At 38.8% G+C, this 112,125-nt stretch overlaps 4 protein-coding genes across 15 annotated transcripts; 2 read left to right on the forward strand and 2 right to left on the reverse strand.

The window, feature by feature from the left end:
- Window positions 1–11,486: 11,486 nt before the first annotated feature.
- AK6 (adenylate kinase 6) lies at window positions 11,487–29,588 on the reverse strand. Its single transcript, NM_001286204.1, has 5 exons — window positions 29,564–29,588; window positions 27,597–27,689; window positions 16,452–16,510; window positions 16,186–16,331; window positions 11,487–12,026 (listed from the first exon to the last, which is right to left on the reverse strand). Exons 1-5 carry the CDS (start codon window positions 29,586–29,588, stop codon window positions 11,834–11,836), a joined length of 516 nt encoding a protein of 171 aa, NP_001273133.1. The 3' UTR covers window positions 11,487–11,833.
- On the reverse strand, window positions 25,823–29,415 carry TAF9 (TATA-box binding protein associated factor 9). Its single transcript, NM_001286202.1, has 3 exons — window positions 29,369–29,415; window positions 27,597–27,689; window positions 25,823–26,804 (listed from the first exon to the last, which is right to left on the reverse strand). The coding sequence occupies exon 3, from the start codon at window positions 26,785–26,787 to the stop codon at window positions 25,996–25,998; it is 792 nt and encodes a 263-aa protein (NP_001273131.1). The 5' UTR covers window positions 26,788–26,804; window positions 27,597–27,689; window positions 29,369–29,415; the 3' UTR covers window positions 25,823–25,995.
- Window positions 29,589–29,709: 121 nt separating the features above from the next.
- On the forward strand, window positions 29,710–61,180 carry RAD17 (RAD17 checkpoint clamp loader component). 10 transcript variants are annotated; one of them, XM_071208415.1, is made up of 19 exons: window positions 29,730–29,982; window positions 30,172–30,214; window positions 31,056–31,159; window positions 31,472–31,532; window positions 32,870–33,130; window positions 33,887–33,970; window positions 36,702–36,858; window positions 39,603–39,739; window positions 40,638–40,690; window positions 41,160–41,285; window positions 41,373–41,442; window positions 42,957–43,068; window positions 45,558–45,743; window positions 47,883–47,965; window positions 48,090–48,236; window positions 49,473–49,622; window positions 51,996–52,116; window positions 58,327–58,384; window positions 60,407–61,180. In XM_071208415.1, the coding sequence occupies exons 4-19, from the start codon at window positions 31,518–31,520 to the stop codon at window positions 60,666–60,668; spliced, it is 2,022 nt and encodes a 673-aa protein (XP_071064516.1). In that variant the 5' UTR covers window positions 29,730–29,982; window positions 30,172–30,214; window positions 31,056–31,159; window positions 31,472–31,517; the 3' UTR covers window positions 60,669–61,180. The 10 variants fall into 10 exon arrangements, with proteins under 10 accessions (XP_058165644.1, XP_071064529.1, XP_071064511.1 ...); XM_071208424.1 differs by having other exon boundaries at window positions 29,732–29,856; XM_071208428.1 differs by lacking the exon at window positions 30,172–30,214 and having other exon boundaries at window positions 29,722–29,856.
- A 409-nt stretch (window positions 61,181–61,589) lies between these two features.
- Window positions 61,590–89,261, forward strand: MARVELD2 (MARVEL domain containing 2). Of its 3 annotated transcripts, none has more exons than XM_058309745.1 (7): window positions 61,590–61,664; window positions 66,246–67,394; window positions 69,349–69,384; window positions 79,830–79,978; window positions 80,231–80,402; window positions 83,448–83,498; window positions 84,933–89,261. In XM_058309745.1, the coding sequence occupies exons 2-7, from the start codon at window positions 66,261–66,263 to the stop codon at window positions 85,053–85,055; spliced, it is 1,665 nt and encodes a 554-aa protein (XP_058165728.1). In that variant the 5' UTR covers window positions 61,590–61,664; window positions 66,246–66,260; the 3' UTR covers window positions 85,056–89,261. The 3 variants fall into 3 exon arrangements, with proteins under 3 accessions (XP_058165728.1, XP_058165737.1, XP_058165734.1); XM_058309751.2 differs by lacking the exon at window positions 61,590–61,664 and adding an exon at window positions 61,728–61,835 and having other exon boundaries at window positions 84,933–86,522; XM_058309754.2 differs by lacking the exon at window positions 69,349–69,384 and having other exon boundaries at window positions 61,593–61,664; window positions 84,933–86,522.
- The last annotated feature ends 22,864 nt before the right edge of the window (window positions 89,262–112,125 follow it).

Here is a 112,125-nt window from a genome sequence, read left to right on the forward strand (position 1 = left end):
GTCACCCTCATGACGACACCGACCACAATTGCTCAGAAATATTAGATAATCTCCTAAACCCCTTTCCCAACATCTATGACTCTCCACTATCCACTCCCAACTGGTTCATTGATGGCAGCTCCACCAAGGTAAACAATTCCACCCTAGTAGGATATGCCATCATAACCCTAGATTGTATCACAGAATCAAATGTTCTCCTACCTAGCACAACCTCACAACAAGCAGAACTTACTGCCTTAACTAGGGCGCTAACCAGGGCAAAAGGCCTCTCTGTAAACATGTATACAGGTTCAAAATACACCTACCACATCATCCACTCACATGCCCAATCTGGAGAGAGAGAGGGTACCTCACAACTACAGGGTCCCCATCATCAACAGTCACCTCATCCTAATGCTCCTTCATGCAGCATTCCTCCCCCTACAGGCAGCTATCCTCCATTGCAAAGGGCATCAAAATTCATCTACAGGCAGCTATCCTCCATTGCAAAGGGCATGAAAATTCATCGGCATCCTTATCTCAAGGCAGTAACAAAGCAAACACAGAAGCTAAATTACAGGTCACACAACTCAAGCCAACTCATGATTCTTAGCCCTATCCCTATCCCCGCCCACTTATTCCTCAGAAGAAATAAATTCTCTCACTTGCGCTGGAGCATCTCTTAAAGAAGGTTGGTTCATAAGAAACAACAAAATCATTCTACCAAAATAAGAAAGTCTTAACATTCTTATTGCTCTTCACAACCATTTCTTTGTTAGCCCCAAACCACTAACCCAATTACTTTCCCAATTCCTTGACCATCCCAAATTCTTCAAGAACCTCTCCACCATCTCCCCCTCCTGCTCTATCTGTCAAAAACTTCACCTCAGAAACACCTCCCATCTCCACCTTTCCCAGCACACCAAGCCTGAGGTGAAATTCCTGAACAAGACTGGCAAATGACTTCACACACATGCCTCTGGCCAGGAAGTTCAAATACCATCTAGTCTTTGTAGACACCTTTTCAGGCTGGGTAGAAGTCTTCCCTAGCACCTCTGAAAAGGCAGATGTAGTAGTTAAAATCCTAACCAACGAAACCATCCCCGGATTTGGCATCCCCACCTTCATACAATTGGACACCACTTTCACCTATCAAATCATACACGGTGTCTGCACTTCCCTCAACATCATGTGGAAACTACACATCCTTTACAGACCTCAATCTTCCAGCAAGGTAGAATGAATAAATGATTTAATCAAAATCAAACTCACAATCCAAACTCAGGTTACCTGGATAGACTTACTACCTATTGCCCTCCTAAAACTCCACACCGTACCTCTCCACCCTCACCTCCTAAACCGATTTGAAATAATGTATGGATGCCCTTAAGTACACTACCGTCTACCACCTCCCTGCTAGCAGATTATCTCCCTACCCTAAATCAAACATGACACTTCTTCAAAAAGCAGCCCATGATGCTCTACCAAAACCCAGGCGGGGACCTTTACCCACTAATCTAGATCCCAGAGACTGGGTTTATTTAAAAACCATCCTAAACCATTCCAGCCTTCGTGGTCAGGCCCGTATCTAGTTCTCCTAACAACTCCAATGGCAGCAAAACGATCAGGTTTTCCCTCTTGGATTCACCTTTCCAGTTTAACACTTGCCCACAAATGAACAGAAGCAGACTCTGGTTCTGCTCCATCCTCATGCCTTAACCCCATCCCAGAAGAATCAACTCCGGCAAACAAAGAACAGCCTCCTACCTATACCTGCGAGCCTTACAGAAACCTCAAATTATGAATAAAAAAGCTCCCTGGTGAGATCCCCCAATCCCTCCCCTTAATGATCCTCACCATGGATTCTTTAAATTTTTTTTTTTTAAAGATTTATTTATTTATTTAATTCCCCCCCCCTCCCCTGGTTGTCTGTTCTTGGTGTCTATTTGCTGCGTCTTGTTTCTTTGTCCGCTTCTGTTGTCGTCAGCGGCACGGGAAGTGTGTGCGGCGCCATTCCTGGGCAGGCTGCACTTTCTTTTCACGCTGGGCGGCTTTCCTCATGGACGCACTCCTTGCACACGCGGGGGACACCCCTGCGTGGCAGGGCACTCCTTGCGCGCATCAGCACTGCACATGGCCAGCTCCACACGGGTCAAGGAGGTCCGGGGTTTGAACCGCGGACCTCCCATATGGTAGACGGACGCCCTAACCACTGGGCCAAAGTCCGTTTCCCAGATTCTTTAAAATTATATCCTCACATTTGCCTCCTTCACCACAGTCCTTTACCATACTTCACCTCCTAGGCTTTATCCAAGATTTGTGGCTTCAGGGAGACCTCATATCTTTCACCCCTACCCAAATCCAGTTCTTCTTTGTCCTGCTAATGCTCCTTTACCATGATTAAAACACTTTCTTTCACTCTGCCCTCTAGTTTCCTATTACATAGGCACACCTCTCCTAATTCCCCACATCTAAATCAAGTTGCCCCAATACAAAACCTCCTTAATGCCCAAGAGCTCGAACAAATGCTAAACTTAATCTTTTATCTACTGAATAACACCAAGCCCTCTCTAGCCAAAAACTGCTGGTTATGCCTCTCACTATCTTCCTCCGCATATACAGCACTCCCCACACCTCTAACAAACTGGATTAACACGCCAACATCATTAACATATTCCAAACAGGGAATATCATCAGAGACAGAGCCAATACCCTCTTAGGCAACTATCCTACTACTGTTGCCAACCGAGCCTCCAAACTATACACAGCCTACATAAAAAAGCTTACTAAATTTCTCCATATCATTACCCCCATTGTAGGACCCCTGACAGCCAACAACGCCCTTCTCGCCCAGGCCCCTCTATGCATCACCTGTCTCGCACAACTGGGAAGCAATCCGGTTGGATGTCTACCCCCTACACTCTGCAACATCACCCTTACCATTAACCCACCACAAAACCATCTAACAAAAAGAGTAGGGTCTAGCACCTTGGGCCCTTCCAGTGAAGATCTTGCAAAATTTCTAAGTCTAATCCATTTTTCAGGAACTGTCCAGCTCACCACTGATGCGCAAACATCTCAATTCTGTCAGGGATGCCCCAGTACCATATGGGGACTATCTCCTTGGCAACCTGACAAAGACCATCAAACCAAATGCCATAAACTTATCTCATTATCCAATACTTTCTCAGATTATTACATAGATCTTTATAAACACTTTACCTTCCACAATTCCTCTCCCAATCTCTCTACAACTCTACAACCACTAACTGGAGCCACCCTCACAGGAACCATTTCTCTCTGGGAAAAAGAAGCTATGGACCCACTCCAATACCTGTTTTCCATACACATTTCCACCTGTCTACACGGGCAGGGAATCTTCTTTCTCTGCGGCACAGGCACCTACCTATGCCTTCCCACAAACTGGACTGGAACCAGCACTTTAGTATTTCTCTTTCCCAATGTAAACATAGCTCCAAATAACCACAGCCTGCCAGGCTCTCACGGTTAATTCCTATCCTTATAACTCTCATTCTCCTTACATCAGTAGGTCCATACATCTTCCACATGATAACTCAGTTTATCCAAGCAACATTTCAGAATGCCACCCATAATCATGTAGATCTTCTTCTGCTGTGGGAAATACAGTACCCACCGCTGGACCAAAGGGTCACAATATCTCAATGCTGAAAGGGGGACATCAGAATCCAACACTGACCCATAACAGGAAGTAGCTAGAAGAATCTCGACACCCCCACTCCTAAACCTTTACGTGCTCAAAACAATGCACCTCTGAGTTTGTACATGCTCAAATGCAGGATGTCCCATTCTGGCCCTTGCTCATCACCATCCCAGCAAGACCACTGAACATCCTTCCAGAACTGGTCCGGAAGTTCTCAGAACAGCACGCCCCACCCTGAAATAGCTAACTTTGTACTTTCCCACCCTATGCCTTCATGCTACATCTACACGCCCCTTCTGTAAACTCTCCCAGTTCTCCCAACTCAAAAGACCCCTGCCATGCTGGCCATTAATTAAACTCCTGCCTGAATCCTGATCTGTCTCCGAGCCTCTTTAACCTGCGATCTAACACAGAATAAGATTAATGCAGTACGTACATTCGATGCTCAGGGATTTACGATGATCAAAGAAGCCTAATCTCGTCATAATTTTTAAATGTTTGCTTAATACCTAATTTATTTTGGTAAGATAAGCCTACTCAATAGCTTTTATTAAAAAAGATGTATCTATTTATTTATTCCTACCTACCCCGCCTTGTTGTTTTGCGCTTGCTGTCTACTCTCTCTGTCCAACTGCTGTGTGTTCTTCTGTGTCTGCCTGTCTTCTCTTTAGGGGGCACCAGGAACTGATCTTGGGACCTTCCAGAGTGGGAGAGGCCATCAATCTCTTGTACCACCTCAGCTCCCTGGCATGATGAATCTCTTATTGTCTCTCCTCTATGTCTCTTCTGTTGCATCATCTTGCTGTGCCAGCTCTCCACGAGGGCCAGGACACGATGTGGGACAGCATGCCTTCACCAGGAGGCCCCTTGAACCAAACCGTGGACCTCTTTTATGGTAGACCTTTATTGTAAACCAAAGATATTTTTCTTCCCCTGAAACTTTGAAGTGACTATAAAACAGCAGTCTTTATTCTAAACATATTTCAAGTCTCTCCCCATTAAAAACAAAAAACAAAAAAGCAAGCAAAAAAACCCCACCAAAAACACCAAAATAACTCTATTCTTTGTCAGAACTCCAGAATACAGAACTTTAAAGGCACACATATAAAATTTATTATGTAAAAACCCATGCATCTAAATGTTTTCATTTTATTTGCAATGCTGCTAAACTATTGCATAATTTTTTATACTTATTGAATGTTTTTAAAACCTTGTATCTACCTATTTCAGCCCATTTCAAATCTGCATGCATTTTAAAAAAATTTATATTTATTTCTCTCCCCTTCCCCGCACCGCCCCCCCCCAGTTGTCTGCTCTCTGTGTCCATTTGCTATGTGTTCTTGTGTCCGTTTTATTCTTGTCATGACACTGGGAATCTGTGTCTTTTTGTTGCATCATCTTGCTGCGTCAGCTCTCCGTGTGTGCGGTGCCACTCCCGGGCAGGCTGCACTTTTTTCATGCTGGGTGGCTCTCCTTATGGGGTGCAATCCTTGCACATGGGGCTCCCCTATGCAGGGGACACCCCTGCGTGGAACGGCACTCCTTGCGCACATTAGCACTGTGTGTTGGCCAGCTCACCACATGGACCAGGAGGCCCTGGGTTTGAACTTTGGACCTCTCATGTGGTAGGTGGATGCCTCTGTCCGTTGAGCCAAATCCGCTTCCCTGCATGCATATTTTTTAACAGCTTTTTTGAGATTTCATCAGTTGATGGTGTGGATTGAATTGTTATAGTGTGTCTTGGGAATACAGGCTCAATCACAATAGAGACCTTCAGCAAATGATCTCTTTACTACTTACACAGAACAAAGAGCAGGGAAGAGATCCTTTGGTGACTTCTCTCCCAGGGAGGCCAAACTGCCAAACTGCCAGGTGTGTGGGAAGTTCCCTAGACCACACCTAGTTGGAAAGGAGAGACAAATCTATGCTGCCCAAGGGCACAGTATTTATCCACCCCCGGGGGAGCAACCCCTGCAACTGAGAGTGTTCTCCCTGAGAAGCAGCTGGAACTCCTTTTCCCGGTTTTGCATTTAAGGTATGGTCAAGACACTCTATTAGGGAAGCGGACTTGGCCCAGTGGTTAGGGTGTCCACCTACCACATGGGAGGTCCTCGGTTCAAACCCCGGGCCTCCTTGACCCATGTGGAGCTGGCCCATGTGCAGTGCTGATGCGCAGAAGGAGTGCCCTGCCATGCAGGCATGCCTCCGCATAGGGGAGCCCCACGTGCAAGGAGTGCACCTCATAAGGAGAGCCACCTAGCGTGAAAGTGCAGCCTGCCCAGGAATGGCGCTGCACACACGGAGAGCTGACACAAGATGACGCAACAAAAAGAAACACAGATTCCCGTGCTGCTGACAACAACAGAAGCGGACAAAAAGAATAACATGCAGCAAATGGACACAGAGAACAGACAACTGGGGCGGTGGGGGGGGGGGTAGGGGGAAGGGGGAAGGGGAGAGAAATAAATGAAAATAAATCTTAAAAAAAAAAAAAAGACACTCTATTAGACCCAGTATCTATCCTGGGCTGCAGAATGAAAATATGTTAAACATCTGCATGCAGTAGAAAAGAGGGATGGGGATAAGCAAGTGCTGGAAGATGGGGCTAGGTGTGCCCATGACTTCCCCAGCAGATGGACATTTGGGTTGTTTCCACATTTTTATCAGTTGACAGACATTTGGGTCGTTTCCATCCCTTTTGATTATACATAATGCTGTTATGAATATTCATGTACAAGTTTTTATGTGGACATGTTTTCGTTTCTCTTGGGTATAGGGGTAGAATTGGTGGGTCATATGGTGATTTTATGTTTAATTTTTTGAGGAACCACCAAACTGTTTTCCACAGAGCATGCATTCCAAACAACAATGTATGAGGGTTCCTATTTTTTCTCACCCTCATTAACGCTTGTTTTTTTTCCATTTTTTATATTCTGGCCATTCTACTGGACAAGAAATGGTCTCTAATTGTGGTTTAGATTTGCAGTTCCTTCATTATCAATGAAGTTGAACATCTTTTCATGTGGTTGTTGGCCTGTTGTATATCTTCTTTGGAGAAATGAAATGTCTATTCAAGTCCTTTGCCCATTTTTAAATTAGATTTTTTTTTTCTGGATTTCAAACTCTTAGATAATATTTTTAACATTTTCTCCCACCATGTAGATTGTCTTTTCGCTTTTTTAAATTTATTTTTTATGGTGATACACACACATTGTTGTGCTGTAGCCGCAAGGACATTGACCAGCATGATGTCTGGTTCTAGGACGCTAGCACCTCTGCTGAGAAGCTGGACAAATGCTTCAGGAGACACAGGTTTATACAATCATTTATTGCAGGAAGGTTGCTAATGGAACAGTGGTCCAAGGTGGCAGTTGGACCAGGCAGATAGATCTCTGCTAACAGGGGAGGTTTAACATCAGTATATAAAAGGCAAGAGGGCACACAGCCAGAGGAAAAGTAAATCTAAGCTTGTGAGATACCAGAGGAATGTACATTCATTCTTACTGAAGTCAGATTCAATCAGCACCATCAATCTTGTGTATTGGTCATGCTCCATGCCATGAACAATCCGTTTCTGTAAGATTGCTCATAGGCCTGGTATTATATTATTACGTTATTTGGTTTTTCTGATGTTTAACTATCCTTGCATTCCAAATCCCACTTGGTCATGCTGTATGTTGAGGATTTTTTCATCTAAACTAATAAAAGATATTGATCTGTAGTGTTCTTTTCTTGTGATTCTTTGACTTTGGTATCAGGGTCATATGGCCTCCTACAATCAGATGGGAAGTATTCCAATGACTTCTGTTTTTTGGAAGATTTTGGGAAGAAATGAAATTGGCTCTTCTTAAGATGTTTGGTGAAATTTACCAGTACAGTCCTCTGGGACTAAGCTTTTCTATGTGTGAAGTTTTTTAATTACAAATTCAATCTCTTTGTTATAGGCCTATTAATATCTTAAAATTTTTAAACTCAATTTTAGTAATTTGAGAATTTCTAGGGAAATATCCTTTTCATTTATCTAATTTGTTGGCATACAGTTCATAGTATTCCTTTATAATCCGTTTGATTTTTGTAAGATCAGGAAAGACTTCCCCTCTTTCATTCTTGATTTTAGTAATTTGAGTCTTTTGGGTTTGCCAGTTTTCTTGAATTTTTTCAATCAGGTTTTAAATTTTTTTATTAAGAGTTCTTTATGTGTTTTAGATACAAATCTGTTATCAGATATGTATTTTCTACCTATTTTCTCCCAATGCTTGGCCTCTATTTTCATTTTCTTAATAGTTCCAGGGGGAGCAGCATAACCCCTGTGCACACCTGGGGTGCATATATGTCTGTGTCAACCTCTGGTGGGAGGCTGAAGGACTGAACCAGTAAATTCATCTCTGGTTCACTGTCCCCTACATGAAGCAGCAGCTTGCGGCCTAGGGCAAAGGATTACCATCTTTAAGAGGGGCAATGAAGAAAGACTATTTCATAGGGAGAAGTGAGGACATTTGATCAGATCTGTGTAAAAGAGGAATTTTAAGGGCAAGAGTGCATGCCTAGAAGAAGATGCATATTCAGGAAAGACTTGAGAGGACCCAATGTTTCCGCTTTGGGGTGTTTTTCAACTTCAGTGTTTGGAAGGCTAAGCCCTGTAGGATAGCAACAGCCAACACAGAGCCAAACTGCAAAGACTATGAAAGGAGTTTGTTTTTGTTAGCTCCTAGCATTCAAGGTAATGTGTCATATCACTAGCTGCATATAAACTTAAGGAACAGAAACCTCAGGGACTAAATTCCAGAGTTTGTTTTATTTGTAAGAAAACATTGCAAGGTGTACAAAGAAACAGGAAATTATGGCCCCAAAGGCATATGATCAAATACCAGACTTTGGATATATAATAAAGACTTAAAAATAATGGTCTTAAATATGCTTAAAGAGCTAAAGGGGGAAAAGGACTTTGGCCCAGTGGTTAGGGCGTCCGTCTACCATATGGGAGGTCCGCGGTTCAAACCCCTGGCCTCCTCGACCCGTGTGGAGCTGGCCATGCGCAGTGCTGATGCGCGCAAGGAGTGCCGTGCCACGCAAGGGTGTCCCCCGCGTGGGGGAGCCCCCACGCGCAAGGAGTGCGCCCGTGAGGAAAGCCGCCCAGCGTGAAAAGAAAGTGCAGCCTGCCCAGGAATGGCGCCGCCCACACTTCCTGTGCCGCTGACGACAACAGAAGCGGACAAAGAAACAAAAGCAGACAAAGAAACAAGACGCAACAAATAGACACCAAGAACAGACAACCAGGGGAGGGGGGGGGGAATTAAATAAATAAATAAATCTTTAAAAAAAAAAAAAAAAGGAGCTAAAGGAATACATGGACAAAGAACAAAAGGATATCAGGAAAATAAAACTAAATAAGAATTTCAATAAAGAGAAATTATAAAAAGGAACCAAATACTGGAATTGAAGACCAAAATAACTGAAAGTAAAAACTCCCTAGAGGTGTTCAACAGTAGATTGGAGCTGGCAGAAGAATCAGTGAACTTCAAGAGAAGATAAATGAAATTATTCAGGTAAAGGAGCAGGAAGAAAAAAGAATGAAGAAAAGTGAATAGAGCCTAAAAGAATTGTGAGACATCACTAAGCAGACCAATATACACATTATAGGGGGTCCAGAAAGAGAAGAGAAAGGGACAGAAGGAATATTCAAAGAAATAATGGCTTGAAGCTTCCCAAATAAAAAATTCCCCATAGATTAAAAGTTTATGTTTAAAAGGTATTTAGAAGAGAGTCTGGTACACAGTAATATGTGTTACTCTTTCTTTCTTATCTTTCTTACATCATTGTTTGTAATAGTAAAAAGTTGGAAACAACCTAGATATCCATCAGTTGTGGCACATCCTTACTGAAATTCTATGCAAATATTTTTAATTTAAAGAGACCAGGTATCCAAACAAGAGATACAAATGACCAATAAGAACATGGAAAGACACTGAACATCATAATCATTAGGGAAATGCAAATCAAAACCAAAATAAGTGATGACTACACATCCAGTAGAATGGCTCTAATAAACAAGATGGGGAAACGGACTTGGCCCAGTGGTTAGGGCATCCGTCTACCACATGGGAGGTCCGCGGTTCAAACCCCGGGCCTCCTTGACACGTGTGGAGCTGGCCCATGCGCAGCACTAATGCGCGCAAGGAGTGCCATGCCACGCAGCGGTGCCCCCCCCCCAGGGGAGCCCCACGCGCAAGGAGTGCACCTGTAAGGAGAGCCGCCCAGCGGGAAAGAAAGTGCAGCCTGCCCAGGAATGGCGCCGCCCACACTTCCCATGCTGCTGACAATAGAAGCAGACAAAGAAACAAGACGCAGCAAATGGACACAGAGAACAGACAGGGGGAGGGGGGGAATTAAATAAAGAAATCTTTAAAAAAAAAAAAGATGGACAATAACAAGTGCTGACAAAGATGTGGAGAAATCAGAACACTTGTATGCTGAAATGGGAATAGAAAATGGTGAAACCACTTTGGAAGTTTCGTATTTCCTCAAAAAGCTGGACATAGTTACCCTATGATCCAAAAATTCTGCTCCTAGATATATATCCAAGAGAACTTTACATACCCACCCACACTTGTACACAAATGTTTATAGCATTATTCATAATAGTAAAGTGAAAACACCCCAATTGTGCAAACGATGAATGGATAAACAAAACAAATTATCCATACAATGCAATATTACTCAGGCATAAACAGAAAAGAACTAGTACCAGCTGTAACATGGATGAACCTTGAAAACATTATGCTAAGTGAAGCAACACCCATCACCAAAGGGCATGTATTGTAGGTTTTCATTTATGTGACATATCCAGAATATACTAATCCATAGAAACAGAGATAAGATTAGTAATTGCAAGGGGCTGGAGGGACAGGAGAATGAGTGACTGCTAATGGGTTTGGAGATCCTTTGGGAGGGATGATGAAAATGTTCTGGAATTAGTGAGGCTACTTGTATAATCTTGTGACTATACTTAAAACTAGTGTACACTAGTTTAAGTAAAAATCGTGAATTTTATGGTATGTGAATTATACCTCTATTTTTTTTTAAAGATTTTTTTATTTCTCCCCCCTCTCCCCCCCACCCCAGTTGTCTGTTCTCTGTATTTGCTGTGTCTTCTTTGTCCGCTTCTGTTGTTGTCAGCGGCATGGGGATCTGTGTTTCTTTTTGTTGTGCCATCTTATTTTGTCAGCTCTCCGTGTGTGTGGCACCATTCCTGGGCAGGCTGCACTTTCTTTCGCGCTGGGCGGCTCTCCTTATGGGGCGCGCTCCTTGCGTGTGGGGCTCCCCTACGCAGGGGACATCCCTGAGTGGCATGGCACTCCTTGCGCGCATCAGCACTGCGCATGGGCCAACTCTACACAGGTCAAGGAGGCCCGGGGTTTGAATCGCGGACCTCCCATGTGGTAGACGGACGCCCTAACCACTAGGCCAAGTCCGCCGCCTATATCTCTATTAACAACAACAAAAAAGAATAGGAAGTTCTAGATGTTCTGAGATGGTAGTTTTCAAAATATATTAAGTGAAAAACCAAAGGTATGGAACCATGTATAATGTGCTATAAAATGCTTTAAAAAAAAAAAAGTACACAAAGTACACACACACCCCTCTGACAGGATATACAGAACACCAGTAACATTATTTCCTAGAAGAGAACTGGGGTAGCTGGTGAACAGGAGTGGCCTAGAAGGAAATCTACTTTATACCTTTCTGGACCTCTTGAATTTTGTACAAGTATTACTGCTTCCAAATACTTTTTTTAAGGGCGTAAGAAAAAGAATACACTGATTCTTTTATCTTTAGCCTTAAATTTTATTTTAAGAGATCATCTTTATTTTCTTCTTTAATAAACTTAACAGGTATCCACCCATTTGGTCAAATTTATTTATTTTTTAGCAGTTGAAACATTAAACGGTGATAGTCTTTACTTTCAATCCTTACTAGTGTTGTAGTCATTAAATATGAGATTGTTTAGCTTTCTCATGGAGAAAAAACGCCCAGGAATAAACCTTTATACTGTCCACCTGCTAGTCTTGCAATACAATTTTAATACAAAAGTTTTCTCATAATTGGGCAATTTCTTTGATGCGGGCAGAGAATTATCAACAAGAATGGTTGAAATTTTGCTAGTCTTGTAAGTCAAGAACTATTATCTTTGATCCATTGTTCAATCCACTGCAATATCTGATTTATATTATTCTCTAGCTCTTCTGGATTATTACTGGGCAGCTGATGCACTATTTCTTCTTTGTAAGATGCTATGGCTTCTTCATAAAGAACTTGAAAAATTTCACACTGAATATTATCTTTTAGTTTCTTCTCATTATAACCCCTAGAAGGCAAAGAGAGGAATAAGCAAACAAAAAGCAAACTGAATGGCATTAACTGGAGGTTTAGGAATATGCTAAAAACTGGATACTCTTGAATATACGGAGGAAAAAAATCACACAAAAATACTTCCTGCAGTCTCTTTACCTGTAAATTTGAGATACTTCCTTAATAAGGAGGCTAAACTAAGACCAGGACACCAATGTTTAGGTTAGTCAGATTTTTTTCTCCACAATGTCAACCACTCAATTCATTACCAATCAACAATCAATTTAGAGGGGAGCGGATGTATGTAGCTCAAGTGGTTGACTGCCTGCTTCCCAAGTGCTAGGTTCAATCCTGGTACCTCCAAAAACAAACAAAAAACAAATCAAAAAGAAATAAATTTACAGAATTGTTGAGTACCTACCTACCTTAAGCCAGTCTCTGAGCTACGAGATAAATAAGATGTCTATGACCATGTTTCTATCTTTCAGTAAAGTTTAAGGAGTTAAGATAGGTATGGATAAAACAAATAGAAGAAAAAAACAACAAACAAAAACAAATAGCATGTGATAAAATGTAATGCATATGATAAGAAATACATTATACTATATGGGTACCTGATCACACAGAGAGCCTTGTATTTTACCAATTCCAAAGATACTGAAAAAAATAATCTTATCTTTAGTCAGATGTGAAAACTAATTAGCTAATTAAAAAGTTGAAACAAATTCAAATTATTAACCTTGCAACAATCAATTTAAACTGAACTATGCAAAAGTGATTAAAAAAAAAAAAAGCAAGCTATAGCCATCACAATATAGGCCTATCTAGAAGTCACAATAATGAGGTTTTATAGCAATGATTCTATTTACTTCTAGGTTCTCCTACTGTAAGACAGGTACAAAATACTACCTAGGAGTCTGGGATTTATCATTCACATTTATATATAATTCTCATTCCAACTAATCTTTCCAAATATTTCTAAAATAAATTACTTGGCTTACTAAAAAAAAAAAAAAGGAATTGATTAACTTCATGAAGACAACCCACAGAATGCGAGGAAATTTTTAAGTCATTTATCTGATAAGGGACTTGCATTTAAAATAAAGAATTCTTATAAGTCAGTAATAAAAAGACAAATACCTTTTGTGTGACCTATGTATCTTTAAAAAAAAAAAAGGAAATATCCAATTAAAAAACGGGCAAAGGATCTGAATACATATTTCTCCATGAAATACATATTTCTCCATGAAGATCTACAAATAGCATATAAAACAATGTTGGACATCATTAGTCATCAGAGAAATGGAAACCCAAACCATAATGAGATACCACTTCATACCCACTAGGATGGCTAGAATCAAACAGAAAACAAATATTGGTGAAAACGTGAAGAAACCAGAAACTGCACATACTGCTGACAGGAATGTAAAATAGTCCAGCTGCCTATGAAAAAAGTCTGGCAGTTCCTTAAAAGTTAAGAAGAGTTACCCCAAGACCTAGTAATCCCATTCCTACAAATACAACCAGGAGAAATAAAAATTTATGCCCAGAAAAAAACTTGTTCATGAATGCTCACAACAGTATTACTCATAACAGATCCAAAGTGGAAACAACCCAAATGTACATCAACTGAGGACTAGCTAGATATAAGGTGGTATATCCATAAATTGGGATATTATTTGGCAATAAAAAGAAGTGAAGTGGGAGTGGGTGTAGCTCAGTGGTTTGAATGCCTGCTTCCCAAGGTCCCAGGTTCAAACCCTGGTACCTCCTTTAAAAAAAAAAAAAGAAATGAAGCACTGGTAAGACGTGCTATAACGTAAACCTTGAAAACATGCTAAATGAAAGAAGCCAGTCACAAAAGACCACATATTTTATGATTCTACTTACATGAAATATCTGGAATAGGTAAATTCCTATAGACAGAAAGTAGATTACTGGTAGAGAATCAGGGAGTGATTGCTAATTGGTATAGTCTTCCTTTTTGGGGTGATAAAAATGTTCTAAAATTGACTGTTATGATGGTTGTACAAATCTGTTGATTATACTAAAAACCAGTGAACTGTTTAAGTGGGTAATTGTATGGTATGTAAATTATATCTCAATAATGCTCTTATTTTATAAAGTGATTAAATTTATAACTTTTTTAAAAAGTCTTTGGCTATTTACATAAAACAGCAATTTTTAAATCAAAACTTTAAATTGTCTGTGATAGCCAGGTCCTGAGCCTCAACAGACTCCAGCACCTACAATCTGATCTATTGGACTTACCACACTCAGCTAAGATGGAGTTGAAGAAGGACAACCACCACACCATGGAGCCTAGAGTGATTACAACTGAAAATGGGAAGATTGCATCCAGCATCCATGTGGAATCTGAGCCTCCTCTTGACATAGAGGTGCAATGGACACAACCAATCCAATGTCCACATAGAAGAGGTGGCATTGGATTGGGAAAAGTGGACATGGTGGACGATGGGTATGGGGAAAGGCAGGAAGAGATGAGAGGTGGAGGCGTCTTTGGGACATGGAGCTGCCCTGGATGGTGCTTCAGAGGTAATCACCGGACATTGTAAATCCTCACAGGGCCCACTGGATGGAATGGAGGAGAGTATGGGCCATGATGTGAACCATTGTCTATGAGGTGCAGAGGTGCCCAAAGATGTACTTACCAAATCCAATGGATGTGTCATGATGATGGGAACGAGTGTTGTTGGGGGGGGGAGAGGGGGGGTGGGGGGGTGGGGTTGAATGGGACCTCACATATATATTTTTAATGTAATATTATTACAAAGTCAATAAAAAAAAAAAAAAACTTTAAATTGTCTTGCTTGAGAAAAGGAATGTATATGATATGGTCTTTTTAAAAAAATTCAGAGAGCCCCTATTACTTCTCTGCTCAAGAACTTTTAATGGCTTTTCATTGTCTAAAGAAAGATGAAAGTTTTAGCAACAACCTAACTCTTGTAATATATAGTTGCTACTATACTTCTCTGTGCAGGATTTTTGCAATTATCCTGCTCCACAGTAGTTAATCAGAGTGGAGTACATTCAGTGAGAACCACAAAATTTGAACTTGACCTTGGGCAAAATCCTGGAGCTTTCCTTCTTGAAACTGTACTTTACATAATTCTAGAATCCCCGTCTTCCCTCAGCTTGGATCAAGATACTGGAAAAACATTTTCCCTAAATTTGTCTTTTCTGATTATGATGGATTAAATCTGAAACTTTATTAGTAGGGTTATATGTTAAAGATTGTCAAATGTTGATTTAATTTTTCGTGTTTTCATTACTGTTGTGAGAATAATTTAAATGGATAAACAAAAAATTGTTATTGGCTTAGCTGTCTTTTCCTTGCCAGGTCTTACATCAAGACAAAAGGCTAAATAAGGTTTCTACACAGTACATACTGAATCAAATTGATTCAGTTTGAGAAAGGATTGTGTTTTTCTACAAATGTACCTGGCTTCTCTTAGAGGCAGAATGTTGGCATCATATAGACTAGGTTTACGACGAGACATCAAATAGAGTGGTCATGTTTTCAAATAGAACCCTTTACCCTGATACTACCTGTAGCAGTTTGATATGGTTTATGAATTCCAAAAATTGTATTGTTTGTAAACGGGTCTGTACCTGGGCGTGATGAAAATTACGCGTGGGTCACGCCAGTAGGATGAGTCCCTGCCACCTTGGTGGACAAGGATTCACAGATAAAACTACACGGCACAGCAGAGGAGTTAGTTGGAGTTTTGAGCTGGAGCCTGGGAAGTAAACACAAAGAGGAGCAGAGCAGCTGAGCCCAGAGAGAATCAAGCCCCAGGGAAAGAGACAGAACTGGTCACCTGATAGTCTACAGCTGACCTTGTGAAGAAAACAGAGGAGCTGAGCCCAGAGAGAAGCATGTCCCAGGAAGAGAGGAACCCAGGAAGCCTGAACCCAGACATCATTAGCCATCTTGGTCCAAGACATGGCAATAGACTTTAGTGAGGGAAGTAATTTACACTTTATGGCCTGGTAACTGTAAGCTTCTACCCCAAGTAAATACTCTTTATAAAAACCAACTGATTTCTGGTATTTTGTATCAGCTCCCCTTTGACTAACTAATACACTATTGGCCAAAATCTGAGTAAAAATTTATATTATACTTTAAAAATTCAATGTCTTTCCTTTCTTACCTTGTTTCAAGTCTTTTGTACAATACACTATTATCTGTTCTCAGCACAAAAACTATATGAAACCAGCGTTCAGGGAAGAAATCACAACCATGGTAATCAACAATAACTCCACCTTCCTTCATTTGGTTTTCTAACTCATCAACTACCTGTAAGAAAGTTTAAAAAAAAAAAAGATGACTCCTCTGTAAGAAAACTGAGGTCAACTTTTCTATTAAATTTGACCAAAAAAAAAAAAACCATCCCACTTTATTACAAGTTCTACTTACTCTATCTTCATCTAAAATGGGACAATCATATTCTTCATCATAGCCATCATACAGTTGCCCTAAAAGAGATTTTACAAAGACTTGTTAATACAGTATATTTTAAGTAATTCTAGTTAATTTTAATGACTTCTAGACTGTTTTTAAAATTCAAGGAACACAGATTACTCTTTTAGAGACAAGGGAAGGTGCTAATGCAGTAGATGACATGTGGACACCAAATATTAAAAGCAATACTGACAAATCAGAAATTTGTCTAGAGAGAAACTTGAATAGCACTGTATCTCAGACTGTTTTATGTATCAAAGTTGAGACAAACTAAAATGAATGACTAATAACCAACTTAAGGATTTGTGGGATTATCTGTAGAATAGGATTGCATTGTTTCTGTTGAGCTACAGATAGGTGGGAAGAGAGGACAAAGGACACAAAACACACACATTCAAAAAAGATTAAGTTCCAATTTATTAGGCCAAGAGTATAAATAAACCATTTCAAAAACAATGGGTACTCATGGTACAGAAATGAACACTCTGTCACTAAGGCCACATCTTCATGAGGAGTGAGGAAGGAAAGTCAATACCCAGATGCCAATTCCACCCCTATTCTGAACCCCTAGAAGGTATGTACTTTAAGGCAGGTTTAGATCATTCCTTAGCCATCTCTAATAGCATGTTATATGATAGGTGTCCAACCTCTATCCCCTTAATATTTTGGCACAGGTTGAAATTAGGTTACAATGAGCATCAGTTCTGAAGTGACAAAAGGTTACTGCAAGGCAAAGAGGCAGTTCTAACTCCTCACTGTGCCTGGAGGGTCTGTGGACTGATTCTGGGCTCATAAACTACTTTTTTTTTTTTCTTTAAAGATTTATTTATTTATTCCCCCCACCACCATCCCCTCCCGCTGTCTGCTCTGTGTCTATTTGCTGCGTGTCCTTCGTCTGCTTCTGTTGTCAGTGGCACGGGAATCTGTGTTTCTTTTTATTGTGTCATCTTGTTGTGTCAGCTCTTCGTGTATGCAGCGCCATTCGTGGGCAGGCTGCACTTTCTTTCGCACTGGGTGGCTCTCCTTTCGGGGCACACTCCTTGCGCGTGGGGCTCCCCCATGCGGGGACACCTGTGTGGCAAGGCACTCCTTGTGCGTATCAGTGCTGTGCGTGGGCCAGTTCCACACGGGTCAAGGAAGGCCCAGGGTTTGAACTGCAGACCTCCCACGTGGTAGATGGATGCCCTAACCACTGGGCCAAGTCCGCTTCCCATGAACTACTTCTATAACATCGTCCCAGTATGGCCTCTGCTTCTCTGAGTCACTGTTTAGTTATCAAAAAAACACTATCAGCCTAGAAAATTACACTGTCAAAGTGTAGGGAAAACTCGTTAACAGTTTAGAAAACAATCTAAATCCTTACTTTATACTACAAACTCTACATGGATTAAAGAGCTAATTATTTTAAAACCTTAAAAAATTATGTTAAAACCTTAAAACAAAAGACAAAAGGCAGCTTAACAAATTATGGAAGCATTATTTCAAAAAATTCTGTCCAAGCACATTTATCTTATTTAATCCTAATTTAATTATTTCTCAAGTGTTCAGAAAGATGAATAAATGGCACAGATTAGTTAAATGACATGACCAAGGTCTCCTTTTTACAGAATGAAAAAAAAAAAAGCTTGATCATATTCACATCTTATAAAACTAAATCCTACATATTTTTGACCCTTAGTATTGGTACAGTATCTTCTCTCCTTTGCTACAAAAATATTACAATATAACTATTAATATTAACTATAGTCTATAAATTAGATTAGTTCTATTTTTCCCATGTATCATCATGGATGATACTTAACACCTTGTAATAGTGGAACATTCTTGTATTTATATTATCAATCACTATCCTCATCCAAAATCACAGTATTATACACAGTCCCTAGATTATCCTCCAGCATCTTTCAATTAACATTAATCTCCCTAGACTACCCCTCTCAGCCACAATCACATTTATAAATTAGCATTAGCTATACTCATTGTGTTACCATCACTTTATCCATTTCCACATATTTGCAATCAACCTAACTTTATCCATTTCCACATATTTGCAATCAATCTTATTAAACATTTACATACATTCAGCATCAGCTCCCCCTTCTCAACCCATGTTTCCTATTAACGTATACCCTGTAGTTTAACTCTGTAAGTTTACTCACCATATTTAGTTCATATAATGAGACCATGTGAGAATGAATATTTTAATTCCAAAAATACTAACAGAAAATTTGTCTCATGTATAAAAGAACGATTCATTTGAATTCCTCGAGGGATAAAGAAAAAGACTAATTTGAATACATTATATTTTAAATATCTGTTGAATGAAAGATGTCTTCAATAAAAATAAAAAACAGACCAGGAGAAATATTTGCAGAACAAAAGATTGAAAAAAAGTCAAAATCAGGATAGATAACAAAGAATAAGAACTAGTAAACATACTTGGAAAATGTTGGGCTTTCCCAGTCATTAAAGAGGTAAATTAGGGAAGTGGATTTGGCTCAACTGATAGAGCATCCTACCATATAGGAAAGGTCTAGGGTTCAAACCCATGGCCTCCTGATCTGTGTGGTGAGCTGGCCCATGTGCAGTGCCAATGCACGCAAGGAGTGCCATGCCATGCAGGGGAGCCCCACATGCAAGGAGCGTGCCCTGCAAGGAGAGTCGCCCCGCACAAAAAAAGCACAGCTTGTCCAGGAGTGCCAAGGCATACACGGAGAGCTGATGCAGCAAGATGATGCAACAAAAGGAGACACAGAGTCCCAGTGCTGCTAACAAGAATGCAAGCAAAGGTGGTGGACCTGGCCCAGTGGTTAGGGCTTCCGTCTACCACATGGGAGGTCCATGGTTCAAACCCCAGGCCTCCTTGACCCGTGTGGAGTTGGTCCATGCGCAATGCTGATGCACGCAAGGAGTGCCGTGCCACGCTGGGTGTTTCCACATAGGGAACACGCGTGGTGTTTCCACGCGCAAGGAGTGCACCCCGAAAGGAGAGCCGCCCAGCACGAAAAAAAGTGCAGCCTGCCCAGGAATGGTGCCGCACACATGGATAGCTGACAACAAGATGATGCAACAAAAAAGAAACACAGATTCCCGTGCCGCTGACAATAGAAGTGGACAAGACGCAGCAAATAGACACAGAGAACAGACAACAGGGGTAGGGGGGGAAGGGGAGAGAAATAAATTTAAAAAAATAAATCTTTAAAAAAAGGTAAATTAAAATGAGCCTTTTAATGCCTATTATACATATTAGTAAAAATAATATATATTACTAATTCACAATACTAAACTGGATACACTTTAACTATTATAAACATGCTTCATGTAAGAGTACAACTGTTTTAGAATGTGATGTCAGTGAGTTTTTGAAGTCATAAAAATGTTCATGCCCCTTGATCTAGTAAATTGACACTGAAACTTTATTTAAAAAATAAATGTGAAAAGAAAAAGTGCATATCCATTCACATTTCCTCTACCATTCCATTTCTAATTGGGAAAAATTATAAATGATAAAAAATGTTCAACAATAAGGAAATAGTTGCTTCGGTATATTAATGATTAAATATTATGTTGCTTAAGTTAAATAAGAATTATGTAGCTTAAAAACACTGTAGGAGCAGATGTGGCTCAAGCATTTGAGCTCCCACCTCCCACATGGGAGGTCCCAGTACCGGTACCTCCTTTAAAAAACAAAAATGAATAAGCAAGATGAAAAAAACCATCTCATGGAAACCAATGTGGCTCAGGGATTGAGTGCTGGCTTACAACATACAAGGCCCCAGGTTCAATCCTTGGCCCCCAGTACTTCAAAACAAAACAAATAAAATGATGTAGTATAGACTAGGTAGCAATATGACAAATATAGTATAAAATGGAAAAAGGAGAATTCAAAGTTGTCTGCAGTAGGAACAAATATTAGAGAATAAAAGATGAAAATAAATTAATTTGGAATATTTTTCCATGTTGTATTATTTTTACAGTACTATTTACTTTCCAAAAACTGCCACAAAATGTAATAGCTGATTCTATACTATATGGGTATCCATATTATATAATAAACACTGAGTTTCCTCCATGTTTTAAATTTTTGACTTTTAGAACTAAAGTCTATTTACTTAGAACTACAAATTTCAGTATAAATTCTGTACTGAAATGTAGACTTTCTTAAATGATGTTAATATGTTTTGATAAAGAGTATAATCCAAGTATTCAAAGTTCACTCGAAGAAAACATCTATTAAACACCATATACCAGTGACTGAAGGGGTAATGGAGATGTAACTGGGAAGTAAACAAGACAAGACAGACATGGTCCAATTCCCAAAGGGTTTGCAATAAAACGGAAGGAACAAATAACCTGAAATTACACATTTTATTTTTTATTCTGTGATTTTTTTTTTAATTTTTGAGGAGGAATTTAGGATTGAACCTGGGATCTCGTACATGGGAAACAGGTGGTCAGTCACTGAACTACACAAGCTCCTTTTTTTTTTTTAAAGATTTCTATTTACCCCCCTTCCCCCAGACGGTTCTCTCATCTGTCTGCTCACCCTGTCCAGGAGGTACCAGAAACCAAACCCAGGACCTCCCATGTGGTAGGTGGGAGATGTTACAGTTCATGGTGATATGGGATCAAGAGGATGGACACCTAGGGAAAAAAGGTAGGGAAGACTATTCTAAACAAAAAAAAAGATGTTCTAAGGTAAAAATAACTAGGGAGGGCAAGTCTTTCAGAACTATGAGAAAATACAGAGGGAAAGGGAAATAGGGAGCACTAAGGTTGGACAGGTAAGCTGGGGCCAGATCCAAAAGTTGAAGGCTGCAGTAAGAAGTTTGGACTTTATTTTGGGGCAAAGGAAAATTATGGAAGCATTTTAAGCATGAGACGACATGTTTGGTTTCAAACTTTAAAAAGCATTCTGATTACTGTGTGGAGAATGAGTTGGAAGCAGATTCAGAAAAGCAGGGATGCCATAGTCTATTGCAGTTTTAGGTGAGTGATTAAGGCCTGTATCAGAATCAGAGGGGATGGGGAAAAATAGATAATTTAAAAATTCATTTCAAATTTCCAAAAACTGAGGAAAAATTTATGGAACTGTAGAAAGTTTCAATTGGAATTCAATTCAGAGTTGTCTATACATAGGATAACACAACAAAAAAATAAAAATTTTTAAAGCCTGATTTGATTAAATGAAAGCTTATAAAATTAAATCAATTTTCAGAGTGGATTTGGATCAACTGATAAGAGTGTCCGCCTACCACATGGGAGGTCCAGGGTTCAAACCCAGGGCCTCCTGACCCGTGTGGTGACCTGGTCCATGCACAGTGCCTATGTGCACAAGGAGTGCTGTGCCACGCAGGGTCATCCTCAGCGTAGGGGAGCCCCACATGCAAGGAGTGCGCCCTGTAAGGAGAGCTGCCCAGCACGAAAAAAGCACAGCTTGCCCAGGAGTGGCGCCGTACACATACAGAGCGCTGATGCAGCAAGATGAAGCAACAGAGACACAGATTACTGGTGCTCTGACAAGAACAGAGGCGGACACAGAAAAACACATAGCAAATGGACACAGAGAGCAGACAACTGTGGGCGGGAAGGGAGAGAAATAAAAAATAATCTTTTTTTTTAAAAAAATCAATTTTCTATGATTTATTTAATTCAGGTAAGGATATTTTACTTGCAGAAAAAATTGATTGAGGGGCACTTAAAAGTCTGCACAGCTAAGTTCTTACCTCTTTTTGTTTTTTAATAGCAATTTGTCTTTTTTTTAAAAAGATGCATTGATCACAAAAAATGTTACATTAAAAAATATGGTTTCCATATACCCCCCCCCCACTCCTCCCACATCAACAACCTTTTTCATCTGTGTGGCACATTCATTGCATTTGGTGAATATATTTTGGAGCACCGCTACACCACATGGATTATAGTTTACATTGTAGTTTACACTCTCTCCCAGTCCATTCAGTGGGTTATGGAGGATACATAATGTCCTGCATCTGTCCCTGCAGTAGCATTCAGGACAACTCCCGAAAATTCCCCCATAGCACACCTCTTGTTCCCTCTCCCTGTCCTCAGCAACTTCAGTGGCCACTGCCTCCATATCAATGATACACTTGCTTCCATTGCTAGAGTCACAAAAGTTCTATAGAATACCAGTGAGTCTACACTAATCCATATTTTATTCTTCCATCCTGTGGACCTTGGAATGGCAATGTACACTCCACCCCCAAATTGGGATTGGGTTTAAATCCCACATGGCTGATGGATGCGACTCCTCTGCCTGCAGCCGTAGACACTCTCAACTCCCTGGTGTGGTGGCAGACCATCCTGACCTCCCTGCCAGCTGACCTGGTAAGTCAAATGAACCAGAGTAGGTGTTGCAACTCTGCTGAGGCTCAGGGCCCAGCTGGCACATGGAGAGTTCAGAGATTCAAGTCTCCTGAGCATAGACCAACCCCAGCGCCAACCACAGGTTCAGTAAAAGTGGCATGTGCAGAAGTCACATCTGAGAGTTCTTACCTCTTAAGACATTCTCAGTGGTTGCTGGTCAAACAATAAAATCATGTTGTCTGTTTCTTTAGCCACAGTCCTACAATTTATGTAGTCAGACGAACACTGTTCTTTAATAAAAATTATTAATATTGGGATGCTAGACACCTATTTTGGTGTTGCTTCCAATATTTTAAACATTTTTACATTTCATTTGGAAACATGTTTACCACACTGACCTCAATTCACCAGCAGCTTTTAACTAATATAATCAGTACAGTGAGATAATTGGTAAGAGGTTTGCTGAGTTGGAAAAGAGAAAAGAACAATTAACTCTACTGGGAGAAGTCAGGGAGCGTCAAAGCTATGACATTTGAGTTGGGCCTTTAAGGAGAAATTTGTAACCCAGATAAGGATGGGCATTTATAGGTAAAGGGAATCGCATATATAAAGATCTGGAGTTGGGAAATTTCCACCCAGTGTGCTTGAGAAACCATAGTCTACTGTGAATAGACATGAGTATGCAGGGAAAAATGGCTGCATGAAAAGCTGAAGGGAAACAGTAGCCAGTTTATAGTCTTGTTTCATTAAGGAGGATGGACTTAGGTCAAATCATGTCATTAAAATCAAACCAAGGAGTGCCTAAGACTGAATATTACTAGAGAGGCAGGATTAGAAGATAGTTGCAGTGAAATAACAGGGGCAACAGAGGGAAATGGTGGTAGGAAGGCAGAGAGGATTAGGCACAAATATTGGGAGAGTAGGGTCAAAGAGATGTAGTTTCAAAGACTACTAGGGGAAAATGGGATACAGAAGTCAAAGCAGGGGTCAACATACTTTTTTCTGTATAGCGTATGATAGTGAATATTTGAGGGCTATACAGTAGTCTTTAGCTTGTTGGATTAAAAAAAAAAAAGGCAGTAGGCCAGATTTTGGCCATGGGCTGTAGTTTGCCAGCCCCTGGGTTAAAGATACAGCAAATTTTTAAGTGTTGAGGACCCAGCTAGGCTATATTACTATTTAAAACAGACCCAATATCAGTATCATTTTATTACTTTGTCTATACTTGTGGGCACCCTGACGTTAGGGGCAGAGGCTGAAGGCTGACAAGCTGATGGCAGGAAAATTAAGGATACTGGTAAGAGTGCAATTAAATGATTGTACATGGGAAAGGAAATGAAGTGAGGAGGACTCAAACTGGGAGAACAGGGAAAATCATTCTTACAAGACACATTTATGACTCCCAATAGTTTTATTAGGATAACATCTAACATTTTCCTGCCTTGATTCCAAATGGTGTTTTGAGTAAGGGTGGTCTCTCCTATAATATAGCCATTCAATGATTACCAGATGGCAATAAACTCCATTTAGATACATGACTTAAAACCAGTGCATTTTTTTTAAAGTCTCATTTTGTTAAACAGGGTTTTTCAACCTCAATATTTTTAACATTTTGAATGTGCTAATTCTTTGTGGTAGGGCACTGTACAATGCATTGTAGTATATTTTGCAGAAACCCTGGTTTCTACCCACCAGGATACCAGTAGCGAACCTCCAACCCCCTTTGACAACCCAAAATGCCTTCAGACATTACCAAATGTCCCCTGAAAAACAAAATTACCCCTGGTTGAGAACCACTGCTTTCTAATAAAAGAAGATGATTTCATCGTTTCCCTTAAAATATATCATTATTTAATTTAAAAAAAAAGAGGGCTTCAGGTAAGGACTATTTTTTGTTAAGATTTTCAGATATACTCAAATAGTAGCTGAGGAAAAAATAGTTGGTACATTTTAAAAAACCTCATCTAATTCCAATTCAAGTCAGACCAGAAATCCTCTAACTGGTTCCATAGGAGGAAAAATCTTTTTTCCTTAAGGCTGCTGATTCCATTTCATAAAATAATCTCATCAATAAGCTGCAAAAAGGATGGTTGGAAATATACTACCATTAGATGGACACACAACTGGTTAAAAAGATGTGAGCACATGTCAGAGAGGACCCAGTGAAGACAATGACAAACATGTCCCCAGTCTTTGGACTAGTGTTAATGTTCCTTTCAAAGCTTTTCACAAGATTACACAGCAGCCTCATTAAGTTGAGAAATGTTAAACTGAGTGGGCAAGAACTGGAAAGCATGACTAAAATTTTAAAATGACTACTGTATGTGACTCTAAAATCACCTGTCAAAAACATGATAAAGTTCAAGACGAAACAGAACCAGATTTCACAATAGATATAATATGAAGAATGGCCTAGCTATGTACCACAGCAGGATCTAAGTTTTTAGAAACCATACACTAAATGCCAGACTTTGATTAAAAATAATAGAATGGTGCTGGCTTGTAGTAAGAATTTGTTAAGTAAATGTGCTCAAAATTGACAAGCAAAAAGGGATACTGAAAAAAATAAAAATTATAAAAAGAGGGGTAGGTGCTGGGAGACATTAAAGATCTTTAAATAAAATCAAAGGGATAGAAAAATGGGACCCAAGAAGAAATTGGGCAAATGAGAAGGATAAATCCAAACAGATGTGGATTCACTATGAATAAAAATTTATGTGGTCTCCCCAAACAGGAAACACGGTTATTATTCAGAAATCTGAGAGAACTGGCCATAAAAGTGGCTTATACAACAGATCATATTATGATCTAAACATATGAAGACACTTCATATGTGAGGTGATACACTTATTTATTAGTAATAATGAATAGACTACAACAACTTGACTTGTTGAAACTTAGGTGATAAAGGGAAAACACCTTCTAAAAAACAGAATTGCCAAAGTATCAACAAATTGATGAATGACTTTATTTTTTACACTTAAAAACTAACGAAAAACCACTTCTAATCCTCTTAAAGAAAATCCAACATCTCAGTTGAAAAGTATGGTAACCATATTTTCTCAACTAAACACTAAGTTTTCTAAAACAGAACTTGAAAAGATCCAGCATGCATGGTTTAAAAACAATGGATTCAAGACCAAATATACATGTTACATGCATCAAAGCTAGATTACAAATTATCATAGTCATCATCATCATCATCGTCATCATCATCATCATGTTTTCTTTTCAATGCATTTGATGAGTCACTGGTAGTATTTTGTGATGACACCATGTTAGTGGTAATGAGAATGTTTTTGGGCCCAATTAATGATGGATTAATTAGAACATTCTGAACTGCAGATGTTGCAGGAATGGATGCTTTTACAGCTGGGGACTGTGAAGTGGGCATCTGTACTGTAAACCTTTGCCCTGTGAGGGACATTGGCGCCCCTACTTTAGTTGAAACAGACATGGTTTGTGGGGTTGGTGTGCCTAGTGTAGGGGTACTAGGTCTGCTAGTAACTGAACCCACACTTAAGCGGGGAACTGTTATTCTTCCTGCAGAACTAGATGCTTTTTTTTGTAAAGACTTAAGTTTATAGTTTGGAGCAGTTAAGCAGTATCTATCAGGAGGCAACCTAGGCCCTGAATATGGTTTAATCAAGGGCAAAGGGGTTTGATTTCTTTGCCTTGCAATATCTAATAAAAAATCTCTTGGGGGAGGAGAGGTAAAAGATTGGTCAGCACGACACTGGATTGCCAATCGCACATCATCTGCATCAACAGTAGCTTTCTTAGCATGGCTTGAATAAATTTTTGCATCATCTAGAATTGTGGTCACATATCGGAAGGCAAACTCCAACATCTGATTTATAACTCTTGGCTCATATTCTGTAATCCCCATATCCTTCAGGATTTGTGCCATCATCTGTGCATCTTTCGGCATGCTCTTGGGAGAAGCCATCTTGCCAGACTCCATGATATCCGGTGATCAGACTTTGGATCATTTGAAAAAAACATGTACATTAGATCAAACCTGAAATAGTTACTTTAGTAGCAACTGTCAGGAGTTTAAAAATATATGTTGACTCATTTTATTTTAATTAGTTAGGCATGCTTACAGTTCTCTTTACATATTTACTGAGTTCCTACCCTGTGTAAATCATTGTAAATACAGAAGATGAAGACACAAAAAAGGGAGTGATAAAAGATCAGGGGAACATAGGGTAAAATAAGAATAAAAACACATATCATTTTATAATATATGCATCCTGCATGAAACTATCAAAATAATCTTCGAAAATACCATACGACAGCCATTCTTACTGCCTACTACTGAGTTCAAGATAAACTGCCCTTCCAGTGAGATCAAAGTCCTCTTTGGCTCAATATGTTTAGCCCCATATAAACCTTTATGTGTTCCCCTAACTCAGAACATTCTCCCTCTTCTTCATATTCAATTTCTATCTATCCTAAGTCCACTACTGGCTCACTATTGAAGCTTTCTCAATTATTTCTGTTAACAAGAATTACAAGCCAATTTGGGGGAGGGGAAAGTCTGGTTAAAGGAACCAGTATATAGCACTGGATACTTAATATTTTCTTTATCTGTGGGTCTCCAACAAAGCATGAATTCCTTAATGGCAGTCTTTCTTGGCTTTTTGTACCTTCTCACACTACCAGTATAGTATTAATACTCCACTGTTCTTAGTAGGGTATAAAGTGAGCCCTCAATATCTGCCTTTTGGGAAAACAAACAAACAAATATGATACCACAGTGTCCCTTACCTTCTTTAGCTAAATCACCCACATTAACGTATTTCAGTCCTGATCTTGATGCAAGTTCTTTGCCTAGTGTAGTTTTTCCAACCCCTGGTGTACCTGTAAGATAAACCACAAAGAAATATTATCTGTGAAATATTAGTAGAATTCAGTCACCTAAAATGCTCTTCTTGAGGTTCTTGGCAACTACAATAAAAATTCTCTTAATCAGCAATCATATGTACTGCATGACCTAATAAAAATTCCCAAAAGCCAACTGGATATTGGGATTATGGCCCACTCTGATTCCCTAGGGGTGGGGTGATTCTGATGCCAGTTCAGAGTGCCTGCCACCACCACGGAACTGCCCAGAATAAAATAAGTCGTCTCAAATAAACTACATCATGTATTTGCTTTAATTAAAAAAACAAACAAACCTGAAACTGTTCATGGGAAAACTTTAAGCACTATGAAGGACCTCCCCATACACTACCCTAGAGACAACCATCATAAATCAGTGTCATTTATATCTTTCCAAAGAAGTCCTAGGTATCTATGTACATGTAAACATACATAAACACATACGATATGCTACCCTATAATCTATTATATATATTCCCTTTTCTGTATCTATTCATTTCAAGATAAATAATACATAAAATTAAGGTATTCAAGTTTAACACAGCTAAAATTATAAGAGCCTTATAATTAAAGATAACATGGATAAATCAAATATCCATATGTAGAATAACAATTACCTCAAGTCCACTATAATACACTAAGTTTGGACCCAGGACTCACTGTGTTTTCAACAAAATGCTCAAATTTAGAGTTTGACAAAATGGCTTAATATTTTAAAAATTGGACCCCAACAAATCAGATATTTTAACAAAAGGTTAAAATTCATTTGTTGAATGTATGTGCTGCCAACAAAATCTTTTGTTAAATGACAAAACCCTTCACTGCGTTTCAAAGAAGCATCTCAATTTTTTATACTTGCCAATAGTATCCAGTTAGATTTTTCCGTGGACTATGATGCCATTAAATGCTACAGTTTTACAAATACTTTAAAGGTAAATAACCGGCAATGATAGCCCTTAAAATACTTATACAGCCATTTTAGTTACCCTCACATTTAAAAGGCTCCCTGAGTATGAATCGAAAGACCCAGAAGAGCCTCACAATCAGCCCGGAAACTTTGCAGCACCTCTACACGAGAAACGACCAGAAATTATTAGAACACAGGCGCCTTCTCTTCTTTTTTTTTTCAAAGAGAGAAAACAAAGTAAAAATGAAATGACAGCCACACACCCCCGCCACAAATACCCGAATGCATTTACCGAAATCACATTTCAGATGCAAATGAAAAATAAAAGACAGCCACGAAGGCCTAAGTGGGGCAATCGCTCTTAACAGATCTACCAAGGGCCAGATACCGTTTTACGTTAGCTCGCTAAAATCCCACGGCAACTCTACCAAAGAATCAACAGTTCATTTTACAAACAAAAAAGCCGACTCAAAAAGATCAGGTAGCCTGTCAGAAAACGGAGCTGGCTCGGTCTCCCCTTCACCTCATCGAGCCGCCTCGGGCCAACAGAATTAACGTTCTTCGTCCCCTCCCCCCCGCAACGCTCGCGAGGGCCAGTCCGGAGGCGGTGACAACGGCTGCGCCACGAGGCCCTCGACTAGCCCCGAAAGAGAACACTGAGGACGAGCCCGCTTCGGGGGCCCGAGCCCCAGAGCACTCGGCGTCCCTTGCCTGCCCCACTGTCCAGCCCCACCCGGCCACGCGCCCTGACCGGTGAGCAGGATGTTCGGCTGCAACATGGTCCTCACCGCGCTGGCTCCAAGCGCTCCAACTCTCGCGCTTCACGTACAACAGGAAGGAGCCGGAAGGGGCGGGCAGCAGCAAGCGCCAGCGGCCCCGGGGTCCTCGAGCCCCGGCGCGGCGCTCCTGACCCACCTTCCCAGCTCGTCTGCCGACCACTGGTTACCTGGCCTTCTATGACACGGTTCCATCGTAGGGTCCGGAGTAGGGGTACAGTTCGGTTCCGCACTTCGGGTTAGGCAGTACGCTGGATGCCTAAGTCACCCGCTCTTTTGGAGGCTCCCGCCCTTCGGGTTGCGTCGCGGAAGCGTCGACCGATGTGGAAGGTCCCCGAGAGGCGGGACCTCCAAGAGGCCCGGCGCTGATCCTACTTAGGACCGGGTGGTTGCCTTTCAATTTGGAGCCCTGCTTGGGCTCCTCCGCGCATCTCCGCCCGCGAGGGGATGCAGCTCCTGGAAAGTAAGGCCGACGCAGCGGAGGCTGTGAAGTATATAAGTTTTAGAGATGCGAGTCCCATCTCTGTCTTCACGCCTTCCCAGGCTCCTGTCGCCCCTCCTCCCGACCTCGTTCTGCCTAGGCTGAGAGGTGTGCAAGTGCAGGGCCCTGTCCTGGAGCCGGGAAACGCTAGCTAATCGCGGCTCCTTGCTGATTGGCAGCCACTACGTTAGATGAGTTAAAGCCAAGTTTAGTATTCCCTGAGCAGTGTGTGGGGTGGTGGTGGATCTGCTAGGAATATTCTTGAAGGTCTCTTGCACCTCTGACATCTCATTTCAGGAACCTGGCATCATCAGGGACAGTTACCTGCTTTTTAAAGGAGGTAATTGTCAGTCGTGTTTTAAAAGAGCGTCTTGAGTCTTGACCGTAACAGTCTGCATCTTTTAAGTGGAACTGCCAACTGTTTACTCAACATAGATGCGTTTCCATCTTTTTGAATCTCGAGAGCTAAAACCCCTTCCGATCGTGAACAAATTTTTTTTGGTGGACTTTTTATTTTATAGTGTGGGCGAATGTACGTATTATAAGCTGTGTTGTGTTTTGTTGACCTTAAAAATCTTTTTTTTCTGGCTAATTAAAACTGGTAACTTCACTAGTTTGCCTAAACATAAGGAATTCTCAAAGTTGAAAAACTCAGTGTTACCACACAACACAAAACCCCAAAATTCTAATATGTTCATGTAAGGAAAATAATTATTGAAAAAAAATTACAATAGTATTTGAATTCTTTATTTAAAGTAAGTGATAACTTTTCATTGTGTAGTGATGCTGTTTGAAATTTTGGAAATGAACTGCAACTAATCTAAGATGAGGAAAAATTTAATTTTCAGTATGAAAACTATAAATTGAGTTTTCTGGTTTTTCTTTATGAGGAAAGGTAGCTGCACAAATATGTGATTTTTCTGTTTTCTCTAATGTTTTATTGAATTTATAAACTTTCCACTTAAAATGCCATAAATTGATCTAGTCAATTAGTTATTAAAAGTAAAATTTATTTTAGCATTTTGATTTCTTCCTTAACCTGTGTTTGGTATGTCCTCAGTTGTTGAGTCTTACCTTTATTATTTTGTTGATTATTCTGTATATACTGATAACTGTAATTTACTTTGTATTTATACTTTTTCTTAATTTGAAGTGATTTTTTTTCTTCCTTTTCACTCTAGGTGAATTGTATTTTAATGCTCTACAGGTTGTGTACTACGGATGGGAACCATCAAAGTTTATAATGTCAGAAACTTTTCTTAGACCAAAGGTATCTTCCACAAAGGTATATAATACATTAAAATAACCATGTAGTAATTGCCCCCAAAAGAATTAGAAAAGTTTGTGTATGTCCTTAATGACTCATCACTTTGTCAAAGTAATAGTACTCAGTATCTATAGTATAAATTGCTCTGAGAAATTCTTGTAGCTGTTAAACAATTGTACACTGAAAACACAATATTAATTTTGAAAGAGAGTTTACAATCTTGATCATAAAGAAAAGGCTGACAAATATTGAATGAAAGAAATATATATACGAAATATATATACGAATTATAGTTGGTTTTATAGCTTAACCACTTACCTTACCTCTTAGAAATCATGTGGCCAGTTCTCAGCAATCCAGTGGGTCAGGCAGTATCATGACTTCATGCAAGGTAGTGATGACTGTAATTTTGTGTGATCTTAAGTAAATTATTTAACTTTGATATTTCTCTTCCTTTTTTTTCACTAAACAGCCTACATTTATGTAAGGAATAAAACTATGCAATGCATAGGTCTATGCAGATTGATCAGAAATGCTATCAAAGATTTAACATGAGAAAATCTTCTTATTTACCCTTAAAAATAGGGGAAAAGTGACAAAATTGTAGGGCCATTGCCAATCTTTTGAAGAGGTGAATGTCGGGTAGCTGTGGCTATGAAATTTTTTCCCCTGTGATCTTCCTTTCTCATTCAATGCTAATAATATTCTTAACCCTCAGTCCTTAAAGGAGGAAGTAATTGTGACTATACATTCAGAAAATACTTATAAGCCCCAGTTGCCTCCCCTGAACCTGCTTTCAGCAACCTGAATTCCTGCTTTCAGGCAGGAATTTCCAAAGTCAAGGGCTAGACTAGATTTATACGTTGCTTTTGTGTAAGCATTAAGAATATTAAAATCCATGTTAAAATTTATACTCCTAAATGTTTTTTAGGTTAAAATTGCTCAATTCAGGATTTTCCTTTATGTGCACTTATAAAAGATTTTGAATAAAAGGAAATAATGGTGGGAAATGTAGACAAGTCAACAATTCCTAAAGGCTAGAAGAACATAGAATTCACTGATTTTCCTTCCCCGTTATCCCAGCATTCATTTTTCCTAGCCATTTCTGAATAACATATTTCATCCTCACTGGAAAGTCTGCTCATTTTTATAAAAATAATGCTTTTTGCACTGAAGAAAAATATAATCAAACAATAATTATAAATTATTTCTAGGATTATGATTCTTTGCCTATATCTTGACAAAGTCTCAAAGCTAATATGGATTATTTTGTTATATGAAATGGATCTTAGTTTGTGATTGTATTAACTTAACCAAGGCACTTATACTGCTATACCTAGTTAAGATCATTTTCTTTCTTTAATACTATTTTTGCTTATTTTTTGATAGGTAATTTTAATTATTGTGTTTCAGTCATACAAATGAATTTTAAAAATCAGTCTTCTCTTATTTTATGTGGATTATAGTTAATAAGAAGAATTAATTTTGCATTCTTCATTCCTTAATATAGAATCCATCATTACCACGGTCAAGTAGACAAGTATGATTTGCACTTACTGTATAGTAGAAAAATAACTAGTAGATATAGAGCTAATTTTATTTAAAGAGCTAATATTAGGCTTTTTATTTAAAATGTATACATATTTGAATATTTTGTTTCTAAAGTGGCTCATTTGTATGGAGAATAGATGGGAACAATGTAATAATATTTACTTTTTTTTCTTTCAGGTAACAGACTGGGTAGACCCATCATTTGATGATTTTTTAGAAAATAGAAACATTTCTACTACTCTTACTGCCACATCATTAGATGTGACTAACTCAAGACATGGAAGAAAGAATGTGCCTTCCACATTAGAGAGGAGCAAATTTCCAGCTAGAAAGAGAGGAAAGCTGTCCTCCTCAGAACAGATTTATGGTCTAGAAAACTCAAAAGAATATCTGTCTGAAAATGAACCATGGGTGGATAAATATAAACCAGAAACTCAGGTACTTAACAGCTTGCAAACATATAGGCAGATCTTAATTTCAGGATGGATGAGGGTGGATAGCAAGAAGAGGGATGTACATTTTCAGATTGTTTCTCATATAAATCTTTGTCTAATTAGAAAAAAACATTAATTTTTAGTTTTTTTATGTTCCACAATTTTTTTTTACATTTTTTAAACTGTGATAAATTTAAAAAAAGAGTATGGTAAATATACCTAACAATTTACATTATAACCACTTTTAAGTATACAATTCAGTTGCTCTAATACTTATAAAACATCACTATAATTTCTAGAACATTTTCATCATCCCAGACATAAACTCTGTATCCATAAAATGTTACTTCAACTGTTTTTCTAGTTATATTATTAGTTATTTGTTTTAGACTTAATCCCAATCTAAAATTATCTATTTGTTATTGTGGTTTTTTTTACTAAATGTTATACCCTTTCCTATGCCCTTATGAAAATGCATTTCTGTAATTTAAAACAATTTTGTGATTGTAAATTTGCCTCAAATTATCATACAATGGTGTCAGCTTAAGAGCAGAATTTTCCATGATAATATAAAATGTTAAGGGTATTAACAATTAAAATAATTAAAATAACATTTTTATTAGAATATATTATTAGAATGTTTCATGTTACTTGTTTATTTTTTTCATTAAAACATTTATCTTAGATTAATCTGTGCTTCTGTGCCAAAAATCCTTGAGTTAAAATGTTTCCTTTTTAAACTTCCAATTTTCAATCTTAGCAAGAACTTGCTGTACATAAAAAGAAAATTGAAGAAGTTGAAATCTGGCTAAAAGCTCAAGTCTTAGAAAGGCAACCAAAACAGGTAATTAAATAAGAAATGTGTGTTTAAAAATATTTGACATTCACGTTTCTCTGACTTGGTTGCAAGAAGTTAAACTTTTCTGATGACTGTTCAAATGAGTCTAGATCACTTCCAATAGAAAGCTACCTGAACTTACCTTTCAAGCCTTACTCGGCAACATTTGAGTTTTCCCATTTACTTTGTATGTCTTTTTCCCTCTTAGGTCCTGTCATCAAATGCAAAATAAGCTAATTAGGGTGCTAGTATATTTAGCACATCAGATTATCTGACTCTGAATCAAGCAGGTAAATTACATATTAGTTTTTGTGCTAATTTTATCGTAAAACAGTCATCATTCATTTTAGGCTGATGTTTTTTGTTTCACTTCCTAATTCCACAGTTACTGTCATTCGCCCCAAACAAGAATATTCTTTCTTTCCTCTCTCTTTTTTAAAGCCATTTTTAATTTAGTGTTCTTCAAATATACAAAAAAAGAGAAAGAATAGTATTATAAATTAATATTCATACCCATAATAGACCCATCATTTCCCCTACAAGTTAATTATAGAAATTCTGACATTTCAGACCTTTAGATACTTCATTATATCGCTGTTAAAGGCATTTTCTTAACTCTACATACCATTTTTATATCTAACAAAATTAACTGTAATTCCCTAATGTTATTTAATAGCTTATATCTTCAAAATGTCTTTTATACCTGGTTTATTCAAACCAGGATCTAAATCAGGGACTGCACATTGCATTCAATTGTCATATCTCTTAGGTCGTAGAACAGTTACCTCCTCCTCTTTTCTCCAAGACATTGACTTACTGAAGAGACCAGGCCAGTTGACTTGTTTGAAGTCTAACATTCTGGAATTTTTAGATTGCTTCCTTCTGATGATTAATGCTTTCTCCTCTCCTACATTTTCTGTAATCTTGAACTTTGAATCAAGGGCTTGATAAGAATCAAGTTGAACATTTTTGCAAGAATGTATCATAGTTCATGCTGTACATTTTATTTTGCATCCTATCAGAACTTGGTTTTCCTGCTATCTTTGATGTTAAGTTTCATCACTAGATTAAGGAAATGACAAAAATCTTCATGATGAAAGTAACTGACACATAAATAATTGTGGAGAATGCTTGGTAGCCACCAGTATTCAGTTCCCCAGCAACCTTTCACTTAAGTACTTTAGGATCCTTTTATATTTTTTAATTTTTTTATTTTTTTGGAGGTACCAGATCTTGAACCTGGGACCTCACACATGGGAAGCAGGTACTTAACCACTGAGCTACACCTGCTCCCCTAGGATTCTTTTTTGATCCTTGCCTGAACGTTGTTTTATTAGGTTGTGAAATGATGGTTTTCTAATTCTATTATTTCTAAAATTATTAGGTAGTGTTTTTTTGTAAAGAAAAGTTTGCCATCATATTGTATGTATCAGTACTTTTTTCCTTTATATGGCTTAATAATACTTCATTTATGTATATTACCACATTATATTTAACCATTCATCAGTTGATGGACATTTGGTGTTTTCCACTTTTTGACTATTATAAATAATGCTATAATGAACATTTATATACAGTTTTTTTGTGTAGGCATATGTTTTCATTCCTCTTGGTTATATACGTAGGGGTTCAATTACTAGTTTATATGATATCTTTATGTTTAACTTTTTGAGGAAAGGCCAAAGCATTTTCCAAAGTGGCTGTGACATTTTATATTCTCACCAGCAGTGTATGAGGGTTCCAGTTTCTCCCCATACTTGCTAACACTTGTTAATAGCTTATTTATATTCTGTCCTATATTATAAATTATGATATATATATTATTTTTTAACAGCTTTATTGAAATACAATTCACATACCATATAATTTACCCTATTAAGGTGTACAGTGCAGTGATTTAATACATTCACAGAGTTGGGAATCCATCACCACAATCAATTTTAGAACATTTTCATTAACCCCATTATATCGGCATGTATTTTTTAATGGGACTTTGGTAAACAATCGTGCCTCCCACTTTGAAGCACTACCCCTGCCATTTTATTTGTTTGTTTCTTTGATTTGTTTTTGAAGCATTTAAAAAAATAGACTCTCTTCTGGGTACAAGTACACAGGTCCTTACCTACTTTAGTTAATAAAGGTAAACAAATGAGCAAGGATTACAGTCCACTATTGTATATAGGAAAATCTTAAGATATTTTATTTAGTGTTAATTTCTCATCACATCTACAGTATGGTGAAGTCTTATTGAAACCCATAACGTTTAGTCTTTGATAAGAGTTCTGTCTCTGTTAATGTATTTCTGAAAGAGTCTAATTTCCAAATTTAGGTTTTCCTGTAATAATATACTTATATAATATTAAATTATGTTATCCAATGATAGGTTTATATTTAGATTGAATTTTACAAATTGAGTTAACTTCTGAAAATCTTTATTTGAAACATTACTTTTTTACTCTAGGAAAAGTTTAGTTGTTTTAGCTTGGCTAGTCTGTAGCCTTGGAAGGGACATATGAGAAGAACCAAGGAATTAGAAGAAATTGGTATTTTTCTACTGTGCTTAAAGTTCAGGAAAAAAGATTCTCTCATTTTTTCTGAAGTGGTTTGTCCCAGCTACCATCATTGTGCTAATGAGATAGTCAATAGATAATTGTAGAATAAATATTTAGAATGAAAATTCAAAAATGGTGTTTTGGCATTCCAGTGATTTTAAATTAATATTTGTCTTTGGTTTTAGGGTGGATCTGTTTTATTAGTAACAGGTCCTCCTGGATGTGGAAAGACAACAACTATAAAAATACTGTCAAAGGAACATGGTATCCAAGTACAAGAGTGGATTAATCCAGTTTTATCAGACTTTCAAAAAGATGATTTCAAGGAGATGTTTAATCCTGGTAAGATTTGCTGTGAAGGTGATGAAAGTAGTGGGCAAAACCTGTTCTTAATTGAACTCTGAAATGAACAAACCATCTAAGTACTAAAGATTCCTAAGATCCAGTTTAATGTATGTTTTTAAAAGGAAAGTATAGGGAGTGTTTGTGGCTCAAGCCATTGAGTTCCTGCTTCCCACATGGGAGGCCCTAGGTTCAGTCTTTGGTACCTCCTAAAAACAAAAACAGCAAGCAAACATGTGAGAAAACTCAACTCAGGGGAACCAATATGACTTAGTGGTTGAGTGCCAGCTTCCCACTTAAGAGATCCCAGGTTCAATCCCTGACCTGGTACCTCAAAAAACAAAACAAAAAAAAACTATATATATATATAATGCCAATCTTACACTAGATTAGCATCTGCCAACTACCACTGTGTTAGAAAGTTAGAATATCAATGAGGTGATACCAAATAAGTACATTCTATCTCACTTTCAGAAGGGGGTATTTTAAAAGGAGAAGAAAGGAAAGGGTGCCTCCAGTAGAGGACAAGGATGGAAAAATTTTTTTTAAAGATTTATTTATTTACTTATTTTTCCTCCTTCCCCTCCTCCCACCCTGCTGTTTTTGCTGTCTGTGTTGTGTTCTCTTCTCTAGGATTCACCAGGATTTGATCCTAGAGACCCTTGATGTAAAGAGAGGTTCCCTCTCAGTTGCGCCACCTCGGTTCCTGGTTTCTGCTGTGCTTCACCTTGACTCTCCCCTTGTCTCTCTTTTTGATGCATCATCATCTTGCTGTGTGACTCACTTGCACGGGCACTGGCTTGCTGTGCAGGCACTCGCACAGGCACTGGCTCACTATGTGAGTACTTGCTCACTGTGCAGGCACGCTTTCTTTTCTTCTTTTTCACCAGGAGGCCCCAGGGATTGAACCTGGGTCCTCCCATATAGTAGGTGGAAGCGTTTATCACTTGAGCCACATCTGCTTCTGTGGAAATTTTTTTTTTAATCCCCTCTGTCCCCTAGATGGTTCTCTTCTCTGTCTAATCATTGTTTGCTGGCCTTCTCCAGGAGGCACTAGGAATTGAACCCGGGTCCTCCCACATGGGAAGTGAGTGCCCAGTGGCCTGAGCTATATCCGCTTCCTGCGGGCAGTGGCGTTGGCTGGCTTGTGGCATCTGCTCATATTGTTGCGGTGCAGTGTCTGCTTGTCTTCGTTAGGAGGCACTAAGGCCTGTGGTAGGTGGGCACTCAACTGGTTGAGCCACATCTGCTTCCCAAGTACGGGAATTTTTTGAGGATTATGTTTTAACTTTTTTCTTAGATAACAAGTGAATATGTTTGCAATGTTTAGGTACTTTTTTCTAGGCTGTGGAATGGGTGACTAGACACTGTATATAATATCTTTTTATTTGCTTAAGTGTAAATCAAGCCTTAAGATCAGTTCGAGGAACTTGCCTCCAAGCAAGATAGCTTAGTTAGTAGATACCTTTCAGGATTAAGTTAAATCAAAGCATAAGGCAAAGACCATCATTGCAATTTGGCAGGAAGCCAAAAATAATAGAATTAATTTAATTATAACTTCACACATATGCTAATATACTCCTGTACTGTCATTTTTAAATATATAATTTTTAATTAGAGAAGTTGTGAGTTTACAAAACAAAACAGTCATGAATAATGTGCAGAATTCCCATACATCACCTCTCCACCAACACCTTTCATTGTTATGAAACATTTGTTACAGATTATGAAGGAGCATTGTCAAAATAATACTACTAAATATGGACCATAGTTTATATTTGGCATATTTTTTTTCTGTATACCCCCTATTATTAACATCATGTATTAGTATTGTACATTTATTATAATTCATGAGAGAACACTCTCATACTTGTACTCTTAACCATAGTCCATCGTCCTCCACAGGGTTCACTGTGTTGTACAGTCCATCCAAAGTTTACATTCAGTGGCTCCCAGTTTCATCACCTGTACTAGCACATTTAACTTTCATAGTTTTTTTTTGTATATATAGATAGGCATTATAATTGGCTGGACTCTAGGGGTAACCAAAACTCCAATGCCACTTTGAAGTAAAAGGGATTCTGTAAAAGGACAGTGTTATCTAATGAGGAGTATCACTCAAAATCTTTTCTCTGGGTTCTTTTTATACCATCCTTGGTATATATACTCTTATGCTGTTAGTATCCTATGCTCCTGGGATTTTTACTGCTAAGCAGTAACATTATTTTTGACAGTCTAGCAAGTCTTCATTTAAGCAGTCTTTTATATAAAAAATGTCTTCAGAGAAATTACTTTATTTCCAAGTTCACTAATTAGTCAATTTTTTTCTTTTTTTAATTTTTGTTTCTTATTTCAGTCATTTTCTTTCTGTTGTTATACTTGTATTATTGAAGATAATTCAAAATGCACCCATTTGAAGGTCTTTATTATGTGGCCACATTCATAAATATTTTTACCAGTTATATACACATTATACTGACAGCTGTGTTTTAAGGTCATTTACCATTTATATTCATTGGTATAGAAAAATTACTCTTATCTATGGTGATTCTTATCTTTTGAAATGGATGTCTTATTTTAAATTTGAACAGTTTCCCCTAATCAGAAAAAATCTACCTACATATTGTGAGCTCCATCATGTACATGTAAATGTGTATAAGTATGTGTATTTATAAGTATATGTTTGTATAAATTTGATATATATATAACTTGAATATAAAGGTGTTAAATGTGTTTCATTTTAGAATCAAGCTTCCATATATTTCCCTATCAGTCTCAGATGGCAGTTTTCAAAGAGTTTCTACTAAGAGCAACAAAGTATAACAAATTACAAATGCTTGGAGATGATCTGAGAACTGATAAGAAGATAATTCTGGTTGAAGTAAGGACAATATTGAATCCTCCCGTGGTTATTGAGTAAAGAAATGAGAGAGAGATTTTGTGTGGTAATAGTATTAACTCTTTCCATAGTGATAAAATGTTATATAAAGGCTTTGTGATGGCAGAAACCTAAAGTCTTTTTCAGTAAAGTGGAAGAGAGAAGCTAAAGTTTAACAACTTTTAAAAATTAATGGCTTAAAAAAAGTAGTTCAGGAAAAACCTGATAGAATTTCAATGTATAGAAATGGAAGAGGAAAAGTAGGAAAATGCAGTTATTTTAGAGAAAAAAAACCATATTCTTTGGCAGAAAGGAATTGTTCTGCATGGTATAGCAATGATGGATACAGGCCATTATATATTTTGTCAAAACCTATACAACTGAATGGTGCAAAGTGTAAACTGTAAATTAAAATATAGCCTTTTGTTAGTAGCAGTGACAATATTTATTCATCAGTTGTAACAAATGCACCACACTACTGAAAGATGTTATTAATAGGGGAAAATGTAGGAGGAGGAGGAGGTAAGGTATATTGGAATCCCTTATACTTTTGATGTAACTTTCTGTAATATAAAACCTTTGTAAAAATAAAGTTTATTATATGAAAAAAATTTAATGGCTTAAGATTTCTAAGTATAGAAAAGCAAAAGAAATATTTAGAAAATGCCTTCTTGGTGGAAATAATATAACTGGTAAATTGACCTTAAGAATATATGATCTGAAAACTGGGGTTCCCATTGATACATATTGATTAGAAGATGAGCTATTTCACATCTCCCTTATTTCCATGAAAGTTCCTGTTAAAATAAATTGGAAAAATAACCATTTTTTTTCTTCCTTTATAAATATAAATTGGCATGGGAATAATATTGAGCTAATATTTGTCCTATGTTTTCGATAGGATTTGCCTAACCAGTTTTATCGAGATACTCATACCTTGCATGAAGTTCTAAGGTGAGATTCAGCAATGTTTTCTAAGATACCAAATTAAATGCCAAGTGGTTTAAAATTCAACATTGTTGGAAAACGGACTTTGGCCCAGTGGTTAGGGCGTCCGTCTACCATATGGGAGGTCCGCGGTTCAAACCCCGGGCCTCCTTGACCCGTGTGGAGCTGGCCATGCGCAGCGCTGATGTGCGCAAGGAGTGCCGTGCCACGCAAGGGTGTCCCCCGCGTGGGGGAGCCCCACGTGCAAGGAGTGCGCCTCGTAAGGAGAGCCGCCCAGCGTGAAAGAAAGAGCAGCCTGCCCAGGAATGGCGCTGCCCACACTTCCCATGCCGCTCGACAACAGAAGCGGACAAAGAAACAAGACACAGCAAATAGACACCAAGAACAGACAACCAGGGGAGGGGGGGAAATTAAATAAATAAATAAATCTTTAAAAAAAAAAAAATTCAACATTGTTAAAATTTTGTTATTTTAGGAAGTATGTACAGATCGGTCGATGTCCTCTTATATTTATAATCTCTGACAGTCTCAGTGGAGATAATAATCAAAGGTTACTGTTTCCCAAAGAAATTCAAGAAGAGTGTTCTATATCAAATATTAGGTAAGTCATTTCTATTTCATTTGTTTGCATACAGGGTATGTTTAAAAATTTTCACTTAACTACCATTTTTCTTTGTCAAACTGACAGTTTCAACCCTGTGGCACCAACAATTATGATGAAATTTCTTAATCGAATAGTGACAATAGAAGCTAATAAGGTAAGGCTCTTAAGAACTGGTTAATTTGAATCATGTAGAAAGCTCAGCTTAAATGGTTTTATGTAAACTTGAGGAATTGGAGACAAGTTTTTGTGTTTTAGAATTTTGAAAAATTATGATACGCATGAGGCATGGCATTTTTTTAAATGTAGAAAATACTAATTAAAATCTTTTATCTTTTTTCAACTTAGCTTTCTCTTTCACATTAAGGTAAATTTTCACTTCGTCTGGCTTGCTGTTCTAAATTGAGCCTATCATTAAGTAACTGTTTCCTGGTATCTAGTTACCTTAGTCATCAACAGTTCAACTCTATAATTGTCCTATTGGCACTTTTAATACTTCATTTTTCTTATTTTTCAAATAAAGATACAATAAAATAAATTGATCCAACTTCTACTTCCAGCAGCATCGATTCAGGGGGACGTAATGCTAGAAATTAAGTAGAACTTGGATGGAACATTTTTGTTTCACAGCCGGGATCACAAGAAGTGAGAAAAATCTCAAAGGGACAGGTTCTTATTAAAAAAACCACAAAGAACAAAAGTCAGTACACATAAACAAATGGGTAGAAACATGAAAGGTGTTCAGTGCTACTAGTAATTAGAAAAATGTTTATTTAAACTGTATACCATTTTTCACCTACCAGTGAAAAAAATTTAAAGGTTGATAGGTAGGATTGCCAAAGATATGGAAAAATGGGCACTCCCACACACCATTAGTCGGAAAAATAATTGGCAATTGTTTGGACACTTAATTTTGAAGGGTATCCTACTTCTACAGAAATATCATACATATTGGGAAGGTTGGGTTTGTGTGTATGTGTATATCTAATAATAACTTTATGTTACTATAATAAAATCTATTTTTAAGAATTGCTCTAAAGTACTGTTTTTCTCTTACCAGTTTTTACAAGATCTGAAATGTATTTACATTACCAAGAGTGATAAGTTTTTTGTATATTTACTAAAATTTACATACATGTTTTAAAAAATATACATCCATTTATGTATCTTCAACACCTTTTTAAAGTTTATCACCTATATAAAGTTGATGCAATCATGACTTTTTAATACTCAACAGACTATTAACATGTTGAAAACCCCATTGTAGGGACTTCCATATAAATTTCAAAGATTTGTGAGATTATTTTGTATTTTTTAATTTGACAGATTATTTTATGTCTTTAATTTTACTTATCATTATTTTGTGTTTTGATGTATGTGTGTGTGTATATATATATATGTTTGTATGTGTGTGTAAAGAGGGAAAAAAAGGAGAACATTATATTGTAACCTGGTCAAAGTAGAATAGTAACACAATAAACAGTATTTTATGCACTTAATTTCACCTTAACTTATTAGGCATTGATAGATGTATCCCTACAAGGGAGTTTGGTGTTTAAAATGGAGCTTTTTAGGATTTAAGTTTGAAAGATTCTAATTTAGTTCCATGGTTGTTTATTTTTTTATTTTTTAATTTCCATGGATTTTTAAATGTTAATTTTCCCATTTTAGAATGGAAGAAAAATTATTGTCCCTGATAAAGCTTCTCTAGAATTGCTCTGTCAAGGATGTTCTGGTGATATCAGAAGTGCAATAAACAGCCTCCAGTTTTCCTCTTTAAAAGGTAACTATGGGGTATGGATATGGCTCAAGCAGTTGGGCACCCACCTCCCACATGGAAAGTCCGTGTTCAGTTCCTGGTACCTCATGAAAAAGCAAAAATAAACAGCAAGCAAAACAGATGAAAAAAACCGACTTGGGGGGAAACGGACTTGGCCCAGTGGTTAGGGTGTCCGTCTACCACATGGGAGGTCCGCGGTTCAAACCCTGGGCCTCCTTGACCCGTGTGGAGCTGGCCCATGCGCAGTGCTGATGCGTGCAAGGAGTGCCGCACCACGCAGGGGTGTCCCCCGCGTAGGGGAGCCCCACGCGCAAGGAGTGCACCCCGTAAGGAAAGCCGCCCAGCATGAAAGAAAGTGCAGCCTGCCCAGGAATGGTGCCGCCCACACTTCCCATGCTGCTGACAACAGAAGCGGACAAAGAAACAAGACACAGCAAAGAGACACAGAGAACAGACAACCAGGGGAGGGGAGGGAAATTAAATAAATAAATCTTTAAAAAAAAAAAATACTGACTTGGGGAAACCAATATGTCTCAGTGGTTGAGCATCAGCTTCCCACACTTGAGGTCCTGGGTTCAATCTCTGACCCCTGGTACCTCACAAAAAAAAAAGTAACTATGAAAGGTACATTTATATAGCTCTATATAGATTACTGACTTTGTCTTAACTATTCATAAAATGAAATCAAACTAAAAATATTTTAACTTATAATTGATATATACCTATCTCCAGTTTTGTTTTTAAATTGAGACAGTGGTTTAAGATTATGTATGTAAACCTGCATACACATATTCCTATGAATAGATCATCATATATATTCTTATCTCTGAGACAAAATCTAATCCATTTACTTGGTTTGCTACTTTCAAAGTTAATTTGGAGTGAGACTTCCTGGGTGAAAATTCTGGCTCTGCCCCTTACAAGTTGTATAGTTCTATGCGAGTGACTTAATCTTTCTGTATCTCCATTTTCTTACCTTTTATATGAGAACCTATCTTATAGGGTAGTGTAAAGATTTAGTAAGGTAATACTTGTAAAGTGCTTATTACAGTTCTTGACACATTGAGGGCTAAATGTTGTAGCCATCTGTTAGTGGGTTTAATAGTATTGTGCTGAGGTAAGTTTAATAATTACATAATTTATATGTTATGTTTAAGAAATTAATTTCCTCTTACTAATATGTAAAAAGGGCTAATAACCATGGGTGTAAAAAAAAAACAGTCTCCGCTTTTGGCAAAGAGTTACGTTTTTACTGTAATGATCATAATTTCCTGCACACAATCCTCATCAGAAGGCAGTTAGCAAAGTACCTACTTTATACTTAACACTGAGGAATTGATTTTAGAGAACTTTTTTTTCTTTTCTCTTTTTAGGAGGTTTAGGGATTGAACCTGCAACCTTGTACATGGGAAGCAGCAGATGCTCAACCACTGAGCTATACCTGCTCTTAGAGAATTACAAAAACATTTTTGGGGCTCTTAGAATCCACCTGAAATCCTAGTGTTTCTGCCCACTAGTGTAACCTGCTCATTTAATTTGCATCTTGGTTTTTCAAAATAACTTAGAGGAGCAGGCAGCCTAACACAACTGAAATCAGAATTCTGTTTATTCCTGTGAAAATATAAATGTAAACAGTGCTTAGGTTCGGTAATGAAATTATGGATTAGGAAGACTTAACGTGGGCTAGCTTGGGATCCTAACTACCATTTTTAACATTATTTCGCTGTACTCAGAAATTTTAAAGAAAAGAAAATAATTATTGAGTGAGTCAGGAGCTGTATTCGCAGTTATACATTTTTTCATTTAATTTTCAGAGCAGTCTAATGAGATAATGCTAGTATTCAAATCTAGGTCCTGTGTTCTTTTTGCTACTCCAGGTGCTTCCCTTAAGTTATGCATTTAAGTTTTAAATAATGTATTTGCCAATGAAATTTGAACATGAGCATATTCATAAGTTTCAGACTGTACAAATCAGTAAGAAGGTAATACAGCATTAGTTAAGCATGGATTCTAGAGTCATACTGTCTGGTTCAAATCACTTGCCAGCTGATGAGCTTGAGCCAGTGACTTAACCTCTTTATGTATCTCATTTCTTCTGACTGACAATAGTTCTTCCCCCTCTCATAGGGTTGTTGTAAGGGTTAAATTATAGTTAATATGTATAATGTGCCAAGAACAGTGCCTTACACATATTACTATAAGGAACCAAAGAGATTTGACTGTATTAGAGAGTGTCATTGTGTATGTTAAAATTTGAAATCTTTGTCATAAGACAGTGCTTTTAAATCACATTTTAGTACTAGTAACCCAAAGAGACAGTTTAGTGGTAGTAACCCAAAGAAGACTTGGACTTAGTTCATATGTTTATAATCTTTGTTTATTTTAAAAATACTTTTTAACTAGAATATTTAGTTTAACTATATCTGAAATATCTTAGTTTTCTTCTTTTAATTTTATTTTAAATATTATCATTTGGGTGTTTTGTTATTTAGGAATGAACAATTTATGGCCGAGGAAAAAAGGAGTATCTTCATTGAAATCAGATGCTGCTCTTTCAAAATTCAAACAAAGGAAAAAACCTGATAGGATTTCTGAAAATCAAGAGGTCCAAGCTATTGGTGGCAAAGATATTTCTCTCTTCCTCTTCAGAGCTTTGGGAAAAATACTGTATTGCAAAAGTAAGAACACTTTATTCTTTTATTTATTTATTTATTTTTAATTAATTAATTTTTATTGTATTTTTTTGAAGATACGTAGATCACAAAAATGTTACATTCAAGATATTCTTTTATTTTTAATCTGTTGGATATTAGTCTTAAAACTGTAATAAAATACAATTTTGTGTGTGTGTGTAAAAAAAACATTATAAAATACTTTTCAAATGCAGGGTATGCTAATGAAAAGCATCTTTCTCCAAGGTTGGACATGGAGTGGTATATAAATTTTAACATTTGCAGGGGACATATATACGTTATTTTCTCATTCAAATACCACAGAAAACCTAGAGGTTTTTTCCCTCAAAGTTTGTCATCATGGCTTTTAATATAATCACAGTGTTGTGCATTCATTACCGTAAAAAAATTTTAGAACAATTTCATTACTCCAAAAAGAAAAACTCCACACCCCTTAGCAGTCACTCACTTTTTTTTTTCTTCTTCAGATCTTTTATTCTGTAACAAGGAAGAGTTTGGTCAGAGTCTGTTTGGAAGGAACTAAGCTATAGCAGAAAAAATACTTAGATAAAGTATTTTCTGACTATGAACAGGATTAAGTGTGAAAACAAACTACCTTATGCCACATCTGTGTCTCTAGATTTTTAAAATTATAGTTAGCTATAAGGCATCAGTCCGTGTAGATTTTTACTGGCAAGTGTTGGTAGCCCAAAGCCCTCTTAGGACTGGACTCCAGCCACCAGCACTCTAGGCAAATTGCCAAATAGCTTAAAGTTTCTTTCTTTTCTTTTCCTATTCTCCTCACTAGTTTGCTTTCTCCCAAAACAGAGATATTCATTGCCCTTTTGGGTCATCTTTGATACCTGCTCCCCCTCAGCCCTTCTTCCTCCATGGTCAGTCTCTAAACTCTCAAATTGTCCTTCTTTTCAATAAAATTCCAAACTCTTGCTATTTATTTTTTATTTTTTTATTTTTTATTTTTAAAGGAATTTTAGATTACATAAAAATATAGGGGATTTCCATATACCCCATCCCTCCCCCACCCACTCTCTTCCCTGTTAACATCTTTAATTAGTGTGGTACATTTCAAACTCCTGTTTTTTATGTATTAACTACTGATTTCAATCTTACGATCCTGGAGGGAGAAAATCTGGATATCTAAATGGAAATCTTCCTGCCAAATGCATACAGATCAGTGGCAGTGAAGACACTGCTTTGTTCCTGGATCCTCTCACCTCTGAACCTCAGGGACCATTTCCTCCTGATTCTTTTTTTTTTTTCCCTCTCCCCTTCCCCCCCCCCCCCCCCAGTTGTCTGCTCTCTGTGTCCATTCGCTGTGTTCTTCTGTGACCACTTCTATCCTTATCAGAGGCACTGGGAATTCGCGTGCCTTTTGCTGTGTCAGCTCTCTGTCTGTGTGGCGCCATTCTTGGGCAGGCTGCACTTTCTTTTGCGCTGGGCGACTCTCCTTACAGGGCGCACTCTTTGCGTGTTGGACTCCCCTACGCGGGGGACACCCCTGCGTGGCAGGGCACTCCTTGCAGGGCACTCCTTGCGCGCATCAGCACTGCGCATGGGCCAGCTCCACAAGGGTCAAGGAGGCCCGGGTTTGAACCACGGACCTCCCATGTGGTAGACGGACGCCCTATCCATTGGGCCAAGTTCAATTCCTCCTCATGATTCTTGTCCTTTTACTGTTTTATAATTTTTTTCCACCACCACTTTCTTCTCTTTTATAACCTTTTGCATTAGGAAATAGCATTTCCATTCTCTCATGCAAAGAGGAGCATTTTTCTATATAGTAAATAAAACTGAAAACCTGTATATTGATATGAGTATCATAGGGAGAAAGTAACCCAGAACTCGAAAGGTGAAACGGGGCATGCTTTGAGAAGTAGATATTGTGTACAGTCTAGAAAAGAATAATAGGCAGTAGGATCATCTTAAATTTAGTTCTTCCTAGTAATGAGAGAATAGGCAACTCATATAAACTCCCAGTTATTTTGTTGTTTTTGTTTTTTATTTTCAACAGCTTGCTTAGTATTTTTGGTTTTGTGCCTAAAGTGTTGAAAATCTTCAAGTGATTGGTGCTATGTAATTATGAAGATGGTGTTATCTTTAATAATTACAGAACTTTTTTTATAGGAGCATCTTCAACATTAGACTCTCCTCGCTTGCCTCCTCATTTATCACAGTATGAACGGGATACATTACTTGTTCAACCCGAGGTAAAAGTTTTTAATGGCACTTAGTGCTATTTACAAAAAAATGTATATTATTTATATCATTTACGTGCCTATATGTTTTACCACGGCACTTTTACCAAAGTCATGTATATATATTTTTTTATAGGAAGTAGTAGAAATGTCACACATGCCAGGAGAGTTATTTAATTTGTATCTTCACCAAAACTACATGGATTTTTTCATGGACATCGATGATCTTGTGAAAGCAAGTGAATTTCTGAGTTTTGCAGATATCTTCAGTGGTGACTGGAATGTAAGACCATTTCATTTAAATATTTTAAATTTTGAGTGTCTCCTGAGAATTGAAAACAAAGTTTCCTTTTAATGCTCAATTATTTAACATTCTATAACTCTTATAATAACTATAATAAAATTAATTCATTCAACCCAGTGTTTATAATGAAGCTTCAGTAGTTAATCTGATTTTTCTTTTGCTATAAAGCACTAATTATTTTAAAAGTTATTTTCTGATTATAAAAGTAATATATACTTGTAGGAATTTGACAGCCATTAAAAAGTGGATAGAAGAGGAAAAGCTGTGCATCTTAATGGAGCCTGCTACTCTTTTTTTTCATATTTAAAATTATTTGCTATAAAATTTATATTTTTCTTAACATTTTAACATTTGAATTAATTAATTAAAATGAAATACAAGTTAAAATTCAATTCCTCAGTCATGCTAGCTACATATCCAGTACTTGATAGCCAAGTTTGCTACTATGTTGAACAGCCCAGATACATACCATTTCCATCATTGCAGAATGTTCTATCGGACAGTGCTATTTTCATGTTAATATTTTTCATGTTATAAATATTCAAATAGAATTAATAACTAAAGTTTGGAAAGGTTTAACAAACCTATTTACGTTATAGATTCAGTGTTATTTTAGAGTTTCATTACTCAGCAGTTGCATTTTATTTTATTTTATTTTTAAAATTTCTAACCTATAGAAGAGTTGAAAGAAAAATACAATGAATACCTATGTACCCTTCAGCTTTGTTCGTTAGTTTTTCACATTTTGCCACGTTTGCTTAATCTCTCTTTATTTACATATTGATATTTGACTATAGTATAGTAATTGTAACATTGTAAGCATTGTGACACTCAATACTTACACATGCATAAAGACGTTATTTCTATTACATGAGAATAGTATAATCACACCTAAAAAATTAACAGTGACTCACTCATACACTTACTGTCCCTATTCATATTTCCCCGGTTGCCTCAAAAAATGTATTTTAAAGTGGTTTCCTCTGTTCTCATCTAAGATTCAGTGTTTACAGATTTCATTTGGTCATGTCTCACTTGAATTTAATTTAAATAATTTTGTAGCACTATTATTTTTAGGGCTGTAGCAATTTTGAAAAAAAATGAGCATGTAGTAATAAATATGGTTAGTGGGTGTTTTTTTGGTGTCAGCAGTAACAAATACTTTTTTTATAAAACTCTTATTTTCTTTATTTCACATTTTATCTCATTTGTTAGACACGCTCTTTACTCAGGGAGTATAGTACATCTATAGCTACGAGAGGTGTGATGCATTCCAACAAAGCCAGAGGATTTGCTCATTGTCAAGGAGGAGGATCAAGTTTTCGACCCTTGCACAAACCGCAGTGGTTTCTAATAAGTAAAAAGGTAAAATAGAAAAATGATATTTCATTCTTATTAAGAAATAGTGGCTAAGGTTCACAATTTTCTTAGGGTTATTAGAGTAAAACACCAAAAATTTGAAAACAATATCCATTTTATTAATTGGCTTTTATTGGTATCAAAGTAAATCTATAAATATTTTTTGGTTTTAATTAAAAATAAATTATTTCTCTGCTTCTGACCATCTGGCCAAGTTATTTCACCTAAGGTGCTCTTAGTTTCCTTAGCTATAAAAATAGAGGATTGGGCCAGGAGCAGATGTAGCTCAAGTGGTTGAGTGCCTGCTTCCCATTTACAAGGTCCCGGATTTGATCCCTGGTACCTCCTAAAAACAAAACAAACAAAAAAAATAGAGGGTTGGATTATGTTAGAGGCCAAAAACTGGTGGCCCTCAAGCTGAATATAACACATGCAACTGATTTATTTTTAAAATATTTTGCCAATATTTAAAATTTATTAGAATAATTAAAATTCAAAGGTGAATATCTAGTTTCTGAATTTCTGGAATCTCCTGAAAAATTGGAAAGTTGAAGCAGCACTGTTCTCAGCTTGAGTTGTGTTGCGTATGCCAATTTGAGCAGGGTAGTAGGTACCACCACTGTCTTTACAAATTCTTATCTGCCTGGCTCCAGTAGCATCTGAATTTGTAACTCCTGGACTCGGTCATCTCAAAGATATCTGCCTGTTCTAAAATATGGCTGAAAATGAAGAGCCTATAATTAATTGCCTAAGAATTTTTTCCAACAAATTTCCTAGAGAATTTCATAACTTTTTAACAATTTTTGTATTTTATTAACTTGTGTTTCCCTTTATGGCCTATATATCAACATCATACCTGCATATTATCTCAGTAAGAGTATATAAGCTCCTTGAAGGCAAGGATTGTGCTTCTCTCCCCCATCAGCCTAGCATTGTACTTTGTGTTAATTGAAGAAATATTTAATAGGTAAAAATGAACATTTATTTGAAAGGATTTAGGAAAGTGCGTTTAAGGGTAAACTCACAATAGGTATACTCATTTAATAAACTATATAATTTGCAATTAGAAAAGCATGTAGTTTTTAGTAGAGCCCTTTTTTGAAAGAATTTGAGAAACTGTCTTCACATAATTTGTGATGTGTGTATGTTTTTAAACGATTGCTTTGCTTTTTAAGTTTGTTTTTCTCATTCATAGTCTGTAGAAAAAATTCTTATTGCTGTTATGTCAAATGTGAGATAGATGTCTAAATAAAAGGCTTTATTATATAATGCAAGGTAATTATGAAGGACAAATTAATATTTTTAAAATTCCCATCCCCCCAGATGGCTCCCTCATCTGTTTGCTCGTCGTTTTTTGAGGTTTTTTTTTTTGCTTGTTTGCCCATTGTTTTTGCTTGTTGTCTGCTCATTTCTTCTTTTTTTAGGAGGCACCAGAAATGGAACCTGGAACCTCCTATGTGAGAGGCGGGTGTCAACTGCTTGAGCCACATCCACTTCCTGCTCATTTTTGTTTTGGCTTGATGTCTGCTCATTGTTTGCTTGTTGTCTGCTTTTTTTTTTTTTTTTAAGATTTATTTATTTACTTTATTTATTCTTTATTCCCTCCCCCTGAGAATGGTTCTCTCTTCTGTCTGCTCATTGCTTGCTTGCCTTCTTCAGGAGACACCAGGAACCAACCTGGGACCTCCCACATGGGAGGCGAGTACCCAATGGTCTGAGCCACATCCACTTCCCTTCAGGCTGCAGCATCTACTCGCTTGTGGCATCTGCTTGTTTAGGAATCTCCTTTTTTGTAGTGGTGCAGCGTCTAGCTCTTTGCGGCAGCTGTGGCATCTACTTGTCCATCTTTAGGAGGCACCCGCACCTGAACCCACAACCGCCCATATATTAGGCGGGCACCCAACTAGTTGAGCCACATCAGCTTCCTTGCTTGTTGTTTTTCCTCATTGTCTACTCTTTGTTTTTTTGCTCATTGTCTGCTCATTGTATGTTTTGTCTTCCTTAAGAGGCACTGGGAACTAAACCCCAGATCTCCCATGTGGGAGATGGGCACCCAACTGCCTGACCTACATCTGCTCCCCCCTAATTAATTTTTTGAAGTACATTTGTATCTACATCAGTGCCAGCTGTTAATAATAGAGTGGTATATGGGAATCCTGTATTTTTTGCATGATTGTTCTGAAAACATCCAACTTCTCTAATAAAAAAAAAAAGAAAAAAATTTGGCCAAAACTTACTCCATTTATTAATTAATAAAAGTTATTAACCAAAAAGGTACATTTGTAACATCCAGGAATATGATAAACTTTGTCTAGGAAAATATAACCGTATTTTTTGTTTCATTTTTTTCTTTTATCTTCCTTTTTTTTTTCTGTACAGTATCGAGAGAATTGCCTGGCAGCAAAAGCACTTTTTTCTGACTTCTGCTTACCAGCTGTATGCCTCCAAACTCAGCTGTTGCCATACCTTGCTCTGCTAACTATTCCAATGAGAAATCAAGGTAGTAAGTGGGTTTTTATTTCCTCAAGAAATAATGTTTTATATCATTATCCTTTTTTGCAGGTCAACTCATTGCTTTGTTATAATGAGACTGTTTTTCCCCTTTATTTTTTATCCAGAATTAATACAAGGTTTTGTCTTTTTGTTGTTTTTTTTTTAATTAAACAATGAAATACATAAAGTAAAAATGGAAAATACCTCTCCTACAGCTTGAAGTAACTGCTTTTGACAAATCGATGTAAATTCTTCCAGACTTTCTTCTGTACATATGCAAATCTTTTTTTTAAACAGAATAGGTTATAAGATTTAATTTGCTTATGTCATTTACCATGGATAGCGCTCCATATTCTATAAATAGATGTTGTAATATTGGAAACAAATGAAATATCTATCAATAAGGTTAATAAAAATTAATGTAAAATTTGAAAAAGGAATGATCTGAATATACTTTAGCAACTTTGCTTTGGCATTAATTTATAGAAAATATTTATTATGTAGACTGTCCCTCAAATTGGATTTATCTTCATAATTGGATTCTGAACATGATTTTTGGTAGTACTACCACAGAAGTGTTTCTGTGTTCTCATTACATCATGTCAGGAGAATATGTCTATTTATCCCATTACTGATGAAGTTAACTTTTATCATTTGGTGAGATAATTTCCCTCAGACTTTCCAACGTAAAGGTTTTGTTATTTTTGTTTGTTTTGTCTTTTTATTGATTTTTTTTCTTCCAGTATAAAGTTAATAAGAATTTTATGGGGAGACAATATGAGACTATGTAAAGATCCTATTATTAAAATTTCACTAGTTTTAGTATCCATTGATTGTTTCTTAAATCTGTGATGATTAGCAAATGGTGGTTTTCTAATGCCATCATTCTTTGTTTATGTGTTGGTGAATTCTCCTATAAGATACAGCTTTCCCTTCTCCCCTGTTTGCTTGTTTGTTTCCTTGTTTGTTTATATAAGTAGGACCTGTGGATTCCTATTTATTTGATTGTAGTTTATTTGCTGTCATCATTTATTTTGGTCTCAAGTTGTCCTGGATTTGGCCAGTGGGAGCTGCTTTAAGTCCACTCTGTGCCTTTTGATATGTCCTCATTATTCTTGAGTACTTTCTTACTTTCTGACATAGAATGTTCCAGGTTCATTTTCTACTTTCCCTTTCCAGTCCTGGAATCAGGAATTTCAACTAGTCCTGGTTCCTTTTAGTGGAAATGGTACTCAGAAATCAGAATCTGGGTACTGGGTGTGCTCATAGCTATTGAAGTGTCATTACTACACATTCTCAGTGAAACCAAGCTAGAAAGTATGTGTGTGTGTTGTGTGTGTGTATTGAAAATGTGTTTATAAAGTTCACATGCATAAAAACAAAGTTTGACACACCAGAGTTCTAACCTGTCTCCTTTCATATTTGTACCTCCCTTTTTGTTTTTTGTTTTGTTTTTTGTACTTCCCTTTTTGAATAATGAAAAACCTATCTCCCACATTCCTCAATATATTTACTTATTTGTTCATTTACCCCATATGTAATCCATCTATTGACCATATGGGTCATTCATTCATTCCCAGTCTTTTATTTTATTTTTAATTTTTTTTTGGCTTTTATAAAGGATATTTATTTTGGGGTAGAAGCTTACAGTTACCAGGCCATAAAGCATAAATTACTTCTCTCAACCAAAGTCTATTGCCACGTGTTGGGGCAAGATGGCTGCCAACATCTGCAAGGATTCGGGCTTCTTGGGTTCCTCTCTTCCTAGGGTTCCATTTCTCAGCTGCTGTCCTCTCTCTACAAGGCCAGCTGTAGACCATCAGGCAAATGGCTCTGCCTCTCTGCCCTAGGCCTCTACCATGTCTAATCGCCATCTTTATTCCTTTGTATTCTTCTCCTGTGTGCTCACTTCCTGGGCTCCTGTTCAAAATGCCCAATCCCAGTCTTGATACTGCCAAGTCATCTTGGTAAAAGTTCTCTGCATTCTGCTGTTGCTGATGGACTAGGAGCAGCATCAACATCACCTGGATGCTTCTTAGAAAATTCATAAAGCTGAAGAAATCTGCATTGTAACAACATTCTCCAGGTGATTCTTATGCATTATAAAGTTGAAGAAATACTGGTTTAGATTACTTATATATTTTTAAAAAATTAATTAGTTACATTGGGATCATCTGGGAAATTATCCACTAGTTAAAAATTCAGATTCCAGGATCCCAAGTCTAAGCTCTCTATATCAAAAACCTGTTTTATTTTTTTATCCTGATTGTATTGTGTAATGGGTTTTTTAAAAGGTAAGTATTCAGCAGCCCTCATAGATATGCAAACCTGAAAGGGTTGATAAAATTTAGTTAAAAGAAGATGTTTTTGGACTTTTTCATTATTTTTATCTAATTTTTTTCCATTTTTGTGTCATTTTTAGCCATTTAAAAAAAAAATTTTCTCCTTTTCTCCTCTCTTACTGGTATTCCATTACATGCATGATATACTTTAAGGTGTTCCACATTTCTCTGAGACTGTTCATTTTTCATCATCCTCTTTTCTCTGTTCAGTTGCATAATCTCTGTTGATCTGTGGTCAAGTTCACAGATCCTTTCTTTTGCCAGTTCAAACTCTCTTGAGTCCCTCAAATGAATTTTTTCGTTTCAATTATTATACTTTTCAACTCCAGAATTTTCACTTGGTTCTTTTTAATCATTTCTATCTCTTTATTGATGTTCTGTATTTGATGAGATATTATCATAGCTTCCTTCTTTAAGCATGGTTTCCTTTAGTCCTTTAAGTGTATTTATAATGATTGTTTCAAAGTTGTTGTCTATTAGATACCTGGATTCTCTCACAACCAGTTTTTGTTGCATGCTTTTTTTGCTATGGATTGGTCACTTTCTTGTTTCTTTGCTTGTCTCATAATTTTTTCATTAAAAACTGGACATTTTAGTTAATATAGCAACTCTGGGTGCTAATTCCCCTCCTTCCTCTTTGGGGTTTGTTTTAATTATTGTTTGCTTGTTTAATTATGTAGCAAAACTATTTTGCAGAAATCTGTTTCCCCCTGTGTGAAGCTTTTGGTGTCTCTCCTCAGAGGTCTCTGCCTTGGGCATGTGCATAGGCACCTTGGGATTACTGGTTTTATCAAGGCTGTCTTTGATTTTCTCATTCCTTGATATCTCTGCTTTGTATGCTATCACATCCACTGTTTGGGAGCCAATAATTACCAGCTGATCTCTCTATTGTTTTCACCAATGCCCTGGGGCATAAATTAGTCTGATCCAATTTAATTTGGGAAAGGTAATTTTTCTTTCTTTCTTTTTTTTTTAATTATTTATTTCTCTCCCATTCTCCTCCATTATCTGCTCTCTGTGTCCATTCACTATGTGTTCTTCTGTGTCCACTTGCATTCTTGTCATGCGGCACCAGGAAACTGTGTTGCTTTTTTTGTTGCATCATCTTGCTACCTCAGCTCTCCATGTGTGTGGCGCCACTCCTGGGTGGGTTGCATTTTTTTTTTCACGTAGGGCGGCTCTCCTTGCGGGGCACACTCCTACATGGGGGACACCTCTGTGTGGCATGGCACTCCTTGAGCGTGGCAGCACTGCGCGTGAGCCAGCTCACCACACGTGTCAGGAGGCCCTGGGTATCGAACCCTGGACTCTCTATATGGTAGGTGGACACTCTATCAGTTGAACCGCAACCACTTCCCCAGAGGTAGTTTATGAACCTGTTTTTGAAGTTTGTTGTGACTCCAGGAAAGCTCTCAACTCTTTCCCTGATTTCTCTCAGATGAACTAGCTACCCTGTGGTTTATCTTGTTGCTCTTAATTAAGAGGATCTCTTAATTTCAAGATCTCTCTTAGGCTTAAGCCATCCTATAGTCTAGTTCAGGACCCCAAGGGGTCTGTGAAAAGATTTCAGGGGGTCGATGAGCTTGAATTGAAAATTCAAAGTAACATTATTCTTGTGGTGACTTGTTGGTGCGGGTGCATCATAAAACTATCTGCTGCTACATTCTGGGAAGGGGTCCTTGGTTTTCACCTGACTGGCAAAGGGGTCCATGGAACAAAAAAGGTTAAGAGCCCCTGCTCTAGTTTAATAAAATCAGTTCCTTTGAGGAAAGCTTCATAGCTCTCTTTTCTTATGGACTGCTTCTTCTCCTGGGCAAAATCTCTGAGATGATGCGTGGCTGGGCAGTATCCTCTAATCATCTTAGTTTACCTCTCTTAGCATTGATCCTCTCCTAGCATTGATTCTCTGCCCTACAGTTGAGTTGGGGTGAGGTGATTGCAATTGCAGGGACAGTGGGGCTCTGGGGTTGAGCCTACATACTTGAATTGGGGGCTGGGTAGAAGAAGGGAGCCCCTAAACTCTTAACTACACTCACTGGGAGGGAGTGCTCTGTTCTTGGTGGTACCTTAATGGAGTGAAGTTTCTGTCAAGTGAACTGGGGATGGGGGAGGAAGGGTCATGTCTCAAGTGACAGACTCACTGTTCTAAACAAGTTTTACTGGATTTTCTTGAAGAAATGTTTCTTCATTTGCTGTATGCCCTTAGGACAATTTCCAGAATTCTAAATGTTGATTTTTAAAAATTTTGTTTTCATCCGTTTTTTTTCCTTTGTTTTGTTTGTGTGTGTGTATGTTTTCTTGTTTTGTTTTGTCTTGTTTCTTTTAGTTTTCATCAGTTTTGATTGTTTCCTGGGGAGTTTCATACAGAGCTCCTCACATTTCTATCCTGGAAATCTATATATATTCTTGAAATTGATATCATTTTGATGAAGTATGCTTTAGTCCCACATTTCATCAGTAGTTTGCTGAATTTAAAATGATAGAATTAACATCATTTCCCCCATTTTGAAGGTGTTTGCCCCACTACCTTCTGGTGTGCCTGTGAGACTGTTCAACAAGATTAGCCATTCTGAGTCTATTTTTTCTCTCTGGAAGCCCTTATCGTCTTCTTTTAATATCCAGTGTTCTAAAATTGAGCTACAGTGAGCACTGAAGATCCTTTCTTATATTTTTTTTGTTTGTTTTTAGGAGGTACTGGAGATTGAACCCAGGACTGCTTATACATGGGTAGCAGGTGCTCAACCATTGTGCTACATCTGCTCCCCAATGAGTGTTGATTTTTTTAGTTTTTTTAGGAGGTATGAGAGATCGAACTTGGGACCTTGTTAATGGGAAGCGGGTGCTCAACCACTTGAGCTACCTCTGCTCCTCCTTTTCATATATTGTGCTAAACATGCAAAATGATCCTTACGTTTAGGTTGTCTTTCCTTAGTTCTCAGTTCTGGACCTCTTATTATGTATTAGATGTTTGATCTCCTAAATCTTCTGCTTATTTTTTATTTCCTATTGTTGATCTCTGTCTTTTTATTCTACCATTTTGGAGGATTATCTGAATTTTGTTTTCTAAACCATTCTATTGAATTTATTTTAGTAATCATATTTTCATTTCCACAAGCATTTTTTAATAGTATCTTGTTGTTTCATGAATGCAGTCTTTTTATCTATCCCCCCCCCCATAATAGGGTGGGTTTTTTTTGTAGTTAATGTTTGTTTTGTTTTTTATAAAATCCCTATTTTCTTCTGCACCAGTTTTATAAAATGCATCATTAAAAAGCTGATTGGAATCTCAGGGTGCATGGCCAGAGTCGTCAACAGCTGAACTTCACTTTAGGGAAGGTCCTGAGATGTCAGTATCTGTATTTTCTTGGGTCTTTTGTTCAGGTGCTTTAGAAAAGAATCCTCCAAACTCTTACCTAAAGAATGATACACTAGGTCTTTGGTGTTCTGTGAGGTCTGAAGAGATCCTGAGTCTCACTGTTCAGTATGAAGTATTTGATGTGTTGTCTCAGAAGGGAGCAGATAAATCAACCCACTATATTTAACCTGAAGTCATGACAATGTGATACCTCCATTTTTAACAAGATTGGGGTTCTTTTAATTCTTACATACACTAAAATTTCAGAACCACTGTTCAGAGTTATTCTGGTTCAAGAGCAAATGTTATTCTTTTTACCCAGTAAAGGAGACAAGAGAGACAATTAGGGAAGGTTTTTAAAGTGTGCTGATGGACAACTTATATTGCTGTGAATCAGTAACATTTCCTTCTTAATGATAGTATCATAACTAGGATTGAGAATGCTTCATGCTATATATTTTGGTCTAATTTCTCTTTTGGTCTTAATTTTTAAAACTTTTTAAAAAATCTCTATTTTCAGCTCAGATTTCTTTTATCCAAGATATCGGAAGGCTTCCTCTCAAGAGACACTTTGGAAGGTAATCTGTTTGTCTTAATTTTCAAATGTACACTGAATATATTATGTATTTATACAGTATATAATCAGTAAATGTTATCTGTAAAATCCAAGAAATATATGTTTTACCCAATGTTAAAAGACCATACAATTGTTTTGTATAGCTTTGTTTTATTATTAAATACAACAGCATATTTTCACCCATTCACAATGGAATGTATCAGACCAAACAGAATCATGAAATCACAAGAGGAGAGTGATCTTTAAAATCCTCTAGATCAACAAGTCTTGCAAATCTAGAAACCCTTTTTCAAAAGCTTTCCTGCCAAAAAGGGTTCTTAGCCTATGCTTGAAGACTTCTTATGACCAGGAATTACCTCAAAAGATTTTTAAAAATTTCCTTATCATAGAAAATTCAGATAAGCAAAAATAAATAAATATACATGTATCATGCATTTATGTGTATCTACATGTTTGTCTGTACACTGATATATTGCAAAATGGCTTCATGGCTTCTTGGCTAAGATCAATTGTTGACACACAGCCTATTTTCAGTTCTGCTTAGCTCCTTTGTAAGGTCAAATTAAGACTCAGGCATTTAAAAAAAAACGCTTACTGGTTGTAAGAACAAAAGTAAATGATAAAAATGACACCTATTGGCCCCAACTACAAAACTTTTTGCTGCTTGTTTTTGTGTTTTTTTCCTTCCACTCTAATAGATTCAATTTAAAGCCTTTGTAATGTTAATGGCTCTTTCTGGATTATGGTTTACTATGTAGAGCCCATCTTTCCTATTAAAGGAAGACAATGAGCAATATAGATAAATCTTAAAGCATTATCCCACTGGGATGTGATCAGTACTCAGACCTTTATAAATTTTGCTTCCTTCCTCCCGTCTTTTTGAATCAAAAAGCAGAACCAACTCTTGTCCTTGGCTCCTTTACATTTAAGAGCAGGACATCAAAATCAAGGGAGGACAGCATCTTCTATTGTCTTTACTTCCTCCTAAAATGCAATTAGAAGAGGTGACCAGGTGTAGCTTAGAGGTTGAGTGCCTGCTTTGCATGTATGAGGTACTGGGTTCAATCCCCAGTACCTCCTTTTTAAAAAAATGCAGTTAGAAGAAAGGGAGTCTGTTATTATTGATTCAACTACTTGATCTGACTTAGAAGCCAGGATTTGTCAGCACTACATATCATAATGACTGGTATTATAATATTTAATTTATGTCAGTCATATTTAACATTATCTTTGATTCATAGTGGTAATATTTAATAGCTCTGTAGTTTTGTTATTCAAGCTACACTTTATTTTTGTACATTTAGCTTGTTTCCAATGTTATCACAACCTTGTAACTAAGTCATTATGCACATCAAATACTATTTACTTAGGATGAAGTCCTGGAAACAAAATTGTTGAATGAGTAGGTATTTTTTGATACTTTTGCTGGGTATTGCCGGATTGCTTCCTAAAATATGAGTATGTTCTTTTACACTAACCCTTGCCAACACTGAATTTTATTTTATTTTTTTCTTTAATAAAGAAGTTGTGGGTCTACAAAACAATTATGCATAAAATACAAGAGTCCCATATACCACCCCACTGCCAACACCTTGTATTTGTTACAAGGATTTTATAATATTAAAAATATCTTGGCCAGTTTAGAAGATGAAAATAATATTTATTATTTTAATTTGCATTCTTAAAATTACAAATTATGTTCAGCAATTTATTAACCACTAGTATTTCTTTTGCAAGTTGCCCATTCATGTTCTGTGCCCATTTTCCTATTATATTTTCTTTTTAGTGTGTAATAGCTCTTTATTTTATGTTAATTAATTCTTTTGTATTGTTGTTAGAATTTATTCAGTTTGTCATTTACCTTGTGGGTTTGTTTATATTGTTAAGCTAAAGAGCCTGGCTAGATAGTGAGCTCAATGAATAGAAATTAAAAATGGCTTTGTAATCATCACTCGCATGGCATAGTTGAAAGGCATATCTCCTCGTTGGGTTATTATTAATGCCTTCATTATGGACCTGACAGATTGAAAATGGAAGCCCTGGCTGACAGGGAGCATGCAGTGATCGACCCCGACAGTGGAGATGAAGCCCAGCTTAAAGGAGGGCAGCCTGAAGAGGAAGCTCCAGGGGAACCCACTCAGACTGCTCAACCCGAAGCCTGGTCTTTTCCTCTGAGCCAGAATAGTGGGAGTGAACTGCCTGCCAGCCAACCTCAGCCCTTTTCAGCCCAGGGAGATGTGGAAGAAGACATAATAATAGAGGACTATGAGAGTGATGAGACATAGAAACCAGCCTGCCAGTCAGATTGCTACTTGACAGATTTATTTACTTAGTGGTACTTGAACAAAGTTAAACACTTTCCAGGTGAATTACAAATTATTACTTCTCCACTCTTGTAGTATTTCATCGCAAGGAACTGACTCTTCTGTCATTTTGAAGTAAATGGAAGATTAAGCCTTCAAGTAATCTTTTTTTTTTCCTCTAGTATTTATTTAGTTTTGTGACAGGTGTGCAGAAAAGATGTCAGTGTGTATGAAGTATGTTTGAATATGCCAAATATAAGAAAATGTGAAGGAATAATTCAAAATATGAAAGCTTTATGTAAGGGTTGTAAATATGAATTATAAAGCCGTTCAGGCTGCAAATATGAGTGTAAATAAACTCTGTGCCTTATTTACAATTTTCCATGGTCTCTGACTTCTGAGATACCCTTTTATGTGTTGTACAGTGGACTATTTTAGAAAGTTTTTGTGAAGTATTTACATAATTTTATATCAAATTAAAGTGTTGGATTTCATTTCTTTTCTCCTATCTTTTTAACATTTTCTAACATGAACTGTTTGCCATTTTTAGTTAGAGTACACAGCTCTTCTTCATCCAAACTTTTCAAAAGAAAGAATGGCAGTCCTGTGATGAGAACTCTCCAGAGGGGTTAATCATACCCTTAAGGACCTTCCCAAAGCTCGCCCTTTGTGTGGGACCCTGCCTGGAATCTCTGCTTTACTGCGGGCGGGGCACCCACCTGCCAGGGCGCTAAGCTCAAGTCCTGCCGACGCGGTCGGGCGGGACAGAACTTGGCCCGGCCCCGCCCCGGCCGCCCCGCCCCGCCCCGGCCGCCCCGCCCCGCCCCGGCCGCCCCGCCCCGCCCCCGCCCCGGCCCCGCCCCGGCCGCCCCGCCCCGGCCCGGCCCCGCCCCCCCCGGCCGCCCCGGCCCCGCCCCGGCCGCCCCGCGCCTGGTCGGGTTTCGGTCCGGCGGTGCTTTCTCCCCCGCGGCCGCGCAGGTGAGTGGGGGCCACGTGACCCGGCGAGGGGTGGGGCGCCCCCCGAGGCCCGGGTGCGGGGTGGGGGGTGGGGGGACCCCGCGCTGCCCACAGCCCGGCGGCCCCTGGGCGGTCCGGGCCCGCGCTCGCCGCTCAGCCCGCCGGAACCTGCGGCGGGGATCGGGTCGCTCGGTATGTCGAGGGGCCTCGGGGCCAGGAGGGGCGCTCGCGGCGGGCTCGGTCCGCCGACGACGGTGCGGCGCGGCGAGGCGAGGCGCGCCCCTGGGGTCGCGAAGCCGCCCCCCCCCCCGTGCCGCCGCCCCCCCCCCCGTGCCGCCGCCCCCCGTGCCGCCCCCCCCGTGCCGCCCCCCCCCCGTGCCGCCCCCTCCCCCCCGTGCCGCCCCCCCCGTGCCGCCCCCTCCCCCCCGTGCCGCCCCCCCCGTGCCGCCGCCGCCCCCCCCGTGCCGCCCCCCCGTGCCGCCCCCCCCCCCGTGCCGCCCCCTCCCCCCTCGTGCCGCCCCCTCCCCCCTCGTGCCGCCCCCCTCGTGCGCCGCGGGGCGGGTTGCGGCGGGGCCGCGCCGGGCTGCGGTCGCGCTTATCCCGCGCCTGGATCCTGGTTGTCCTGACCTGGGCAGGTCTGGCCCTTCTTTCCGGCCACTTTGGGGTGGAAGTTTGAAAGAAAAAATTAGAATGGATTTCCGAGCAGAAGGGCAAAGGCGGAGCCCCCACCTGAGTGGGCGGAGCCGGCGGAGCCGCGGAGGGCGAGCTCGGGGGGCTGGCGCCGAGGGGCTGGCGCCGGAGGGACCCGGCGAACGTGCTCGGTGCTCGTGGCGGTCGCGGGTTGAAACCTACAGTAATGCTTTTCCTACCCCTATCCCCGTCTCGAAAGCTTAGAAATATCTGAAATCCTTCCATTTAATGATCCCAGCAAAACTTTACTGCCAATTAAAGCGTGATTCCGTTTGTATAAAGGTGGCCAGGCGCGATTTCCGTGACACTTTGGTGGGGGAGCCATTTCTCCTGCCATCGCTGTGGCGACCTGAAATACGTATTCCAAAAGATGGATTCAGGGTGCAGGGACTTGAACAAAACAAAGACCCGCCCTTGGTCAGTGTGCTGAACCTAAGCGTAGGGTCAAGTGGCCGTCCTGAAAGATTCAGGGCCACTGACCAGCCTCTCTTAAATCACTTATTTTCGTTTTCCACAATTCTTCATATTTTGGTGTTTTTTTTTTTGTTTTTTGTTTTTTTGCTTTTTATTTAAACATTGATAAGGTGATCTACTTAAAGTCAGTTACTCTTCACAAGTGAAGATAAGTTGAATCCATTACAATGAACCACACTTTTAACAGTGAGTTCAACAATGAGGTATCCTGTAAGGTAGATACATATGTAATAGCTATTGAGAGGTACAACTTGCTAAAGTTATTTGTTGTGTTTTACTTTTACATTTCTTAGGAATGTGTATGTCACAAACTTTAGTAGTACTACCGTTTGCAATCTTCATTTCAGGCTCTAAAGAGACAAAATAATTTCTCTCCTTCGAAGAGTTCCACGCAGGAGTGAACATGCTGGGGGTGTCACAGTTAGTCCTCTAACCCCAGTCCTCATTAGAGGACCCTGCCCTTCTTTCTCAGATCACTTCTCAGTTTACACATGTACCCTATCCAGTCTCACTTGTCTCTTTCTGTACGCAGACTACCTACTTTACATTTCCACCTGGATTTCTAACAAGCATCTCAAGCTATATCCAGCCACCTCCTCCCCAGAACCAAACCAGAGGGGTGGAGAAATGAAATATCGCAAATGACATGAGCTGATGTTTGGAATTTGTAATCAATTGGCAGAGGGAATAGGGTGGGTGAGTGGAATAGATGAGACAAGATCGGCCATAAGTTGATAACCTATGTTGGGTACACAAGGATTCATAATATTATTCACTTTTTATTGTTTGAAACCTTCTATAATTAAAAAAAAAATTTTTTTTGAGGTACCGGGGGTGGGGGATTGAACCCAGGATCTCTTAATATGTGGGAAACTTGTGCACAACTGAGCTGTATCAGCTTCCCTGAGTTGGCTTTTTTGTTTGTTTTGCTTGTTGTTTGTTTTTAATTTTTTTCAGGAGGTACTGGGAACCAAACCCAGGACCTCCCATGTGGGTGGCAGGTGCACAACTACTTGAGCCACATTCGCTCCCTATAATAAAAATAATTTAATTCTCTGTGTCTAAAATGTTGCTTTTTTCTCACTATTTCCATTGCTACCACTGTGGTTCACTGAATTATTTTATTTTATTTTACTTTATTTTTTCAAGGGAGTAAAGAGTTTAATAAGAAACAAAAAAACTAGAAATGAGATAAGTACATAACCCAAGACATGGGTTGGGAGAAGCGCCGCAGGGTGAGACACCCACACCAAGCCCCAGGTTAAGCCTTTTAAAGACCTTTCTTTCTCCCCCTTCCTCATGTTGGAAAGGGGCCCCAGCTGTTTGCTGCTGTGATTGGTTAACTTATGATCCCCTCAGCTCTCAGGGGCCCAATGAGGAGGCCTTTTGTTTGGAGGTATCTGGGGCTTCCCCTTGATCCTGGGAAGAGGTCCAAATGGAACCTCATGGCCACGGTCTAGGTGGGGTCTTTCTGGCTTTTTTCTTGTTCTGGAAGGCATTGGTTCTGGAAGAAAGAAACTTAGCTATGTTGTGTAAAAGAATTTAAGGACACACCATAGGGTAGGCAAGGGAGTAAAGAGTTTATTAAGAAACAAGAAGAGAGATAAATATACAATCTGAGACATGGATTGCAGTCATGCTACAGGAACCTTGCCCAGATTATTTTAATGTCCTCCTAGCCAGTCTCCCTGATTTAGCCTTTGCCACCCAGAATATACTCTCAGCACAGCATCCATGTGATCCTGTTAAAACAAGCCAAATTTTATTACTCCTCTACTCAGAACCCTCCACTGGCTTCTCATCTTACTCTCAGAAAAGCCAAAGGGTTTTTACAGTAGTTTTCAAAGCTCTATACAGTTGAGATGGCCTCAGCCTCTGCTGCATTCTACTGTTCACCCTCTCCCTCTGCTGCGGCCGCACGGCCATCCGTGCCTTAGTTCTCGAACATGTCAGGCACTCTTGTCTGAGGGCTTTTGCTCTAGCTGCCCCATCTGTCTGTAACCCTCTTCCACCTGAAATCTGCCTCGTTTCCTCATTCAGTTCCTTCAGTTTTTTTTATTCAGATGTCATCTTTTCTATGTGGACTTCCCTGGCCACTTTATTTAAAACTGCAACACCATGCCTATATTGTACTCCTATCCTCTTTCTTAGCTTTTGTTCTTTAGCCTTCTCTGTATTATATTTCACTTATCTGTCTTACTACACTAGAATTTAGACTCCGTGAAGGCAGGGATTTCAGTCTGCTTTACCACTGCTCAGTAAATATTTGTTGAACAATAAGTCTCCATTTTATAAAATAAAAGCAAAGCCTTAATATCAAATGGTTCAACATCATAAAGATGGGATTATCTGTTTTAATTTTGAGATTTTTATAGTGTTGAATACAATGCTGTGTGCCTAGTAAGTCTTCAAGAAATGATTGCTTGTAAGTAATTCAGTGTGGCTTAAACCTAGTCATCACATTAGCAAATGGTTTTCTTCCATGATTCATGAAATCTGTGTGTCCAGGTCCTTGGTTTCATGAAGGAACTCAATAGGCTTAGTAAAAGTGCTTTTTCTATTACTTTCTGTTTTTGAAGTGGATTAAACATCCTCTAAGAAACTTACTGGGACTCGCCACAGCAGAAGGCAAATCACCTTTAGATAATCGTGCTGCAGGGAATGATATATGTGATCATTGCTGCTTTTCTGTATTGTATCTTTGGGGAACCCTCTCCTTTGGTGAAATTTTTTTAGGGGATATAGGGATTGAACCCAGGACTAAATATGTGGGAAGCAGGTGCTCAACCACTGATCTCAAACTGCTCCCCTGGTGATTTTATTCTCTGAGAATTCAATGTTTTTAAATCTTTAAAGCATTAGTATTTTAGAGTAAAGAAAACAACTCCTATAAATTAACTTCCCTTTTTTGTGGAAGGAAAGTTCTCTTGACTCCATGTGTTTTAACAGACTGCTGCTGCTTTGGCCATTCCAAAGCAGATTTGAGTTCATGAAAATGCAAAGTATTTGCTGACCCATCAAATTTTGGTATGTTCAGATGCTTCAGTGTTTTGATTTAGATGTTTAATGAAATGATTCTACTTGGGAGTGTTATTATCCTGTGTTGCTAATGTTTTGTTATCATTTTTGTTTTTTACTTATATTGTTTCTAAGGCTCATAGATAAATTAGATTTATAAATGTTGCAATTTGTAAAATTCACAAGGAAGATTTGAAATTATAATTGCCCTTAAAATGACATAGAATGATGACTGTATCCCTGGCTTACATAATTGTTACAATTTTATATATATAAAAAATATCATTTTTATGTGCTATTATAATTAGACCTGACCATGTTGGTCTCTTGAATACAATCACTGCTACTAAGTAAATATGATCAAGATCGAAAGGATAAAACAACTAAGCCCATAAGTGATAACTTGAATCTCTGCCACAGGTGTGGAAATCACAAATGTCGTCCAGGAACCAGGACAGACGCTATGATGAGGTCCCAGTGGATTTGCCCAGTCAAAATGGCACCGCAAGAACCCTCCAGACTCTTCACGACAGCGAGCTGGCCCTGAGCGCTGATCCTTTGCCACCACCCCCTCTCCCATTACAGCCACCTTTCGGCCCAGACTTCTACTCAAGTGACACAGAAGAACCGGCCATAGCACCAGATCTCAAACCTGTAAGGCGTTTTGTCCCTGAATCCTGGAAGAACTTTTTCAGAGGGAAGAAAAAGAATCCAGAATGGGGTAAGCCGGTGTCTGACATCAGATACATTTCCGACGGCGTGGAGTGTTCACCTCCAGCCTCTCCAGCAAGACCAAACCACCGTTCTCCCCCTAACTCCTGCAAAGGTCCTTACGGAGGATCAGAAGAAACCTTTAATTACCAGGAAGAGGCCAAAGCAATGCTTCCCCACGATCCCTATGGATCTCTAGGCCGGCACACACAAACAGCTCGAACATACAGTGAGAAGGTGGAGGACTATCACCTGCGGTATTCCTACATGAAATCGTGGGCAGGCCTGCTGAGAATTCTGGGTGTGGTGGAGCTGCTCTTGGGGGCTGGCGTCTTCGCTTGTGTCACAGCGTACATTCATAAAGACAGTGAGTGGTATAACTTGTTTGGATATTCACAGCCCTACGGCGTTGGCAGCGTTGGTGGCCTGGGCAGTATGTATGGAGGCTATTACTACAGTGGCCCCAAGACCCCTTTTGTACTCGTGGTTGCTGGATTAGCTTGGATCACTACCATTATTATTCTGGTTCTTGGCATGTCCATGTATTACCGGACCATTCTTTTAGACTCCAACTGGTGGCCTCTCACTGAATTTGGAATTAATGTCGCCTTGTTTATTTTGTATATGGCTGCAGCCATAGTCTATGTGAATGATACCAACCGAGGTGGACTCTGCTACTATCCATTATTTAATACGCCGATGAACGCAGTGTTCTGCCGGGTGGAAGGAGGGCAGATAGCAGCGATGATCTTCCTGTTTGTCACTATGATTGTTTATCTCATTAGTGCTTTGGTTTGCCTAAAGTTATGGAGGCATGAGGCAGCTCGCAGACATAGAGAATACATGGAGCAACAGGAGGTAAGTGGTTTCACAATCCTTTTGTTTCTGATTTTTTGTTGTTGTTATATACTATCATATTAAACATGTACATGGTCCTCAAAACAGAAAGCTTTTGTAGAAAGTTTTGTTTTGTTTTTTAATGACCCAAAGTTCAAATGTCCTAACTCATGCTAAACTTGCTTTGACGAGGATAACACACTCTGGCACGTCACTCTTGTATGGCATTGCAAGTAGACATTGGATATGTAATAAATAGTTTGTTGACTGTTTATTATGTCTCTCTGATGCTTAAGAAGAAAATACAGTTACTGAATTTCTTCAAAGAAGACCATATTCAGTAAAAATAAGTGCCTTGTTGATAAAGTAAATTGGAGAAGAATCAAGATTCTTAGTATAGTAAGACTTAATTTAAAAAAAACAGACAACATAATTTGGCAGTTACAAGAGAGAAGTTCTCATTTAAATCTGTTACGATGAGTCCCACTTTCTTCCCTTGAGTTCAGTAAAACCAAGTAAGAATATGGCGATCCACATTTGATTTAAATATTGAGTGGCTGAGTTGTAACGAATATACTTTGTGAAAACTTGCCAAGGAGGTTTGCCGTTTCATCCTTATTTTGAGGGATATATGTGTTCTAAAAATAGAATAGGGGCCCTGTACTTGTTTTTATTTCTAGAACTTAACTAACCAAATATAATAATAATAAGATTAATAATAATGTCTGGAGAATAAGACTGTACAAAATTCCTATTTAAAGTTACTTTATTTGAATGTAACATGTTATTTGAATGCAAACATGTTAGGATATATTTTACTAGCTTCAATAGACCCTGAAATAAATTGATGGTTTGCTTTCTTCTTCAAAGGAGGCATGTGTAGTGGAATTTCCTATGTCACCGAAACCTTCAGTTTCATCTTAATGTTTTTCTTAATTTTAAGTCAACTTTATCGTGAATTTTTTTCTCTCCCACTTTCAGAGATTTGCACATGGTATATATTGGGCAAATGTATAATTAAAATTAAATCCTGTCTTTTTTTATTCACTAGCACATACTGGTATATATACATATATTTTTTTTAAACTTTTGCTTGAATCTAATACATAACATAGCAAAAAAGCCTTGACTAGTTTCATAACAAGTACCTTATATGTTATGTAAAGAATCTTAAAATGTTTCAAGGTGATCTATACCATAATGTCACAAAATGTATTTATCTTACCAGAACTCTATATAGATACAAGTTATTTCTAAAAATTCATCTCACTACCTGAATTATATTTCTTAAATTTACCTCTCTGTGTTCAAGGTAAACAGCTTGAAATTCTAGTGAGTATGAAATCCAGATAATAAAATAATTTTATGCAACTTTAGCAACCACAAAGTTGTTGATTTCATTTTCAGAATTCTTTGTTAACATGACTGTAATTATCACCATAATACTTGTATTTCTTTTCCTTTTCTCAACAAAGACTCATTCCTATAGGTCCTTTCGTAACAGTTGATTAGAGTGCGTGACCTGTGTGATGTGGGAGGTTGTGCCTGTAACTTCCTAAAAGTTAGAAGATAGAATGACCTGGAGCTTTTTTCTGATAATTTTATAGTGTAACTGCCTCCAAACTCTTGCCTTGCAAGGTAATGGGAGCGAAGAAAAAACAAAATCTCTAGGAAGTTCAGAGCAACTCACACAGTAGTGTCCACCATCTCCATGTGTCAGTCCCTGCCCTGTGCTCCCTTCCTTCCAAGGAATTCGTTACCCATCCTCCTCTGGATCTGCCCTATCCTCTGGCTCTCCGACTGGCTGGGAGATGTAGCCAAGGCCATAGGAGGAACGCTGAGCTCTTACATCATCTGTCAACTAGAGAGTCAACCTCTCGAGAATTGAGACTGGGCTATAAATACAAACGGGTGAAAATATTTGCACATAGCTTCACATGCCTTTGGAAAATCATTCTAACTCTTTTTGTTCCAGATAAATGAGCTGTCTTTACCATCAAAAAGGAAAATGGTAAGAATAAAGTTTCCTTCACATTATACTTTATCTCTAGATGTGTTAACTACTTTTCCTCTTGTCTAATTAGTAGAATCATCAGTCTATGGAGTATACCTACTCTATTGAATTAATAATAGGACTTTGAACTTTTTTATAATACTAAATGGACCAAATCAAACAGGGCTGGTAGGGCTGGTTTTTTTTCAAACAATGCTGTTTTTAGCTCCTTTTCCTTTTTTTTTTTCCTTAAGATTTATTTTTTTATTTATTTCTCCCCTCCCCTCCCCAGTTGTCTGCTCTCTCTGTCCATTCGCTGCGTATTCTTCTGTGACCGCTTCTATCCTTATCAGCGGCATCAGGACTCTGTGTTTCTTTTTGCTGCGTCATCTTGTTGTGTCAGCTCTCCGTGTGTGCGGCTTCATTCCTGGGCAGGCTGCACTTTCTTTTGCACTGGGCGGCTCTCCTTACGGGGCGCACTCCTTGTGCATGGGGCTCCCCTACGCCGGGGACACCCCTGGATGGCAGGGCACTCCTTGTGCGCATCAGCACTGTGCATGGGCCAGCTCCACATGGGTCAAGGAGGCCCGGGGTTTGAACCACGGACCTCCCTTGTAATAGATGGACGCCCTATCCAATTGGGCCAAGTCCACTTCCTGCTCCTTTTCCTTTTGATAGCTGCAAGTAAGCATGTTGGTTCTCCTTATATGTTTAGATTTTAATTTAAAAAAAAACAAAAACAAACAGCAATTCTCCCAGACTTTCTTTAGTTCTCCTTAAAATTTTTTGCCAGGACAGCAGGTGTGGCTCAGTGGTTGAACGCCTGCTTCCCATGTGCAAGGTCCCAGGTTCACTCCCTGGAGCTTCCTTAAAAAAAAATTTTTTTTTTCATTCTTTTCTATAGTTCTCATCTTGCTTTCAGATGCCAAATTCTGAAGGGCCAGGATATTTCTATTCCATGATTAATTAGCTGTATCGCCATAGGAAAATCATGTAACCTCTCCTTACCTCCATATCTCCATCTGAAAAGTTGTAATAATAATAATAACTACATCACTAGTTTTCTGAGGGGATTAAATGAGATGCTGTTTAATTACTTACATATAATAATGTAACATGTTATTAACAATCATAATTTTACCCTCATCGAAATGCCTTTTTTTTAAAAGATGCTGGAATTGTTTTTCTAAACAAGAAATTGTGAATTCAACATATGCGTTGTTTCTTTGATAAGGGTGTGTATTAACTCAGTACAAAATTCTAAAGTGTCTGTAATCGAAAATCTTGTTCTCACTCCTGTACCACAGCTTCCCAGTTTCCTTGTCTGGAGGTGACCAGTGTTATCAGTGTCTCATGTTTCCTTTCCAAAATGTGTTATTCTCTCTTCTCTCCTTTTATACAGATGGTAGCATACTATACATACTGTTATAGCCCTTGTTTTTTTCACTTAGCAGTACATTCTAAGGTGTTTCTTATCAGTACATAAAGAACATCTGCATTCTTTTTTGCAATTACATTGTATTGCATTGTATGGATCTGCCATAATTTATTTAACCATAAATGAATATTTAAGTTGTTTCCAATCTTTCACTATTGAAAACATTACTACAATAAATGGCCTTATACATACAAGTTCATGCTTTACATACTTAATTCTATGCATATACAAGTATATCTGAAAGATGAATTCTGAGCATTGAATTTCTCAATCAAAGGGAATGTGCATTTTTCATTTTAATTGCCAGATTGCCCAACAGAAGTTTTACCAATTTCCACTTCCAACAGCACTATATGATAATACAGTCTGTTAAGGGAAAAATGATATCTTATGTAGTTTTTTTTTGTTTTTGTTTTAATTAGGGAGATTGTATGTTTATAAAACAATCATGCCTAACACAGAATTCCCATATACCACCCCACCACCAACATCTTGCATTATTGTGGAATATTTGTTAAAACTAATGAAGAACATCAAAATATTACTACTATTTTGAATTTCTCTTAGCAGGAGTGAGGGTAAACATATTTCCTTATGTTATGTTTGTATTTCCTTCCCTTCTAACTGTTCATATCCTGCCAGTTTTTTCATTGTGTTATTTGTATGAGTCCTTTTCTAAAGCAACATTTTGTACATATATCTTATAAGATTCCTTTGTACTTTATTCTGTGTTAGTGCACACCCATATTTGAAAATGTTTTATTCACACTGAAATAACGTATTTATGAAGTAGATGAATAGTCTTTCCAGGAGATCGTGATTAATACATAAGGGTCATCAATTATTCATTCATTCAGCAAACATATGCCAACTAGACTATGGAAAAGTGACACAAAGCAAATCCTATAGGGGCTTGCAAATGTAGTGGAAAAGGAAAAAGAAATATGCATAGCTAAGAGATTAGTATAGAGTCTGATGTGTTTGTGTCTGTGTATATATTTGTGTATATGTGTGTATATGTGTATGTAGTATGTGAGAGATCATCAAGCACTATAGAATTAGGCTAAATAACATCCTTAGAGAATTGTGTTTTTCTGACATCTCCTGGGGAAAGGAGTTCGTGGATTATAATGTCTCAAATTCATCATTGTTTATTGACAAAGTATTCCTTTAGGATCTCTTCTTAGCCACATTTTTAAAAGGGTCATTTGTATTGAATTGTATCTGACACATTTGTGAAGTCATCTGAATTGTAATTGAGGTGACTTGGTGATTTGCTGGGATATTTTCTGGATTTCCTTAAACTTTGGAAATCAAAAAACACCTGACTAGACCTGACTGCAGGCATTGGACAAGTGAGGACAGTCTTAGCTAGTTGAGAGAATAGTGACATTTAGTTAGAACTCCTCTCTTGAGAGGCAGTGTGGACCTAATGCTGCAAATTTCATAGGCTTTAAACACTTTGTAGAATTAGAGCAGTCCTACTTTGTGTGTGTGTTTAGATCTTTGTTTTCATTTCCTGATTCCCATGCCCTTGAATTTTAATTAGTTATGTAGTGGGAAACGGACTTTGGCCCAGTGGTTAGGGCGTCCGTCTACCATATGGGAGGTCCGCGGTTCAAACCCCGGGCCTCCTTGACCCGTGTGGAGCTGGCCATGTGCAGTGCTGATGCGTGCAAGGAGTGCCCTGCCACGCAGGGGTGTCCCCCGCGTGGGGGAGCCCCACGCGCAAGGAGTGCGCCCGTGAGGAGAGCCGCCCAGCGTGAAAAGAAAGAGCAGCCTGCCCAGGAATGGCGCCGCCCACACTTCCCATGCCGCTGATGACAACAGAAGCGGACACAGAAACAAGACGCAGCAAATAGACACCAAGAACAGACAACTAGGGGAGGGGGGAAATTAAATAAATAAATAAATCTTTTTTTTTTAAAAATTAATTAGTTATGTAGTAATTGATTTAGGCAACATTTATTGCCCTCGTGATACACATTTCAGTTAAGACTTGTTCTAATTCATTGACAACAGTAATAACAATTGGAGTAAGTTAAATAAGGTAGATGCTCACTTTTAAGCTGTCTAAACTATACATATCAGGTAACACATGAACCTGATAAATAGTGGTTGCCCTTCAGGAGGACAGCCAGTTAACGGGGAGGACAGGGCAAGGGGAGACTTACTTTTCATTATATGCCCTTTTGGACCTTTTGAATTACATACCATGTGTATATATTACCTATCCAAACTTCTTTAAATTTTTAAAACTTATGTTAAGAAAATACCCATTTCAAGTATTAAGATAAACAATATAAGGATGGCGATTAAACAATCAGTTACACTAGCCCTTTGTTGGAGAGCTGAATGCAACTTCCCTAGATTAATTCTAGGGGCTGCCTTTCAATGTTAATACGGAGACCTAAGTGAGTCTGAGTAAATGGAGAAGGCAGACTTCCCATTTGAGAGTCATTTAAATGGTGGCGTTGGCAGAGTCATTGCCAGTACTCTCGTTCAAGATTGTTGGTATTGCCTTAACCCATTGGTAAACTCATTACCTAAGAAGGATTGTCCAGGAAGCCCATAAATCCCACCCTGGACAAGAACCATCACCATTGCTACGTCCCAGCACAGTGAGAATCCTAAAATGATGTTCTTTGCATGGAAAATAACAAGTTTAAAAGGACTTGGGTTTAGAAGTTGGATCAGGATTAGAAAGACTGATTATAATGGGAAAGGGGTAAAAAAACTTACACGTAAAGAAATTCATTTTCTGAAGACACTTGTTGACAGATGACGTCAACATCTGACATCAGGGCTAGCCAGTCAGATTGCTAACACTAGCATGTTTTAAAACATCCTTGGGGGCCAAAAGAGGAGAATCTTTGGCTGTGGGGTTAGACGTGTGCACTTTCCCGGTTGTGGATTCCTCAGTACCCGGCTTGACAGGGCTGTCTCACGGAGCTGTGATGTGGCAATGATGTCGTAGGAGTCATCGTCCTTGGCCAGGGTGGAATTTATGGGCTTCCTGGTCAGTCCTCTGAGGACTGTCTCCCTATTTCTAACTTGACAAGATACTTATTCAGATGATTTGTAAGTTGATGCTTATTCATCATATTGACAAAATTCATCATTGTGTTGCTTAATTACTTTCTCTTGCCTCACAAAGAAACCTTTCTAATATTTGCTGAAAAGGCTAGTCTTTGCTAGAAGCAAAGAAAGCTCATATTAAACTTGGGGTTCTGGGCCCTATCCCTGCCTTCCTGTGTTATGTTTCTAAGCAGCAGTCCTGTTTGAGAGCAGTCTGTCCCAAGGCTGGAGACCAATGTGTCCTTCCTGCGAAAGCCTTAAGAAATTATAATTCTTTGCCTCGTGCCCAGTTTCAGAATTTTTTTCCAACAGAATTTTCCAAAATGATGATAAATGAGGTTCACTCAAAAAGAATGAAAGGAAGCAGATGTGGCTCAGGCAACTGGGCTCCTGCCTACCACATGGGAGGTTGCTGGTTCAGATCCTGGTGCCTGCTGAAGAAGAAAGCAAGCTGGCATGATGGACAGGTGTGGCAAGCTGATACAATAGGGAGACAAGAAGGAAAAACATAATGAGAGATACAACAAAGCAGGGAGCAGAGGTTCCCAGTGCCTCCTAAAGAAGACAGTGAACTGACACTATGGGCAGACACGGTGAGCTGATGCAACAAGATGATGCAACAAGAGACACAGGGAGGAAAAACCTAATGAGAGACACAATAAAAGCAGGGAGCCAAGGTGGCTCAAGTGATTAGGCACTTCCCACCCACATCAGAGGTCCCAGGTTCAGTTCCCGATGCCTCCTAAAGAAACAAGGAAGACGAACAGACACAGCAAGTGAAAAACAACAAGGGGGTGGGGGGAGAAATAAATAAAATAAATATTTAAAAGAATGGAAGAAGTCATAAAGGATCATAAAATAAAAAAAAAATAAGTAGGAGAAATATTCTGTATAGAAATATTCTGATTTCTTAAAACCTTGTATTTTAAATCCTGTATTTTATACAGGATTATTCTGTAAACCCACAACTTTTTTAATTAAAAAAAACAAAACCGTTTTAATATTAAAAGATAAATCTTGGAGTGAGAGATGGGCAAGTAAGGAGAATGAATAGTTCCTTATTGAAAAAAAACTTTATGTAGGAAAAAAAGTAATTATGAACTCTTCTCCTCAGTGTGACCACCTGGGCAGAATTTTTTCCTTTGACTAGGAAATGTGAGATTGATACCTGGAGCTGCTGCCAAGATCCAGAGGCTCAGCAAACTTCACCGCAGCTTCTTTAGCCAGACCATGTGAGAACTGGATTGCTAAATATTTAGATGCTAAAGAGAGATGGCATGAAATAGCGATCCATTTTTTTCAAGCCAAAAATTTCCCTAATATTTAATACCATGATTCATTATCATGATTAGCTATACAGGAATTCATTAGGGTGAAGAAATGGCATCCTAATTAACAGAGAATATAGCAGAATACTTAACTAATCTCAAAATGGATCTCTGGAGAGAAAGCCATGGAAGCAAGAAGCTGAAATCATGAAACCCAGAAGAGAAGAGAGACCAGCTGATGCCACCATATAGCTTGCCATGTGATACAGGAGTTCAGGATTGCCTGCAGCCGGTCTTCAAGGAGAAAGAATCACATGGTGATGCCTTGATTTGGACGTTTTTCTCAGCCTCAGAACTTACGCTGCTGCAATACTTCCCCACACTCTCTTACAGTTAAATGTACTAATGTGACTGAGTACCAGCCTACAGATTGTGGGTAGGAGTGAGTTACTCCTCTTCAGAAGAACTCCCACATATTCTTCTACGTTCTATTTTTCTACTTCTGCTGGCTGGAATAGAGATGACCAGTGTTATCTTCCATGCCATTTCTTGAAGATGCTAGAACTACAAAATAGGAGTCACCTGAGTTCTTGAACCACCATTTGGTATGAAGAAGTCTAAACAGGAACATCACTTTAGACTGGAATAAGACAGTTCCATTTGTATGCTGCCATGTGGGCATGGTTTGGTTTGAGTTGACTGGGGGTTTATTGCATGCCTAGATTACATCATCCTCTAAATCAGTGGTCCTGAATTTTGTGAGCCTCAAGATTTGCTGAAACACAGATCTCCAACCCAAATGCCTGTGGTAGATCCAGGAACTTGCAGTTCCAGCAAATTCTCAGATGATATTGATGCTGCTGATCTAGAAACCACCCTTTGAGATCCATTGCCTTAAGAGGATTGGAATGTGAATACCATCACATCCTGGCCTCACTGATGCCAGCTGTAATTCATTTACTTCCCTTATTAGTGGATTCTAAAACACCTGAATCTTGATGGCAGGCCATCAGGTATTGAAGAACTCTCCTGTTTTGCTGTTAACTGCTGCATTGTAATAGTCAAAATTAGATGCATCAATGGGGGTATAGAAGCAAAATAATTAAGACTATGAGCTATGGTCCCTTACATGCAAGCTATGAAAGAATTATAACTGTATTGTTTACTAAATGGGGAAATTAGTTTACCTTTTTTGCATTATGCTTTATTCATATATAAAATGATAGTAATATTAATACATCTTATTGTATGAGAAATAAGAAAATCTTAAAATAAAACTTAAATAAGAAGCGATAATGATTCTCAATTTCATTATCTTGCTTCTCTTATTGCAAAACCTCAGTAATTTTATTGTGCATTATCACTCAGGATCTTGGATTTGATTTTATCCCATTTACAAGGTAGTGAGTTGATCTGTTGCTGTTTTGTGGATACTGGCATGTGCCCCTGGGTCAGAGACAAGATAATTTATTAGTCATGGAAAAGCAAGTAGCATGATTTGCACCAATTCCCCTTGCCCTCCAAGCCTCATGGGGGCAACGTGGAGAAGCCCAAGTGGATGCTACTAGGGCAGTAGGTTTGTGTCATAGCCGAGGAACCAGAGGATGCTGAGCTTCGGTAATCCATCTCTAAAGAGAACTGGAAGCAAGCCCGCTCTTTTTTCTGGAGGTGCCATTACTTCATCCCTCAGGGTTGTTGGCTCCAACCCCAACCCTGAAAGAAAAGACCAGTGAAGGGAATTGAGGCCTTGTATTCTTGGCAAATCAAGAAAGATGTATAGTAAGATTGAAAACAAAAATAAGGGAGGGAGTGTAATTGCTCACTAAAGCAGATTTGTTGTTCTTGTAGTTGTTGCTTTGTGTTAACTGAGTGACATATGACATGGATTTAAAAAATAAATGTAACAGAAAAAAAAAAGCATTTGGCCGTCTCAACTTGGATTTTGACAGCTAAATGTGGAAAGTATTCAATCTTTTTTTTTTTAATTTCTCTCCCCTTCCCACCCCCCACCCCATTTGTCTGTTCTCTGTGTCCATTTGCTGCGTGTTCTTCTTTGTCTGCTTCTGTTGTTGTCAGCGGCATGGTTATCTGTGTTTCTTTTAGTTGTGTCATCTTGCTGTGTCAGCTCTCCGTGTGGGCGGTGCCATTCCTGGGCAGACTGCACTTTCTTTCGCGCTGGGCGGCTCTCCTTATGGGGCGCACTCCTTGCGCGTGGGGCTCCCCTATGCGGGGGACACCCCTGCGTGGCAGGGCACTCCTTGTGTGCATCAGCACTGCGCATGGGCCAGCTCCACACTGGTTAAGGAAGCCCGGGGTTTGAACCGCGGACCTCCCATGTGGTAGACGGACGCCCTAACCACTGGACCAAGTCCGTTTCCCTATTCAGTCTTAAAATAACAATATTAAGTCTTCTGATCCATGAAGGAAAAAAAAGATGTGCAGAAGTGTGATGCACACATGGAGGAATAAACCCTAGTAATCACAATTTCTGTGGTATATTATTCAACAATTATTAATACTCAGTGAATGAGACAAAAAATAAGAGAAATGAATGCACAGATTAAGAAAAAAACGTGTTCTGCAAAACAAGTCATGCTTAATCTTGTTTCCTCAGGTTATTCTGCTTCCCACTCACATTTTTGCTGTTTAGGGGCTCAGTGGTGAGGCATGCTTTTTGCATCTCAGTGAGCACAGTCCGCAGTGTGGCGCTTCTCCTCTCCATAACCTTCCCTGAGGGCTGGTTAGCAGGCTCTACGCTAATCCTTGGGGTGTGCTATTTGGCGAGTTAAGAGCTGATGGTTTTTTTAAGAATGAGCTAATGTTAAACTGAACCTCAAAGCTTGTCTTAGAGACAGGGAAATCAGGAAGCAGAGGCTTTTAAAGACTGACTTGGCAAGATAAAGAATGAGGTTTTAAAATCCTGTTTTGTATTTTTTTTTTTTTAAAGATTTATTTATTTTTTATTTAATTTCCCCCCCTCCCCTGGTTGTCTGTTCTTGGTGTCTATTTGCTGCGTCTTGTTTCTTTGTCTGCTTCTGTTGTCAGCGGCACGGGAAGTGTGGGCCGCTCCATTCCTGGGCAGGCTGCTCGTTCTTTTCACGCTGGGCGGCTTTCCTCACGGGCACACTCCGCGGGGGACACCCTTGCGTGGCACAGCACTCCTTGCGCGCATCAGCGCTGCGCATGGCCAGCTCCACACGGGTCAAGGAGGCCCGGGGTTTGAACCGCGGACCTCCCATATGGTAGACGGACGCCCTAACCACTGGGCCAAAGTCCGTTTCCCCCTGTTTTGTATTTTGATGTCAATGAATTAGGGCACCCTCCTGAAGACACTCTCAATTTAGTTCAACAAATTTAATTCAACAGGCGTCTATTGATTAGTCAGTAGGTCAGTAGAGGAGAGGTTACTGCCCAAAGAGGAATCAGTGTTCTCAATACACAGGCACAGGCTTACTTTCCCTAGCAGTATGGTATTGCCTGCCTTTTCCATCCCAGACTTATTTCTAGTGTGCTACTAGAACATCAGGGAACTTTAGTGTATGGATGAATTACATTTATGTAAAGTACAGATTTCCTCATCTTACCTACTGTACAACACAAAGAGTGAACCCTAATGTAAACTATGGGCTATAGTTAGTAGTATAATTCTATTTATATTGTTACATCAATTGAAACAAAGATTATCACACTAATGCAAAATTTTAATAAATAGGGAAAACCGCGTGTGAGAGGGGTATATGGGAATTCTGTACTTTCTGCATGATTTTTCTGTAAACCTGCAACTGTTTAATAAAAAACGAAAAATGAAGCGCTAATAAGCTGCAACATAGATGAATCTTGAAAACATGCTGAGTGAGAAGCCAGTCACAAAGGATCATGTATTGTATGATTCCATTTATTTGAAATGTCCTGAACAGGCATATCCTTAGAGCTGGAGAGGAGTGGGAGGGGGTAGGGGAAGGGGAAGTGACTGTTAATAGGTTCAAGTTTCTCTTCAGGGTGAGGAAAATATCCAGAAATTGAATTATGGTAATGATTGCACAACCCTGTGAATATACTAAAAGCCATTGGATTATATACTTTAAATGGGTCGGTTGTAGGGTATGTGAATTATATCTTAATAAAAAGTGTTACAACAGCAAAACAAACAGCAGGTGCCTTGCCTCTGTGGTCCCAGCACAGCCTCCTTACATTTACAACTATTGAAACTAGGAAGGGTTTCTTTATCAAGGTGAACCTGCATGCTTCCCTTTTCAGATAATAAAACAATGTTCTGCATTCTGACCAATGCATTGGCTACTTGTAATTGAGTCACCTCAAGTTCCCTGTATCATTTTTTTCTCTTTTCATTTAAATAGACTTTGCTCCATTTTTATCCCTGAATTTCTTATTGTGAATTGCTTTCGCTTATCCCTTTACGGTTAGTTGGTGTATAAATCCTAAATACACCTTTGACATTATACGTAAGTGGAGGTGAGGAGGGTATTTTACCTATTAAAAACTTTCATATCTCGAATATGATTCTCTTTAGCTATTAAAAAAAGATTCAGAGCAATGTCGTGAAACATGTGCACCCCCACACACACCATTTTCTTATAAGAATAAATTTGGGCTTGTTTTTTTGTTTTTTGGGTTTTATTGCCCGTTTATAAATAAATCCTTTTTCTCCTTAACTGTAGTGTGAAATGGCAACCAGTTGTGACAGACTAAGAGAACCAGAAGTTACTTTCAAAGAAATGAGAGCAACAAAAATGAAACCTGAACTGTTGAGTGGACACATTCCCCCGGGCCACATCCCTAAGCCCATCGTGATGCCTGACTACATGGCGTGAGTACATGCCGAGCTGCTTCAAGGGCAGAAGATGAGAGCTTTCAGTTTGGGGCGCTTCATTTTCCTTTTTGTCTTCTATTTAAGACTTTCTGCAGAAAATAATTTCTATTTGAACCGTTTTTTGCTATCTGAAAGACCGTGCATTTAAATTAAGGCGCAATATGATCGGTGAGGAATAAATTAAGCTGTTTTCCCATTCAGCGTGTTTTCAGGGGAAAAGTTTGAATTTTGATTTATCCTCCCTCCCAGAAAATACCCTGTGATTCAAACGGATGACGAGCGGGAGCGCTATAAAGCTGTGTTTCAAGACCAGTTCTCAGAGTACAAAGAGCTCTCGGCGGAAGTTCAGGCCGTCTTGAGGAAGTTTGATGAGCTGGACGCAGTCATGAGCAGATTGCCCCATCGTTCGGAAAACCGACAGGTCAGTGCCTCCGGCTGGCTAGGAGAAGCAATGAAATTCAGAGGAAGACTAAAACCCAACTTTTTATAAATGTGGAAAACCCATAGCCCTCAGCATCAGCTGTCTGTATCTGGAAACATCACTTGCTATTTGCAAGGTGACTAGTCAAGATGACAATTTTGAATGTCTTGGCCTTCAATTGTGAAACAATACTTACTTATTTAGCTAAAATTTTAATTTGCGTAAGCTGTATTCTGTGTCAGTCAGACAGATGGCACCTTGACTTCTAGGATAATTCAAAGAAGGTGCATTCACAAAGTGGGAGGAGGGCAGAGGGGACGGGGAGCCAGCAGGGGTATTGTGCTCTCCAGGGGTAAGGGAGAGTCAAGGGCTTAGTTGTCACCCCAGCCCCCAAGGACAGAGCAAGTGGGTAGGGTGAAGAGTGGATCTGACGCTTCCATCGGAAGGTGCTGGGCGTCCACATCCGACCGATGGCCACGGTTATGGCAGAGGAAAACCAGGAGTGGAGGTGGTGGGCACCCGGCTTGAGCTTTTCCTGTAACATTCTGTCAGAGGCTTACGATAATTAACAAGCTGTAGCTCAATTTCCCCTAATAGGCACTGGGAAAAAGGCAACCCCCCTCCTACATGCCTAAGGGCACGGCAGTTCCCCACAGGTTAAAACAAAACAAAAAAAACATAGAGAGGTGAGTAAAAGGAAATGGAAACCTTCCCTACCTGCATATCAGAGGGAGATAAAATCCCTACAGATCACAGAAACATCTGCTCCTGCAGCATTCCAAGAAACCATAGCTCCCTAAAGCACTATCTTCTCGTCACTGTCAGGGAAAGTTTCCACCTCTAGGGCTTCCTATTGGTCCCTGCACCTCACTTGGACCCTCAAGCCCCTCCCACCAGCTATCGTTTCCCCCCCCCCCCCCCCCCCGCCTAGGAAAGTTCTGAATAAATTCAAGTCCCCTCTTCCAGGAGTGGGCTGAAGTCTGTTCTTCAGACCCCCTCTGTTGGGAGAGCTTCCCAATAAATTCTTTCTCTGCTTGTGGTCGTATCACTCTCTGTGTTCCAGTAAGCACCGTTTTTCTCCAACACATACTATTTCATTTTGTTTTGTTTTTCAAGAAAAAGTAATCTATCACTTATGTAATTATAATTTTTTAAATCCCATGAAGCATTTTTTGTAAAGGTCAAATGAATTAACTTATATGTATATATATTCTTCTGAGAATCTGTATTTGTTGGGTATCTTTGTTTTCCCACAAAACTTTAAGTATACATTTAAATAAATTATAATTGAGCTGTCTAAGCCAAATATGTACAGTAATGACATTTTCCCAATGCTGGAGCAATGGAATGGTGTTGGCTAAGAGACTTCAGTACCAGGAAGCAAGAGAATTCTAGCAAATACTGAAGGTCGAGAGTCAGTACCATTTGGAAAATAAGCAAGGTCTGCAGGTCCAAGAAGTGTAACCAAATTTAGTGTCTTCAAAAGAGTATAGGAAGGGCAAGCAGACCCCAGGAATCTGGGTCAGCACAGGTTGGGAAGAGCTACCTGATTGGAAGAAATGATGCTGAAAAACCCTGCCTGTGACCTGCAGTCTTTGAGCCTGGGCCCAGTGGTCTCTGATTTATATGCTTTGCGTGAGTGGACAACGGCTCAGGCATGTGGGTCTGCAATTGGCGCGTGGAGAGAGGGCAGGCCCTAATTACCGTAGGGGCTGGGACAAGGTCAACCGTGGTCATCTTCTCTAATGTCTAACATGGCATGGCACATAAGTAGCCACAGTGACGGCCCTCAGGTACTACTGATGTGTCCTCCAGTCCTTACCTAAAAGAGAAGTATTAATTCTACCTCATAGGCCACAGGCTGAGCTCTACCATAGTCAGGAGTCTGCTGGCAAGCCTCATTCATTTTCCCAGCATGTCCCCCAGGAAGTGTGTGATGTGTTAGATAGAGCCCGGTGGGCCTGTTTGGAGCACGGGTTCTCTCACAAACCTGGTCGCATGCCCTTGAAAAGCAAGACAGTCGCATGACTTTTCTAAGCTCATGAAATCGAAGCATTGTCCAAAATAACCCCTCTTACCACTTTTTAAATCCTGTCTATAACAGACTCTAGGATAGGTTTGACAGCTCTGGCTTCTGCCTGCTTCTAAAGTACCACACCTCTAGTGCCAGGCAGCGAGCTCATGCCCAATGCAGGACCTTTTAATATAAATTACAGCAGAAATACCAGGTTCATCCTAGAAAGCAATCAAAGTACAGATGATACACATGATTTTAGTATGTAAAAGACACTGAAAAGTAAAAATATAGTGGAAGAAAGTGAATAAGTGATGGAAAATGTTCTTAGGGAAAGCTTTAAATAAATTATTAAATTGCAATTCTCATGTATTATGTTTACAATATCTGGCATCTCTAATCATTGATTTATCTGGACAAATGGTGGCATAACTCTAGTAACGTGTACCCTTTAGATAGACTTCAGTCCCCTAACAAACTCATATTTATTATAAAACTTAGAATAAAGTTAGAAGAAATCTTATTAGCTGTTTTCAAAATTGAATAATCTCAACCTTTTAATCTTAACACCTAATTACTTGAAGAACTTTCTAAAACGGATGAAAATGACACTCCATAATAACTAATATTCTGGTTATTTTGTGTCAAGCACTTTATAAGGGTCATTTCATGTAAGTAAACATTTTCACCACCCCATTATATACTTAGGTTATTTTTTCCATTTACCAATAAGGGATGGAGGATAAATAGCTTGCCCGGGCCCCACAGCTGGCAAATGATGGTGCTGGAACTCAGGCCTGGTTCCATTGGTTCACCCCTGGCTCCTGTGTCTGGCCCAGGGCTGGGTGGGTAGGTAAGCCCTCAATTCTTTGTCCAGTAAGCTGAATTTTTGTATGTGTGAATATTTTTATTACTATCTTGGATAAAAAGTGTTTTCTGTACTAATTCCCGGTGTGCTTTGAGACATTCTTGAGACATGATTTGAGTAAATGTGGATGTTTTAATTCAGTTATACAATATGTTATTTTTAGGAACATGAGAGAATTTCAAGAATCCATGAAGAGTTTAAGAAAAAACAGAATGTGAGTAAAACAGTTTTCTTCTTCAAAGTGTATTCTTATCCAGCTGCACTGATGATAAATGACAGACTTAGATTCTTTTAGTGAAAGTATTTCTTTTTTTTTTTTTTATGTATTTCTAAAGATGCCATTTATTAGGGAAAATTGTTATCTGCTACATTCATTTTCTTCTAATTTCTGTCCTGCTTATATTTTGATATGTCTTGAGTTAACAACCTAAGGAAGTTAGCAATGATATATAATGTCACCCACATTTCCTTGAAAAGGATTAAATTACTCTACAGCTTTCTAACTCCCTTCTTTTTTTTTTAAGATATATTTTTATTTCTCTCTCCCCACCACCTCGTCGTTTGCACTTGCTGTGTCTGTCTGTCGTCTTTGTTTCTTTTGGAGGCACCGGAAACCGAACCCAGGACCTCTGATGTAGGAGGGAGGCACCTAATCGCTTAAGCCACCTCTTTTTCCTGCTTTGTTGTGTCTCTCATTATGTTTTTCCTCTGGTGTCTCTTGTGCCATCTTGTTGCATCAGCTCTCTGTGCCAGCCTGTTGTGCCAGCTCGCCATCCCCCTTTTCCTCTTTATGAGACACTGGAATCCTCTGCTCCCTGCTTTCTTGTGTCTCTTGTTATGTTTTTCTCCTTGTATCTCTTGTTACATCATCTTGTTGTGACAGCTTACTGTGCCTGCCCTTTGCACCAGCTCACAGTCTTCTTTAGGAGACACTGGGAGGAGGCAGACGTGGCTCAACAGATAGACTGTCTGCCTACTATATAGGAGGTCCAGGGTTCGATACCCAGGGCCTCTTGGCCTGTGTGGTGAGCTGGCCCACACACAGTGCTGCTGTGCTCAAGGAGTGCCATGCCACACAGGGGTGCCCCCCACATAGGGTTGCCCACACACAAGGAGTGCACCCCACAAGGAGAGCCGCCCCGTGCACAAAATGCAGCCTGCCCAGGAGTGGTGCCGCACACACATAAAGCTGATGCAGCAAGATAACACAATAAAGAGACACAGATTCCTGGTACCGCCTGACAAGAATGTAGATGGACATAGAAGAACACACAGTGAATGGACACAGAGAGCAGACAACGGGAGAGGAAGAGGAGACAAAGAGATAAAATAAATCTTTAAAAAAAAAAAAGGTACTGGGAACCATACCACGGACCTCCCGTGTAGGCAGGAACCCAATTATTTGAGCCACATCTACTTCCCTCTAACTCTATACTTAACATAATCTCACAAAGCAGTAGAGGCTGAGGAGAGCTTTTAATTTTGTCTATATTTATTATTTACTTTTTTATCTATCTCAAACTATTTAAGTTAAAGTTGCCTCAAAAATGTAGAGAACGTAACCGTTATTTTTATGAGACAAATTTTAAAATCAGCTTCAAGTAACTTTTCTTCCCAGGCTGAGATAATAGCTATGTTTCTTTTACAGGATCCTACATTTCTGGAAAAAAAAGAACGCTGTGATTACCTAAAGAATAAACTTTCTCACATAAAACAAAGAATTCAAGAATATGATAAAGTAATGAATTGGGATGTACATGGTTATTCTTAAACCTTATTTGAAACCCTTTTTTTAAAATGACAGATTTAATATTTATTGACTGCCTTTTTTATGCCAGTCTCTGTAACAGAGAAGCAATTGCTTCCTGAATCAGCTTCTAGTTGGCTTAACCTGTCTGTATACATTGTTAAAGAGTATGATATTCAGAGTTGCCATTTGTGTATCATTTCATACTTGTCTGTCTTGTTAAAATGTGTCATCATTTCAAGTGATTTTGAGATCATTTCCTTGTGAAGGGATGAGCAAATGGAATATCAGTTCTGATGCAGCTTTTTCTCTTTTTGGTCAGGCAGCTTCCTAGGATTTTCCTAGGACAAATTTCTCTTCCTGGTCAAAGGCATCATCTCTCGCCCTGAAAGGGGTTTGAGGCCCAGATCACTATTTCCAAGCTTTGTGATCTTGGGCAAGTTGCTTAATCTGTCTGTGCCTATTTCCTCATCTGTAAAATGGGGCTAATATTGATACCTACCTCATAGCGTCATTATGAAGATGAAATGAGTCTATTTCTAAAGCACTTAGAACAGGGGTTCTTAACCAGAGGTCCATGGACCCCCAAGTGGTCTGTGGAAAGATTCCACGGGGTTTGTGAGCTTGAATTGAAAATTCAAAAAACGTTATTCTTATGGTGATGTGTGATATATTTATTACATAATACGCAGTATAGTGTGGACTTAGTATGATTTTTATTTTGACGTACTGTGTTTTGAGTGCAGTGGATAAGTGCCTGCAAAAAGGTTGGTAAGGATGGTGGAGCTGGTTTTATGATGCCATGGGAAAACTGAATTTCTAAATGTTTTGAACAGATGTTGAGCTGTTAGATCATCATGTATTGAAATGATGGGAAAGTTGAAAAACATAATTTTGATTAATCCTAAATTTTAATTTAAAGACATGCCGATGTTGAGTGTCATAAAACTCTGCCACTACATTCTGAGAAGGGGTCCGTCATTTTCACCTGACTGGCAGAGGGGTCTGTGGAACAAAAAAGGCTAAGAACCCCTGACCTAGAACAAAGCCTGGCATATTATATGTACTAAAGATCGAGTGCTTCATTCGCTGAAATGTGTGTGAAATGAATAAACAACATAGAATGAGTGTCAAGAAAAGGTCCTTGGGAAGCAGATTTGGCTCAAGGGATAGAGTGTCCGCCCACCACATGGGAGGTCTAGGGTTCAAACCCAGGGCTCCTGACCCACGTGATGAGCTCACCCACACACAGTGCTGATGCACGCAAGCAGTGCCATGCCACACAGGGGTGTCCCCTGTGCAGGGGAGCCCCACGTGCAAGGAGTGCTCCCTGTAAGGAGAGCTGCCCCACATGAAAAACGTGCAGCCTGCCCAGGAATGGTGCCGCACGCACGGAGAGCTGATGATGCACAAAAAGAGAAACAGATCCCCGGTGCCACTGACAAGAATACAAGCCGACACAGAAGAACACTCAGCGAATAGACATAGAGAGCGGAAACCTGGGGAAAAGGCGGGGAAGGGGAGAGAAATTAAAAAAAAAAAAAAAAGAATGATCCTTAATAAGCAAGCCCAGCCAGCTAGCCCACAAAAAAGCCTGTCTGTTTCATGACTTTCTTTTTTGCATAGTTAATTCTTACCACGTGTGCCATACTTAGGCAGATGCTTCCCAGTGATTCTGTGTCCCCTGGGGTCCAACACAGCCTCCCTATCTTTAATCAGTATCCCTGTACACATAGCACCAGGACCCAACAGCCCAGCTTAACTGTACACATAGAATAAAAGGTTTGTGTGACTATTGTTGCCCTTTTCTATCCCCTTTGGACATCTTCCCTAAGGCCCCATGATGTTATATTCACTTGGAGTCTTCCTTTGATTTATTGGGATTCTTTGTCTTCCCAAGAATTACCTTGGGTATGGGGCTTTATTCATGAGAAGCAGTTCATTTTTGTTAATATGAACAATGGATTGCCTAAAAAAAAATGTTAAAAACCATCATTATTGGATCCTGTTCAGCAGCATCTATGGTGTAGATAATTTCCCAAATCTAGAATTATAATTTCTACTAAATATGGTTGCCATTCAAACAATTCCAGTTCAAGTTTTCTAAAGTGATGAAACCAAAATTTGGAAAGCATTGGTTATTGCATGAGCTTCCCAGTTTTTCTTTGTCAATGAAATCTTATCCAGTGTTTATTGTTAATATTTGAATTTCATGGTTTTCAGACTATACTGAGCACCCAAAGAGTCTTAAGAATAGACATATTGGAAAGAGTGATGTTCACTTTCTTTTTTATGTATTGTGGCTCCATGTTAACATTACACTTAAGAAGAACACCGTTACATTTTAAAAATAGAAATGTCAGCAAAAATTTTTACTTCATGTATTTGCAAATATTTATCTATTGAAAAAAATATTATTTCCTTCTACTCATTACAAAATTCTTCCCTTGTGAAACCTCACATATTTAAACAGTTGCTCTCTAAGTAAAGTTTATTGCTCATTTCATTCAATAATTTATTTCCTTATTTCATGTTTGTTTCACTGAATACTTCTCCAGCAAAAATTAGCTGTTGTCATCCTACAGTCTCTTCCTCTGGTGATGATTTTACTGTCTTATTTCCTGTTTTATCAGTTATTCCTACTCTGAACTTTTCTTGTGCACCCAAGGCTGAGGCTCGGATGAAATATCCTCCAGATGACTATAGATGTACGGTTCCTCTGAGTGCAGTTCACTCCTCTTGTTTAGGGATACATTTTACAAATTAAGGCATTTTCATATTGGTTGTATTGACATAGAACTACACTCTGATGTGGACTTTCTTTTTGTGTAAAGGTTAGAGCTCTGGCTGAAGACTCTTACATATTGATTGCATTTATAGAGTTGTCCAAGGGCAGAGCATTGACTGCAGGCTTTCCCACAAGATGGCCTTCCTATTGTTTCATTCCAGGGTGAGTTCTGTAATGTTGTCTAAGGTCAAAAAATTGAGTGAATACTTCCCATGTAGAAGGAAGCCACTGTGAGTTCTCACATATCTTCAACATAGAATTTTTAGTGACGACTTTTCCACATATATGCCATCCATTAGCTTCTCTCCACTGGGATTTCTCTCATATTGTCTTAATGATAGGACTTTTTCTGAAGGTTTTGCAAATATACAAATGGCATTCATATGGTTTCATTCCAGCTTTAATGAACTCATGTTGTCTAAAGTTTGAACTTTTAATGAAAAATAAATAGATGGCATTTGTATGGTCCTTTCTAGTGTGAGGTACCTTGTGGCATCAAAGAACAGAGCAATAAGTGCAGGCTTTCCCACATAGATGACATTCTATGACTTACTTCTAGTGTGTATTTGCTTATGTTGATAAATTATTTGCTGTACGGGTTTCTTTCCCATCTAAGTTAAGACATTTACTCAGGGTAGAACTATGAATGAAATCTTCTCCCAAATTATTACATTAAAAGGTGTGAAAAATTTGTTGTCAAAGGATTATGGATGTGTCCTTCCTGTAGGTATGTTGTGTAGATATCTTTTTGTTTTTAAGGCCACTTTTCCTGGGCAACTGCACGATCGCAGCATTTTGTGTATTTGTGTCATGATTGTATATACTCTCCTACTCTCTGAATCTGTCAAAATTTCTCACCAAAAACAGTCTTGAATCTGTACAAGGTACTACAGTATGCCATGATTTCCAGCTGTCAAAGCCTGTGGACCAACCTGAGTTGTCCCAGGGTCATGGGCGCCTCCCCGGTCCCTCATGCATGGATGAAGCTCTTTTCCTCACAGTGGACATGGCGCCACAGTCCATGGGGGCCAAGGAGAGGCCTTTGCCACGTGCTATGAGGCACAGTTGGATCAAAGGCAGGTTGTTTGCCCTCTCCTGGCCTCAGGGCAGTACAGGAAGCTTGGCACTGACTAGTTAGCTGTGGATGTGTGCCCCTGTGGATACAGCCCCAGTTGTTCCAGAGCTGAGGCCACTCGCTGTTGGTCCTGACAGAGGAAGCTCTTAATCTCACTGTGGAGGCAACACACCTTGTAATTGAAATACTACCATTTTGGGACCATAAAGAGTTAGATTAATACTGAAATGAAGTATTAAGAGACTTTAATTTTATGAAACTTTATTTTACTACAATTATAAATATTAATCATTGAAAACCAATGTTGTAGCACTAATTTTTAAAAATTTTTATGTCTATAAGTTTATTAAAATTTCAGTTACCTGTTGTTTTGTGTTGTATGCCCTTTATTTTTTTTTCTAGCATTCCTGTGTTCAGTGGGCCCTCTACTTATTTTCCTTTTATCAGGAAATGAACTGGAAAGTCATTGAAAACCTGTAGGTCATGATGTTCAGGTGACTTACTATTTTCCCCTCCCCATGGTTTATAAAAATTCAAAATCCAGACCACCTTTGTCAAGTTGTGAGATTCAAAAGAAAAGATACTTCCCTATATGTTATCTTTCTTCCACCTGACTTTAACATGTAATATAACGTGAAATGTAGTAAATGAGGATATGTCACTATTTCTAAAACTTGGAAAGGGGAACTTGCATATTCTTCACTTATTTATTTGCCAATTATGTGGCAAGTGCTTTCATTGTGCCAGAACTTGTTCTAGGACTGAAGATACAGTAATAAGTGAAACAGGTGAAACAGGTATAGACCCTGACATGAATTGTCTAACAGGAGACATGAATAAGAAGACAGGAGGTCGGTGATTCCATACACGTTCTTGTTACGTGCATTTCTAGAAATGTTTGTTTAATAGCCTGACATTAAGATGTACCAAAGTTCAAAAGATATAGGATAAATATATGTATAATTTTAACCCATATATAATATTGTGATAGCTAATACAAATATGTATTTTTATTTTTTACTGTTATGAAAGTATTGCATGCTCACTTAAAAAAACAGTATAAAACCTTAAAAAATAGAAAATCAAAGTCCTGCCATTATCAATTCCAATCCCAAGCAGTATGGACTCTTTGGAGCATATCTATTTTAAAGCTTTAAATCTGTTTTTAAAGAAAAGTATCAGCAAGGCTGCACCAGCATCTGCTTGCACTATCCTATAATAACTAAGCTTCCTGGGTTAGTCAGAGGGGAGGAGGGATAGCAGAAGATGGACTGTGGGCTCTTCCAAGCCAACACTCCATTGTCCTTTGTGTGACCTTAACAAAATTAACCCCTCTTGAGCCTCAGCCTCCTGATTTCTGAAATGAGGATAATACCTACCTCGTGAAGTTATTATGACAATTAAATGAAGTATATATGTAAAAGACCAGGAAAGTGCTGGCTAGATATTCAAAATCTATTTTTCATTGAGTTAAATCATGAGTTGGCCATTCTAAAGATAGAATATCAACATGACATTTCTTTTTACAATGATAAAAAGCTTTTTTAAAAAAATTATATATATAGGTAATACACATTGATTAAGAAAATTTAGAAAATGTAGATAAGCTCATACTCCCTCTCCCAAACTGTAGCAATTTGATATGGTTCATGAAGTCCAAAAACAGATATTGGATTATGTTTGTAAACTTGTCTGTATGTGCGCATGATTAAATTTGATTGGGCCACGGTCAGTATGCCCCTTGGTGGGTGGGGACTCACAGATAAAAGACATGGCAAAGGACAGAGGTGAGTCTTGATGTTGGAGTTTTGATGCTGGAGTCTTGAGCTGAAGCCCTGGGAAGTAAGCACATGGAGGATCTTGGTTATGAGGAAAGAGAAGCAAGCCCTGGGAAAAGAAGAACCTTGAGCCCAGAGAGAAGCAAGCCCTGGGAAGAGAGGACCCCAGGAAGCCTGAGCCCTGGCAGACGTCAGCAGCCATCTTGGCCCAACACATGGCAACAGACTTTGGTGAGGGAAGTAACTTATGCTTGATGGCCTGGTAACTGTAAGCTTCTACCCCAAATAAATGCCCTTTATAAAAACCAACCAATTTTGCATCAACACCCCTTTGGCTGACTAATACACAAACACACAAAATTGCCTATAAGGCATAGTCATTGTTAACATTTTGAAGTACATTCTTCCCTTCTCACTCATGTATACATTTGTAGAAGCATATTATTTAAAGAATGAGTTTGGGTATTTATAAGTTAAATTATATAGTACATTGTAATTTGGGTTGTAATTAAGAAGAATACTAAATTTGTATTTTCTGTTTTCATTCTCTGGCTAAAACTAGATTATGAAGTTTTTCTGAATTAGAGTTTTACTATTTTCTCTTTATTTCATTTTAATGCAGTTCAGTTCTCATTGTTTTAAAGTTATTGGTATTCATTTTGTATGGTGGAAAGAACTAGGAATAGGAGTTGGGGCTAGGTTTAAACTGTGCAACCTCAGGCAACCCACTTCTCTGAGCACTAGGATCAGATGAGCTACAAGTAGCTGAAATCATATTGTAAAGTTTAAAGTGCTATGAAAATATCAATATCCATATGTTTAGTTTCACATTTTTTGTACTAATAATATTACTGAGAAGAAATGTTCCTTAGTAGAGGTCCTTATTAGTAAAGGGTGACATGAGTACATTTATCAGGTTCTCGGGGCTTCTTTGAGGGCTGTAAATACTGATTAGCATACTACTCCACAGTGGGGTTGATGCATTCAAATAACATTCCCATCTCAACTGATTCAGTTGATTGAAGCTGCAACTTCATATGCCCATGGGAATAGAGGAGAAGGAGGAAAGCAGAAGGCAGCTGAGGAACAGGGGAGGCTTTTTCCAATTTATCAGGTTAGAGGTTTGAAATCTTACTTTCTTCTCCATAACAGAAAAAAATGCCCAGAGATGTAAGGAGCTTATCACTCACCCCACCTCTAGGTGTACATTTAAAGATTTCATACTGTTTGCCCTGTGAAGTAGTTTCGTTTAATGGTTAACCCTAACATTTAACTTCCCTGGAGGAACTAAAGTTATTGCAAGACGTTAGACCCATAATAGGCATTTACCAAGACAATTTGAATTATAAGTCACATACAGAGTTGCTCATTTACATAAAACACACCCATTTGTGCTACAAATTAAAACAAATATCTGTATTAATCAGTTAAGGGGGAAATTTGTTAGGAGTTAGCAGTCAAGTTTCTTATAAACCGCAGAAGCCATAGATGGCTGATTCAAGAAGAGGAATTTATTAACGTACATTGTATAGCTCACGAAATTCCTGGGACGGCTGGAGAATTGAGTTTGGGTCTGTGATGGATAGGCTGATGCATCAACTTGGCCAGGTAATGGTGCCCAGTTGTTTGGTCAAGTAAGGACTGGGCTAATTGTAATAAAATGGCATCTCACGGACTTTACAATCATCAGTGAGTTGATTGCATATATGGCTGATTACATCTGTAATTAACTGAGGAGATTGCCATCAGCAATGGGCAATGCCTCATTCACTCAGTTGAAGGCCTTAAAAGGAGAAGTGACTTCAGCATTCGGAGAGAGAATCCCCACCTCTGCCTCGGATAGCCAGTGTTTCCAGGGGAATTCAATGAGGAACTTCATCAGAGACCCTGGATTGCAGCCTCCCCTACGAAATTTGGATTTGTGCCTCCCCATGACGTGAGACAATTTTATAAAATCTCATATTATTTACAGACATCACCTGTCAGTCCTGCTTGTCTAGAGAACCTGACTAATACAGGGGCCATGCTGGAGAAACAAGGTCCAAAATCACACCCAAAAACAGATGTGGTGGAAACAGCTTCCCTGCTCCTGCCACCTCTGCTTGTCAGATGCACCGGCAGCACTACCATCTCTGGAAGCTGTCATGACTCTTGGCCACCATGACGCAAGAACACAGTTTCATCTTGCTGGCCCCACCACCAGAGTACTGCTTCTTGTATCGTTAGCTCCTGATGCATTAGAAGTGGATGGATGGAATCAAGTTCAATTGTCCATGCTCTGGTTGCAAGAGGTTGGGATAGCAAGAGTCTTTTTTGCACCATTAAATGGACTGGGATCCCCCAAAGATTCATCAGCTGGGGAATTCCCCAGAAGTAAGATGGAGATTTGGATGCTGACAACCAAAAAAGACTGGCAAATATCCCTTACAGAATAATAGCTGTTCTAATTGTGGTATGATCAGAGATTTATCTTATTCCTTTATGACTAGGCTAGATACATAAATGACAACCATTGCCAAAACATGTTTAACTTTAAAGCTTCCAGAGTTGAGAAGAGGAGGAAGAATCCCACTAATGTCATAGACACAGGAGATGAGTTTCTGGATTCCAGGTTTGAGATTCAGAAACCATATAGAAATATTGATTTTGTTCTACAAAAAAGTGCAATACAAAAATTTTTAGGGAAGCAGATGTGGCTCAAACCATTGAGCTCCTGCCTATCACATGGGAGGTCCCAGGTCGGTTCCCAGTGCCTCCTAAAGAAGACAAGCAAGACAGTAAGCTGACACGATGGGCTGGTGCAGTGAGCTGATGCAACAAGATAACGCAACAAGAAACACATGAAGGAAAACATAATGAGAGACACAATAAAGCAGGGAGCGGAGGTGGCTTAAGCAGTTAGGTGCCTCCCTCCCACATGGGAGGTCCCAGGTTCGGTTCCTGGTGCCTCCTAAAAAAAAAACAAAAGAAGGCCAGCACACAACAGACACAGCAAGCGCAAATAACGAAGGGAACAAGGGGGTGAGGAGAAATAAATAAAATATTTAAAGTAATAGTAATAATTTTAAGCCTCTCCGAAATAGTCAAAGCCTACTATTACTTTCTCTCAGCACACCATAATTTGCTGAGTTATAACTTTATATTTATTTAATTTTATTTGTTTGTTATTTGATTTCTATGTTTCTCTCCAACTAGATTGTTGGGTCTCTGAATGAGGGAGGGCTAAATCACTCCTTGTACATCAGTATGTTCTCAGAGTTAGCACAATGTGCATGACATAGCAGGCATCCAAACTGGATGGGTAGATGGATGGATGGGTGGTATAGGTCTTCAGCCTAACCAATCATTAAAATGTCTATGCAGGATTATTTGAAAAAACAGAAAGCAACAAGAGCTGGAGGGGATGTGGAGAAATAGGAACACTCCTTCACTGTTGGTGGGAATATAGAATGGTGCAGAGTCTGTGGAAGACAGTTTGGTGGTTCCTCAGGAAACTAAATATAGAACTGCTGTTTGATCTGGCAATCCCTCTACCAGGAATATATCCAGAAGAACTGAAAACAGTCACACAAAACAAACATTTGCCCTCTGATGTTCATAGGTGGTATGAATATAGTGATGCACAGGAAAATACAATTAATGTAATTTACAGACTATAGTTAACAGCAATATTGTAATATTCTTGCATCAGTGTCAAAGAAGATACTATTTCAATGCTAAGGGTCCATAATAGGGAGGTACGAGGGGAGCAATTGTAGCTCAGTGGTTGGGCGCCTGCTTTGCATGTACAAGGTCCCAGGTTCAATCTCTGGTACCTCTAAAAAAAAACGATATAGAGATATTATTTAATGATATATAGAGAGTGCCTAGCAAACTAAGCATTCAGTAGTTTTTAGCTCCCTGGGGGCTAAGAACTCTCCTTTATTCGAAATACATATATATATAAATTAAATATAATAATAAAATAAAAAATAATGAGGGAGTATGGGAGCTTTTCTTTTGGACTAAAGAAAATGTTCTAAGGTTTACTGGGGTGATGACTGCAGAACTCTGTGATGAAAGTGAGAGCCACTGCGTATATACTTTTGATAGAATATACAAGGCTTGGACTGTATAACACAGTGAACCATGTGGTGAAAGATGGATTGTGGTTAACAGTACAAATATGAGAGTGTTCTCTCATGAACTAGAACAAATGTACAATACAAATACACAGTGTAAATAACAGGGGGTGTATGGAAAAAGTATACCAAGTGTAACTTATGGACCATATTTAGAGGTAATAGACTGATCATGTTCTTTTACTAACTATAGCAAATATTCCACAACAATGCAAGGTGTTGGTGGAGGGGTGGTGTATGGGAATTTTGCACACTATGCATGATTGTTTCGTAATCTCACAACATCTCTACTAAAAATTTTTTAAAATAAAAAAATAAACTTTTAAAATGAAGTTTTTGAAGAGCGATGAACAATCAGAAGAAGAAATCAAGGGAAAATTTCCATTCACTTTAGCAGCTAAAGGAATCAAATATCCAGGAATAAATCTAACCTCTAAAGGATATAAAGAACTTGAGCAAAGAAAACTAAAAAACATTGCTTAAAAAAACCAAAGAAGACCTAAATAAATGAAAGGACATTCTTTATTCAAGGACTGGAAGACAAAATATCATTAAGATGTCAATCCTATCAAAAGTAATTTATAGAGGGAAGCTGTAGGGCTTCCGCCTACCATATGGGAGGACCTGGGTTTAATCCCTGGGGCTTCCTGGTAAAAAAGGAGAAAGTGTGCCTGCGCGGTGAGCCAGTGCCCACATGGCAAGCCAGTGCCTATGTAGTGGACCGAGTGCCCACACAGTGAGCCGAGTCCCCACGTGGTGAGAGTGCCCACACAGTGAGCCAGTGCCATGCAAATGAGTCCAGCAGCAAGATGATGATGCAACGAAAGACAAAGGGGAGAGTCAAGGTGAAGCACAGTAGAAACCAGGAACTGAGGTGGCACAGCTAACAGGGAAACTCTCTCCACATCCGAGTACCCCAGGATTGAATCCTGGTGAATCCTAGAGGAGGAAAAATGAGAAGAGAAGACCAAAAAGAGAAATAGATACAGAAGATCACACAGCGAATGGATACAGAGCACTTTTCCTTTTTATGATGTTTCTGGCTATTCAGGACTCCTTACCCTTCCAAATAAATCTAATGATCATGTTTTCAATTTTTTCTTTAATGCTGGTGGAATTTTTATCGGGATTGCATTAAATCTGTGTATCAGTTTGAGTAGAATTGACACCTTAATGATATTTAGTCTCCCAATCCATGAGCATGGAGTGTTCTTCCAGTTATTTAGGACTTTTTTGATTTCTATTAACACTGAGTTGCAGTTTTCTAAATACAAGTGCTTTATATCATTGGTTAAGTTTATTCCTGACTATTTGAATTTTATCTGTCATATTTTATTTTCACCACTCTTTTGACACTTTTAGTTACTTTTATTGATATAATCTTCATTTCTAGACTCTCTTCCAGGCCCCTTTCTCCTATCTTTTCTTTTCAGGCTCTAGCACACCCTTTAGTATTTCTGAAATTCTAGTCTCTTGCTTAGAAATTCTCTCAGTTTCTGTTTATCTATGAATATTCTAATTTTGCCCTTATTTTTGAAAGACAGTCTTGCTGGAAATAGATTCTTGGCTGGAAGTTTTTCTTTTGTAGTATCTTAAATATATCAGACCACTCTCTTCTTGCCTTCATGGTTTCTGGTGAGAAATCAGCACTTAATCTTATTGGATATCCCTTATATGTCATGCATTGCTTTTCTCTTGCTGCTCTCAGAGTTATCTCTCTATCTTTGGCCTTTGACATTCTGATGAGTATGTGTCTCGGAGCTGGTCTATTTGGACTTTTTCAGATGGGAGTATGTTGTGGTTCTTGGACAGGGATATCTATGTCCTTCAATAGGGTTGGGAAATTTTCTGCCATTATTTCTTTAAATATTCCTTCTGCCCCTTTTCTCTTCTCTTCTCCTTCTGGAACACCCATGACATGTATGTTTGCATGCCTTTTGCTGTCATTTAGTTCCCTGAGACCTTGTTCAATTTTTTCCATTCTTTTCTTCATCTGTTCTTTTGTATGTTCACTTTCAGAGGCCATTTCTTCAAGCTCACCAATCCTTTCTTCTGCTTCCTCAAATCTGCTGTTATATGATTTCAATGTTTTTTTTATTTCATTGATTGCACCTTTCATTCCCATAAGATCTGCTATTTTTCTACGTATGCTTTCAAATACTTCTTTGTGCTCATCCAATATCTTCTTAGTATCCTTAATCTCTTTAGCCATCTCATTGAATTTATTAAGGAGATTTGTTTGATTGTCTATAATTAGTTGTCTCATCTCCTTTATGTCATCTGGAGGCTTATCTTGTTCCTTTAACTGGGCCATAGCTTCCTGTTTCTTGGTGTGGATTGTAATTTTTTGTTGGTGTCTTTGCATCTGGCTTCCTAGAGTATTTATTCTGGGTGCAGTTTTCCTCTTTAGTTTAGGACTTCCTGCCCTTTTTCCCTTGTTCATTGTGCAGTAGGAGCCAAGGATGTAGTTGGTGCTATAAGCTGTGGAGGCTCAAGCTGCCCTCATTGCACCAGGAACCAATGAAGCTTCTTCCAACTTTCTCCTTTGCCAGGGGTAGGGACAGCATCACAGCTACGTGGAATAATACACGTGTAGGCCTAGACTGTGATTGCCCAGAGAGACTGTTGAAGCTTCACATCTCTTTCTCCCCTGCCTGGGGCGGGGATGGAGCTGCAGGTGTGGGCAGCAATCTAAGCAGTGCGGGTCCAAGATGACTGCAGTTGCCCTGGTAGACTTATGATTTTCTGATTTTTAGTCTATGCCAGCCAAAGGTACCTGCAGTTACCTATATAGGCTGGTGCAGGTCTCCTCAGCCTTCTTCCTGTCAGAGGTGGGGCTGAAGCCTAGGCTAGGGCTGCAGGCTGATCTGCGCAGAAGAAATTGGTTCCTGCCAGTCAGTCTGGTTTCCCCTCAGGCTGGGGGCGGCGTCAGAATGGTGGCTAAGGGCCTCTTTCTGATTTGGGCTGGTTCATACCCCCCTGTTCACAGGGTTATCTCTTAGCCAGCCAAGTCTGCCTATCAGTAGCTGAAATTGGCAGCCAACCATCTTGTCCTCTCTTGCTTCAGGGAAATGGAGCTTCCAATTCCTGTCACAGAGCAGCTCCTGGGGTGGCTCGTGCCACCAGAGTAGGATGATCACCTGCCTCCGGGGCTTGGCCGATAATTTCCTGGAGAGTTAGCACAGGTCCCCACAGCTTCCTCCCTGCTGGAGGTGGCACTGGGGCCTAGGCTGGACCTGCAATGTGATCTGGATGGGAAGAAGCCGGTCCCCACCAGCACTGGAATTTTCAGTCCATCCTGCTTCCCCTCATGCCAGGAGCCAAGGTAAGATGGCAGCTTCCAGCCTCTTTCTGACTCTGACAGGCTCAAGCTTTAGCTGTTCGCAGGATTATATTGTAGCCTGCTGATTTTCCTCATCAGTAGCTGAAATTGGTGCCCAACAGTCTCTTCCTCCCCCGTTTTGGGTAAGTGGAGCTTTCAATTCCAGCCACGGAACAGCTCCCGAGGCGGCTTGTGTCTCCAGTGGAGGATGGGCACCGCCCTCAGGGGCGTGGAGCCTCTACTTACAGGTATACTCTGCAGACATGCAGTCTCCTCCTTCCACTCCTTCAAAGACGTTGCAGGATGCTCTTCTGGGTCTCCTGGAGTCCCCAACAAGTCCTTCAGCTAGCTCCAGATAGCTCTAGGTGTTTGCTAACTGCCCTGTAGCAGGAGTTGACTCTAGGAGCTCCTTTCTCTGCCACCATCTTGCTGGATTTCTTTAGCCAACTGAGTTTTGATGAGAGTGCAAAGACCACTCAATTGGGGAAGAATAATCTCTTTAAGAAATTGTGCTGGGAAAAGTAGATCTCCATTTGCAAAAGAACAGAGGACCCCTATTTCATACCTTATACAAAAATCAAGGATCAGGAAGCAGACTTGGCACAGTGGTTAGGGCGTCCACCTACCACATGGGAGGTCCACAGTTCAAACCCTGGGCCTCCTTGACCCGTGTGGAGCTGGCCCATGCACAGTGCTGATGTGTGCAAGGAGTGCACTTCCACGCAGGGGTGTTCTCACGTAGGGGAGCCCCACGCGCAAGGAGTGCACCCCATAAGGAGAGCTGCCCAGCACGAAAGAAAGTGCAGCCTGCCCAGGAATGGTGCTGCACACACGGAGAGCTGACACAACAAGATGACGCAACAAAAAGAAACACAGATTCCCATGCTGCTGACAACAACAGAAGCAGACAAAGAAGAAGACGCAGCAAATAGACACAGAGAACAGACAACTGGAGCTGGGGGGTGGGGTGGGGAAGGGGCGAGAAATAAATAAATAAATAAATCTACAAAAAAAAAAAAATCAAGGCTCAAAGAGACCTAAATATAAGAATCCACTCTATCAAACACCTAGAAGAATACCTAGGGAAACATCTTCAGGACCATATGTTAGGCAATGGTTTCTTAGACTTTATTCCCAAAACACAAGCAACAAAAGAAGAAAGACATAAATGGAACCTTATCAAAATTAAAATTTTATTCTTCAACAGACTTTATCAAAAAAGTAAAATGACAACCTACACAATGGAAGAAAATATTTGGAACCTATATATCCAATAAGGGCTTAATATCCAGAATATATAAAGAAAATCTTCAACTTAACAAAAAGAAATACAGTCCAATTAAAAATTAGGCAGAAGATTTGAATGGACATCTCTCCAGAGAAGATATATAAATAGCCAGAAAGCACATGAAAAGAGATCAACTTCATTAGCCATCAGAGAAATGCAAATAAAAACCACAATGAGATACCATTTCATACCTATTAGAATGGCTATTACAAAAACAGAAAAATAACAAGTGTTGGAAAGGATGTGGAGAAATAGGAACCTAGAATATAGGCTACCAGTGGACAACATTGGATTAGGGAATGGGAAGTTAAGGCTTAAAATATACTGGATTCTTATTCAGAACGATGGGACTGTTTTGGTAATGGCTGGTTGTGATGTTTGCACAACATTGTGAACATAATTAATAGCACTGAAATATATATTTGAATGTGAGTAAAAGGGAGTTGTTAGATTACACAGTAACAGAATAAAAAATTTAAAAAATAAATCAGTGGGGGAGCAGATGTAGCGCAAGTGGTTGAGCACCTGCTTCCCATGTAGGAGGTCCCAGGTTCAATCCCAGACACCTCCGAAAAACAAAACAAACAAATGAAAAAATGAACTTGGGGGAGCCGGTGTAGCTCAGTGGTTGAGTGCCAGCTTCCCACATACGAGGTCCTGGGTTCAATCCCTGGCCCCCTTACCTAAAAACAAACAAACAAGAACCCCATGGAACTACACTACACAGTGAACCCTAAGTTAAAACATGTATAGTTACAAAAATGTGCTATCATCTGGATTGTACAAGGCATGGGACTATATAATACTGAGAACCAGGGGGTGGATGGTAGACTGTGGTTACCAGTACAAATAGGAGCGCATTCTCTCTTGAACTATAACAAACACACAATACTAATACATGGTGTTAATAATAGGAGGGTGTATGGAAAAATTATACCAAATGTAAGCTATAGACATAATGAGTAGTAATATTTTGGTGATGTTCTTTCATAAATTTTTAATAAATTTCCCACAATAATCCAAGGTTGGAGGAGGGCTGGTGTGTGGGAATACTGCATGTTATGTACTATTGCTTTGTAAACTCACAACTTCTCTAATAAATAAAATACATTAAAAGGAAAAAAAAATGGTTTCACCAATTGCAACAAATTTTCCAGACCAATGCAAGGTGTTAAAAAAGGGTGATCTATGGGAATCCTGTACTTTATGCATAATTGTTCTGTAATAGTATTTCTCTAATAAAGAAAAATTAAAAACTCAATGGAAAAATACCTCTAAGGAAAAAAAAAAGAGCATGACAAGGATTACCATGAAATCAATATAGTATTTACTTCTAGTGGAGAGCCAAGAAATGTAAAATAAGAAACACACGGAGGTACTGTCGGGGTCTGTTATTGCTCTATATCTTGCCCTCACTGGTGTGTGTGTGTTTGCTTTGTAAATATTATTTAAACCCTCAAAAAAACAAACATAAAAACTGAATGATGGTGATAGGTTAGCTACTAACTGGGAAGAGCATAAGGGACCCTACCTAAGGTGCTGAACTGTTTTGTATACTGCTCTGGTGGTTACTTGAATGTACATATATTTAAATATTTATTGAGCTCTGCCCCTGAGATTAGTGCATTCTATGTACTTACCTCTGTCATACATTAATTAAATATTATTTTTAAAAACCCAAACAACTAATCTATGATGATAAAAGTGAGAATAATTGTTACCGCTGGGAGGTGGTTATATACTGGGAAAGGGCATGAGGGAGATTTCTGGATGCTCTACCTTGATGTAAGTGTTGGTTCCCTGAGTATATATATTTGTAAAAAACAATCAAGCTAAACACTGAAAATGAATGCCCTTTACTGGCATTATAGTATACATAAGTTATACCTCCATTTTTAAAAATAACATATATTTTAAGAAAAGTACGTTCCCACTTTAAAACAATCAATGTAAACATTTGCAACACAACCCATTCATAAATTGGGAACAGACTATAGTGTTCTAATAATGTTTGGGTAATGTTTACAAAGTTATAGCTGGGGTTACACAACAATCTTATAACTGTGAGTTTCATGAGTCATATGTGAAACCCAAGATGGGTGTGTGTGTATGAGAGAGTGTGTAGACTTTGAACCAATCCCACACCTGAGATAGCAGATTATAACCATTTTTCCGGAATGAGTGGACCTAAAACAGAAAGTCTGCAAGTGAATTAACCTGAAGATTATTTATGCCCGTTTAAAGGCTTATATTCAAACATTCTTGTAATTGGCGACAGGATTCTCTTTGCTTGTGCATAGGGTAGGAGGCTGGGGGATGTGTGACAGGAGAGCGAAATGCCATTCGTTAATAGTGTGTGAAAAACAGCAGCCTTTCCCTATTCTTGTTTGTGACCAGTAACCTGGCAATGCTGTTAATATTCAAGGGCACTCTGGGACTGTTATTGCCGAAGGGCAAGCCCAAGATAAACAGTGGGGCAGAGCTCTTCAGAACTCCTGCCCAGGTATTTGGAGGGTGCCTACCATGTGACTCAGGGGCCCAGATACAAGGGCGTGATGGAAATGGTCCATTGCTGTTCATGTATTTAGTGGGGATATACAGGATTTTCTTAGAAACCCCTAGGGTTAAAGTTTGAAATCAAAGACTATGGAGAGATCACATACAGCAAGAATGTTATTTTAGGCATATGGTATCAATGTGCTATGTGTCAGTGACTAATTCTTGGTGAGTCACTTTCATAGCCTGTTTCCCTAGAGGTTGTTCCTTGATTCCTACCTATTTCATGATAAGAAATTGACTAAATAGTTGTACTTAGAAATTCCTCTTCCTCTTTGTGACATTCAGTTCTCACCAGCTCACATCTAGGCTGGACTAGCCACCTAACTGGTCATCCTATCTCCATTTTGTGATGTCAGTTCCACATGAGTTGAATACCTCCTGTGGACAAGGCAGAATGCTTTGCTTATGAAACTCAGGAGACTTAACTATGTTTTTCTTCTTTCATAGAAGACATTTGTATGCCATATACCCACTGACTTTGTTAGAAACTGTATTGGAGAGTGCTTAAGGGTGCTGGCTCTAGATCTAGACTACCTGGGTCCACATTTTGGCAATGATTTTACCTGTGTAAACTTAGGCAAGTTGTTTTACCTCTCTGTGCCTCAGGATCCTTATTGTTTGATGGGAATGATAATATCATCTGTCTCCTAAGGTTTTTGTGAAGATTAAATGTGCTATTGGACTTACCCCACTCAGCTAACATGGAGGTGAAGAAGGTCAACCACCACACCAGGGAGCCAAGAATGCTTACAACTGAAAGCAGGAAATTGCATCCAGCATCCATGTGGAATCTAAGCCCACTCTTGATATAGATGTGGAGTGGACACAACCATTCTAAGGTCCACAGGATGGAGGAATAGAGTATGGATTAGAGTAGACTTACTAATATTCTGTTCTGGAACTATTGTGATTAGTAATTGAAGAAAATGTGGCATTGGTATGGAGTAAGTGGCCATGGTGGCTGCTGGGGGTAGGGAGTGGAAGGAAGAGATGTGATGTGGGGGCATTTTCGGGACTTGGAGTTGTCCTGGGTGGTGCTGCAGGGACAGTTACCAGACACTGTATGTCCTCCCATGGCCCACTGGGTGGACTGTGGGAGAGAGTGGGCTATGGTGTGGACCATTGACCATGGGGTGCAGCAGTGCTCAGAGATGTATTCACCAAGTGCAATGAATGTCTCATGATGATGGAGGAGGTTGTTGTTATGGGCGGAGGAGTGGGGTGAGGGGGACGGGGGGTATATGGGGACCTCATTTTTTTAAATGTAACATTAAAAAAATAAATAAAGACAAAAAATATATTAAAAATATAAAAAACAAAAAAAGTATAAGAGGTTCCCATGTACCCCACTCCCCATACACCCCACTCCTTCCCCATCAATGACTTCTTTCATTAGTGTGGTATTCAAGGATATTGCTCTTTTGAAACAGAATCTTCCCAAATGGATATCACTGTGCCTAACATCCTGCCCAATTTAGAAATAAAAAGTCTGCAGCCCTAAAAAAAAAATAAAGATTAAATGTGCTAAAAAAAAAAAAAAGTACCTTAGCATACAGTAAACATTAAAAGAGTATTAGCAATTGTTTTTTTCTTCCTTACCCTGAAGCCCACCACCATTTTTTTCCCTTCACTGAAGTTCTGCGTGATTCAGTACTGTTCCCCATGATTTTGGAGGTGAAGGCATTGACAGCTCGATCAGATTGAAGGCCGTGTTCTGACCTTCAAAGTGTTTCATGGTCTGGGTGCTCCCTCAGAGATGCCCTCTGTTTTGCTTTGCTAGGCTGCCAAAATGCAATATATCAGAAAAGGGTTGGCTTTTACAATGGGGATTTATTAACCTATAAGCTTACGATTCTGAGGCCATGAAAATGTCGAAGTCAAGGCATCATGAGGCAATGCTTTCACCCAAAAGACCGGCTTCCGGTGATCCTGGACTCCTCTGTCTCATGTCAAGACACATCATGGTGTCTGCTGTTCTCCTCCTTCTCTTCTGGGTTTTGTTGCTTTCAGCTCTGGCTTCAGTTGCTTGCTCTGTCTCTGTGGCTTTCTCTCTCAGCTTCTGTGGGTTTCTTTCTCTTTCTCTCTGTATTCATCCCATTTATAAGGGACTCTAGTAAGAGGATTAAGACCCATCCTGGGGAAGCAGATTTGGCTCAATGGATGGAGCATCCGCCTACCACATGGGAGGTCCAAGGTTCAAACCCAGGGCCTCCTGACCCGTGTGGAGCTGGCCCATGCACAGTGCTGATGCGTGCAAGGAGTGCCCTGCTACGCAGGGGTGTCCCCCACGTGGCAGAACCCCACATGCAAGAAATGCTGCCCAGCGCGAAAAAAGCGCAGCCTGCCCAGGCGTGGAGCCGCACACACGGAGAGCTGATGCAGCAAGATGACGCAACAAAAAGAGACAGAGATTCCTGATGCCACTGATAAGAATACAAATGGACATGGGACGTGGAAGAACACCCAGCAAATGGACACAGAAAGCAGACAACCGGGGGCAGGGGGGAAGGGGAGAGAAATAAATAAAATATAAATCTAAAAAAAAAAAGACCCATCCTGGACCTCTCCTTAATTGAAGTAACCTAATCAAAAGGCCCTACTTATAATAGGTTTACAACAACAAGAATGGACCAGCTTTAAGAATGTGATTTTCTGAGGTCATATAGGTTCAAAGTACTGCTTTCTCAGAATTTCCCTTCCTTCCACCCCTCATCAGAATAGTATTTTCTTTATCACATTTATTGTGTTTCCTTTGTAGTTGTATTTTTCTTCCAACACTGTAAGATCATGACTACAAGGCTGATGTCTGGTTTCACACACTTCTGTTTTCTCAGTACTAAGCACATAAATGAACATCAATAAACATTAATTAAATAGAAGAGTAAATCAACAAAAAATTAAGTGCCAGATAATCACAGGTATGAACTGATTTGGTATTCTTCTTTCAAAGAATGGGACAGTAACTCCTGGGAGCAAGAGTCTACTTTATTTACACATTTCTATCTTTGACACAAAAAATGTCTCCAGATTTTACAAATCATTTTTAATGAGTTAAAGCTAATGAAAAAAAAATAGTTGAAGAACAGGTTGCCTGTTTTAAAACACTCATTTCAAATCAAAACACATTGATTTCAAGAAATTAATGAAAACCTAAACAAATGACAAGGAATTCTGTGTTCATGGATTGGAAGACTAAATACCGTGACAATGTCAATCCTACCTAAACTGATTTACAGATTCAATGCAATACCATTCAAAATTCCAACAGCATACTTTACAGAAATAGAAAAGGCAACTACTAAATTAATTTGGAAGGGAAAGTCCACCCAAATAGCCAAACGCATTCTAAAGAAGTAGAGTGATATGGGAGGAATTTCGCTGCCTGACCTTCAAACATATTACAAAGCTACAGTGGTCAAAACAGCATGGTAGGCAGCGGACTTGGCCCAGTGGTTAGGGCGTCCGTCTTCCACATGGGAGGTCTGCGGTTCAAATCCCGGGCCTCCTTGACCCGTGTGGAGCTGGCCCATGCGCTGTGCTGATGTGCACAAGGAGTGCCATGCCATGCAGGGGTGTCCCCCACGTAGGAGAGCCCCACGCGCAAGGAGTGCGTCTCGTAAGGAGAGCTGCCCAGCGTGAAAGAAACTGCAGCCTGCCCAGGAATGGTGCCACACATGTGGATGCAACAAAAAGAAACACAGATTCCTGTGCCACTGACAACAGAAGTGGACAAAGAAGATGCGGCAAATAGACACAGAGAACAGACAACGGCGGTGGGGGGGGGGGCAGGGAAGGGGAGAGGAAATAAATAAATAAATCTTAAAAAACAAAAACAAACAGCATGGTAGTGGGAAGTGGACTTGGCCCAATGGCTAGGGCGTCCGCCTACCACATGGGAGGTCTGTGTTTCAAACCCAGGGCCTCCTTGAACCATGTGGAGCTAGCCCATGCGCAGTGCTGATGGGCGAGAGGAGTGCCATGCCACACAGGGGTGTCCCCTGCATAGGGGAGCCCCACACGCAAGGAGTGCACCCCATAAGGAGAGCCGCCCAGCACCAAAGAAAGTGCAGCCTGCCCAAGAGTGGCGCCGCACACACGGAGAGCTGACACAACAAGATGATGCAATAAAAAGAAACACAGATTCCCAGTGCCGCTGATTAGGATAGAAGCAGTCACAGAAGAACACATAGCGAATGTGGGGGAGGAGGGGAGAGACGTAAATAAAAAAATAAATCTTTAAAAAAAGAAAGGGACAAATACTGCATGATTGTGCTACTATGAACTAAATATGTTGTGTAATATCATGGAGTTAGTAACTTGAATATGACTCATCAGAAAATAGAATGAAATTAGAGAATGGAAAGCTGAGGGTTAACTAGAGCAGAATTGGTAAAAAAGGATGTGTGTTAATCTTAGGAAATGAACAGAAATGGTGAAAGACCAATAATGTTTATAACTAGCAGTATTATTATGTGTATATGATAGTGGTTTAAAGGGAAAGTCTAAGTGCATGTATCTTCCTAAATGGAAGGCTAAAAAATGTAACCTGGGACTGTATAGCATAGTAAAACTGCATGTGAAATATGAATATGGATAAAATTACATTTAAAAGTCCATTTTTCTTTGAAACTGAACAAATGTATGTTAATACTACAAGATTTTAATATCAACAAAAAAATACTACATTATGCTAAGTGAAAGAAACCAGACACAAAGTGCTACATATTGCATGATTCCATATATATAAAATGTAAATATAAATCAGTTCATAAAGATGAAATTAGATTAGTAGTTATGTAGGGCTGGGGAAGGATAAGGGATTGAGAGATGACTGCTAAGGGATGTGGAGTTTCTCTTTTTGGAGTGATGAAATTGTTCTAAAATTGTTTGTGGTGATAAATTCACAACATTGTGATTATACTAAAAGCCACTGTCTGGGAAGCAGATGTGGCTCAGGCAACTGGGCTCCTCCCTACACGTCGCTGGTTCAGATCCCAGTGCCTCCTAAAGAAGACAGTGAGCTGGCACAACAGGCAGGTGTGTCAAGCTGACACAAGAAGAAAAAAAACAACGAGAGACACACATACACACACAAAAAGAAGACAGTGAGCTAACATGACAGGCAGGTACGGCAAGATGCAACAAGATGACACAAGAGACGCAGGTTGGAAGAACATAATGAGAGACACAACAAAGCAGGGAGCAGAGGTGGCTCAAGCAATTAGACATCTTCCTCCCACTTCAGAGGTCCCGGTTCAGCTCCCTGTGTCTCCTAAAGAAACAAGGAAGATAAACACACAGCAAGTGAAAAACAACAAGGGGGTGAGGAGAAATAAATAAATTAAATAAATAAATCTTTTTTTAAAAAGTCATTGACTATACATTTTGGATAGATCATATGTTATATGCATATATTCAATAAAACTGCTTAAAAATAAATAAGTATATAAGAATAACTAGAAATAGCAGTTATGTACAGCAGGAGAAGCATAGAGAGATTAAGAGGTGAAGAAATTTCTTATTTGTCTGTTTTTGTTTATTATTGTATTGAAATAATGAAAATGCTCTAATAATGATTAAAGTGATGAATGCACAACTATATGATATTACCAAATATCATTAATTGTACACTTTGGATGAATTGTGTGCTTTACTATTATGTATCAATAAAATTGATTTTTTTTTTAAACACACAGTGAGATACCACTTCACACACACTAGAATGCCAATTATTTTTTAAAAACACAATAAAAAGTGTTAGCAAGAATGTGGAGACATAAGCATTGTTTGTGGGAATGTAAAATGGTACATCCACTGTGGAAAACAGTTTGGTAGTTCCTCAGAAAGGTAAGTGTAGAATTACTCTATGATCCAGCAATCCCACTTCTAGGTACGTAACCAAAAGATTTGAAGGCAGAGACACAAGTAGATATTTGCACACTATTGCTCACAATTTCCAAAAGATGGAAGCAACCCAAGTGACCATCAACACATGAATATATAAGCAAAATGTGGTACGTAGAGGAAATGGAATACTTTTTAGCCTTAAGAGGAAGTTCTAATACATGAGAGAACATGGGTGAACCCTGAAGACATCATGCTGAGTGAAATAAGCCAGACACAAAAGGACAAATGTGTGATCTCACTTACATGATAAAATTAGGATATTCAAATATAAAGAGTCAGAAATTAAATTACAGGTTACCTGGCTTGGGGTTGTGGATGAGGAATGAGGAATTAATAATAAATTGGAAGATAGTTTCTGTTTAGGGTGATGGAAAAGTTGTGGTAATGGATGGTGTTGATGGTAACATCACATTGTTAATGTATTGAACACCAGTGCATTTCATACTTGAAAGTGATTAAAATGGGAAATTTTATGTTGTATATATGTTACCACAATAAATTTTTTAAAAAGACCTCAGGCCTTTACAACATGAAGAGTGAATGCCTATATAAACTATGGACTTCAGTTAATTACATAACAATATTAGTTCATCAGTCATAACAAAGGTAACACACATACAAAATGTTAAAAATAGGGAAAACTGTGTGTGGTGGGGTGGGGTGAGGGGAAGATGGGTACTGTACTTTCTGTAAAGTTTTTCTGTAAGCCTACAACTGCTATAAAAATAAAAACATAAATATAAAAAATTTAAAATTCAAACAAAAAAAGGAAGTATATGCATATATAATATGATCAAGTATAATTATTCATTGCTTATATATAAATATATATAAGTTATACATAAATAAATACAATAATGTACAGATTTATATGTGCACAACACAGAAAAAATTAATTTAAGGACATCCACCAGATTATTAACAGTTACTTTCTCTGGGTTAGTATAACTATGTACATTTTAAATTTTCTTCCTTATGTTTTTCTATAATTTCCAATTTTTCTACACTGAATCTGCATTTATTTTGTAAGTAGAAAAATTAACTTTTTAAAAATTAAAAAGAAACACATAAACTTTAGCTCTCATGAGCCTTATAAAGAATTGACAATTGCAACCTAAATACCTGGCTTCTTTTCTGCCTCTTCCCCTTATTAGTTCCTGGTCTCAGAACCTTCACATATCAGCTTGTGAATGGGGTTTTATATTTTCTTCTGTCACTCAAATTGGACAAGTAATTTCACTGTCTCACTTGGGTAGGAAGTGACCTGAGGTTGAGCTGATCTCCCACGGCAATGTCCTGGAGTCAGGAATTACATGTGAGAATGGCTCTATCACATTTGAAATGTAGTAAGATACCCGAGAGAAAATTAATATTCCAGGCCTTTTTTTCCTTTTCTATTTGATTTAGTTTTGCACTAGGTTAAATCCATCTGTTTGTTAAACAGAAGATTTGTGAAAATGCACCCCAGAAAATAATCTCAGCTAGATTATCTTCAGAAGCAAACTAATACAATGACAGAGAGTTTAATGATGGTGGAGTTTACTTAGGCCAGCAGATATAACTGCTAGTTGGCCTTGCTAGATTAGTTAGGGACAATAGCTCATGCAAAAAAAAAAAAAAAAAATCAAAGCACAAAAGCCAGGACGCCCTTTAGACCTGCACCTGTGTTTTCTTGTACTTGGCAGCCAAGCTGACTACTTCCGAGGCTGGGTGTCCATAAATGGGTGGGAAATGGAAAGGACAAGTTTTGCAGGTGCTTTGGCTTGTAAAGGGGGAGAGTTTGCTCCAATGAATCATTCCAGGATCCTCCCGTCAAGAAGATTCTGAAGAAAATGGAGTAGGTATTGAACAAAAATATTGTGACATGGGAATGAAATTAGGAGTACATAGGAGAGCACTTCCAGACTTCAAGAGAATGGTACCAAAAAAAAAAAAAAAAAAGAAAAAAGAATGGAAAAAAAAAGAAAAAAGAAAAGTGAATAAGAGAATATGCAAATAGTTATTACAAGTAAATATTTAGGGCCAGGGTATTAAAAATTAAAATAAACCAACAAATTCCGCTTCTCATGCTCCCCTCTAGAGTTGACTTTAGTTACACTATTTCATGGGAGTATTGCAGGTGACAGAGTTATTTTCTGAGGCAATCTAAATATTTACTTTCAGGCTGTAACCTTTGCCTTGTTTGCCACCTAGGTTAACTAAGACTTTAGACTGAAGTCAAGATTCAAGAATTTGAGTTTTGAGATAGTCACAAGAATATTACAAATAAGTGAAGAACCATGCTAACAAAATGGGCCCTTTCAAAATAGCAACAACACAAAGATTGGTAATATCTAGATTTTACAGAAAATTTTAGCAATTTCTTTATAATTATTCAACACATATTACAAACAAGAAGAGGAAAAGCCATTTAAAAATTATACCAAAATCAGTTAACAAGCCCTTTAAATAATATGGATGATTGAATAACTTTTACGTTTCTGGGGTTTATAAAACTATAAAGCAGCTTTTTAAAAAGGACATAAAGCACATACTTAAAAATCATACTATGATTTCCAATATAAATACATGATATTTACCTAAGTAAACTTAATTGAGAGAAAAATGGTAGGTTTTTTTTCTATATCCAAAAATGGGAGTGGACAGAGTAAATATTTTAAGTCTTTGTCTTAGGGACATTGAGACATGGGAAAAGGCATGTAAAAGTTTGTTTTTGTTTCCCTTTATGAACCAAACTTTGTTATTTTGCCAACATTGAAAGTCTGCCTTTTCTTTCCTGAGGAGCTAGTATGGAGGAAGTTGGCGTTTGGTTCACAGCTTCAAAAGGTCTAGAGGGGAGTTATTGCCTTTGCTTCCGAAGTTTTATTTTAATATTTATTTATTTTCATTAGGGAAGCTGTAGGTTTATAGAAAAATCATGCAAAAAAACCAGAGTTCCCCTATACCCCCTCTATTATCAATATCTTGCATTGCTGTGGAATATTTGTTACACTTGATGAGAGAATATGATTATGATTGTACTATTAACTAATCCCTAGTTTACATCACGTTTCCCTGTTTGTGCTGTACAGTCCCATGGTATTGTTGTGTGTTTTTTTTAACATTTTTATTCTAGCAACATATTCACAAGTTAAAATCTCCAGCTAAGTCACATTCAAATACTTAAATTTAGTTCCATTAATTACATTCATTCACAATGTTTTGCTACTATTACCACCGTCCATTACCAAAACTTTCCCATCACCCCAAACGGAAACTGTGCAATTTCAGCATTAACTCCCCATTCCCAACACCCACCCTGGTCCATAGCAACCTATATTCTAGTTTCTGACTCTTATGAATTTGCTTATTCTAATTATTTCATATCAGTGAGAACATACAATATGTTTTCTTTATATATTTTGGATATTAATCCTTTATCGATCATGTGGTTTCCAAATATTTTTTCCCATTGTGTGAGTTGTCTTTTCACTTTCATGAAAAAAGTCCTTTACGCATAAAAGTTTTTAACATTGATGAGGATGTCTTTATTTTTCCTTTGTTGCTAGTGCTTTGGGTAGAAATTCTAAGAAACCATTGCCTAACAAAAGGTCCTGAAAATACTTTTCCATATTTTCATCTAGGAGTTTAAAGTTCCAATTCTTATTTTTAGGTCTTAGTTCCTTTTTTTCCCCTCTCTCTCTCTATATATGTTTAGAGAAGTTGTGAACTTACAAAACAATCATACATAATGTGCAGAATTCCCATATATCACCCCTCCACCACCTTATATTGTTGTTGAACATTTGTTACAGATTATGAAATAACATCATCAGACTATTACCATGAACTATAGTCTATAGCATACATTTGGTGTATTTTTTCCATACTCCCCCTATTACTAACACAGTGCATTCTTTGACATTGATGCATGAGTATTACAATATTGCTGTTAACTATAGTCTGTAAGTGACAATTGTATTTTTCCCATGCATCACCATATTCTTACCACCTTGTAATAGTGAGCTCTAGTTTATAGAACTTTTTTGTATTTTTACTAGTAACTACAATCTGCATCCACCTTCAGGTTCTCTGTTAGTCAGTCACTAGATTATTCTCTAGGTCTCTTTTAATTGACATTTACATCCCTAGACTACCCCTTTCAGCCACAATCCTCTTTACAAACAGCTGTGTTACTTATACTTATTATAATGTGTTGCCATCAACACTATCCATTTCCACACTTTTACAGTCCAGCTAATTAAAAATCCTACATA

The sequence above is a fragment of the Dasypus novemcinctus genome, chromosome 2, assembly GCF_030445035.2.
Source record: "Dasypus novemcinctus isolate mDasNov1 chromosome 2, mDasNov1.1.hap2, whole genome shotgun sequence".
In the NCBI taxonomy this organism is placed as follows: Eukaryota; Metazoa; Chordata; class Mammalia; order Cingulata; family Dasypodidae; genus Dasypus; species Dasypus novemcinctus.

Excerpts from the sequence above, each read along its gene's own strand:
- TAF9 (NM_001286202.1), bottom strand. The coding sequence starts at position 26,787 with ATGGAGTCTGGCAAGATGGCTTCTCCCAAGAGCATGCCGAAAGATGCA.
- AK6 (NM_001286204.1), bottom strand. The coding sequence starts at position 29,588 with ATGGAACCGTGTCATAGAAGGCCAG. Across the intron at positions 27,690-29,563 it reads ACCGTGTCATAGAAGGCCAG|GTACACCAGGGGTTGGAAAA; the intron begins GTAACCAGTGGT and ends TTTATCTTACAG. Across the intron at positions 16,511-27,596 it reads GGGTGATTTAGCTAAAGAAG|GGCAACTGTATGATGGCTAT; the intron begins GTAAGGGACACT and ends AATCTCTTTTAG.
- RAD17 (XM_058309653.2), top strand. The coding sequence starts at position 29,841 with ATGCAGCTCCTGGAAAGTAAGGCCGACGCAGCGGAGGCTGTGAAGTAT. Across the intron at positions 31,160-32,869 it reads CAAAGGTATCTTCCACAAAG|GTAACAGACTGGGTAGACCC; the intron begins GTATATAATACA and ends TTTTTCTTTCAG. Across the intron at positions 36,859-39,602 it reads CAAGGAGATGTTTAATCCTG|AATCAAGCTTCCATATATTT; the intron begins GTAAGATTTGCT and ends GTTTCATTTTAG.
- MARVELD2 (XM_058309745.1), top strand. The coding sequence starts at position 66,261 with ATGTCGTCCAGGAACCAGGACAGACGCTATGATGAGGTCCCAGTGGAT. Across the intron at positions 79,979-80,230 it reads GTGATGCCTGACTACATGGC|AAAATACCCTGTGATTCAAA; the intron begins GTGAGTACATGC and ends CCTCCCTCCCAG. Across the intron at positions 83,499-84,932 it reads AGTTTAAGAAAAAACAGAAT|GATCCTACATTTCTGGAAAA; the intron begins GTGAGTAAAACA and ends TTTCTTTTACAG.